This window comes from Anomaloglossus baeobatrachus, chromosome 5, assembly GCF_048569485.1.
Source record: "Anomaloglossus baeobatrachus isolate aAnoBae1 chromosome 5, aAnoBae1.hap1, whole genome shotgun sequence".
Classification (NCBI taxonomy): Eukaryota; Metazoa; Chordata; class Amphibia; order Anura; family Aromobatidae; genus Anomaloglossus; species Anomaloglossus baeobatrachus.
Window position 1 is genome coordinate 367,628,241 of NC_134357.1, and position 131,375 is coordinate 367,759,615.

Consider the following 131,375-nt stretch of genomic DNA (forward strand, 5'->3'; position numbering starts at 1 on the left):
GTATATTCCTCCCAGCACTCCCCTGTGATGTATTTGCTCTCAGCATTTCTTTTGATGTCATGTCATGCTCCCTAGCCTCCCTACTGATGTACATACCTATCCTGTGATGTAAATGCCCCAGCCTCCCCAGTGATGTATATTCCTCCCAGCACTCCCCTGTGATGTATATGCCCCCAGCCCTTCCTCTGCTGTATATACAGAAGTCCCAGTGTCTCCTTCGTGACGTATATACAGCCATCTCAGCCGACTCAAACCTGGAAAAACAGTTGTGAGAAGTAACAAGATCAATATTTCCTAGTATCACAGCCACACCAAAGAGAAGCTGCTCCAGCCGCTACAGTGAGTTGTTTGACAAAACATAGGGTAATTTTCAAGTTGATAATTTGCGTGGCCCCCGAATGATGGTAGAAATTCCAAATGTCCCTGAAGAAAATAAGTTCCCACCCCTGATGTAAAGCAAGCTGAAGGAAACAGGAAGAATGGTCTGGAGGAGAAATGAAAGTAAAAGCAAGCGAGCTGCACATGACAGACACACAGCAGGAGGAAGGAGCAGAGGCGGCAGAGGAGAGGTATGGACATGTGCTATAGAATCCTAAACTATTCCGATATTACACAACACACACAGTATATAACTATATATGATGCCTGGAGCCAGTCCCTTTATCTCCTGATAGGTCAGCCCTAAACACATGCATGGTCTTATCTTCTATAGAAACTATGGACTGTTCATTACTGTCTATGCAAACCCATACTATTGTACTCAAAGACCCTCTGAACTTGCAGTCTGTTTCCTTCTGGCCCCCAGCTCCTCACATCTTGGTTTCCTTGATACAGAATAGATTATGATATGTTGCCCCTTCACTCCCAGACACATCTGCCAGGAGGAGACCCAAACTTCTCATTCCCAGCCTTGTTTTAAGATAAAATGACTGCAGAATCCTTAGCTCATTAGTACCTGGCAGTAGGGTTTTAACCCCTTCATGACCGGCCAACTTTGCGCTTTCCGTTTTTTTCTCTTCTCGCCTTTCTCCTTCCGAGAGCGGTAACTTTTTTATTTTTCAGTCACTCCGGTCATATGAGGGCTTGTTTTTTGTGGAACCAGGTGTACTTTTAAATGAAACCATGAGTTTTACCATATAGTGTACTGGAAAACAGCTAAAAAATTCCCAATGCGGAAAAATTAAAAAAAAAGTGCGACTGCACTATGGTTTTTGAGATATTTTATTCACTGTGTTCACTATATGGTAAAACTGATGTCTTGGTGTGATGCCTGAGCTTGGTGCGAGTTCATAGACACCAAACATGAATAGGTTTACTTTTATCTAAGGCTACTTTCACACATCCGGTTTTTGCTCTGCGGCACAATACGGCGCTCTGCAGAAAAACCGCAACCGTTTTTTTTTTGCCACCGGTTGCGTTTTTTTTTTGCATAGACTTACATTAGTGCCGTATTGTGCCGCATGGGCTTGCGTTCGGTCCGGTTTTTGCCGCATGCGGCAGATTTAGCCAATGCTGCGGCCGGATGGAACGTTCCCTGGCAGGTTTTTTGCTCCGGCAAAAAAACCGCATCGCGCCGCATCCGGCCGCTGCGGCGCATTTTTCAATGCATGCCTATGGACGCCGGATGCGGCGCGATGCGGAAAAAAAGCATCCGGCCGCCGCATGCGGTTTCTTCCACTGCGCATGCTCAGTAGCATGCCGCAACCGGAAAAAACCGGACGGGCCGCATGTAAAAACTTATGCAAAGGTGTTTTCGCCGCATCCGTTGCATAGGTTTCACAGCCGGATTGAGCCGCAGTGCTCAAACCAGATGTGTGAAAGTAGCCTAAGGGGTTAAAAATAATCAGAGGTTTCTCCAAAAAAAGTGGCGTATGTTTTACGCCATTTTCCGCGAGCCCTGGCGTTTTCATTTTTCGGGATCTATAGCTCAGTGACGGCTTATTTTTTGCGTCTCGAGCTGACATTTTTAATGGTACCATATTTACTCCAATGCTATGTTTTGATCGCCTGTCATTGCATTTTGTGCAAAATCTACGGTGGCCAAAAAACGTAATTTTGGTGTTTGGAATTTTTTTGTTGCTACACCGTTTACCGATCAGATTAATTGATTTTATATTTTGATAGATCGGGCATTTCTGAACACGGTGATATAAAATATGTGTATATTTTTTAACCTTTTAATTTTCAATGGGGCGAATGGGGGGGTGATTTGAACTTTTAAATTTTGTTTTTTTTTTAATTTTTCAAAACTTTTTTTGAACTTTTTTTTTAAATTTTACCAGTCCCCCTAGGGGGCTATAAGAATCAGCAGTCAGATCGCTCATTCATTTCTCCTGAGCAGCACCGCTCAGACACCGAGAAATGATCATCTCTAGTAACAGGCAGAACTCGGCTGCTTTTTACAGGACCTGAGTCATGTGAGCTACAGGTCATCACATGACCCTGTGCTATCATGATAACCATTGGATCACGTGATCACGTCACGTGACTTACGGTAGAGGCCTGTGAGTATTCAATTACCACGATCGTCGTTAAAATGGCGCTGTCATATCTTGGGGTTAACAGGTATGGGTGGATAGCGATTCCACTTGTACCTGTGAGGCACTCATGTCAGCTGTACAAATCAGCCGACATGTGCGCGGATGCCCGCCTGCAGCCTGCAACAGCAGGTGGGGATTAACACTATGACTGCAGGGACGTAATATTACTGCCTGCATTCGTTAAGGGGTTAAGCTGCATTCACACAGAAAAATTATTGTGAACCAGCATTTGTCTGTGCACAGTGTGTTTTTGATGCGGATTTGGTGCAGATTTGTCACAAATCTGCATGTCTATCCGTATGCCAGCAAAGTCAATGAGAATTCTGAAGTGCTGTGCACACATTGCTATTTTTTCCTTGCAGATTCAGAAAATAATCTGCAGCATGTCAATTGTTGGTGCTTTTTATTCCTGCATTTGTTAGCCCTTCAACCCATTGACTTCATTAAGAAAAACGCATGGCACAAACATGTATGCGTTTTTTGGTGTGTTTCTCTGCCAGAAGGTGCATAAAATTTCTGCACTAAGGCTATGTGCGCACGTGTGTGTATTGCATGCAGTTACGCTGCGATCTGCACCGCAGCGTAACTGCATGTGTCCTGCGTCCCCTGCACAATCTATGGAGATTGTGCAGGAGCCGTGTGCACGTGGTGTATTAGAGCGCAGCGCTTTGGCTGCTGCCCGAAGCGCGCGTTCTAAGAAGTGACATGTCACTTATTTCGTGCGCTCTGCATGCAGTCCCTGCTCTGTCTGTGGCAGGGGCTGGGAGGGGCTACATGCAGAGCGCATGAAACCGGCTTTTGTTTCTGCAGCGATTTGAAGCACACGTGTGCTGTTCAAATCACTGCCGAAATTTCTGCAGGGCCAGTACGCAACGTGCGCACATAGCCTTAATCTGCAAAGTGTGCGCATGGCTTTAAAGGGAACCTGTCACCAGATTTGTCCCCTATAAGCTGCAGACATCACCAGTAAGTCCTTATATACAGCATTCCATAATACTGTATATAAGTGCCCAGGCCAATCTGTATAATGTAGAAAACACCTTTTACCTGTGTAGAGGTCCGATGGCTGTCGCCAGTCTCGGTAAGGCGCCTCCTCTCTTCTTGCGCTCGCCGCTTTCCTTCCCAGTTCTGTGTTGTGGCGCATTCTACGTCATCGATACAAAGTCCTTCATTGCGCTCCTGAGCACGAGCACTTCTCTCTGCCATACAGCGGCCAGAGCAAAGTACTGTAATGCGCAGGCTCGGGGAAAGGTCAAGGAACGCCGGTGCATGCGCACTACAATACTATGATCTGCCCTCAGTCGGGCAGAGAGAAGTGAGCGTGCACAGGAGCACAATGGTGAACTCTGTGTGGATTATGTAGGACGCGTCATCTGCACAGAGCTGGGAAGGAGGACGGTGATCACAAGAAAATAGGAGGCCCCAGATCAAGACCAGTGACGCCCATTGGACCTGACCGCCCCACAGGTGAGTATAATAGATAGTGTTTTTTACAGTATACAGAGTGGCCTGGGCTCTTATATACAGTATTCTAGAATACTGTATATAAGAGCTTACTGGTGCTGGACGCAGGTTATCAGGGAAAAGCCTGGTGACAGGATCCCTTTAATAATGCTCATTTCACGATAGTCTTTCGGTGTGTACAAACTGCTCATTCATCAGGTGAAATTATCTTTTGTGCTATGTAACTGACAAAAAGGTATACAAAGGGTTTATAGTACATAACATAACAAGTATAACACAGTACAAAACACAAGGTAAACTCCAAGTACAAAAGACATGATTAAAGGGGTGGGTCAACCATATTTTTTATTGTCTAGTTCGATATTATGTTGAGAAACAATGTTTCTCTCAAATACCTTGTGTTGGCAATAGTGCCTGTGAGAGGCGCTATTGCAGACCGCTGTTCCCCGCTCCAGTGACGTACCCGTCAAGTGCTGCACACGTCACATCCGTGCAGCCGGCTATATTCTGAGCCCATCTGCTCCTCCTCCCTCCTCGCAGAACGCTACAAGCAAGAGACGCGCTGTGCTGGGAGGGAGGAGGGAACATCACCTGGGGACTGATAAACTGCTGCGACCCTCACACTCCGACACGTGTTTCGCAATAGCTTTTTCGAGGAATGCTCCTCGAAAAAGCTATTGCGAAACACGTGTCGGAGTGTGAGGGTCGCAGCAGTTTATCAGTCCCCAGGTGATGTAATTGAATCTTTATCTTATTGTCCCGTTTGCCTTTCTTACACTATGAATGGTTAATGATCTGTGCGCCTCTGTGTTCTTTGCGTCTTTTATATATCTATTAGGCGTTTGTGCCTGGGTTCCTGTGGTGAGAACCTTATATCAATACATTTTTTTCTATCCCTACCTATGGGTATGTAATTTTGGATGGGGTATTAATTAGTAAAAATGAACTAAGGCTGGTTTCACACTACGTTTATTTAACATCCGTCCATAACGTTTTTTTAGCGGAAAAACGGATCCAGTGCAAATGCGTTTTCATTTCAATGCATTTGCAATGGACTCGCGTTAACATGCGTTCACCTGCGTTTGCGTGCCTTATAGTGAGGATCCAGCGACTTGCAGTTTTTTAACATCTTTCAAAAACGCTACTTGTAGCGTTTTTGAGCTGCGTCCAAATACTGCAAATTGCTGGATCCTGACTAAACAGCACGCAAACGCAGGTGAACGCTGGCATGCTGATAGACAGGATCCTGCTTGCTCTACTGAGCATGCACAGAACCAGTCTCGTGTGATCTGTCTCTCTCTCCTCCTCCCTCCCTCACCCTCTCTCTCTCTCTCTCTATCTCTGTCTTTCCCCCTTCCTCCCCTCCCTCTCTCTCCCACCTGAGAGCTGCGGACGCTCGTAACCAAGGTAAATATCGGGTAACCACTTCTCTTAGTTACCCGATGTTTACGTTGGTTACGTGTGCAGACAGCCCTGCTCCTAGCAGCTGCAGACACTCGTAACCAAGATAAATATCGGGTATCCAAGCCCGATGTTTACCTTGGTTACCAGCGTCTGCAGCTGTCAGAAGCCGGCTCCCAGTCTAGTTCCCCTCACTCCCGATCACATGACTCCAATGCCCGCTCCTAAACATCCAGTGACAGGATCCTGCAAAATAACAGATGCGTTTGCATGCGTTTTTTGCTGTAAAAGGAGGATCCGCTTTTGCAGCAAAAAAAGTTCCTGACGCATGTTAAATAAACGTAGTGTGAAAACAGCCTAATGTGGAATATATTATTATCAGCGCAGATAGAACTACAGAGTCGCACCTGTTCTTAATGAATGATTATTTTTCTGGCTCAGGTCTAATATACATTCACCTGGTGTGTTTGATGTGTTTATTCTAAATTCTAAAAAAGTCCTTGATTATTTATAGGGACTTAATGTATTAACTGTCTGCGTCTCTCTATTTACTGCCGGTACCTTTATGCTATATTTTAGTGTTTTATTGGAAAATAAATAAAGATTGATATTTTTATAGTATCTTTGTCACTCCTTTAATTGGCCATCTACTGATGTCCAAGTTGTGTTCAAATTATGCTGTTTGGAGTGCTATGTGTTGAAATATTTTGGATATGTGGTTACTAATAATCAAGATACTTAGATAGAACATACATTTTTTTTATTGGAATACAACTTTAGAACACAAAAAACTCATAAATTGTAAATATGTAGTACACTATGTAATAAATATATATATATATATATATATATATATACACACACACACACACAAGATATATATGTAATCTACTGTATATTACATAGTGTATTACATATTTACAATTTATTACAGTTTGTGTTCTAAAGTTGCATTCCAATAAATATATTTTATGTTCTATCCAAATATCTTGATTATTGTATCATAAACATTATTAAATGTCTGATGTTCACATACACATGTTCATGTATTACAATACATTTTTCACCTAACTATAAGCAATATATGTAGGAGTCGGAGTCGGTGCAAGAGAAATTGAGGAGTCGGAGTCGAAGGTTTGGTTTACCGACTCCACAGCCCTGCTACCAAGTGCCTGCATCTATTATTTGACAGATCAGTCCCAACATGTCAGAGCATCAAACATCTAGAAGGTCTCAAACACACGGGCCGCATGCGGCCCCTCAGGCTGCTTCGTGCGGCCCGCAGGCCCGTGCCCCTGTTCACTATCGCGGCCGGTCGCAGCCACTGTCTGCACTTTATGTCAGATGAATGTTTGACAGGGACTGCGGCCCCTGCACCGGCCGCGATAGTCACCGGGGGCACGGGCCTGCAGACAACAAGAAGCAGAGATGAGGAGCCGAGGGAACGCGGGACAGGTGAGAAGAATGGTGTGTTTTTTTTCTGTGGGTATGTGAAGGACGGCACATTAACCCCTTAGCGACCTATGACGTACTGAGTACATCATGGCTCCCTGGTACTTAAGGACCCATGACGTACCCAGTACGTCATGGCGAAATCGGAGCCCCGGTGGCTGCGATCGCTGCAAATACCTTAGATTCGGGGAGGAGGGGGACCTCTGCCTGACCTCAGGAGGGGTGGTGTCTCCTCCCCGGACCTACGGAGGCTGTGATTGGCTGATGAACGCCGCTCAGCCAATCACAGCCACTGTAATGTTTAAGCCATTGAATATGGCTGAAACATTGAAATCCAGCCATGATCAGTGCAGCTGTAGCACTGGTCATTGGCTGGAGCTGGGTGACCTCAGTTTCACCCACCCCCAGCTCTGATTGGAGAGACCGGCCTTGTGACCGATCTCTCTAATCACTGTGGATCTGAGGCCGGAGACCGCTGCCCCCAGCTTCACTCCGGCGTCTGTGGAAGCTGAGGAGAGCGATCGGTAAGTTATAGCCACTGCCCCCTTTCAGCCGCTGCCGTCACTGCATCCGATCCGTCGCCACCGCCGCCACTGCCCGCTTTGAGCCGCTGCCGTCACTGCATCCGATCCGCCGCCACTGCCCCCTTTCAGCCGCCGCTGCTGCCACTGTCCCCCCCCCATTACTACAGGATGGGGACATTACTCTAGAATAGGGACAAGGCTGGGGACATTACTAAAGGATGGAGACATTACAAGGATGGGCACAATACTATTGGATGGGGACATTACTATAGAATGGGGACAAGGCTGTGGACATTACTATAGGATGGGGACTAGGATGCGGACATTACTATAGAATGGGGACAAGGCTGGGGACACTACTATAGGATGAGGACTAGGATGGAGCACAGTACAACAGCATAGTGACATTACTACAAGGGGACAAGGATGGGAAACATTACTATAGGATAGGGATAAGACTGGGGACATTACTAAAGGATGGGGACAAGGATAAGCACATTACTATTGGATGGGGACATTACAAGAATGGGCACAATACTATTTGATGGGGACATTACTATAGAATGGGGACAAGGATGGGGACATTACTATATGATGGGGACTGTACTACAGGATAGGTGACATAGCTACAAGGGGATAAGGGTAGGAAATATTACTATAGGATAGGGATAAGGCTGGGGACATTACTATTGGATGGGGACAAGGTTGGGACATTACTATAGGATGCGGACATTACTATAGGATGGCGCCATTACAATAGGATGGGGACAAGGTTGGCACATTACTATAGGATGGGCACATTACTATAGGATGGGCACATTACTACAGAATGGGACAACTATATGATGGGGACAGTACTACAGGATAGGAAGATTGCTACAAGGGGAAAAAGGATGGGAAAACATTACTATAAGGCTATGTGCGCACGTGTGCGTAATTCATGCAGTTACGCTGCGCTTGGTAGCGCAGCGTAACTGCATGCGTCCTGCGTCCCCTGCATAATCTATGGAGATTGTGCAGGGGCCGTGCTCATGTGGCGTCTTAGAGCGCAGCGCTTCGGCTGCTGCCCGAAGTGCTGCGTTCAAGAAGTGACATGTCACTTCTTCCGTGCGCTTTGCCGGCAGCCCCTGCTCTGTCTATGGGAGGAGCTGCAGGCAGAGCGCATGGAATCGGCTTTTTTTTTTTTTTTTTTTCTACGGACTTTTTCTGCAGCGATTTGAAGCGCACGTGTGCTCTTCAGATCGCTGCAGAAATTTCTGCAGGGCTAGTACGCAACGTGCGCACATAGCCTTAGATGGGGCAAGGATGGACACATTACTACAGGATGGGCACATTACTATAGGTTGGGGACATTACTATAGGATGGGGACAAGGATGAACACATTACTACAGGATGGCACATTACGATAAGATGGGGACAAGGATGAGACACATTACTACAAGATGGGGACAAGGAAGGGGAACATTACTATAGGATGGGGACAAGGATCAGTACATTACTGGAGGATGTGGACTACGATGCGGCACAATACTACAAGGGGACAATGATGGGCACATTACAACAACATGGGGAACATTACTAAAAGATGTTGGCCAAAATTTCTATATAGTGCCAATTGTAACACTATTAGTTACAAGAAAGGGATAAAATGTAAAAAAAAAAAAACAACTCAAAATAAGGAATGACTTTTTTTTTACCATCAAAATTATTTTTTTTTTATATTTAAACAAAGAATGTGCACATTTGTTATAATAAACAAGTGAAAAATGTTCAAAATCAGTGATCCAAAGGTGTGTAAAAAATATATATGGAACTAATAAAAATGTCACTTTGTCCTGCAAAGAATGCGGCCCCCCCAAATTATTTTTTTCCTCTGCGCGGCCCATACACCCAGCTGAGTTTGAGACCCCTGATCTAGGACATCAGTGGATTTTTTTTTATTATTCACTGAAGGCTTAGAATATAAAAAGATTTATTTTACTCACTTATATAGCGCTATTATTTCAACAGCACTTTACAGACATGATCATCACTGTCCCCATTGGGGTAAACAATCACACTCCCTTATCTGTATGTCTTTGGCGTTTGGGAAGCCCATGCAAACACGGAGAGAACATACAAACTCCTTCCAGATGTTGTGCTGGTGGGATTTGACCCCAGGACCCCCAGAGCTGCAAGACTGCACATACTGTACATACGGAAATGCGCTGCAAATTTTCTGTTGCAATTTTGAGGCAGAGAATCTGTAGTGTATTACATTAGCAGCAAAGGTACACACTCTCGCATTCTCTCCTAGCGAGGCTTTTTGTGTGATAACCCTAATAACTAAAAATTATCTGATTTACAAGGACATATTTGATTGATTAAGATGGATCATGTGGGTGCCATTTTCACACCTATGCTTTCGCTGTGGAGTTTTGCTGAAGATTTTTAATTAATAATTCACCTCTACTTTGTGTATATAATACATGAATATGAATACTGTCAGATTCGGGGGCATGCTGTCGATGTTCATTTCATAGCAATTCAGGAGCCTTCAAAAGTGGCACATTGAGTATAAAAAGCTTAGAACTAGAGATGGGCAAACCTGCAGATGTTGGGGTTCGTCAGATCCGGACAGACTTAGAAAAATAATCTGGTTCATGACTGGACCCAAACCCCATATAGGTCTATGGGGACCCAAACTTATGTTCTGTAAAATGGTGGTGGTAAGGGCTAGTGGGGTTAAAAGGAAGCAAAATGGGGACTAAAGCAGGATAGTTATATTTACCGAGCTTAAGTGTGGCTGTTGCACTGCTTTTGGGTCCACTGATTAAATCTTATGAATATTCACTGCTTCCCCCACCCACCCTCTCTGAAAGAATCTGTGATTAGTTGCAGTCAGGCTACCGGCTTGGCAGCGTCTTTGATTGGCTGCCCTCACACAAGCTGTCTGGGTCCCTGAAGGGGAGTGTAAAAATAAATAAATACTTGGTAAATATTGTGCGGGGGTCACCTGCATTTTGATACCCAGCACAGATAAAGCAGACAGCTGGAGGCTGCAGCCCCTAGCTGTGTGCGTTATCTTATCTGTGTATCAAAATACGAGGGACCCCATGCGGCTTATTTGAAATTGTTTAAATAAATAATTTTAAAAATGGCCTTGGGTCTCCCCCAATTTTTTATACACAAACAAGATAAAGCAGACAGCTTGGGGCTCATATTATCAGATTGGGGAGGCCCATGGTTATTGGACCCCCTCAGCCTAAAAATAGTAACCTGCAGCCGCCCAGAATTGATGCATCCATTAGATTCGAAAATCTTAGCACTTTGCCTGGCTCATTCCAATTGCCCTGGAGCGGTGGCAATCAGTGTTATATAGGGACGTTAATGCCAGCTATGATTTGTAAACAAAAAACCCCAGCTCTCATCAAGCCCGAGGTTAGTAATGGGGAGGGGTCTATGAAACCCCCATATCTAATCGTGTAAGTAAACAGAAATAAATGCAAAGCAACCAATCACAGACGCTGGTATGCCAGCCATCTGACTGCAACCAATCAGACGTTTTCACAGAGGGTGGGCGGAGGAAGCAGTGCATATTCATAAGCTTTAATGAGCGGACCCAGAAGCAGTGTGAGAGCCGTGTGAAAACTTGATAAATATAAGTGTCCTGCTTTAATCCCCATTTTGCATCCTTTTTTTCATTCTCATCTAGGTGCTGAACCTGAACAGTAATATGGACTTTCCTGAGAAGTTTGAGTTCAGGGTCCATACACGGACCCCGATCGTTACAGTACGGGAGATTGCCAATCACTACTTGCACTTGTTTTTGGCAGCGAGGTGCATGTCAATTTATGCTGCAGATATTTATGCAAACTGTATTGGTATAGAACAGTCATCCCAATACACTTTCATTGGCCCAATTGAAAGGGTTAGTTTTTATTTATTTATTGTCATTAATTCCGTAGCGCTGTACAGAGATGATCATCACTGTCCCCATTGGGGCTCACAAGCTAAATACCCTATTAATATGTCTTTGGACTGTGGGCGGGTAACGCACTGGGCATTTTAGTCCGGCATGGTAGCGACACATACCCCAAACAGTCCATATACAGGGAACATAAAGCTTTTATTTCCAGCCCACCAGATTCCACACAGTACAACATATTGCATCATATGATACACATTACAGATTTGCCCACCTGCATACTAACTAATACAGCATTACCTCTGTCTATTCAGTCTATTCATTTGCACCACTGTGCGCACGCACCTCAGGACTCCCTATTGCCCCAAGGCAGTCTTCCCTCCTCTGAAGGTTCCTTCAGGAGGCATCGGCACCTCCACACACTGACTCCAGTCAGTGCACTCACAGCCCCCTCCAGCGGTATCTTATTAATACCTGACTGATATACATGACTGCTCAGATAAACTAAAGCCGAGCTAAGAAAGTGGTAAGAGGTTTTAAGACATTTAAGTACACATTTTAATTAATTTCTTACCAATTCGCTTTTTTTATTTTTGTGATCACAGATATTGCAGTCACATCGGAGAAATTAATATGGCATCCGAGACAGCCAAAAGTGAGGTAAAATAAAAAAAATATTTGCAAACTTGTGAACATTTTTGAGATTTTAAACTCCTACCTCATAATTAGAGGGTTTGTCCCACGAACAAAGTTCATATTAATCAATAGAGCTTGGAATATTAATAATTTATACAATTGGGTGTGTTTAATTTTTTTTTTCCCCGTGCTGAGATAATCTTATATATGTGCCCCTGCTATGTACTGTGTAATGGCCGTGTCTGACCGTACAGGGACATGGTCTGATCATGCCACATCTCCTGTGCTGAGATAATCTTATATATGTGCCCCTGCTATGTACTGTGTAATGGCCGTGTCTGACCGTACAGGGACATGGTCTGATCAAACCACATATCCTGGGCTGAGATAATCTTATATATGTGTCCCTGCTATGTACTGTGTAATGGCTGTGTCTGACCGTACAGGGACATGGTCTGATCATACCACAGCTCCTGGGCTGAGATAATCTTATATATGTGTCCCTGCTATGTACTGTGTAATGGCCATGTCTGACCGTACAGGGATATGGTCTGATCATACCACAGCTCCCGGGCAAGTGAAAATGTATTCAGACATTACAGCATGGGATCATAACTGACTCGATCTTTGAAGTAAAACATTTTTTAAAAAATCTATTGATTAAAATGTACTTTGTTGGTGAAACAACCTTTTTAACAGGAAATCTCAATGGCTTGAGTATTTTAGAGTAGCATTTTCCATGGATGGCAGGAGTGGGCTGCCACTCAAAAATTCTCAAATCATTGATATTTCCTGTTAAGAGGTTGTTTCACCAACAAAGTTCATTTTAATTAATAGATCTTTGAGTAATAATAATTTCCACATTTGGATGTGTTTTAATTTTTTTTTCCTGTGGTGAGATAATCTTATATATGTGTCCCTGCTATGAACTGTGTAATGGCTGTGTCTGACCGTACAAGGACGTGGTCCGCTCATACCACATCTCCTGGGCTGAGATAATCTTATATATGTGTCCCTGCTATGAACTGTGTAATGGCTGTGTCTGACCGTACAAGGACGTGGTCTGATCATACCACATCTCCTGGGCTGAGATAATCTTATATATGTGTCCCTGCTATTTACTGTGTAATGGCTGTGTCTGACTGTACAGGGACGTGGTCCGCTCATACCACATCTTCTGGGATGAGATAATCCTATATATGTGTCCCTGCTATGTACTGTGTCATAGCCGTGTCTGACTGTACAAGAACATGGTCTGATCATACCACATCTTCTGGGCTGGGATAATCTTATGCACTGTATGTGTCCCTGCTATGTACTGTGTAATGGCTGTGTCTGACCGTACAAGAACATGGTCTGATCATACCACATCTCCTGTAAAGGAGAGGATGGAAAAGAGTATGACATCTGAGTGCAATCCGATTTTCTTTGACTCACGCAATCTTCTCCTGACCGTGTGAGATCACACTAAGCTGTCACTCAGATCAAACTCCGATCAGTTTTATCAGAGTGTCATTAGGATAATCCGCCCGATGTTCTCGGATGAGAGAATACACGGTCGTGTTATCCCGCCCTAATTATGAGACCATGGTCCTACATAGCGTAAATGCTGTTTTTCCACTGCAGTTATATTTCAATCAAAGTGGATGTGTTTTCATGAAAACTCGTGGCCACTACGGTATGTGTTTGTGCAGAATTGTATATTTTTAGGTGTATTTTGCTTAATAGATGTTTGTGGAGATCCTGAAAAAGTACATGACAAATTCACAATTACATTTTTAAGTACAGAATCCCAGCATATCTATACACACTAAGAAAAAACAATTGAAAGCTATGGAATATCCACAGGATCAAAAACAGAAAAAACACCGTAAACAGAACAGACTGCTACTGTGTATTTTGGTGCAGACACCTGCAGGAAAAAAGGGAAACTGTCACGTCCCCAAACGCTATTAACTTACAAATACAGTAGTACAAAGCTGTTTGGGCGCCTCACTGGAGAAAAATGAACTTGATTCCTTCTAGGAGCCGCCAGCTTTCTGTTACAGAGGCTTACTCAAAGCAGCTAGTTATCACTCAGTACACAGTAAGTGGAGGCTGTAAGCACGCCCCGGGATGCAGACTGAAGAGGGAGTTGTCAAAAGGCCACATCTCACTAAGCAACATCGCTAGCAACATCGCTGCTGAGGGACAACTTTTGTGACATAGCAGCGATGTTGCTAGCGATGTTGCTGTGTGTAACATCCAGCAACAACCTGGCCCCTGCTGTGAGGTCGCCGGTCGTTGCTGAATGTCCTGGACCATTTTTTAGTTGTTGCTCTCCCGCTGTGAAGCACAGATCGCTGTGTGTGACAGCGACAGAGCAACAACTAAATGTGCAGGCAGCAGGAGCCGGCTTCTACGGACGCTGGTAATCAATGTAAATATTGGGTAAGCAAGAAGCCCTTACCTTGGTTACCCGATATTTACCTTTGTTACCAGTGTCCGCCGCTCTCACGCTGTCAGTGCCGGCTCCCTGCACACATAGCCAGACTACACATCGGGTAATTAACCCGATGTGTACTCTGGCTGGGAGTGCAGGGAGCCAGCGCTAAGCGGTGTGCGCTGGTAACCAAGGTAAATATCGGGTTGGTTACCAGATATTTACCTTAGTTACCAAGCGCAGCATCTCATCCACGCGTCGCTGCTGGCTGGGAGCTGGTCACTGGTTGCTGGTGAGATCTGTCTGTGTGACAGCTCACCAGCAACCCGTGTAGCGACGCTCCAGCAATCCCTGCCAGGTCAGGTTGTTGGTGGGATTGCTGGAGCGTCGCTTAGTGTGACGGTACCTAAAGTGGTGAGATGACTATATTTGTGCCATGCACGCCTCTATAAAGCACCACTCCAGTGTTGTTGTTTGTTCAGTGCTGCTTTAAATGTAAGTCCCCTGCTCCAAGTTTTATACTCACCCTCCGGAGTTTTCATACTTTTTCATCTACACTATGGTCCGGCAGTGTCCTTGTGACTGTAACTTCTGACTGGCCGGAGGTCAGAAATTACGCCATAAGCTGCCAATACATTTCTCATTAGAGCCAGAATGAGGCTCTCATAGACTTAAATTGCGTTGTGACTAGAGATGAGCGGTGTTCGAAGTGAACCGTTCGCCAATTTCAAATTCGAGTTGTTTTGGGCGATGTTCGAGTCGCTCGACGAACTCGAACGATTTGCTTCACGTTCAACAGTTCGAGTTAGCGTTCGATAACGGCTCAATCACCAAAAGCGTGGCTTTTCACAGTAAGGCTGTGTGCGCACGTTGCGTATTTGCATGCGTCCTGCATCCCCAGCACAATCTCTCTTTCTTTCCTACTCACCGATTAGCTGCACAGCTGTCACAAAGCTCTGGTGGCTTTTCCTCTTTTGAAAATGGCTGCCGCTCATTATTCAATCTGGTATTCCCTGTTTCCCTGCCACCGGCGCCTATGATTGGTTGCAGTAAGACACGCCCCCACACTGAGAGACAGCTGTCTCACTGCAACCAATCACAGCCACCGGCGGGCGAGTCTATATCGTGCAGTGAAATAAATAATTAAAAAACAAACAAAACCTGCAGTCCCCCCCAATTTTGATACCAGCCAAGATAAAGCCACACGGCTGGAGGCTGGTATTGGCAGAATGGGGAGCGCCACGTTATGGGGAGCCCACGACCCTAACAATATCAGCCAGTAGCCGCCCGGAATTGCCGCATCCATTAGATGCAACAGGCCCGGGACTCTACCCGGCTCATCCCGAATTGCCCTGGTGCGGTGGCAATCGGGGTAATAAGAAGTTAAATGGCAGCTTATAGCTGCCACTAAGTCCTATGTTAATCATAGCAGGCGTCTCCCCGAGATACCTACAATGATTAACCTGTAAGTGAAAGTAAATAAACACACACAACGAAAAATCCTTTATTTGGAATAAAAGACAAAAACCCCCCTCATTTACCACTTTATTAATCCCCAAACACCCATCCAGGTCTGACGTAATCCACACAACGCTTTCATCTCTGCTACATGAAGCTGACAGGAAGCGCCGTAGAACACGACCAGTCTGTGTCAGCTTCACGCAGCAACTGAAGTGAGCCACGCTGTCACCGGAGACTTCACTCAGGTAGTGCCGGGGTGTGTGCGGGGATGATGATGGGTGCGGTAGTGCCTGCGTGTGCGTGGGGATGATGATGAGTGCGGTAGTGCTTGCGTGTGTGCGGGGATGATGAAGAGTGCGGTAGTGCCTGCGTGTGTGCGGTGATGATAACGGGGGGCCATAGTGCTTGCGTGTGTGCGGTGATGATGATGAGTGCGGTATTGCCTGCGTATGTGCGGTGATGATGATGAGTGCGGTAGTGCTGTGGTGTGTGTGGGGATGATGATGAGTGTGGTAGTGCTTGCGTGTGTGCGGGGATGATGATGAGTGCGGTAGTGTCGGGGTGTGTGCGGTGATGATAACGGGGGGCGGTAGTGCCTACCTGTCTCTCTTTCTCTCTCTCTTTCTCTCTCTCTCTCTTTCTCTCTCTCTCTTTCGCTCTTTCGCTTTCTTTGTCTCTCTCTCTCTTTCTCTCTCTCTCTTTTTCTCTCTCTTTCTCCCTCTTTCTCTTTCTCTCTCTTTTTCTCTCTCTTTCTGTCTCTCTTTCTCTCTCTCTTTTTTTTTTTTGTAACTATTTTTTTTAAATAAAAAAAATTAATGGGCTTCCCTGTATTTTGATTGCCAGCCAAGGTAACGCCAGGCAGATGGGGGTGGCAACCCGTAGCTGTCTCCTTTATCTGCGCTGAGAATCAAAAATACCGCGGAGCGCTACGCCATATTTTTTAATGATTTATTTTTACAGCACTGTGATGTCAGGCAATGAAAATACAGGGAAGCCCATTTTTTTAAGTTATTTAAATAAATAATAAAAAAAAAAAAAGTGGGCTCCCGCTGCATTTTTTGTATTGGTAGCTAAGGGTAATCCAAGCAGCTACTGGCTTCTATCCCCCACTGCTTGGTGTTACCTTCACCGGCAATGGAAAATCCAGGGAAGCATTTTTTTTAAAAGTTTTTTGCCAAAAAAAATTACGTGGGCTTCGCCATATTTTTGTATGCTAGCCAGGTACAGCAGGCAGGTACGACTGCCCCCAACCCCCAGCTGCCCATTTGTACCCGGCTGGCAACTAAAAATATAGGGAAGCCATTTTTTTAGTTAATTATTTAATGAATTTCATGAAATAATTAAAAAAAAAAAAACAACATGGGCTTGGTCCCATTTTTCTTTCCAGCCAGGTCCAACTAGGTAGCTGGGGATTGGAATCCGCAGCACAGGGTGGCCCAAGCTTTCTGGGCCCCTCCACTTGCAGTCCGCAGCTGCCCCAGAAAATGGCGCTTTCATAGAAGCACCATCATCTGGTGCTGTATCCAACTCTTCCAGCAGCCCTGATGCCAGGTGGCTCGCTGGGTAATAAAGGGTTAATACTAGCTTTGTTTTACTAGCTAGTATTAAGCCAGAAATTCTTAATGTCAGGCAAGTTTGACCCGGCCATTAAGAATCTCCAATAAAGGGTTAAAAAAAAGACACCACACAGAGAAGAAATACTTTAATAGAAATAAATACACAGACACTCATAGAGACTCCATGTTTATTACTCTCTCTCACCCCTCCATGATCCATGGTCTTCTGTCTTCTTTCTCCTTCAACCCATGCAGCTCTGCTACATCAGACAGCACTGCATGGGAGGAAGACGCTGCTGCTCCCGTGCAGTCTAATCACTCACTGAGTGAGCAGAGGCTGCGGGTTATAAGCGGTGACTTCACCGCTGCCACCGTTGCAATAGTAACCTGACAGGCGGGTTACTATAGCAACGGTGATCTCCGATCACCTGATTCCCGGCACCGCTATTCACCGGCTGTGGCATCCAGTCCCTGCATGTGGGCTGACTCTGTAAAGCGCGCTGACATGCAGGAACGGGGAGCCAAGCATGTGACCAAGCATCTCGCTGGTACACGGAGATGCTCGAACGAGCAACGCGTACCGGAGAGATGCACTGACAAGACCTAACATGTCATAGCCATGTGACCAGTCTGTAGCCAATAAGATAATAATACACACGTGACTGGTCACATGCTATGACGTCACGGAAGGTCCTATCATCAGTGCTGGTTACCGGAAGGGCACAGCGATGATCGTAAGGAGAAGCGGCGGGAGACAGAGTCTGCAGGACGCGTCGCGGGACCTGTAAGTGTAATGGCAATTTTTATTAACTGTATGTGTATATGTATAATGTGTTTTTTTTTTGTTTGCCTGCCATTGTTTTCTATGGGGTTCGAAGGTGTTCGTCGAACATTCGTTGAACGTTCGACGAACCGAACCAAACTCGAACACTAGGGGGGTGGCTGATCTCTAGTTGTGACCTCTGGCACGCTGGAGTTGCCAGCAGGTCATAAATCACAGGAGAATACCCAGAGCGGCAGCAAAAGAAGATGAAGCTGCTGTATGGTGAGTATCAGACACCCTTTACATGTCCCTGTTTCCAGTGTGAGTGATATCCATTTTCACACGTACTTGAGACACATTCACATGCATACTCTTTCAAATCTGTGTTGATTTTCACACCTCTGTCTTTTCACATGGACTGTGTGTAGAGATGTACAAACCCGCAGATGTTCAGGTTCAGAGCGTCTGGCTGGACTTTAAAAAAAAAAGAAATAAAAAAAGTCCAGTTCGGGACAGGATTTAAACCTGAACTGCATATAGGTCTATGGGGACCCGAACTTGTGTGTTGTAAAATGGTGGTTGTAAGCGCTAGTTAGCTGCAAATGGGAGCAAAATGGGGATTACAGCAGGACAATTATACTTACCAAGTTTCTGCTTGGCTGTCACACTGCTTTTGGGTCTGTTCATTAAACTTCATCAATATTCACTGCATCCTGCACCCCCCCCAACCCACCCTTTGTGACAGCGTCTGTGATTGGTTGCAGTCAGACTGCCGGCGTCTGTAATTAGTTACCCTCACACTAGCTGCCTAGGTCTCCAGTGGAGTGTAAAAATAAATCATTAGGAAAATTAGCATAGGGTCCCCCTTATTTTGTTGCCTAGCACAGAAAAGGCAGACAGTTGGAAGCTTCATCTCCCATCTGTGTGCGTTATCTTGGCTGTGTATCAAAATACCAAAGAGTCCTTGCATTTTTTAAAAAATTCTTTAAATCATTAAAAACAAAAACTGTATGGAATTCGCCCCCAATTTTGATACTCAGCCAAGATAACTCAGACAGCTGAGGGCAGATATTCTCAGGCTGGGAAGGCCTATGGTTATTGGGCCCTCCCCAGCCTACAGCCACCTCAGAATTGGTGCATCGAATAACCATGGGCCTCCCCAGCCTGAGAATAGAAGCCCCTAGCTGTCGGCTTAATCTTGGCTGGTTATCAAAATTGGGGGGAGGGGGGTTAAAATTATTTATTTAAATAATTAAAAAAAAAGAAGCCGCATGGGCTCCCTCGTATTTTGATACATAGCCAAGATAACGTACACAGCCTCCATCTGTCTGCGTTATCTGCGCTGGGTATCAAAATATGGGTGACTCTACACCATTTATTCCAAATATTTATTTTTACACTCCACTCCGGGGACCCAGATAGCAAGTGTAAGGGCAACCAATTAAAGAGGCCGGCATGCTGACAGTCTGACTGCAAGCAATCACAGACGCTGTCACAGAGGGTGGGGAGGAAGAAGCAGGGAATATTCATAAGGGTTAAAACTCCAAAGACCTACAGATAGGGAGTCTAGAATGTGAGCCCCAATGGGGACAGTATTGCCAATGTATGTAAAGCGCTGTGGAATTAATAACGCTATATAAATGAATAAAATTATTATTATTATTATTATTAATGAGCGGACCCGGAGGCAGCTACACGTAAACTCGGTAAGTATAATTGTCCTGCTTTAATCCCTGTTTTGATTTCTTTTCTTTTTTTATTTTTATCCAGGAGGCCAAACTCAGACAGTAACATGAACTTGCCTGAGAAGTCCATGTTCGGGGTCCGTACACTGACACTAGGTGTCCGGTACGGACCCAGAGCTTTATAGTTTGAGATCGCACATCACTAACTGTGTGTCCATGGGAACCACATGTGTGTCCATGTGATTCACACAGAGACGTCCGTTTTTTACCATCAGCACAGATGACAAAGGATAATAAACGTTTATGAGTCTCTGACAAATGTGTACACAACACGGACAGCATCCATGTGCTGGCCGCGTGACACAATAGAAATAATTGTATTCAAGAAATTAAAGATTTTTATGTGTCAAAGATGTGCAAAGATGATCGATAGAGATATAGATTTTACAGCTAATAGGCAAATAAATAAATAATGTAAAAAAACAACTTGTGTCCCCCCATTTTTGATAACAAGAAAAGGTAAAGCAGACAGCTGTGAGCTGATATTATCAGGCTGGGAAGGTCCATGGTTATTTGACCCTTCCCAGCCTAAAATACCAGCCCGCACCCATCCCAGAAGTGATGCATCCATTTAATGTGCCAATTTGGCGCTTCACCTTGGCTTTTTTCGATTACCCTGGTGCGGTGGTAATTTTGGTAATGGTTTTGGGTTGATGTCTGCTGTGTAATGTCAGCTCGCATCAAGCCCTGGGGTTAGTAATGTAGAGGTGTCTATCAGACACCCCTATTACTAACTCCGTAATCCCCCCCAAAAAAAGAAGACCCACACACATAAAAAATAATTGATGTCAATACACACTTCCTGGAAGTCGCCGCAGTCCAGGGAATCCGCTGTAGTCCACTGAATCTGTTGTAGTCCATAAAAAAACACAAACAGAACAACATAAAATAAGACACTTACCTTCATTCACCACTTTATTTCAAAAGAAAATTCCCAGCTGGTCTGACATAGTCCAGAGAACCCGACTACTGGGGGCAGGGAACAGAGATTTAAAGCACCACTCCAGTGGTGCAATAAAAAAACGCCGGAGTGGCGCTTTAAGGCTATGTGCGCACTCTGCGGATTTACCGTGGATTTGCTGCAGAAAATGTGTCTAACATTTCTTCAGTCATTCCCCAGCAAAACCTATGGGTGTAAAAAAATGCTGTACGCACACTGCGTTTTTTTATACCTGTGGATTTACCCGTGGAATTTCCGCTGCGGAATTAATGTGCACGTCACTTCTTTTCTGCAGGTACCTGTGTTTTTTGCCATAGATAATGATAAAAAACCGCAGGCACCAACCCGCGGAAAAACCGCGGCAAAACTGCGGTAAAAACGCGTCAAATCGCGGCAAAAAACGCGGGTGCGGTATTCTGCCAGAGGGTGTGGATTTTTATTAAGAAAAGTCAATTTTCAGTGCGTACATAACCTAAAGTTGGCGACTCCTAAGAGGAATAAAGTTCATATTCAGCAAAAAAAGCAACATTTTTAGATAGCACTCACCATCTATTAAAATCAATACATATAATGATATGCTTAAAACATTGAGGGAGGAAGCGTTTGTACTAATGGATGGTGGATTTTTTTTTATTACATATCTTTTTTTATTGAAAATTTTAAACAATAAACAATAGTATTATCTTTCCCATCAAATTATAATAATAATAATAATAATAAGAATAATAATCTTTCATCCAGTATGCAGACTGGGAAAACATAGGATAACATTATTAACCAGAAGATTAATGTACAAGTTAATGCGCAGTGGGTATGATTTTCCTGAGATCACATCCACTTTACTCGAACTATTAAGGCCCAGTCACACACAACGACTTACCAGCGATCCCGAAAACAATGTGTCCTGATAGGGATTGCAGGTAAGTCGCTGGGAGGTCGCTAGTGAGATGTCACACAGTCAGATCTTACCAGCGATGCAGGAACAATACAGGTCGCAGTAGTGACCTGTATAACGATCTCAGCAGTCCCTGTGACCCTGTCACACAGTGTCAAACACAGCGATGCGTCCTGCCCAGCAAGACATCGCCTTTGAAGAAAATGGCCTGGACCATTCTGCAACGATTAGCGATCTCACAGCAGGGGCCTGATCGCTGGTAGATGTCACACATAATGAGATCGCTAACGGGATCGCTACTGCGTCACAGAAACCGTGACTCAGCTGCGATCTCGCTAGCGATCTCGTTATGTGTGACGGTACCTTAAGGCTATGTTAGTATGTTGGGTATTTCCATGCGTTTACGTAGAGCTTTGCACTGCAGCGTAAACGAATGTGTCCTCAGCAAAGTCTATGTAAATTGTGAAAATTCCATGCGCACGTTGCGTTTTAGAACGCAGCGATTAGCATGCTGAAATTTGTGGCCGAATTGCTGCGTTCTAAAAAGCAACATGTCACTTCTTTTGTGCGCTTTGGATGCTTCTCCCACTCTGTCTATGGGAGAGAAAGCATCCAGAGTGCATGAATTCTGCATCAATTCGGCAGTCACACTGCATGCATATCGGCTGCGTTTTGAAACGCACATACGCTGCCAAATTGCTGCAGAATTTTCAGCATGACAATACACAACGTGCGCACATAGCCTTATCCACAGTGCATTTTTTGCACACACACACAAAAAAATACACTACATGAAAACATGGTCTAAAACTCCACAAATAATTCTGTTTTCTCCTGGCGGGCCCCTAGGGTCAGCTGGTGAAGCCCTGCTCTGTTAATCACTGTGCGTAGAGGGTGGAGTACAATTGCTGCCAGACCTGCACAGGGCGAGGGCCCTTATGTGGCTGCAGGCACTGCTGTATATAGTATTTGTGCCTGGTTGTTTGTTCTGCTACTGTGTATGATGTGACACATTATTCATGAAGGGGGAAGGGTGGTGAAACCAATTGTTTTCTATACAGTACAAGAGAGTATGTCCATAGGATGTTTACATTCTGGCCTTAATATCCCTATACCAGGGCATAAAAAGCACACGAGTGACTGAGGGATGAGCTCTATAGCATCGCTTTTAGATTAAGGATTATCGTTTTACAATAAGCCTGATGCAAATTAGAATTGTCGTAATCTCATTTGCTTTAGGTAATTCAAGAAGATTAAGATAAATTAAACTACATTCCTTTATCAAATCCCTCCAACTTAATGGCCCCAATACACAATAGGCAGACATTTTCTTGGTTGATCATTCAGCCGTCTGTTATCTCACTGTACGCCCCCATTCACATCTGTACTGTGTATGGCCCCCTTCACATGTTTGGTGAAAAAAAAAACACACGTGTTGCAAGGTCCGTTTGGTCCATCCATGTGTACGTGTGTGTGATAGCCGTGTGCAGTCTGTGTGACATCCGTGTTAAAACAAATGATACTGAAAATTTGTGCAAAGTTAGATAAATCATAGATAAATGAGAGATAGTTTGTACACCTATTTAGCCAAATTAATAAATACTTAAGGGAAAAAAAATGACATGGGGTCCCCCCTATTTCTGGTAGCCAGAACAGGTAGAGCTGCAGCCGTGGACTGCAACCCTCAGCTGTATCTTGGCTGATTGTAAAAAATATAGAAGATAAATAAATAATTTAAAAAATTGTCATGAGGTTTCCTCCATTTTTCATAACCAGCCAAGGTACAATAGACAGCTGAGGCCTGGTATTATTAGAGTGGGAAGGCCCATGATTATTGGGCCCCTTCCAGCCTAAAAATGGCAGCCTGCAGCCGCCCCAGAAGTGGCGCATCCATTAGATGCACCAATTCTGTCTCTGTATACTGCTCTTCCCAATTGCCCTGGTGCAGTGGCAATCGGGATATTGGTTTATGAGGTAGATGTCAGCTGTGAATTGACAGCTGCTATCAAGCCTAGGGGTTAGTAATCGGGAGGTGTCTATCAGACACTCAAATTACTAACCCAGTAGATGTAAATGGAAAAAGACATAAAAAATGTATTTAAAAAAAAAAACAGAACACCCCCAGACTCTAGCCCTCATTCACCAATTTATTTAAAAAAAGAGCCATAAAGTTCCAACACCCCAACGAAGTAGTCCACAAACGTGAACCTGAAAGCTATAAAAAGAGAGAATTAATGAAATAAAGACAGAACACAGTCTTTCGATCTAATATTGTGCCCAGTAGTATTGTGCTCATCCTAGCAAGATTGTGCCCATCCTTGTGGTATTGTGCTCAGTAGTATTGTACCCATCCTTGTAGTATTGTGCCTGTGAGGCAAATCCCGGGATATGAAGATGAATTATGACTCCAGTCATAATCCCTCATCACTCCCTGGCAGTGCCCCCTCCCTTCTTGTTCTCAGTGTTCCACTTACACCTCCATGGCCATGTCCTGTGATATGGAGATGAGGTGGTGTGGGAACAATGGACACAGGATGACTCCCTGCCGTCACCCTGTAGTAGGAGCTGCTAGCTAGTTAGCAAGGCTATGGAAATAGCCAGACAGAACGACTCCAGTAAAAAATGGTTCATATCTCGCAAGCCATATTTCCGATAAATATGGCAACCATAAAAATGGTGTCTCCGCATGCGGACGATGCCGGCACACCCTTTTTATGGGAGCAGGACATTGGGAAATGCCCCAGGCGTGATATCAGCCAATGGGGAACTGGCAGACAGGTCATGAGTCCCCTCGTTCTGTAGCTAAATTCATAACTGTCACAATGAGAGCATTGGCGTCCGCCTACGACGCTCCCAGGCAAAGTTATGGCCCATATTCCATGTTGTGGATTGTCCATAACTCAAGCCAGGGGTGGAGCAGTGCTTCCCTGTGAGGTCACTAAGGTAGGAGGGGACCTGGATGTGCCCAGGTTGATAACCCTACTTCGGCCATTTTCCAGTGTTCTTTCGCTGGGGGTCACGTGTAGGAAACATCTGTGGGAAGGATCCTAGAAACCTGGCCTACAGCGCCCCCCTGTGGCCAGACGCACAAGGTAACTACTGGAACTGTGTATACCTGTTTGTAAACCATGCTTTGTCTGTAACTGTACTCTGACATATGTATATTCTGTAGATTCCCTATTGTATATATTGTAGTTTCTAGTGTGCTTTAGGCTGATTAAATTATATAATTAATCTTGGGCTGTTCTGTTATCTCGATCTTGAATCCCACGTCTGTGTGTTCGGCTAATAGTTACCGTGAAGCGGTTGGTGGCAGCGAGTTTGTGCCAAGGATTATTGTGGGGAGGCCAGTGAGATTCGGGGAGATTTTATATATTCCGCCCGCGGAGGTCGGGGGAATATATACCCTACTCTCACCGGGGACCCTTCAGTAATCGGCATAAGTAGTATAGCGGCCTCCTTGCTTATTGTCGGGCAATTCCATAATTGGCCTGACTATAAGAGGGGCGCTAGAGAGCGCGTCACGTGCTCTGTCTGTCGGTCGGGAGGTATAAAGGAGGGGTGACCCCCACTTGTTACCCCCCGATTGTGACGTACTGGTAGCCAGCGCGGGGGATTTCTGAGTGACCCCCCCGGTGGTTTGTGACATATTGGTGGCATAGCGGTGGGATCGAGATAATAGTGTGTGTGAGTGTGAGACCCATACTCCCAGACACTAAAGACTGCCTGCAGCAGCTGTGGCTGCTGGGGTCTTCAGACTAGCTCAACACTAGAGTGTCAGAGTGCAGATACTGTAAGGTGTGTGGAGGCATCAGGTGTCAGTTCTGTGTCAGTGACCAAAAGTCTGCAAGAATGGCTGATGGCACCAGGAGCAGAGCTATGCAACTGGCCAATGCTAAGGCAGGAGCCGAAGAGAGGGAGGACGGTGCTGTGGACAGTAATGAGGAGGTTGCCCACGAGTCCTCCAGGAGCTCGACGCCAGAAAACCGTTCTGCCGAGGACATTGCACAACCTGGCACTGCTGGACAAGATGAGGAGGAGCTCACCCAAGGTTCCTCAACGAGCCAGATGCCAGCCCTCCGCTCTGAAAGGGACAGTGAATCGCCTAGCTCTGCAGCGTGCCGCAGATCACCACGTGCCATTCCACCGAGCCTGGGAGGCTCGGATAGCCTTCTTCAAATGGCTATGGCCCTTCTCCAGGCTGGAGACCAGAAGGGCTACAAGGAACTCCTGGCAGAGCGCAGGGCAGAGCGGCAGGCAGCGCGTGACGCTGAGGCTGCGGAGCGGCACGCAGAGCGTGAGGCTGCGGAGCGAGAGCGGCAGGCAGCGCGTGAAGAGCGAGAGCGAGAGCGACAGGCAGACCGTGACTACCAGCTGCAGCTAGCTCAGCTCCGGCCCTCATCAGCCACACGTGACCTTCGAGACACCAAACTTCCAAAGGTCCGTGTTGAGGACTTCCCAGTGCTGGAGAAGGATGGAGACTTGGACTCTTTCTTGACTGCTTTTGAACGGACTTGCTTGCAGCACCATCTGGACAAGGACCAGTGGGCCAAATACCTGACCCCCCGTTTAAGGGGTAAGGCCCTGGATATCCTTGGGGACTTGCCTGCTGAGGCAGATCAGGGCTACGACACCATCAAGCGGGCCCTGATCCAACAGTACAACCTCACTCCGGAGTCCTACCGCAAGAAGTTCCGGACCCTGCAGAAGGGACCAAAGGACTCCTGGGCTGACCACCGGCGGGCACTTGCCCGAGCTGCCGACCACTGGACCCAAGGCCTGCAGCTTTCCACCGGACCGGAGATCCTGGACTTGTTCATCACGGAGCAACTCTTGTGGAACTGCCCTGAGGATCTCCGCCAGTTCATCCGAGACCAGAAGCCAAAGGGGTCCACGGCTACAGCTGCCCTTGCCGATGACTACACCAACAACCGGGCCCCTGAGGCCAGGAGAGCGGCCACCAGCAGCACCTGGAGAGGGGGTAAGATGAATTCTGCGACTGCCCCACCTGCCCCTAGACTGCAGGGGGTGTCCCCCTCAACTCCCCTCTCCAGGCCCGTGGCAGAGCCAAGACGGTGCCACCAGTGCAACCTACCTGGACACTTCAAGGCCATGTGCCCTCAGCGTCCCAAGGCCCCGGCTCCGTCCCCGTCCCAAGGGCCGCCCAAGGTGTATTGTGTGGGTGGGGGTGGTGGTAGGTCCCTGGACAGCTTCCAACCTGTCACCGTCGGCCGGTCTGTGACCATAGGACTGCGAGACAGCGCCTCGGAGGTGACTCTGGTGCGGCCTGAGATGGTGTCCCCCCAAGACTTGATCCCTGGAAAAACCCTCGCTGTCTCCGGGATTGGAGGCACTGACCCGGCGCTGCCTGTTGCTGACATTTATGTGGACTGGGGCGCAGGGCGAGGGGTGAGGGAGGTGGGGGTAACTGATCGGATCCCCGCAAACGTGCTACTTGGGACAGATTTGGGGCAGATAACCTCCCAGTTTGGGCCCCAACCAAGGGCTGAACCTTCAGCCAGTACTGACATGCCTCCGGACAATGTTAATGTGTTATCTATGAATGATGTAAGGGAGGGGGGAGTGAACTCTGATATTTCTGCTTGCATAGACACCATAGACACACACACAGCTGCAGCTGTGACAGGGGAGGGGGTCAGAGAAAGGTGTGACAATGCCTCTACAAGTAATCAGCCTGTGAGCTGGGATCTGTTGCCCTCTGCAGGGATAAGCAGAGAGCAGGGTGCTGCAGTGGGAGGACCAGTGTGTGGGGTGGGGGCTACCACAGCAAATGTGGGGTCCCCAGAGATTTCACAGCGGGGTTCTGTTGCTGCAGGAGGGGAACAGGCAGGTGAGATTGGGGCCGGTCCAGGAGCGGAAGTGCTCCCAGGTAAGATCTCGGTGCATGGTTCCCCCACAACCGGGGTGTCAGGAAGCCAGGTAGGTCTGCCTGAACCGGCGACTTGGTCAGGAACGGAGGAGGAGCAGGCACGACCCACGGTCGCAGCGGCTGTGGCCGCTGTCACCCGCAGTGGGAGTGCTGGAAGCCAAGGGGCCTCCCGGAGGTCCGATAGCTCTTCCCCTTCTGACCAAGTGGCAGCCGAGTCAGGTGGAGGCCAGGACACAGGTCCCGGGGTACTGACCGAAGATGTGACAGTCTCGTCGATTCTGGCCACATCTAGTCAGGGGTTTCAGGCAGCGTTAGAAGCTGACGACAGCCTGAAAGCTCTTAAGGAGCAGGCGGCACAGCCTCCCTCGGACTCGGACCCGGAGCGAGTGGTCTGGGACCAAGGACGGCTGTACCGGGCCACGGTCCAGCAGGGTTCACCGGAGGCGTGGCCCAGGGACCGACAGTTGGTGGTACCCTATCCGTTCCGGACGGAGTTGTTGCGGATCGCACATGAGATTCCGATGGCCGGACACCTAGGGATCGCTAAGACCAAGGCCAGGTTAAACCAGCATTTCTACTGGCCAAAAATGGGGGCCGATGTGGCTGCCTACTGCCGTTCGTGTGAAACCTGTCAGAGAGTGGGGAAGGCGGGGCCACGCCCCAAAGCCCCACTAGTATCTCTGCCAATCATCGATGAGCCTTTCAGGAGGGTGGCTGTGGATTTGGTCGGCCCGCTGGCCATCCCCAGCAGCTCCGGGAAACGCTTCATACTGACGGTAGTGGACTATGCCACCCGGTACCCAGAAGCAGTGGCCTTGTCGTCCATTCGGGCTGACAAGGTGGCCACCGCATTGCTGGAGATTTTCTCCCGAGTGGGTTTTCCCCAGGAAATGCTCACTGACCGGGGGACCCAATTCATGTCCCAGCTGATGGAGGCCCTCTGTAAGCAAGTCCAGGTGCGACATCTGGTGGCCAGCCCGTACCATCCACAGACTAATGGCCTGTGCGAGCGGTTCAATGGCACCTTAAAGCAGATGCTTAAGATGTTGGTCGACTCCCATGGGCGTGACTGGGAGCGGTATCTCCCACACCTGTTATTTGCTTACCGGGAGGTTCCACAGGCCTCAACAGGATTCTCACCGTTTGAGCTCCTGTACGGGCGACGTGTGCGGGGCCCCCTGGCTCTGGTGAAAGAGGCTTGGGAAGGGGATTTGGCCACCCCTGGAGTGTCGGTTATCGAGTATGTCATGCGCTTCCGGGACAAAATGCAGGCCTTGACGCAACTGGTACACGACAATATGGCTCAAGCCCAGGCCGATCAGAAGCGTTGGTACGACCAGAACGCTTGTGAGAGGACCTACCAAGTGGGTCAAGAGGTGTGGGTACTGGTCCCCGTACCACAGGACAAGCTTCAGGCAGCCTGGGAAGGCCCATACCTCGTGTACAAGCAGCTCAACCCTGTGACGTACCTGGTCACCCTGGACCCTGCCCGTGGAAGGCGGAAGCCCTTCCATGTGAACATGATGAAGGCACATCATGAGCGGGAGGCATGTGCGCTCCCCGTGTGCAACCTGCCCGAGGAGGGAAAAGCGGAAACCCTCTTGGATATGCTAGCCCAGGTTAGGGCAGGCGGATCCATTGAGGATGTGGAGGTTGGCCACCAGCTCTTGGAGGACCAACGGTCCCAGCTGTGGGCCACCCTACACCCCTTCCGGGGGTTGTTTACCAACCAGCCCGGAAGGACTGACTTGGCTGTCCATCACGTGGACACTGGGGATCATCCCCCGATCCGGCGTTCAGCATATCGGGTCTCCCTGGAGGTGCAGCAACACATGCGCCAGGAGATTGACGAGATGCTGAAGCTGGGGGTGATCCAGGCATCCAACAGCGCTTGGGCCTCGCCTGTAGTCCTCGTCCCTAAGAAGGACCGAACCACTCGGTTCTGCGTGGACTACAGGGGGCTCAATGCTGTCACGGTCGCCGATGCGTACCCAATGCCACGCATCGATGACCTGCTCGATCAGTTGGCCGGGGCTCAGTACCTGACCATCATGGACCTGAGCCGGGGATATTGGCAGATCCCCCTGACTCGCAAGGCCAGGGAACGCTCTGCCTTTATTACCCCATTTGGACTGTACGAGTCCACGGTGATGCCATTCGGGATGAGGAATGCCCCTGCCACTTTCCAGCGGATGGTCAACACCCTGCTCAAGGGACTTGAAGGGTACGCGGCCGCGTACCTGGATGACATTGCCGTCTTCAGTCCCACCTGGGAAGATCACCTAGAGCATCTAGCACAGGTGCTCAGGCGGGTCCACCGGGCAGGTTTGACCATCAAGCCGGGCAAGTGTCAGCTGGCCATGAGCGAGGTCCAGTACCTCGGTCACCGGGTAGGTGGGAGAACACTGAAGCCCGAGCCTGAGAAAGTGGAAGCCATCGCATCCTGGCCCACCCCCAGGACCAAGAAGCAGGTGATGTCCTTCTTGGGGACCGCTGGGTACTATAGGAGGTTTGTTCCATGCTATAGTAGCCTGGCAAAGCCCTTGACGGACCTCACCAAGAAGAAGCTGCCCTCTGCAGTCGATTGGACAATGGACTGCGAGACAGCCTTCCGGGCCCTAAAGGACGCCCTGTCCAGCCCGCCCGTGCTACAGGCAGCCGACTTCACGCGGCCGTTTGTAGTACAGACCGACGCCAGTGACTTCGGCCTCGGTGCGGTGCTCAGCCAGGTGGACTCTGCGAGCCAAGAGCACCCGGTCTTGTACCTGAGCAGGAAGCTGTTACCAAGGGAAGTTGCCTATTCCACGATGGAGAAGGAGTGCCTGGCCATAGTGTGGGCCCTGCAGCGTCTGCAACCCTATCTATACGGGCGCCACTTCATCGTGGAGACGGACCACAATCCCCTCAGCTGGTTGCACACCGTCTCTGGGACGAATGGGCGATTGTTGCGATGGAGCCTTGCGCTCCAGCAATACAACTTCACCATTCGCCACAAAAGGGGCCGTGACCACGGTAACGCAGACGGGCTGTCCCGACAAGGAGAGGTCGCGGACGGGCGCACGGGGGAACACCGGAGTGTGCTGCCCCCTAGCGCCCTCAAAAGGGGGGAGGTGTGAGGCAAATCCCGGGATATGAAGATGAATTATGACTCCAGTCATAATCCCTCATCACTCCCTGGCAGTGCCCCCTCCCTTCTTGTTCTCAGTGTTCCACTTACACCTCCATGGCCATGTCCTGTGATATGGAGATGAGGTGGTGTGGGAACAATGGACACAGGATGACTCCCTGCCGTCACCCTGTAGTAGGAGCTGCTAGCTAGTTAGCAAGGCTATGGAAATAGCCAGACAGAACGACTCCAGTAAAAAATGGTTCATATCTCGCAAGCCATATTTCCGATAAATATGGCAACCATAAAAATGGTGTCTCCGCATGCGGACGATGCCGGCACACCCTTTTTATGGGAGCAGGACATTGGGAAATGCCCCAGGCGTGATATCAGCCAATGGGGAACTGGCAGACAGGTCATGAGTCCCCTCGTTCTGTAGCTAAATTCATAACTGTCACAATGAGAGCATTGGCGTCCGCCTACGACGCTCCCAGGCAAAGTTATGGCCCATATTCCATGTTGTGGATTGTCCATAACTCAAGCCAGGGGTGGAGCAGTGCTTCCCTGTGAGGTCACTAAGGTAGGAGGGGACCTGGATGTGCCCAGGTTGATAACCCTACTTCGGCCATTTTCCAGTGTTCTTTCGCTGGGGGTCACGTGTAGGAAACATCTGTGGGAAGGATCCTAGAAACCTGGCCTACAGCGCCCCCCTGTGGCCAGACGCACAAGGTAACTGCTGGAACTGTGTATACCTGTTTGTAAACCATGCTTTGTCTGTAACTGTACTCTGACATATGTATATTCTGTAGATTCCCTATTGTATATATTGTAGTTTCTAGTGTGCTTTAGGCTGATTAAATTATATAATTAATCTTGGGCTGTTCTGTTATCTCGATCTTGAATCCCACGTCTGTGTGTTCGGCTAATAGTTACCGTGAAGCGGTTGGTGGCAGCGAGTTTGTGCCAAGGATTATTGTGGGGAGGCCAGTGAGATTCGGGGAGATTTTATATATTCCGCCCGCGGAGGTCGGGGGAATATATACCCTACTCTCACCGGGGACCCTTCAGTAATCGGCATAAGTAGTATAGCGGCCTCCTTGCTTATTGTCGGGCAATTCCATAATTGGCCTGACTATAAGAGGGGCGCTAGAGAGCGCGTCACGTGCTCTGTCTGTCGGTCGGGAGGTATAAAGGAGGGGTGACCCCCACTTGTTACCCCCCGATTGTGACGTACTGGTAGCCAGCGCGGGGGATTTCTGAGTGACCCCCCCGGTGGTTTGTGACAGTGCCCAATAGGATTTTGCCCATCCTTGTAGTATTGTGCCCAGTAGTATTTACCCATCCTTGTAGTATTGTGCCCAGTAGTATTGTGCCCATCCTTGTAGTATTGTGCCCAGTAGTATTGTGCCAATCCTTGTAGTATTGTGCCCAGTAGTATTGTACCCATCCTTGTAGTATTGTGCCCAGTAGTATTGTGCTCATCCTTGTGGTATTGTGCCCAGTAGTATTGTACCCATCCTTGTAGTATTGTGCCCAGTAGTATCGTGCTTATGCTTGTAGTATTGTACCCTGCAGTATTGTGCCCATCCTTGTAGTATTGTGCTCATCTTTGTGTCCTGCAGTATTGTATCCTTCAGTATTGTGTCCTGCAGTACTGTGCTCATCCTTCTGGTATTGTGGCCATCCTTTAGTAATACGCAAAAAAAAAAATTCTCCTCACCTTTCCTCAGTTCCCTGTGTGCCCACAATCAGTGTTTGCAGCATTTTGGTTGCAGCATGTTTCAGCTGTGTCCAAAACGCTGCAATGTACAGTACAAGCATAGTGGATGGAATTTCTAAAAATCCCATGCCCACTGTGCCTGTGCGGCCTGCAGTGAAAATTGACCTGCGGTGCGGCTTGCAGGGGCCGCAGCATGTGAATTTATTCATGCTGTGGAGTCGCATGCCCTCCCTAGGTAGAACACAGAGAGGAGACCGCAGTGCTTCGAACCCTGATCACGGGCAGCTGCGGTCTTCTGTGGAGGAGACTTGCGGCCCTGCAGGTCAGGACCCGCCACGTCCAGGTTGCAGTGGGTCCTGATTTTGAGCACGTACCTGCTTGTTGCGGCCTGTTATGATCACAGCTCTATGCCCGAGGGCCGGCGCTGGCAGGACTTTACTATAATTGAATAATTTGTGGTGCCCTGCAGAGGAGCTGTCTGCGTAATACCAATGGCTACCGCCGGACATTCAGATGAAAGGTGGTGACGTCATACAGCGACGTCACTTCCTTGTATCTGATAGGCGAGCAGCAGCCATTGATATAGTGCAGATAGCTCCTCTGTGCAGCACCGCAAATGATTCAATTGTAGTAAAGTCCTGCCGGTGCCGACCCCCGGCATAGGGCCGCGATGTTCACGGGGTCTGCGGTCCACAACAAGCAGCCTCGGGGGCCTCATGTTTGAGACCTCTGGCTTAGCTAATGAAGAACATTCAGAGAACGAGCCCCATAGACTGGAACAGCAGCTACTGCCGACTCTCACTCTGCACTCCGTGAAAACCGCTGTTGGCAGTGATGAGCAGAGGCCTCATGAGGTCACCACAGTTGACAGCAGCCGGGTTACACAGAAGGTAGCATGGTAACTGGTGGCAGTAGTGACGAGCGGTGACATCATGAGGTCACGTCAATTCACCGCAGCCGGGTTACACAGAAAGTAGCGTGAGAGTCGGCTGCAGTGAACTGTGTGAAGATCCCCATTGATTAGTATGCATGTGAACATGTCTCCAGTACATATGAAAAATGGACACCACACATACCGAGACAGGGATCTACGAAGGAGACCTATGAGAGAGCCACTGCCAAACATCACTGGTGGTGAATTATCTCACTGAGAACAAAAAGATTGGTAGTCCAAAATCAGATATGCCTGATTCTTCTCTCCCCTGATATCTGTCGGGGAATAGTAAGGAGGACCCCATAAATACAGTGGCAAGTAAAAGTTTGGGCACCCCTTGGAAAAATGACTGTTATTGTGAACAGTTTAGCGAGTTGAAGATGAAATCATCTCTAAAATGCAAAAAGTTAAAGATGACACATTTCCTTTTTATTTAAGGCAAAAAAATATACATTATTTTCATCTTTTACATTATAAAATTACCAAAAAAAGAAAAATGGACAGATGCAAAAATCTGGGCACCCTACATTGTTAGTACCTAGTACACCCTTTAGCAAGTATCTCAGGTAATAAACACTTTTTGTAACTAGCCAAGAGTCTTTCAATTCCTGTTTGAGGCAGTTTCATTCATTCTTCCTTGGAAAGTCTTCCACTTCTGTGAGATTCCTGGCTCGTCTTGCATGCACTGCTCTTTTGAGGTCTAGCCACAGATTTTCAATGATGTTCAGATCAGGGGACTGTGAGGACCATTGTAAAATCTTTAGCTTGCACATTTGGAGGTAGTCTGTTGTGGATTTTGACGTGTGTTTAGGATCATTAGCCATTTGAGTGACAGTTTTATATACATGGGAAACTCCCTTGATTACTCATTCAATATACTGAATTGTAAGAAGGTCATAGTAAAGTAGATTAAGGTTTCCTATAAATTCTTGATTTTATTTCACGCCTGTCTTTGAAACAAGTAACAAATTCTCAAATTTTGTGGACCACCAGGTGCAAGATGAAATTATTTTACTGTATCTTCCATGTAATTATTCTAGGAGTTTTGGTCCATGCTTTCATCATATGAACACGTGGGTCACTTATGACTCTCAGCTATATAGGGCTAAACCATCCCCATGTAGCGTGCAGCACAGCTTTACTAGACTGGCCTGAGTTGTCTAAGCCCATGGGTGAGGACCCGCTGAAGAGTGGGGTTAAAGGTCACATAGGTGCAGCAGCTGACACAGATCAGCCACACTGTGAGGAGGCAGCTGTTGTGTGGTCTGTCAGTGTAGTCAGAGACAAATCTCATTTCAGGCCGGGTTCCCACAAGCGTATAAATCGGCTCAGCCTGAAGACGGGCATGATGCTTTTCTTACTTGTCATCCCTATGCATTCCATTTTTTTTACAGCAACTATTAATAACTCACAAGACCATTGAGTTTCCTTTGCTAAAAAGTTGCAATGTATCTGTAAAAAAACCCACAAACTCCAGATATTATACACACATTCGTATTAAATCAGTTTTTTTCCCTGCACACCCATAAACTTTAATCGGCAAGTCTGACGGAAGAATCTAGTGCACGCTGCGATTTTGTCCCACGCAGATTCAGTCCGTGAAAAGATAAGACTTATTTGAACAGCAGAATTAAATATTAGCATTGTACTGTCTGGTATGTCAGGGACGTCACTTGTACCAAAATTACACCTGTGTGACTTATCCTCAGGCTGTTACTAGAGGCGTAGTGCATATCTACTACCCCAGGACAAAGATTCAGCTTGTTGCCCTAGCTCCTCCTCTAACTCATCATCCACATGTCCATGTTTACACACGTACAAGTAAAATGGTACAGGTGTCATCAGTGTTTGGGCTATGTGTCCGTGTTTACCATCAGTGTTTGGGCTATGTGTCAGTGCTTACCATCAGTGTTTGGGCTATGTGTCCGTGTTTACCATCAGTGTTTGGGCTATGTGTCCGTGTTTACCATCAGTGTTTGGGCTATGTGTCCGTGTTTACCATCAGTGTTTGGGCTATGTGTCCGTGTTTACCATCAGTGTTTGGGCTATGTGTCCGTGTTTACCATCAGTGTTTGGGCTATGTGTCCGTGTTTACCATCAGTGTTTGGGTTATGTGTCCGTGTTTACCATCAGTGTTTGGGCTATGTGTCCGTGTTTACCATCAGTGTTTGAGCTATGTGTCCGTGTTTACCATCAGTGTTTGGGCTATGTGTCCGTGTTTACCATCAGTGTTTGGGCTATGTGTCCGTGTTTACCATCAGTGTTTGGGTTATGTGTCCGTGTTTACCATCAGTGTTTGGGCTATGTGTCCGTGTTTACCATCAGTGTTTGGGCTATGTGTCCGTGTTTACCATCAGTGTTTGGGCTATGTGTCCGTGTTTACCATCAGTGTTTGGGCTATGTGTCATTGTTTACCATCAGTGTTTGGGCTATGTGGCCGTATTTACCATCAGTGTTTGGGCTATGTGGCCGTGTTTACCATCAGTGTTTGGGCTATGTGTCCGTGTTTACCATCAGTGTTTGGGCTATGTGTCCGTGTTTACCATCAGTGTTTGGGCTACGTGTCCGTGTTTACCATCAGTGTTTGAGCTACGTGTCCGTGTTTACCATCAGTGTTTGGGCTACGTGTCCGTGTTTACCATCAGTGTTTGGGCTACGTGTCCGTATTTACCATCAGTGTTTGGGCTACGTGTCCGTGTTTACCATCAGTGTTTGGGCTACGTGTCCGTGTTTACCATCAGTGTTTGGGCTACGTGTCCGTGTTTACCATCAGTGTTTGGGCTACGTGTCCGTGTTTACCATCAGTGTTTGGGCTATGGGGCCGTATTTACCATCAATTTTTCGACAGTGTTTGGGCTATGTGTCCGATTTTACCATCAGTGTTTGGGCTATGTGTCCGATTTTACCATCAGTGTTTGGGCTATGTGTCCGATTTTACCATCAGTGTTTGGGCTATGTGTCCGTGTTTACCATCAGTGTTTGGGCTATGGGGCCGTATTTACCATCAGTGTTTGGGCTATACCATCAGTGTTTGGGCTATGGGGCCGTGTTTACCATCAGTGTTTGGGCTATGGGGCCGTGTTTACCATCAGTGTTTGGGCTATGTGTCCGTGTTTACCATCAGTGTTTGGGCTATGTGTCCGTGTTTACCATCAGTGTTTGGGCTATGTGTCCGTGTTTACCATCAGTGTTTGAGCTATGTGTCCGTGTTTACCATCAGTGTTTGAGCTATGTGTCCGTGTTTACCATCAGTGCTTGAGCTATGTGTCCGTGTTTACCATCAGTGTTTGGTCTATGTGTCCGTGTTTACCATCAGTGTTTGAGCTATGTGTCCGTGTTTACCATCAGTGTTTGGGCTATGTGTCCGTGTTTACCATCAGTGTTTGGGCTATGTGTCCGTGTTTACCATCAGTGTTTGGGCTATGTGTCCGTGTTTACCATCAGTGTTTGAGCTATGTGTCCGTGTTTACCATCAGTGTTTGGGCTATGTGTCCGTGTTTACCATCAGTGTTTGGGCTATGGGGCCGTATTTACCATCAGTTTTTCGACAGTGTTTGGGCTATATGTCCGATTTTACCATCAGTGTTTGGGCTATGTGTCATTGTTTACCATCAGTGTTTGGGCTATGTGTCCGTGTTTACCATCAGTGTTTGGGCTATGTGGCCGTGTTTACCATCAGTGTTTGGGCTATGTGGCCATATTTACCATCAGTGTTTGGGCTATGTGGCCGTGTTTACCATCAGTGTTTGGGCTATGGGGCCGTATTTACCATCAGTTTTTCGACAGTGTTTGGGCTATGTGTCCGTGTTTACCATCAGTGTTTGAGCTACGTGTCCGTGTTTACCATCAGTGTTTGGGCTACGTGTCCGTGTTTACCATCAGTGTTTGGGCTACGTGTCCGTGTTTACCATCAGTGTTTGGGCTACGTGTCCGTGTTTACCATCAGTGTTTGGGCTACGTGTCCGTGTTTACCATCAGTGTTTGGGCTATGGGGCCGTATTTACCATCAATTTTTCGACAGTGTTTGGGCTATGTGTCCGATTTTACCATCAGTGTTTGGGCTATGTGTCCGATTTTACCATCAGTGTTTGGGCTATGTGTCCGATTTTACCATCAGTGTTTGGGCTATGTGTCCGATTTTACCATCAGTGTTTGGGCTATGTGTCCGATTTTACCATCAGTGTTTGGGCTATGGGGCCGTATTTACCATCAGTGTTTGGGCTATGGGGCCGTATTTACCATCAGTGTTTGGGCTATGGGGCCGTGTTTACCATCAGTGTTTGGGCTATGTGGCCGTGTTTACCATCAGTGTTTGGGCTATGTGTCCGTGTTTACCATCAGTGTTTGGGCTATGTGTCCGTGTTTACCATCAGTGTTTGGGCTATGGGGCCGTATTTACCATCAGTTTTTCGACAGTGTTTGGGCTATGTGTCCGTGTTTACCATCAGTGTTTGGGCTATGTGTCCGTGTTTACCATCAGTGTTTGGGCTATATGTCCGATTTTACCATCAGTGTTTGGGCTATGTGTCATTGTTTACCATCAGTGTTTGGGCTATGTGGCCGTATTTACCATCAGTGTTTGGGCTATGTGGCCGTGTTTACCATCAGTGTTTGGGCTATGTGTCCGTGTTTACCATCAGTGTTTGGGCTACGTGTCCGTGTTTACCATCAGTGTTTGAGCTACGTGTCCGTGTTTACCATCAGTGTTTGGGCTACGTGTCCGTGTTTACCATCAGTGTTTGGGCTACGTGTCCGTATTTACCATCAGTGTTTGGGCTACGTGTCCGTGTTTACCATCAGTGTTTGGGCTACGTGTCCGTGTTTACCATCAGTGTTTGGGCTACGTGTCCGTGTTTACCATCAGTGTTTGGGCTACGTGTCCGTGTTTACCATCAGTGTTTGGGCTATGGGGCCGTATTTACCATCAATTTTTCGACAGTGTTTGGGCTATGTGTCCGATTTTACCATCAGTGTTTGGGCTATGTGTCCGATTTTACCATCAGTGTTTGGGCTATGTGTCCGATTTTACCATCAGTGTTTGGGCTATGTGTCCGTGTTTACCATCAGTGTTTGGGCTATGGGGCCGTATTTACCATCAGTGTTTGGGCTATACCATCAGTGTTTGGGCTATGGGGCCGTGTTTACCATCAGTGTTTGGGCTATGGGGCCGTGTTTACCATCAGTGTTTGGGCTATGTGTCCGTGTTTACCATCAGTGTTTGGGCTATGTGTCCGTGTTTACCATCAGTGTTTGGGCTATGTGTCCGTGTTTACCATCAGTGTTTGGGCTATGTGTCCGTGTTTACCATCAGTGTTTGGGCTATGTGTCCGTGTTTACCATCAGTGTTTGGGCTATGTGTCCGTGTTTACCATCAGTGTTTGGGCTATGTGTCCGTGTTTACCATCAGTGTTTGGGCTATGTGTCCGTGTTTACCATCAGTGTTTGGGCTATGTGTCCGTGTTTACCATCAGTGTTTGGGCTCTGTGTCCGTGTTTACCATCAGTGTTTGGGCTATGGGGCCGTATTTACCATCAGTTTTTCGACAGTGTTTGGGCTATATGTCCGATTTTACCATCAGTGTTTGGGCTATGTGTCCGTGTTTACCATCAGTGTTTGGTCTATGTATCCGTGTTTACCATCAGTGTTTGGGCTATGTGTCCGTGTTTACCATCAGTGTTTGGGCTATGTGTCCGTGTTTACCATCAGTGTTTGGGCTATGTGTCCGTGTTTACCATCAGTGTTTGGGCTATGTGTCCGTGTTTACCATCAGTGTTTGGGCTATGTGGCCGTATTTACCATCAGTGTTTGGGCTATGTGGCCGTGTTTACCATCAGTGTTTGGGCTATGTGGCCGTATTTACCATCAGTGTTTGGGCTATGTGGCCGTGTTTACCATCAGTGTTTGGGCTATGGGGCCGTATTTACCATCAGTTTTTCGACAGTGTTTGGGCTATGTGTCCGTGTTTACCATCAGTGTTTGGGCTACGTGTCCGTGTTTACCATCAGTGTTTGGGCTACGTGTCCGTGTTTACCATCAGTGTTTGGGCTACGTGTCCGTGTTTACCATCAGTGTTTGGGCTATGGGGCCGTATTTACCATCAGTTTTTCGACAGTGTTTGGGCTATATGTCCGATTTTACCATCAGTGTTTGGGCTATGTGTCCGTGTTTACCATCAGTGTTTGGTCTATGTATCCGTGTTTACCATCAGTGTTTGGGCTATGTGTCCGTGTTTACCATCAGTGTTTGGGCTATGTGTCCGTGTTTACCATCAGTGTTTGGGCTATGTGTCCGTGTTTACCATCAGTGTTTGGGCTATGTGTCCGTGTTTACCATCAGTGTTTGGGCTATGTGGCCGTATTTACCATCAGTGTTTGGGCTATGTGGCCGTGTTTACCATCAGTGTTTGGGCTATGTGGCCGTATTTACCATCAGTGTTTGGGCTATGTGGCCGTGTTTACCATCAGTGTTTGGGCTATGGGGCCGTATTTACCATCAGTTTTTCGACAGTGTTTGGGCTATGTGTCCGTGTTTACCATCAGTGTTTGGGCTACGTGTCCGTGTTTACCATCAGTGTTTGGGCTACGTGTCCGTGTTTACCATCAGTGTTTGGGCTACGTGTCCGTGTTTACCATCAGTGTTTGGGCTATGGGGCCGTATTTACCATCAATTTTTCGACAGTGTTTGGGCTATGTGTCCGATTTTACCATCAGTGTTTGGGCTATGTGTCCGATTTTACCATCAGTGTTTGGGCTATGTGTCCGATTTTACCATCAGTGTTTGGGCTATGTGTCCGTGTTTACCATCAGTGTTTGGGCTATGGGGCCGTATTTACCATCAGTGTTTGGGCTATGGGGCCGTGTTTACCATCAGTGTTTGGGCTATGTGGCCGTGTTTACCATCAGTGTTTGGGCTATGTGGCCGTGTTTACCATCAGTGTTTGGGCTATGTGGCCGTGTTTACCATCAGTGTTTGGGCTATGTGGCCGTGTTTACCATCAGTGTTTGGGCTATGTGGCCGTGTTTACCATCAGTGTTTGGGCTATGTGTCCGTGTTTACCATCAGTGTTTGGGCTATGTGTCCGATTTTACCATCAGTGTTTGGGCTATGGGGCCGTGTTTACCATCAGTGTTTGGGCTATGTGTCCGTGTTTACCATCAGTGTTTGGGCTATGTGTCCGTGTTTACCATCAGTGTTTGGGCTATGTGTCCGTGTTTACCATCAGTGTTTGGGCTACGTGTCCGTGTTTACCATCAGTGTTTGGGCTACGTGTCCGTGTTTACCATCAGTGTTTGGGCTACGTGTCCGTGTTTACCATCAGTGTTTGGGCTATGGGGCCGTATTTACCATCAGTTTTTCGACAGTGTTTGGGCTATGTGTCCGATTTTACCATCAGTGTTTGGGCTATGTGTCATTGTTTACTATCAGTGTTTGGGCTATGTGTCCGTGTTTACCATCAGTGTTTGGGCTATGTGTCCGTGTTTACCATCAGTGTTTGGGCTATGTGGCCGTGTTTACCATCAGTGTTTGGGCTATGTGGCCGTGTTTACCATCAGTGTTTGGGCTTCGTGTCCGTGTTTACCATCAGTGTTTGGGCTATGTGTCCGTGTTTACCATCAGTGTTTGGGCTACGTGTCCGTGTTTACCATCAGTGTTTGGGCTTCGTGTCCGTGTTTACCATCAGTGTTTGGGCTATGTGTCCGATTTTACCATCAGTGTTTGGGCTATGTGTCCGATTTTACCATCAGTGTTTGGGCTATGTGTCCGTGTTTACCATCAGTGTTTGGGCTATGTGGCCGTGTTTACCATCAGTGTTTGGGCTATGTGTCCGTGTTTACCATCAGTGTTTGGGCTATGTGTCCGTGTTTACCATCAGTGTTTGGGCTATGTGTCCGTGTTTACCATCAGTGTTTGGGCTATGGGGCCGTATTTACCATCAGTTTTTCGACAGTGTTTGGGCTATGTGTCCGATTTTACCATCAGTGTTTGGGCTATGTGTCATTGTTTACCATCAGTGTTTGGGCTATGTGTCCGTGTTTACCATCAGTGTTTGGGCTATGTGGCCGTGTTTACCATCACTGTTTGGACTATGTGGCCGTATTTACCATCAGTGTTTGGGCTATGGGGCCGTATTTACCATCAGTTTTTCGACAGTGTTTGGGCTATGTGTCCGTGTTTACCATCAGTGTTTGGGCTATGGGGCCGTATTTACCATCAGTTTTTCGACAGTGTTTGGGCTATGTGGCCGTGTTTACCATCAGTGTTTGGGCTATGGGGCCGTATTTACCATCAGTTTTTCGACAGTGTTTGGGCTATGTGTCCGTGTTTACCATCAGTGTTTGAGCTATGTGTCCGTGTTTACCATCAGTGTTTGGGCTACGTGTCCGTGTTTACCATCAGTGTTTGGGCTACGTGTCCGTGTTTACCATCAGTGTTTGGGCTACGTGTCCGTGTTTACCATCAGTGTTTGGGCTACGTGTCCGTGTTTACCATCAGTGTTTGGGCTACGTGTCCGTGTTTACCATCAGTGTTTGGGCTACGTGTCCGTGTTTACCATCAGTGTTTGGGCTACGTGTCCGTGTTTACCATCAGTGTTTGGGCTACGTGTCCGTGTTTACCATCAGTGTTTGGGCTACTTGTCCGTGTTTACCATCAGTGTTTGGGCTATGGGGCCGTATTTACCATCAATTTTTCGACAGTGTTTGGGCTATGGGGCCGTATTTACCATCAATTTTTCGACAGTGTTTGGGCTATGTGTCCGATTTTACCATCAGTGTTTGGGCTATGTGTCCGATTTTACCATCAGTGTTTGGGCTATGTGTCCGTGTTTACCATCAGTGTTTGGGCTATGGGGCCGTATTTACCATCAGTGTTTGGGCTATGGGGCCGTATTTACCATCAGTGTTTGGGCTATGGGGCCGTGTTTACCATCAGTGTTTGGGCTATGTGTCCGTGTTTACCATCAGTGTTTGGGCTATGTGTCCATGTTTACCATCAGTGTTTGGGCTATGTGTCCGTGTTTACCATCAGTGTTTGGGCTATGTGTCCGTGTTTACCATCAGTGTTTGGGCTATGTGTCCGTGTTTACCATCAGTGTTTGGGCTATGTGGCCGTGTTTACCATCAGTGTTTGGGCTATGTGTCCGTGTTTACCATCAGTGTTTGGGCTATGTGTCCGTGTTTACCATCAGTGTTTGGGCTATGTGTCCGTGTTTACCATCAGTGTTTGGGCTATGTGGCCGTGTTTACCATCAGTTTTTCGACAGTGTTTGGGCTATGTGGCCGTGTTTACCATCAGTGTTTGGGATATGTGTCCGTGTTTACCATCAGTGTTTGAGCTATGTGTCCGTGTTTACCATCAGTGTTTGGGCTATGTGTCCGTGTTTACCATCAGTGTTTGGGCTATGGGGCCGTATTTACCATCAGTGTTTGGGCTATGTGTCCGTGTTTACCATCAGTGTTTGGGCTATGTGTCCATGTTTACCATCAGTGTTTGGGCTATGTGTCCATGTTTACCATCAGTGTTTGGGCTATGTGGCCGTGTTTACCATCAGTGTTTGGGCTATGTGTCCGTGTTTACCATCAGTGTTTGGGCTATGTGTCCGTGTTTACAATCAGTGTTTGGGCTATGTGTCCGTGTTTACCATCAGTGTTTGGGCTATGTGGCCGTGTTTACCATCAGTGTTTGGGCTATGTGTCCGTGTTTACCATCAGTGTTTGGGCTATGTGTCCGTGTTTACCATCAGTGTTTGGGCTATGTGTCCGTGTTTACCATCAGTGTTTGGGCTATGTGTCCGTGTTTACCATCAGTGTTTGGGCTATGTGGCCGTGTTTACCATCAGTGTTTGGGCTATGTGTCAGTGTTTACCATCAGTGTTTGGGCTATGTGGCCGTGTTTACCATCAGTGTTTGGGCTATGTGTCCGTGTTTACCATCAGTGTTTGGGCTATGTGTCCGTGTTTACCATCAGTGTTTGGGCTATGTGTCCGTGTTTACCATCAGTGTTTGGTCTATGTGTCCGTGTTTACCATCAGTGTTTGGGCTATGTGTCCGTGTTTACCATCAGTGTTTGGGCTATGTGTCCGTGTTTACCATCAGTGTTTGGGCTATGTGTCCGTGTTTACCATCAGTGTTTGGGCTATGTGTCCGTGTTTACCATCAGTGTTTGGGCTATGTGTCATTGTTTACCATCAGTGTTTGGGCTATGTGTCCGTGTTTACCATCAGTGTTTGGGCTATGTGGCCGTATTTACCATCAGTGTTTGGGCTATGTGGCCGTGTTTACCATCAGTGTTTGGGCTATGGGGCCGTATTTACCATCAGTTTTTCGACAGTGTTTGGGCTATGTGTCCGTGTTTACCATCAGTGTTTGGGCTACGTGTCCGTGTTTACCATCAGTGTTTGGGCTACGTGTCCGTGTTTACCATCAGTGTTTGGGCTACGTGTCCGTGTTTACCATCAGTGTTTGGGCTATGGGGCCGTATTTACCATCAATTTTTCGACAGTGTTTGGGCTATGTGTCCGATTTTACCATCAGTGTTTGGGCTATGTGTCCGATTTTACCATCAGTGTTTGGGCTATGTGTCCGATTTTACCATCAGTGTTTGGGCTATGTGTCCGTGTTTACCATCAGTGTTTGGGCTATGTGTCCGTGTTTACCATCAGTGTTTGGGCTATGGGGCCGTATTTACCATCAGTGTTTGGGCTATGGGGCCGTGTTTACCATCAGTGTTTGGGCTATGTGGCCGTGTTTACCATCAGTGTTTGGGCTATGTGGCCGTGTTTACCATCAGTGTTTGGGCTATGTGGCCGTGTTTACCATCAGTGTTTGGGCTATGTGGCCGTGTTTACCATCAGTGTTTGGGCTATGTGTCCGTGTTTACCATCAGTGTTTGGGCTATGTGTCCGATTTTACCATCAGTGTTTGGGCTATGGGGCCGTGTTTACCATCAGTGTTTGGGCTATGGGTCCGTGTTTACCATCAGTGTTTGGGCTATGTGTCCGTGTTTACCATCAGTGTTTGGGCTATGTGTCCGTGTTTACCATCAGTGTTTGGGCTATGTGTCCGTGTTTACCATCAGTGTTTGGGCTACGTGTCCGTGTTTACCATCAGTGTTTGGGCTACGTGTCTGTGTTTACCATCAGTGTTTGGGCTACGTGTCCGTGTTTACCATCAGTGTTTGGGCTACGTGTCCGTGTTTACCATCAGTGTTTGGGCTACGTGTCCGTGTTTACCATCAGTGTTTGGGCTATGGGGCCGTATTTACCATCAGTTTTTCGACAGTGTTTGGGCTATGTGTCCGTGTTTACCATCAGTGTTTGGGCTATGTGTCATTGTTTACCATCAGTGTTTGGGCTTCGTGTCCGTGTTTACCATCAGTGTTTGGGCTATGTGTCCGTGTTTACCATCAGTGTTTGGGCTATGTGTCCGATTTTACCATCAGTGTTTGGGCTATGTGTCCGTGTTTACCATCAGTGTTTGGGCTATGTGTCCGATTTTACCATCAGTGTTTGGGCTATGGGGCCGTGTTTACCATCAGTGTTTGGGCTATGGGGCCGTGTTTACCATCAGTGTTTGGGCTATGGGGCCGTGTTTACCATCAGTGTTTGGGCTATGGGGCCGTGTTTACCATCAGTGTTTGGGCTATGGGGCCGTGTTTACCATCAGTGTTTGGGCTATGTGGCCGTGTTTACCATCAGTGTTTGGGCTATGTGTCCGTGTTTACCATCAGTGTTTGGGCTATGTGGCCGTGTTTACCATCAGTGTTTGGGCTATGTGGCCGTGTTTACCATCAGTGTTTGGGCTATGGGGCCGTATTTACCATCAGTTTTTCGTCAGTGTTTGGGCTATGTGTCCGATTTTACCATCAGTGTTTGGGCTATGTGTCTGTGTTTACCATCAGTGTTTGGGCTATGTGTCCGTGTTTACCATCAGTGTTTGGGCTATGTGGCCGTGTTTACCATCAGTGTTTGGGCTATGTGTCTGTGTTTACAATCAGTGTTTGGGCTATGTGGCCGTGTTTACCATCAGTGTTTGGGCTATGTGTCTGTGTTTACAATCAGTGTTTGGGCTATGTGTCAGTGTTTACCATCAGTGTTTGGGCTATGTGTCCGTGTTTACAATCAGTGTTTGGGCTATGTGGCCGTGTTTACCATCAGTGTTTGGGCTATGTGGCCGTGTTTACCATCAGTGTTTGGGCTATGTGTCCGTGTTTACAATCAGTGTTTGGGCTATGTGTCCGTGTTTACCATCAGTGTTTGGGCTATGTGTCCGTGTTTACCATCAGTGTTTGGGCTATGTGTCCGTGTTTACCATCAGTGTTTGGGCTATGTGGCCGTGTTTACCATCAGTGTTTGGGCTATGTGTCCGTGTTTACCATCAGTGTTTGGGCTATGTGTCCGTGTTTACCATCAGTGTTTGGGCTATGTGGCCGTGTTTACCATCAGTGTTTGGGCTATGTGGCCGTGTTTACCATCAGTGTTTGGGCTATGTGTCCGTGTTTACCATCAGTGTTTGGGCTATGTGTCCGTGTTTACCATCAGTGTTTGGGCTATGTGTCCGGGTTTACCATCAGTGTTTGGGCTATTTGGCCGTGTTTACCATCAGTGTTTGGGCTATGTGTCCGTGTTTACCATCAGTGTTTGGGCTATGTGGCCGTGTTTACCATCAGTGTTTGGGCTATGTGGCCGTGTTTACCATCAGTGTTTGGGCTATGTGTCCGTGTTTACCATCAGTGTTTGGGCTATGTGTCAGTGTTTACCATCAGTGTTTGGGCTATGTGGCCGTGTTTACCATCAGTGTTTGGGCTATGTGTCCGTGTTTACCATCAGTGTTTGGGCTATGTGTCCGTGTTTACCATCAGTGTTTGGGCTATGTGGCCGTATTTACCATCAGTTTTTGGGCTATGTGACCGTATTTACCATCAGTGTTTGGGCTATGTGTCCGTGTTTACCATCAGTGTTTGGGCTATTTGGCCGTGTTTACCATCAGTGTTTGGGCTATGTGTCCGTGTTTACCATCAGTGTTTGGGCTATGTGGCCGTGTTTACCATCAGTGTTTGGGCTATGTGTCCGTGTTTACCATCAGTGTTTGGGCTATGTGGCCGTATTTACCATCAGTGTTTGGGCTATGTGGCCGTGTTTACCATCAGTGTTTGGGCTATGTGTCCGTGTTTACAATCAGTGTTTGGGCTATGTGGCCGTGTTTACCATCAGTGTTTGGGCTATGTGTCCGTGTTTACCATCAGTGTTTGGGCTATGTGTCCGTGTTTACCATCAGTGTTTGGGCTATGTGTCCGTGTTTACCATCAGTGTTTGGGCTATGTGTCCGTGTTTACCATCAGTGTTTGGGCTATGTGTCCGTGTTTACCATCAGTGTTTGGGCTATGTGTCCGTGTTTACCATCAGTGTTTGGGCTATGTGTCCGTGTTTACCATCAGTGTTTGGGCTATGTGTCCGTGTTTACCATCAGTGTTTGGGCTATGTGTCCGTGTTTACCATCAGTGTTTGGGCTATGTGTCCGTGTTTACCATCAGTGTTTGGGCTATTTGGCCGTGTTTACCATCAGTGTTTGGGCTATGTGGCCGTGTTTACCATCAGTGTTTGGGCTATGTGTCCGTGTTTACCATCAGTGTTTGGGCTATGTGTCCGTGTTTACCATCAGTGTTTGGGCTATGTGTCCGTGTTTACCATCAGTGTTTGGGCTATTTGGCCGTGTTTACCATCAGTGTTTGGGCTATGTGTCCGTGTTTACCATCAGTGTTTGGGCTATGTGGCCGTGTTTACCATCAGTGTTTGGGCTATGTGGCCGTGTTTACCATCAGTGTTTGGGCTATGTGTCCGTGTTTACCATCAGTGTTTGGGCTATGTGTCAGTGTTTACCATCAGTGTTTGGGCTATGTGGCCGTGTTTACCATCAGTGTTTGGGCTATGTGTCCGTGTTTACCATCAGTGTTTGGGCTATGTGTCCGTGTTTACAATCAGTGTTTGGGCTATGTGGCCGTATTTACCATCAGTTTTTGGGCTATGTGACCGTATTTACCATCAGTTTTTCGTCAGTGTTTGGGCTATGTGTCCGTGTTTACCATCAGTGTTTGGGCTATGTGTCCTTGTTTACCATCAGTGTTTGGGCTATGTGGCCGTGTTTACCATCAGTGTTTGGGCTATGGGGCCGTATTTACCATCAGTTTTTCGTCAGTGTTTGGGCTATGTGTCCGATTTTACCATCAGTGTTTGGGCTATGTGTCCGTGTTTACCATCAGTGTTTGGTCTATGTGTCCGTGTTTACCATCAGTGTTTGGTCTATGTGTCCGTGTTTACCATCAGTGTTTGGGCTATGTGGCCGTGTTTACCATCAGTGTTTGGGCTATGTGGCCGTGTTTACCATCAGTGTTTGGGCTATGTGGCCGTGTTTACCATCAGTGTTTGGGCTATGTGTCCGTGTTTACCATCAGTGTTTGGGCTATGTGTCCGTGTTTACCATCAGTGTTTGGGCTATGTGTCCGTGTTTACCATCAGTGTTTGGGCTATGTGTCCGTGTTTACCATCAGTGTTTGGGCTATGTGGCCGTATTTACCATCAGTTTTTGGGCTATGGGGCCGTATTTACCATCAGTTTTTGGGCTATGGGGCCGTATTTACCATCAGTTTTTCGTCAGTGTTTGGGCTATGTGTCCGATTTTACCATCAGTGTTTGGGCTATGTGTCCGTGTTTACCATCATTGCAGTGTTTTGAATCAGTGTGCGAACCGTGTGTCCCTTTTTACCATCAGTGGTGTGTCATCAGCAGTGCTTTTTTGTACAAAAATATTTGCTGGGGGGGGTGCTGTCGTCAGCTCGCTGCCGGCCGACATTGAGGATCGGGGGGGTGGGCGGTCGGGTGCCGGTGCCAGTGGAGAGAGTGGACGATCATGTGAGCACAAGTATGAGATTTGTACACTTCTGGCCACATTCTGGTTTGATGTGTCCAGCCTCAGACAATTCATTTTCATTGAGCATGTCTGTTCAGCACATGACCACATCTATGTAAATATGTAAATCGCATACTTGCAGCTTCATAACCTCCCACTGTCACCGCCAGCACCAGAGAGTCCTGACAGAATGCAGTGTGCACACTGTGTGAATTCATACGTCTGCAGTCACAGAGTGACACAAGGAGTGACTGCAGGCTCTTCACAAACTTAGACAACCCCTTTAATGCTCCTAACAACATAAATAAAAACATAGTAACCCTTAGGCTAGGTTCGCACACTGCATCTTTTTGACGCTGCGTTTTTGGCCGCTAAAAACGCACAAAAACGCACCTGCGTCGAAAAAACGCATCAAAAAACGCACGCGTTTTTACCGCGATTTGCTGCGTTTTTGATCTCTGCGTTTTGCTGCGTTTTTCCAATGCATTGCATGGGGGGAAAACGCGGAAAAACGCAGGAAAGAACTGACATGTCCATTTTTTTTTTTTTAACTCAAAAACGCAGGTAAAAAAACCAGATGTGTGCGGACAGCAAAAATGAAAACTCATAGACTTTGCTGGGGAAGCAAAGTCCTGCAGTTTTAAGGCCAAAAACGCACCCGAAAAACGCGCAAAAACGCCACGAAAAACGCACTGTGCGCACATAGCCTTAACTTGTCAGACGGCACAAGACTTTATTAAAGAGATTGTCCACTACTTTAACATTAATGACCTTTCCTTAGGATAGGTCACCAATGTCTGACTGGTCGGGGTCCGGCACCTGGCAACCCCGCTAATTCCCTACTCTAGGTGCCGGTGGCGGCAGGTGGCCGGAAGTGCTCAGTTCTGGATCTGCTTTGTCTTCTGATAGTGGCAGCAGTCTCCTATTAAAATCACTAAGGTGGATGTGGAGTACCCGGCCGCGGACACCATCAGAGGACGGAGCAGATCCAGAAATAAGCATTTCCGGCCACCTGCACCATAATCAGCTGATCAGTGGGGGTCCCATTGTGCTCACATCAGAAGCAATGCGCAAGTGGGACCAAGGCCTAATGATGGGACCTAGTATCACAAATAAACATTTACATTCAGGCAGGGCCGGATTAAGGTTGGTGGGGGCCCCTGGGCAGAAAATCTGGTGGGGGCCCCATAAACGTTAACATTTTTAGCCATAACAGTAGAGCACGAACTGTAGCATTTAGATATAAATCCAATAAACATGTATCTTAAGGCCCCGTCACACTAAGCAACATCGCTAGCAACATCGCTGCTAACGAACAACTTTTGTGACGTAGCAGCGATGTTGCTAGCGATGTTGCTGTGTGTGACATCCAGCAACAACCCGGCCCCTGCTGTGAGGTCGTTGGTTGTTGCTGAATGTCCTGGGCCATTTTTTAGTTGTTGCTGTTCCGCTGTGAAGCACAGATCGCTGTGTGTGACAGCGAGACAGCAACAACTAAATGTGCAGGCAGCAGGAGCCGGCTTCTGCGGAGGCTGGTAACCAATGTAAACATCGGGTAACCAAGAAGCCCTGTCCTTGGTTACCCGATATTTACCTTTGATACCAGCCTCCGCCGCTCTCACTATCAGTGCCGGCTCCTGCTCTGTGCACATGTAGCTGCAGCACACATCGGGTTAATTAACCCGATGTGTGCTGTAACTAGGAGAGCAAGGAGCCAGCGCTAAGCATTGTGCGCTGCTCCCTGCTCTGTGCACATTTAGCTGCAGCACACATCAGGTAATTAACCCGATGTGTGCTGTAGCTAGGAGAGCAGGGAGCCAGCGCTCAGTGTGCGCTGCTCCCTGCTCTCTGCACGTGTAGCTGCGTGCGCTGGTAACCAAGGTAAATATCGGGTTGGTTACCCGATATTTACCTTAGTTACCAAGCGCAGTATCTTCCACGCGGCGCTGGGGGCTGGTCACTGGTTGCTGGTGAGCTCACCAGCAACTTGTGTAGCGACGCTCCAGCGATCCCTGCCAGGTCAGGTTGCTGGTGGGATCGCTGGAGCGTCGCAGTGTGGCATCTCACCAGCAACCTCCTAGCAACTTACCAGCGATCCCTATCGTTGTTGGGATCGCTGGTAAGTTGCTTAGTGTGACTGGACCTTTACCCTGTTCTGCCACATTCAGATTTACAGTACTACAATACAGATACAGTCCAGGATCACTCACAGCCGTCACTTATACAAAGAAAGTAGAGTAAAGGGGGCTTTACACGCTGCGACATCGCTAATGCGGAGTCGTTGGGGTCATGGAATTCGTGACGCACATTCGGCCGCATTAGCGATGCCGTTTCGTGTGACACCGATAAGCGATTTTGCATCGTTGCAAAAACGTGCAAAATCGCTAATCGGCGACATGGGGGTCCATTCTCTAATATCGTTGCTGCAGTAGTAACGAAGTTGTTCCTCGTTCCTGTGGCAGCACACATCGCTCCGTGTGACACCGCAGGAACGAGGAAGCTCCCCTTACCTGCCTCCCGGCCGCTATGCAGAAGGAAGGAGGTGGGCGGGATGTTACGTCCCACTCATCTCCGCCTCTCCGCTGCTATTGGGCGGCGGTTAAGTGACGCTTCAGTGACGTCGCTGTGACGCCGCATGGACCGCCCCCTTAGAAAGGAGGCGGTTCGCCGGTCACAGCGACGTCGCCGGACAGGTAAGTATGTGTGACGGCTCTGGGCGATGTTGTGCGGCACGGGCAGCGATTTGCCCGTGTCGCGCAACAGATGGGGGCGGGTACCCACACTAGCGATATCGGGACCGATATCGCAGCGTGTAAAGCGGCCTTTACTCACATATTTTTAATTGATCCCAATGTTAAGGCAGCCAGGGACGGCTCCAGGTTTTTGTGGTCCCCGGTTGAGTCTCAGTGGGCCCCATCCACACACAGACACACACATACACATACAGGCATACGTACATATACATATTTGAAGACAAATTCACAAAAATACATTTAAACAGACAAATATATGCACAGTCATATACACTGACATACATGCAGACACAGACGCATTACAGGTGTTAATATGGAGAAGTCACAAGCAGCCTCACTCACCTCTCCTGCTTGTTTTCAGCTCCTCCAGGACATATGGCTGTGTTGCATGATGGCCATCAATAACAGACATGACTGCACACCATGCACACTGACACAGCACTGATGTATATACATCACAGGAGGGGCTGGGGCCTACAATAAATACATTACAGGAGGGGCAGGGGGCATAGACATTACTGGGGGGGCATAGACATTACTGGGGGGGGCATAGACGTTACTGGAGTGGCAAACCGCTCTGGTGGCGTACACATTCCTGGGATGGGTGGCTTAGCGCTCTGGGGGACCCATATAGTTCTGGGGTGCCGCATAGACTGCTCTGATTCATATATACACACACAGCTCTGCTTCACATACAGCTCTGCTTCACACCACACATCTTTCTTCAGCTCTGCTTCACACACACACACAGCTCTGATTTACACACACACAGCTCTGCTTCACACCACAAATCTTTCTTCAGCTCTGCTTCACACACAGCTCTGCTTCACACCACACATCTTTCTTCAGCTCTGCTTCACACACAGCTCTGCTTCACACTACACATCTTTCTTCAGCTCTGCTTCACACACACACACAGCTCTGCTTCACACCACACATCTTTCTTCAGCTCTGCTTCTCTCACACACACACAGCTCTGCTTCACACCCCACATCTTTCTTCAGCTCTGCTTCTCTCACACACACACACACACACAGCTCTGCTTCACACACAGACACACACACAGCTCTGCTTCACACACAGACACACACACAGCTCTGCTTCACACACAGACACACACACAGCTCTGCTTCACACCACACATTTCTTCAGCTCTGCTTCACACACACACACAGCTCTGCTTCACACACACAGCTCTCTTTCACACACACTCACACACAGCTCTGCTTCACACACAGACACACACACACAGCTCTGCTTCACACCACACATATTTCTTCAGCTCTGCTTCACACACAGCTCTGCTTCACACACACAGCTCTCTTTCACACACACACAGCTCTGCTTCACACACAGACACACACACAGCTCTGCTTCACACCACACATATTTCTTCAGCTCTGCTTCACACACACACATAGCTCTGCTTCACACACACACAGCTCTCTTTCACACACACTCTCACACAGCTCTGCTTCACACACAGACACACACACAGCTCTGCTTCACACACAGACACACACACACACAGCTCTGCTTCACACACAGACACACACACACACACAGCTCTGCTTCACACCACACATATTTCTTCAGCTCTGCTTCACACACAGCTCTGCTTCACACACACACAGCTCTCTTTCACACACACACACACACACACACAGCTCTGCTTCACACACACAGCTCTGCATCACACACACAGCTCTGCATCACACCACACAGCTCTGCATCACACCACACATCTTTCTTCAGCTCTGTCCCTACCTGCTCTGATGCCATCCTCCTGCTGCTCCGGTATAGGCCGCCATCCTCCTGCTGCTGTTCCGGTGCCGCGGCCATTCTCCTGCTCCGGTTAGTCTCCTCTCCTGGCCGCGGCGTGGGTCTTCTCCGCGGCCGGCCGCGCGCGTGGGTCCTCTGCTCCGCGGCCGGCCGGCCGCGCGCGTGGGTCCTCTCCTCCGCGGCCGGCCGGCCGCGCGCGTGGGTCCTCTCCTCCGCGGCCGGCCGCGCGCGTGGGTCTTCTCCGCGGCGGCGTCCTGCTGTGACGTCCTGCTGTGACGTCCGCAGCATTGGACGCCGCAGCAGAGCAGGGAGCAGGCACACCTCTGACCCCGGAAGTACAGGCGATGGTACTTCCGAGGTCAATCAGCGTCCTGTGCCCGCAGCTTGTTTTTGCGTCTTAGAGACGCAGATACAAATAAATGTAGGTTCCCCCCCCCCCGAAAACACAGCTGATTTAGACTGTCTTAACGGAGGGGGAGCGGGTGTGAAGAAAAGAAAAAAATTGCTGAAGGGTGGCAAGTATGGCCCTGGTGGTGGGGGCCCCCTTGGAAGCTCTTTTGGTGGGGGCCCCGGGGCTGAAGCCCCGCCTGCCCCGCCTATAATCCGGCCCTGCATTCAGGTACCTTATAGATTATGTTGTCTCTGAGTCGTTTCTTTCTGTTCTTCATCTTGTCCTGACGCAATGATGACTTTTCACATTCACATCTCATCTCTGCAGATTTCCATCTTCTCCGGTCTTCTGCAACACATCCCGACACAATGCCCCTAAAAATAGCAGAATGATTATAATATTTCTACTTAACACTAGAACTACTGAGGTAGTCATTTTGACTACTTTGCACCATGTATTTCTATATAGGTGTCACGAGTCCAGTAGTTCTAGTGTTAAAAATATCTGCCCTACGCAGTACCCCAGAATAAATAATGGCCCCTCACTGTGTTCTCTGCACAAAATTTGACCCACACTGTCCCTCTTATGGTACATGCCCTCCATATTCCCTCTTTCCAAACTGAGCCTACTGTTTACAGTGTGTCCCCTTATACTGCCCAGTCTTTATACTGTGCCTTCATCACACTCCCCCTCCTTGCTATAACCTCACACTGTCCTCCCATTCTGCCCCCTCTCCATACCACCCCCTCCACTACCCAAGTCTTTATTCTGTGCGCCTCACATTCTTCTCATCCCTTACTGTCTCCTCACTACCTCCTGTGTGTCCTTATACTTTTCCACCTCACTCCCCATCCTGCCCACTTGCTCCTCATACCATGTCACTCTTTATTCTGTGTCCTCAAAATTTCTTTCCAGTTCGCTCCACATCCTCTGTCCCCATGCATCACCCCTCATCCTCTCTGTCCCCATGCACGAAACCTCATCCTCTCTCCCCATCCCATGCATGAAACCTCCTCTCTATCCCCATGCAGCACCCCTCATCCTCTCTGTCCCCATGCATCACCCCTCATCCTCTCTGTCCCCATGCATGAAACCTCATCCTCTCTGTCCCCATGCATTACCCCTCATCCTCTGTCCCCATGCATCACCCCTCATCCTCTCTGTCCCCATGCATGAAACCTCATCCTCTGTCCCCATGCATCACCCCTCATCATTTCTCTACCCATGCATGAAACCTCATCCTCTCTCTCCCCATACTGTGTCTAAAGATACTTCCCCCTCCCCATCCTCTCTTCCCACCATACTCTGTCCACAGATAGTTCCCTCCCCCACCCATACTGTGTATATACATATTGCCCCTCCACACCCTTTGTCCCCCCAAAGTGTGTCCACAGATGGTTCCCATTCCCCACCCCATAGTGTGTCCACAGATAGTTCCCTCCCCCATACTGTTTCATAAATACTCCCCTCCTACCCCACAATGTTCCTCCTCCGTGTCTCTTCAGCTCCACAGTGGAGCACTTATCAGCGTTTCTCTACCGCCTCTACGCTGTGGCCCTGACTTCTGGGTCAGCAGTGTGATCAGCTGACCTGATCACATGAAAGCAGTCGCGCTGACCCGGAAGTCAGCGCCGGCGTCACCGCTTCAATTGTCCTCGCGTCTGACAGATACAAGGACAATTGAGCAGTGGGAGCCGCGCACTGCAGATTCTATGAATGCGGCTGTCAGCGTGACAGCCATGCCCAGAGAATAGCGGCTCCCACCTTCCACACCGCAGCATCAGGCAGCCCGACAGCGCCCCCTAGAGACGCCTCTGACTTGTGCCTCCGCTCCACATGGCTAATTTGTATAGTTTACAAATCAGTCATGTGGACAGGGCCAGAGGAGCTCTTCAGATTTTCCGGTACGCCGTACCGGCGCGTACTGCCGCAAAAAAAGCACTGGTCATCAGTGTTTTTCATGGCTGGAAAAATAAAATACAAAGCTTCAAAACACAGACAAGCACACATATTATACATGTTTAGGGTTTTGAACTGGAGTACCAAGCATATATGTGCCTGCTAAAATCAGTCTGGCATCCCTCAAGTTAATGTGACAGCTTTACTGGGGAACCCCGATGTCTGTGGTGAGAGTGACAGAGCATGTGTGACCAGCAGAACTCCATTCATTAGATGAACCTGTACATTGCTAAAGAAATTGACCAAAAGGTGGCTCCATACTAAGAAAATATCAGAAAAGAAAATATCAATTTTGAATGGATTAATCAGAATGTAAATTGCAAATATCATATACAGTGGATGTGAAAGGTAATAGCCCCTAAACACCTTTAATAATCAGATGTGGTAACAGTCTCTGTTTAGGATAGCCAGGCCATCCTTTCCCAAAATTACTTAGATTAATCCCATCCAACCTTGACTTCCAATATTAGTATATAATGTAGCTTAGTCTATGCAGGCTAGCAACGTCACTTACTATTGGTTACACACATCTCATTTATCAGATAACCTCTGATGATGGCGCCCCCTTGAAGATCAAGATAACACTTCGCACTCAATTCCCTAGCCAGACACAGGTATTGTGCTTAAAGGAGTTGTCCGACAATTTTAAAATTATTTTTAAGCTAATCTGTGCTGTATTGTCACATAAAAAGCCCTACATTATTTTTTTTTTGTTTTCTAACTTTTGTTCCTCTTGAATTATCCCTTTATTCTCTGTGCACACTTTGTTTACCTGCAGCACAACCTAACATGAAATCTTCCTATGCCGAACCTCACAGTTCACAGCTGGCACCGCCTGGCCTCAGTGTCTAGACCCGCCCTCTGCACACTCATTGGCTGTCAGTATTCTGCCCAGCACTACAGCATTGGAAATAACAGCCCCACTACATAGGGCTGTGCAGGCCCACACGGCGATCTGCACCCCCACACACTGTGCTCTGCAACCCCCCCACACATGGCACTCTGCACCCTCCCACAAACACTTCGTTCTGTAGCCCATTATAGCCCCCACCGTGTAGGGAATAAATACATACCTCTCCTTGGTCCCCGCTACTGCTCCTCATTTGCCCGCAGTCTGTGCTCTGGCCATATCAGCTCAGTAGTGACGTCACCGCTGTACTGAACCGTCAGACACAGACAGCGGGACAGTGATGAGAAGCAGCGCAGCGCTCCCTCTCATCAGTGCTTTCAAATGTATTGGCTTCTGGGATGTTAATATATTTGACCTTGCGATCCTGAGCAGGGGGCCCAGTGCTGGCGGTGACACCGCGGGCAGCCGCTGCCATGCCCCACAAGCTCACGAGCCCCATAGCAGTGGCGTGGGAGGTTGCAAGGAGAGTACGGAATGTGGGGAGGTTGCAGGGACGCCACGCACTGTGCCTGCCCAGCAGGGCAGCTACATAACGTCTCCTCTCATGCCCGTCTACAAGGTGAACCTAAGATCCTGGTCTGTCGACGTGACATCACAGGAAGCAGCAAAATCCCGGCAGGAGCACGCACATGATGGCTCTGAGCCGGGGGAGAGGTGCTGACAGCAGGGTAGGTAGGTATACTTACCTGCTCCAATGTAGCCCAATAGTGAAATAATAATTATAATAAAAAATAACCCAGATAACCCCTTTAAATGCTGCTCAATGGGGGGTGGACTGAACATTTGCCCAATAACATGTTACTTTTGGTTTTATAATTTTTTTTTTTTTAAAGTTCATATTGTTACAAGCAATTTGCTGTTCATAGTTTGGCAATACCAATGATCTAGTGACCAGTCAGATTTTATGACCTCAGGGACCTGACAGCACACGGTGGCAAAGTAGCAGTCACATCCAGACCTCGAATATTCAGTGCCCAAAAACCCTTCTACCATATAAGCTAACACTAGTAATATAAATAGCACATGGTGGGGGGTAAGCCCGGTACAGAATTGTTATTGCTGCACAGGAGGGTCTTGTTACACCCATTTATTGCCTGTGGACTGGTTAACACCCCAATACATGTAGACCAAAACAGCTTGGGGTATACTGTAAGCTACCCGGAAGCGGCTATGCTAAAACTACAAGACTCTCTGGCAAAAATCTGCTTTATCCAAATTAGTTTTTTTTACTCATTTGTATCCCAGCACCACTATAGGGGTCCCATTATGACTCAATGTTTCCTTCACCCCCTGATGAGTCTGCAAACCATTTGTCACATCCATGTAAGCCTGGCTCTTTTACAAGACTTTCCACATGACTATTTAGGGCCCATTTCTTCAGAAGTTGGATAAGAAAAATATGTCGCTGTCCAGTTGTGCGCGTTTCTTCAGAAGAGAAAAATATGTCGCTGTCCAGTTGTGCGCGTTTCTTCAGAAGAGAAAAATATGTCGCTGTCCAGTTGTGCGCGTTTCTTCAGAAGGGCCCAATCACTTTTCTTTTTTTTTTTTTTTATTTTCTTGTAGTCAATGCCTTTTTTTTTATTTCCACCAAATTCTTCAAAAATGACACAGGCAGTTCAAGAATTTAGCAGAAAATAAAAAACACTTTTTTTTTGTCTTGAGTCTGTTTTGTGACTTTTTAGTGTAAATAGTTCCACTAGGATATCAAAACATTTGAGCTAAAATATCTGACATACATAAGATCACTCTGGGCCAGAGGGAATTGGAGTACCTTTGCCACAAAATGTAGCAACTTAAAAAAAAAATAAAAAAAAAAAAGCTGGAAACCCAAACATCGCCCATAATGGCGAACATTTGAAGAAAAAAAAATAATAAATAAATAAAATGAGACCATGTGCGCACGTTGAGTATTTGGTGGGTTGTTTACCTTCGTATTCGACGCCATAACCAGGAGGGGGTGATAAATACAGAAGTGGTGACGTGTTTCTATTATACTTTTACTCTGATTGTCCTACTCCTGGTTTTGGCTTACAAATACTGAGGTAAAAAAACTCACCAAATACTCAACGTGTGCACGTGGCCTGAAATAGTCTTCAAAAAAGGTGCAAAATAAGCAAATATAGACACAAAGGTAAAAGGAAAAATTAGATAAAAGTATGAATTCAATTAGGCCCACCACTTGCAATCAGCTGTCTTGGCGTCTTGTCCCTTGTGTTACTTGGCCAACTAGTATCCTACTCCACACTAAGGCCGGACTCACACTTGCAACTCGCATGAGTCTCGCATCGGCATCACCTGGCACGGCCCCACACTCTCCGGACAGGAGCACCTCAGCTGCATAGAAATACATGCAGCCGACCCACTCTTGTCAGGAGAGTGTGCAGCCCTACCGGGTGATACCGGTGTGAGACTTGCGCGAGTCTCTCGCAAGTGTGACTCCGGCCGCACACGTTGCTTTTTTTTCCGCGCGGAAAAAAACGCACCCTCTGGCAGAGGGGAGAATTGTAAACAATGCTTTTTGAGAAGCAACGCATCGAAAACGCATGCGTTTTTCATGCGTTTTTTTAGGTGCGTTTTTTAAGACTTGTCAGTGTTAATAAAGTTGGTTGAACACAGACCTTTGGAAAAAAAAAAACCTGTGATGTCATTTCCTTGTCCACATTCTGTTTGGATAAATGGGAGGGCTTGGAATGGAAGGAGCACCATTTGAATTTTGGAAAAGTTGAAATAAACTTCGCGCACCAAGCCCCTTAGGTACCTATACGTCAGAAAACCCCCACAAGTGACCCCATTTTGGAATCTGCACCCATCAAGGATTTTATTCAGGAGTATATTAAGCATTTTGAATCCACAGATACTTCACCCAAAATGTTGCTGTAGCAACAATATTCTCACTTTTAGGCCCGTTTCACACGTCAGTGAAAAACACTGACGTTTTTCACTGGCGTGTAAAACACGCACATGTCCCTCCGTGTGCCGTGAATCACGGCACACATGGGTTGTCTAAGTGCAATCCGGGCTCCGTTCTCCGTGGCCCGTGATTGCACTTAGAGATTAACTCACCTGCACCCGCTCCCGCTCTCCATGGTGCTGATCGCTCCCGCGGTGCAGCATCCGGCCGGCGCTGACCCCCGCAGCAGCTGCTTCCGGGTCGGCTGTGTCGTGCATCATGAATATGCGCGACAATAATGAGCCGGCTCAGAAGCAGCAAGCTGCACGGGCTGCAGAGGACATCGCTGGACGCCGGGTGAGTTAAAATGATTTTTTATTTTAAAAGCACGTTTTTTTCTGGCACGTGTTTCACGGACCACACCACTGCGTGGTCCGTGGAACATCAGTGATGCCAGAAAAAAATGGACATGTCTCCGTGCGGCAATCACGCACACGCGGGTACGCCGCATGGAGACACGTGCAGTGAAAAGTCACTGATGTGTGAGCAGACCCATTCATTATAATGGGTCTGCGTATGTCAGTGATCCTGGTACGTTTAAAAAAAAAGCACAAACGTACCAGAATCACTGACGTGTGAAAGGGGCCTAAGGCTATGTGGCCATGATCCAGCGACACGGCGTCTAGTACAGTGTCAGCCTTCCTGCAGCTGCCCATGCCCACGATTTGGGTTCAGGCTGCTGTGGAGCTCTATGCTACCTGCAGAGAACACTCTCGTCTCCGCAGCATAAATTGACATGCTGAGGCTCGGGAAGCCACGCTACCGGTCAGTTTATGCTGCGGAGAAAAGAAGCACAGTGGGCATGGGATCTCCAAAAATCCTTCCACTGTGCTTCTACTGCACAACGCAGCGTTATGGACGCAGGGAAAACACTCAGCGCCCATAACGCTGCAAACCCTGATTGTGGACACACAGCCTAAAAATGGATGTCAAATATATAGAACGTCCCACCCCCGCCTGCATATTCTAAGCTGGCACCTTTAGTACCTTTCATGTGGCACTAAAGGGTGCCTAGCTTAGTATTTATCCAATAAAAAAAAAAAAAATGAAAAAAATGGCGTGGGGTCCCCCCTATTTTTGATAGCCAGTCAGTCAAGGTAAAGCAGACAGCTGTAGCCTGCAAACCACAGCTAGCAGCTTCATCTTGGCTGGTGATCAATTTGGAGGGCTCCCCAGGCTTTTTTTTTTTATTTATAAATAAAGAATAAAAAAAAAAAAAAACGTGGGGTCCCCCCAAATTAGATCACCAGCCAAGGTGAAGCTGACAGCTGGGGTCTGGTATTCTCAGGGTGGGAAGAGCCATGGTTATTGGACTCTTCCCAGCCTAAAAATAGCAGGCCGCAGCCGCCCCAGAAGTGGCGCATCCATTAGATGCGCCAATCCTGGCGCTTCGCCCCAACTCATCCCGCGCCCTGGTGCGTTGGCTAACGGGGTAATAAATGGGGTTGATACCAGATGTGTAATGTCACCTGGCATCAAGCCCAGCAATTAGTGATGTCACGGCGTCTATCAGACACCCGACATAACTAATTGACAGTAAACAAAAGCAAAAAAAGACAACAAAAAATTTTTTATTAGAAAAAACACTCCCCAAATCATTCCCTTGTTCTCCAATTTAATAAAAAAAATGGGTCCGCAGAAATCCATTTGGATGTCCCACGTCGGCTCTGGACCTTCTAGAATATGGGGGCACGTTCAGGGAACGTATCCCCCATTTTCTAGGAGGGCAGACCCTCCATTTGAGGAGAGTGGGTGCAAAAATCTGCACCCACTCTCCCCGGGTCACAGCTGCAGAGTGCCGAGCAGCCAGCACAGCTCACACTGAACACAGTGCTGGCTGTCAGCTGCTCTGCACGTGACCGGCCAGCGTGCACTGTGAAGGAGGAGGGGGCCGCGGGGGATCAGCGCTGCAACCGGACAGGAATGTATGACACCGGGGGGAATAGGGGGTGAACGGGCAGGGCCTGGGTGCATTTTTCTGTCGCATGTCTCAAGGCACATGCGACAGATAACATAGGAGCAGGGCGGCCGGTGCGCTACTGTGCGCGCGGCCATGTTGGATTTTCGGGAGGGGTCGGGGGTCGGGGCGGGCACTTTGGCGACACCGGGGGCTTTGCCAGGAAGTGAGGTCAACAGGAAGCCTCTTGACCTCACTTCCAGGTAAATGCCTGCGCTCTGGCGTGCCGACAAAGCCCGCGGACCGCAACAAAAAAAGCAGGTCCATGCGGTGTAGCTGCGTTCTGACCCCACATCATTGATTTCAATGGGGGAGAGAACGCAGCCACAACGCACAAAAGTGACATGCTGCTTTTCTTTCCGCACCGATTTTTGGCATCCAAAACGCTGCGGAAAGAAACGCAGCATGTGCACTGATTTTTCAGCTTTCCCATACACTTTGCTGGGAAAGCTGAACGCATGCAATTTGCCACTGAAACGCTGCGGTTCAAAACGCAGCGTTTCCGCGGTAAAAAAACGCAACGTGTGCACACAGCCTAAAACTCCTCTCTGAAGAAGGGTGTCCTTTACTTTTGGCTAGACTGTTTTCCCTGAAACAATTGCACGGTTTCTCACAAGACAAAGCTGCAGGCAGCCATGATTTCCTATGTTGTAGACATGCAGAGGAGCTGTAGCATAAGGCCATGTGCGCACCAGAAATTGACTTTTTCTCAAGGGAAATCCGGACCCTCTTAAAGAATCCCGCACCTGCGGTTAAACACCACAACGGAATCTGCATGTGGTTTTGGTGCGGATTTGCCGCAGTTTTTCCATTATTTATGGCAAAAACTGCAGGTGCCTGTGGAAAAGAAGAGACATGTACATTAATTCTGCAGCGGAAATTCCACGGGTAAATCCGCAGGTATAAAAAAAAAAAAAAAAAAACGCAGTATATGTACAGCATTTTTTTTTTATACCCATAGGTTTTGCTGGTGAATGACTGCAGCAATGTTAGACACATTTTCTGCAGCAAATCTGCAGCGTGCGCACATAGCCTTACATGGTGCTCTTCTCAATGAGTGGGCAGCCATGTAACACAAGATCCCCATCTGCTTGTAACCATTTATAATAACTTTGTTAGTATTACATTTAAGAATTCAAAAACAAATGCTATCACGCAATGCATAGGGTAAAAAAAAAAAAAAAGACCACCAATTGCAGTATCATGTAAGGATATAGGTTACAATTGCTTTTGGATTTATTTGTACACTGAAATAAATTTGGCCATAACTGTCTCCTTCATTCCAGGATGAATTTGTACAAGTAGATATATTGAGTGAAGAAGAATCATTAAGACAGGAGATAGAGAAGTACAAGGTATGTGGCCTCTTCATATTGAGTTACCATTGGGGGTGGGGTTGTACAGTGTTGGCGTTCTATGCTGGTTTAGAGGTTGTGTATCTTGGGTAAGTTACTTGCTTTTCTAATGTATAATGGCCAGACTAGATGTAGTGTTGATGATTTAGCTATAGTCCATTGTTTACAGCTGTCTATAAGCTGGCTCAGTGGGCACATATCCACAGCTTTGTATATCTCACCAGTGTGGGGGAGGGTGGCTACACCTAGGAGATACATTACCTAATCAGGTAGCATTCAGTGACGTCACTCACACTTCCATTTATGGGCGCATCCTGTGAACGCTGAAGACACCATCTCCTGCCCGGGGGGCGATGACGACATCCCCAGAAGCCTCTTACAGCTGGCGGCGACCTTCAGTATCATGTTCTCCTAATCACACAGGCAGAGAGCAGGTGTCATATCTTGTATGTTACAGCATTCCCCGATATGACGCATTGCTTGCATTATTCCCTCAAGTGCTGCTGATAGGAAACGACAAAAACAGAAACTGCCATATATCACAGTCATAGTGCCGTCATCTCTGAGGATTGTCTCCGTGGTCAGGGAAAAGGGCCAAGAAACTCAATTGTTACATACGGATGTTCGCCTACAGTGAGTGATGGTCTAGATATGGAGTCGCCGATTATATGGACACGGGGAAGGAGATAATTGACCTTTAAAGGGAACCTGTCATGTGAAGAACAAAATGCTATGAACCTGCAGATATGGGGTTATTTGACAAGTTAATAGCGATTTGAACCTGCCCAGCACATCAAACCTCCCTGCTGGAAGGAAATTAACTTCAAGCTACTAAAACTGCGGATTAACCCACGATATGCAGGTTAAGGCTATGTGCATACACTGAGTATTTGGTTGCAGAAATTTCTGCATCTTCTGGCAGAAAAAAACGCATTTCGGTGTATTTTCCATGCATTTGGGGTGGAAAAACACTGGCAAAAACGGTGAAAGAATTGACATGCTGCAAATTAAGTAGTCCTCTAATGATAATCTACTGCCGATTAATCAGTGATTTTATAAAAGCTAAACCTCGCAGTCCAGAAAGTGATACTGCTGGAATCAGGGTCTCTTTTCCAGCATCATGCTGCTCTCAGATTAGGTGGAAAAAAACCTGGTGACAGAGCCCCTTAAATGGCCCGTATAGACCAGCCAACCACGTTTCTGTGCACAGAACAATTACTAATACAGTCGTTCTGTGCACATAAGATGTTATTGGAGCACATTATCTGCTTACACCGGACAACGTACTGCCAAATGTTAGAATTTTTAAGGCCGAAGAACGGACTTTTTGCTAGTTCATTGTTTGATATAGAGTCAGAAGTCCAGAAACGCTTGCTACAAATCATTCGCCCATTGAAGGCGTCATAGCTATGTTCACACAGGACATATTTTTTTTTTTTTGCATTGGTTATATGCAAAATACCTGCTAATAAAACAGCTTTTTAACAGTATCAGCAAAACCCGAGATTACAAACATCTTATGCACACACTCGATATTTTTCTGACAAATGGAAAACTGCTGCAGTTTTGAAAGAAGCGGCACGTCAGTCCTTTCAGCAACTTTGCTTTTCTTCACCATTGAAAGCTATGAGTTTGTTAAATGAAACAACTATTTAAACAGAAGTGACTTACAATGTAAGACTATTCAACGTCAGAACGAGACACCACAGACATAAACGTACATTGTAAATGAGACTTCCGGCTTATGTATAGTGTAGCAGGACCGGCACGGTGGCTCAGTGGTTAGTACTGTTTCTTTGCGGTGCTGGGTTTGAATCCCACCAAGGAAAACATCTGCAAGGAGTTTGTATGTTCTCCCTGTGTTTGTGGGTTTCCTCCCACACTCCAAAGACATACAGATAGGGAATTTAGATTGTGAGCCCCAATGGGGACAGTGTTTTGCTGATGTATGTAAAGCGCTGTGGAATCAATAGCACTATATAAGTGAATAAATATTTGTGGTGATGCCACTGAAAAGACGACCGGCTCTGGACACCAGAAAGAGCGGTGGTAGCCGAGTATATTAAAGGGGTGGTTCACCCATATTTTCTATTTTCTAGATCGATATGTTGAGAAACCTTGTGTTGGCTATAGTGCCTGTGAGCAGCACTATTGCAGACCGCTGTTCCCTACACTCTTTTACCCCTGGGCTCCGTGACCTCGGGGATTCGGTGATGTCACGTAAAGTTCCTGTTAACCTGACATCACTGTGGCCGGCCGCAGTGTTTGTGAGTGATGGGCTTTGGACGGTGTTTCACCGCTTGTCACAGCCCATCTGCTCCCTCACAGCCGAGCACTGCACGCAGGAGACACACTGGGCTGTGACGAGCGGTGAAACACAGTCCATAGCCCATCACTCACAAAGACTGCGGCCGGCCCCGGTCTTCCTGACGCACTGTGCTGTGGGCGGTGTTTCACCGCTCGTCACAGCCCGGAGTGTCTCCTGCTTGCAGCGCTTGGCTGTGAGGGAGCAGATGGGCTGTGACGAGTGGTCAAACACAGTTGACAACCCATCACGCACAAACACTGCGGCCGGCCGCAGTGATGTCAGGGTAACAGGAACTTTACGTGACATCACCGGATCCAGGAGGTCACGGAGCCCGGGGTTCAGGCATGGGAACAGCGGTCCACAATAGCCCCTCTCACAGGCACTATTGCCAACACAAGGTATTTGAGAGAAACAGTTTCTCAACATATCGATCTAGAAAATAAAAAAAATATGGGTGAACCACCCTTTTAATACACTTACATTACAGTACACAATTAAAAAGGGACTGTTACCAGGTTTTTGCCACCTAATCTGAGAGCAGCATAACGTAGGGGCAGAGATCCTGATTCCAGCGATGTGTCACTTACTGGGCTGCTTAGTGTAGTTTTGATAAAATCACTCTTTAATCAGCAGATCATCATTACAGGACTACTTGTCTTGCTGTCAGGTAGTCCAGCATATTCATGAGCTCTGTATAACTGCTAGATCTGCAGCAGAGAAAAGTCATTGTATCAAAATGACAGCAAACAGATCAGTAACTGACATCACTGGAATCCGGGTCTCTGTCTACATTATGCTGCGCTCAGATGGGGGCAAAAACCTGGTGAAAATCCCTGTAATAAAAAAAAAAAAAAAAAAATGTTAGTGGGAGTGCTTCTTTAATTTCAGAGAACCACACCCATCGCCCCATGATTAGCTGGACCTACTACAATTTTCAACAAATCTCATCTCTGTGCTTCCCAGAAAAAAAAAAGATAAGAAAAACAAAACACTTTTTTCCTAGTAAAATCAATATTTATTAACATACAAATAAAATCTGAGTATTACAGTAAAACAAGCAACTTTAAAAACCCTACAAAGCATTTACGTTATAAAAGTAACACAAAAGGCAACTTTAAAGCAAACACACAATGTAAAACTCCACGTGGTGAAATGTAAAAACAGAACAAAGACGTGTAAGAAGTGACCGAGGAGCAAGACATGGCTGCGGACTCCGTACGGCCACTGCTACACGTGTGATATATGTGGGGGGTTGCACTCGTTCTGCAAAAAACTATAGGCCTTGTGCATAGAAACTAATGTTGCCCATAGCAACCTATTAGATGAAAAGTACTGTGATTAGTATCTCATCCTAGTTTATATACTCAAGGCTCCATGTACCTCAATGTAAAGGTCATCACTATCCACTATTTTTCTTCAGATAAAGCATTGACACCCTGTGACTTAGTGTAAACAACAAAACATTAGTGTAACATACTTCAAAAAAACAAACGCTTAAGGGGGTTGACTAATAATGGCTGGTTCTGCCCTAATAACCATTGGTGGTCTCCTTCAGATACCTTCTGTACAGTAACATCTGTAGTGTACAGCGCTGATGAAGCACCATTCCCTGTATAGGAGGTGTCTGAAGAAGGCCGCGGCCGGTTACCTCAGGTGTCACAGCAGACGAGAGCCATAACTATAGCACCCCTTTATTACACAAGTATTTGCAACACGTGAAACCCCAAATAACTGAATACATGAGACAGGTAAAGGGTGACCCTAGCCACCTACAAAAGCTAAGGACAACCCCACAATATATAGTGGTATGGTGAGGAAACAGGAAAGGAGCCAGCCATTTTGTTACCCATGCTGCGAGGTTGGCCACTACGTCTACACTAATGGCCTATCCTTAGGATAATGTCTGATTTGTAGGGTATCGGACCCCGGCCAATCAGCTGTTGCTAGCCAGAAAGGTCAGCTCCAGAGCTGGCCCGCCAACTGTTAGCAGCCGTGGCCGGGTACTGCACATTCGCCTCTCGTTCAAATCAATCGTAGGCGTATGTGCAGTACCCCGCCGTGGCCACCATCAGAGGACGGGACATCTCCAGAACAGAGCATTCCTGCTGCCACCGGGACCGAGAACAGCTAATCGGCAGAGGTTGGGTGTCAGACCCTGGCCCATGAGACATTATCCTAAGGGTACATCAATGTAAAAGTAGTGGCCAACCTCTTAGACCAAGGCTGGAATCGCCTACTGAAGACACTGCCATAGAAAGTGAACCCAACCCCCAGCATGTGCATGCAAAATGGCTGCCTCTGTAGTGAAAAGTATGATCTAGGACTAAGATGCAAGATAAACCACTGCAAAAACTCCTTTGGTGAAGAAAGAATATTACAAAATACATGTATTTTCTTGTGCAATAGCCCTTAGTAACAGCCAAGACTCATGCATTATGAGCTTCCCGCAGAACATTGTCATATAAGGCTATTCGAGATCCGCGCAGGAAGCCATTGCTGCACTGTACCGCTAACCTGAATAATGTTATAGTATACATGGTCACATGTGAAAACCGTCACAGTATGGGGGTCTATAGTTCACATGACATTTATATAGGTAATGCATAGATTATATGGATTGCTATAGAGAAAGCTAAGTTGTGCGGTAAACACCAGAGAAGCCTGGCCAGACCTAACGTTTATATACAGCTTTCGTAAACTATGTGAACCCTTATTGCAGTCACTAGGTGTAGTATGGATTGGAAATGGGAGTCTACACCTAGTTGTAAACTACAAGTCCCACAATGACTACTGTAGCTTCCTCCCCAAATGAACTAACTAAATACCAACACAGAACGATGCTCCGCTGTTAATGATCTTTTATGCTGCATAAAAGATAATTTCACCCGACGATCAAAGTTTTGCTGATTCATCAGGTGATCGGCAGCCTGTTTAAGGGGCATTTAGATGTCAGTGCCAATCGGTCCGTGCATGCACCGCAATCGATGGGCTGCCCATGCCTCTGACTCGAGGATCACAGCCTTAGCGGGCTTCACATCAGCGGTATTCTGCCGCAATGTCGGATCTGGCACAAATGTGTTTCACTTAAATGCATTTCCTATGGACTCCCGGCAAGTTCCGGTCACATGCGGTTATGTACGACACATGCAACCGCATGTGACCGGAACTTGCCGCGAGTCCATAGGAAACGCAGCATTGAAGTGAAACGCATGTGTGTCGGATCCGGCATTGCAGCGGAATACCGCTGATATGAAGCCCGCCAGATATACGAGGCTGTGACACCCAGTAAGGAGACCTGCAGCCAGTCCATGCTCAGACCGATTTGCAGAGATGTCCGAATTAACCCTTACACAGGAATAATTGTGAAAATTTTTTTTTTTTTTTTTTTAGAATGCTCATTCACAATTTCAGTGTAAATACAGCCTTAAGGGTGCTTTACACGCTGCGACATCGCTAGCGATCTCATTAGCGATGTGACACACCAGATCGCAGATAAGATTGCAGAGATTGCACATAGGTCATTTTTGTAGCGCCGGTCACATGTGCAATCTGGCGTGTTACATCGCTAACGAGATCGCTAGCAATGTCGCAGCGTGTAAAGCACCCTTTAGTCTATCTTCAGCACAGTATGACCAATAATTAGCAGCAGCTGCTGTAGAACTACAACCCCCAGCATGCCCAGAAAGCCACAAGCTGGGAGAGGTAGTTACATCACAATCAGATAGGTGGATTGCAGACCGATGCTTTAAAACATTAGTTTTAGAAAAAGCTACACAGGGTTAATAAATTAAAACCGTTCCAAAAATTATACATACATCAATAGGCGGTATATACTTGTAAGGGCATTAAAGGGGCTCCCAGCCTCTTCAGAAGCCAGTGCGCCTAGCCCAATAATCTGCCGAATACTACTGGTCCAGTAAACAATATGGCCACCTGTATTGTGCAGAAGCAACCAGTAACAGTTTGTTATAATAAAACAGTAATTATATGCTTTAGATTGTAGCTCCATTTTGGAAAAAGTCAATATAGGGTTAAAAGTCAATAGCAAGTAAGAACCTTGAACCTGAAAATGCTTACCATCACTTGCATTTACTTGAGGGGGGAGGCTATTACCCCATGGGCGTTTTCAAAAGTGGTACTCCGAGTCCTAAAACCCCATTATTGAAGACAATGGGATCGGTAAAAGTTGGAAGTGGTCAGGGGGCAATGGGGCTTTCTAGATGGACTCTCCCCTTTAAATATTTTCATTAGTAAGAACTGCAAATATGGAAAGTGAGACGGGACTAGAAGTGGGGCCAAGGATAGAATTACAGCATAATGATACAGGCAGTGGGAATGAACAGCGAGTGTCCATAAAGGTCTATTAGATGCTCTCCATGGCTTTAAACTCACTAAGAGCCTGCACGGGGTTGACATGCTTTTTCTGAGATGCCCGCTTGATCTTGGTTTGGGTCTCGTCAGGTTTCTCTCTCTTGACAAGGGGCTTCTTTTCAGGAGCTTTCATTTTCCAAGACACTGCAGGAAGGTTCAGAGAAGCCATGCCTTGGGACCTCTGATATTTGGTGGAGGCCACATAAGATGCCTTCACAGTTTGCACCACAGCATTCATCAGATTCTTGGCAGCTTGTATGAGGGACATGGCACTGTCCGCTCCGGAGACCACCAACTCACCACCAAGATTCTGGACTTCTGCCTTGACCTTGCTGCAAATATTTAACTGGTGGCAATATAAGGCAATGCGTTGGAGATAGGCCAAGAGGTCCTGTTTGCAGGTAGAGTCAGGGCAGTGGTCAGCAATGGTGCGCCCCAGTTTATCCATCCGTGATCCAGCCTCTGCAATTTTCTTGGCTGCGCCAATAACGTCAGAAGCATTTTTGAGGGGTCCTTTGCCCCTTGTAAAGTCGGTCATTTCCATCATGATCATGCACATCTGCTTGGCCAGGACAATAATGTCATTTCCGCTGTCATCCCATTTGGATACTTCAGCATCCAACTTGCTCTTTTCTTCTTGGAAGCTTGCCACCTGTTCAGCAATTTTAGCTTTTTGCTCCTGCGGAAGCTGAGCCATGATGGCCCTGGCACTCTGCCCATTAATGAGCTGATCATCTTCAGTCTGGACGCTGGTACGACTTCTCACATCAAAGTCCTCAGTCTCAAAATCAGAATCATCCAGTTCTTCGGGGGTCCTGATCATGAGCACGGCTTTACGGATGTCACGGATGCCATCGTACACCAGTCTGGAAGCGTCAATGAATTCATTCTCATCCACTGGTTGGTTGGAGTCTCCGGTAAGCGCACTAGCAGCAGCTTCTACTTGCTCAGCAAACCGAGGCATGACAGTGTCTGACAAGAGTTTGGTGGCCTCAACTACCTTCTCTGTGTAGATGCCAGCCTCGTAGTTTTCCATTTCAGCTGTGACAACATGGATGACTCTTGCCGCACGACCACGGATTGCACCAGCTGTACGATCAAGTCCATCAACATCTCGCTCCTGGAGAGCGATAACACACTTGTTTACATCTTCCAATATGTGGTTCTCTGAGACTGCCAAGAAGTCATCGATGGAGGTGATGTCATCCACAGCATCCGTCAAGATACACACTTGTTTCTCCCACTGCTCCTTGAAAATGTCCATATTGTCCATGGCTACTTTACTATGTGGTTTGGCTGCCAATGCCAAGGCTGCGTTGATGACCTGAGGGCAGAGCGCTTCAAGCTGGTTAGCAGACATACGGACAATTTTAACTCCATCTTCGTTGTTGGATATGGAGCACGCCAAGTTTGCCACTTCAATCAATTTTGTTGCATGCTCACGGAAAACTTGGGCGTACTCTTTGACTTCTTTCTCATTCCCATTTTTGGCAGCCTCGATCAAGACCAGAAGGGGCACGTTGGTTTCAAGAAATGAGTCAGAAACATGATCCATGACCGCTTTACGTAGCTGCCTGCGCAAGTCTCTGGTCTTCCGGGTCATTCGGTCTATGGCGACATTGAGGGCATCGCTCCTTTCTTTACGGCCAGTATTTCCCATGTATTCGGTGAGGAGATCCTGCAGGGCTTGTCTCACAGAGTTACATTCGGCCACGATTCGCTCGCGGCGGTCATCACGGGTGCAGGCAGAATCAGCCATTAGGGCGGCACCACTGATGATGCTCTCCAGGCGTTCCTCCAGAGATGGCCTGAAGCGCTCTTCGCTGAAACCTTGGGGGTCCATGATGATCTGTTTATCAAAGTTATTTAAGGCAATGGCCAGCTCGCCGCCATGCTGGGCCGGGGTCTCCTCAGAGCTGGTGGCCTGGGCAGCGTTGGAGATACCAGTCACGGCTTGCTGGAGCTGTTTATAGACGAGATCACGGTTAGCTCTGTAGGCGGCTACATCAGGGTGCTGGAGACAGGCCTGGGTGGCACTGTACAGGATGGGCAGGTTCTTCTGCAGGATGCCCCTGGCGGCTGCCATCTGATCCCGGTGCCCACCATCCTTCAGCTCCTGCTGGCGCTTGGCAGTCATGGCTTGCAGCTTGTCCACCTCTGCCTTCAGGGCCTTGTACTGGATGCCCAGGTCCTGCTCTGTGCCCGCATTCCTCAGCTTCACAATGCCCTCCTCCACCACCTTCAGCTGCACCAGCAGTTTGTACACATCGGCCATGTCTGCCAGGATGAGCAGCCGGGTGACGGCGGACAGCAAGGTGCGGGCGGCTCGGACTACATTGCCCCTCTTCACCGAGGAGCAGGGGTCGTCAGCAAAGTCCCCGGAGGCAGACCTCATCAGCTCACCCTGGCTGCGGACATCCTCCACGGCGGCCGCCAGCTCCTCCCGCAGGAACTGGCTTTCTCGGGCGATCTTGTCTCCGCTCTCCAGGAAGTTCTGCGTGGCTTGCTCCACGGAGGCGGCCAGCACCTTGGCTTTCTTGGAGCGGCCCTTCTTCTTGGCGGACGGGCCTTTGCTGCTGGTGTTGACCAGGGTGGTGACCTGCGTTACCAGCGGCTCCAGCAGCCGCTCCACGGCCAGAGTGCGGATCTCCAGGGACTTCGGGTCCCACTTGAAGTTGATGTCGGCGGTGTGGACGCTCATGGCTGCGCCGTCTGTGCTCTGGCGGCTGAGAGTGACTGAGTGCGAGCAGGTGAAACTAATGTGAGAGAGCGGGGGAGACTCCTCCCTGACCGAGCAGTATTGTTCCCAGGGAACAGGGGCCGGGAACTTCCGGCTCACCTCACCCCCCTCCTCCTACATTCCCTCACCCACCCGGGAAAAGGCCGTGACGTCACGCGGTACACCCGCGGGCGGCTCCCAGCACGTGACTGGGCGCAGTGCAGGATGCGGGACGTGTATTGTATGCAGGGAGGTGCTGGACGTGCTGGGGCTTGTTGTCCTACAGCTCCAGAAAATGGCTCTCGTAAGGTCTCAGGCAATTTACTTAAAGGGACAGGATCGTATGCACCAAAGTGTCCATGAGATGGCGCCGTATAGAGCAGCTGTGTGGGGCACTGAAATGTGAGCCAAACCGAGACGTGTCCCATAGTCAGTCCCCAGAGGCGTGTGGGGCTCCACGACATGGAGCACAGGTAGCAAAATGCCATGCTACAGCAGAGCCGCTACTACAGCAAATGCGCCTGTGCGACTAGAGCTGAGCGGACCCGTGCACATTCGGGGGGGGGATGAGCGGACCTGTGAACGCTCTGGGGGGATGAGCGGACCTGTGAACGCTGTGGGGGGATGAGCGGACCCGTGCACATTCGGGGGGGCGGGCATGAGCGGACCTGTGAACGCTGTGGGGGGATGAGCGGACCTGTGAACGCTGTGGGGGGATGAGCGGACCTGTGAACGCTGTGGGGGGATGAGCGGACCCGTGGACGTTCGGGGGGGAATGAGCAAACCTGTGGATGTTCGGGGGGATAAGGGGACTCCTGGATGTTCGGGGGGGGATGAGCGGACCCGTGGACGTTTGGGGGGGATGAGCGAACCTGTGGATGTTTGGGGGATGAGCAGACCCATGGACGTTTGGGTTTAGCCGAATTTTAGTTGAAAGTTCGGTTCAGGGCCCAGACTTGACCCTGAACCCCCACATAAGTAAATGAGGACGTGAACTTTAGTGCTGTAAGGCCGGGACCACACGATCAGGATTAGCAGCATATTTGATGCAGAGTGTTTTCGCTGCGTCCAAAAATCTGCCTTCTACAGTAGAAGCACAGTGGAAGGGATTTATAGAAATCTGCCCACTGTGCTTCTTTTCTCCGCAGTGTGTAGTGACAGGCAGAGACTAGAGGGTTCTCAGCGGGGAGAATACAGCCAAAGTCCACAGCGCCCAGAACTCTGTTCGTGGGCAAGGATGTTGCGTTTTTCCGCGGAAAGCACTTGCATCTCCGCAGGATGGATGACACTTGTGTCTAGGACTCAGTGTCTATGGATTGTGTGATCCTTCATTCATCAATTTATTGATTAAAAAAAAAATCTGGAAGTTCTGACATAATCCATTGGGCTAATGTCCCAGGATTGCCATCAATTCTTATGGAGTTTCGTTCTGAAATTGATTGGTCACTCCCGGTCACGCTCGTGAGAAATTCCATACCTTCCGCTGACCGGGAGCCTCATTCTCACAACATTCTCAGAACAAAGCTCCACAGGAATTGATGACTATCGTGGGACTTTACACCATTGGATTCCGTCAGAACTTCAAGATTTTTTTTTTAATTACCGTAATAAAATGGTGAACTAAGTATTGTATGTGTTTTTTTTCTCTGTGTGTGTTTTTAACTCAACGCTTGCCAGGTTAGTAATGGGGGTGTCTGACGCCTATCGAATATAACCCCTGGGCTTGATGCCAGCTGGCAGTACACAGCTGACATCAACCCCAAAAGTATTACCGTAATTGCCACCGCACCAGGGCAATCGGGAAGAGTACCGTCCGTGCCTTATACAGACAGACGAGCACCATCTGTGTATTATACAGGCAAGTGACGTCCATTTATTATATAGACAAGTGCTGTCCGTGCATTATACAGACTAACGCTGTCTGACCATTATACAGACAACTGCAATCCATGCATTATAAAGATGAGCGCCGTCCGGGCATTCTACAGACGAGCGCCGTCCGGGCATTCTACAGACGAGCGCCGTCCGGGCATTCTACAGACGAGCGCCGTCCGGACATTCTACAGACGAGTACCGTCCGCGCATCCTACAGTCGAGTGCCGTCCGCGCATCCTACAGACGAGTGCCGTCCGCGCATCCTACAGACGAGTGCCGTCCGCGCATCCTACAGACGAGTGCCGTCCGCGCATCCTACAGACGAGTGCCGTCCGCGCATCCAACAGACGAGTGCCGTCCGTGTAAAAATCAGGAGCACACAAAAAATCACATTCTGTATGGATGTGGTTTTTAACATAGGAAACAATTTGGTCGCGTACATTTTTTAAGTGTTGATGTATAAAGACGGATGTGACAAGGATGGAATATAGATGACAATACAGAAGAAAAGCATTTATTTTATTCCATAGGAGAGGTCATCAATATCAGATTAGTGGGGGTCCATCTCGTTGGACCCCCACAGCTCCGCTGTTAGCAGCTCTGGCAGCAGTTAGGTGTACATCAAGCTGCACTGTGAGGCCCCCTTCACACGCACATGTCTCCGGTACGTGTTCGGTCCGTTCCTGCATGTGCCGGAGACACGGACACACGTACTCCAATGTTAATCAATGTATGGAGTTACACGTGCGTTATTCCATACGGTGCGTGTGTCCGTGTGCGTGATACGTTTGTCCGTAAAACATGCATGTCCTCACGGAACGCACACACGCACCCATTAAACTCAATGGGTCTGTGAGCACACGTACGTGACACGGATGCATCTCCGTATGGTCCGTGTCCATTTTGTGCTTTTTTGAAGCGAAGTCGGTCATTCTTTTTTTTCTGTGTATGTCAGTCAATCTCCCTCAGTCCGTCAGTCGGTCTCTCCCCCTCTCTCATACTCACCGATCACCGGCGTGGTGCTGCACAGCTGTTAAAAAAGCTCCGGCGGCTGTTCCTATTTTGAAAAAGCCGGCCGCTCATTATTCAATCTCGTATTCACTGCTTTCCCCGCCCACCGGTGCCTATGATTGGTTGCAGTTAGACACGCCCCCACGCTGAGTGACAGCTGTCTCACTGCAACCAATCAAAGCTGCCGGTGGGCGGGTCTATAGCAGTAAAAAAAAAAAATATTTTAAAAAAAATGACGTGTTGTCCCCCCCAATTTGGATACCAGCCATTGTAAAGCCACACGACTGAAGGCTGGTATTCTCAGGATGGGGAGCTCCACGTTATGGGGAGCCCCCCAGCCTAAAAATATCAGCCAGCAACCGCCCAGAATTGCTGCATCCATTATAGGTAACAGTCCCGGGACTCTACCCGACTCATCCCGAATTGCCCTGGTGCGGTGGCAATCGGGGTAATAAGGAGTTAATGGCAGCAACCCATAGCTGCCACCAAGTCCTAGATTAATCATGGCAGGCGTCTCCCCAAGATACCTTCAATGATTAACCTGTAAGTTAAAGTAAATAAACACACACAGTCAAAAAATCCTTTATTTGAAATAATAAACAATAACAAACACTCTCATTCACCACTTTATTAAGCCCCAAAAACTCATCCATGTCCGCTGTAATCCACAGAGCTCCCGCGACGCTCTCAGCTCAGCTACATGAAGCTGACAAGACCTGCAGTAGAACACCGCCGCTCCTGTCAGCTCCACACAGCAACTGAAGTGAGTCGCGCGATCAGCGATGACGTCACTCAGGTTACTCGTGGCCAACGCTGGATCCTCCAACTGTGACAGCAAGTCACCCGAGTGACTGAAGTAAGCTGCACGATCAGCGTTGAAGTCACAGGTGAGTTGCAGACTCGGGTGGAGGACTCCAGCTGGCCTCGGGTAGCCTGAGTGACAGCAGCGCTAATCGCGCTGCTCACTTCAGTCACTCAGGGGGTTAGTGGTCACCAGTGAGTCTTTCACCGGTGACCGCTAATCAGTACGCGACACACAGACAGAGCCGCGGTATGACAATGAAGTCGTGTGAAGTTCACCCGAGTTCATTCTCATCGTGCGACTCTGTCTGCTGTCAGCGGGCATGTAACAACATCATTTTGCATCACACACGGATCATTTCACACGGACAACACACGGACATTACACGTACGTATCTCACGCACCCACGGACATTCCACACGCACACACGGCTAGCATACGCCATCACACGGATGTCACACGTACCGGAAAAATGGACATAAAATACGGAACACGGATCCGAAAAACGGAACGTAAGACACACATGTGTTTTTCACGTGCGTGTGAAGGGGGCCTGAAGCTCACTTTAGTGTGTAGCAGCCATTGCTGAGTACCGCAGATCAGCTCTCATTCAAGAGAATCTGTAGTACCCCACTGCTACACATTGAATAGAGCATTGTAGTGCAAATCTGATCAGTGTTTACATCCAGTTTCTGCCAGAGCTAATATCCGCTGATTGGTACACATACTGGGTATCGTACCCACACAAACCTGTTAATGACAACCTAAGGATAGGTCCTACAAAAAATACTAGACCTACACACCTTTTTTATTGAATACAAAAGGTTCACAAATGCGCTATGTGGCCCATATACAGACATATACAGTATATACACAATGCGGCAGTACACTGAGCTTACTGACCACATGCATATTGCTTGTATAAACATTAAAAATGTAAAGTACTTACTTAGTGATTTTTGATCAAAGAGTACAAAGCCTCCAACCAGGTCAAGGAGGACCTTTTAATATGGATGGTCCCTAAATGCTATTGTCCTACCTTTCCATATGCTGCCACACCATGTTGATATCAATAGCTAAACCAGTCCCATTCTCTGTCAATGCTGATGCGTGGACATAAACAGTGACTGGCTCACCTTTATAAATGACCAGGCAGCCGGAACCTGCACACACAGCACTAATTCCTGCCAACAAACGAAGCCAGAAGTGGAGCTGCCAAAACTGGCAATACTAATAGCAGAAGGTCGGGAAAGCTGTGTAAATACAAAATAATAATATAATAATAATATAATATAACATTTTTTATATTATATATAGTGTAGGGACCTACAAGCATGAGGTTCCCGTGACGAGGGTTGAAGGCTTACGTCTTTTGGCCATAACGCTAACAAAAAACCTCATATTTTTTTTGTACAGGATACAGCCAGGCCCCTTTTTGTTCGGCCTTGCTATTAGAGTTTCTGTCCCTACGTAGCGCGCAGTGGGGGTACGGCTTGGCAGCCCGCCTGATCTAATAGTATGGGCGTCACCTAATAGGCTGCGGGTTTGTGACTGTGCGTCTGCTAGTGTGAACAGTGCTCTATGCAAGCCACTAGTGTGCAGTTTTACCATCCAGCCAATGGCTCCACCTGCACCTGTGTTGCCTCCACCTAGTGGGGGTTTAGCTGTATCCTGCTGGAGTAGTAGTAGTCTTTTGGCCTGAGCAATATACAGCTGCAATTCCATCTTACTGTAAGTAATAAATACAAAATATAATAGTAAGTCTTTATATTAGGAAAACGGCTAACTGCTAACTACAGTGGGACCTTGGATTACGAGCAGAATTGGTTCCGAGGGATGCTCTTAAACCAAGTTACTCTTCTATCAAAGCGAATTTTCCCATAGGAAATAACTGAAATGTAGACAATTTGTTCCACAACCCAAAAATATTTACTGTATTTATGTAAACTTATTACAGTAATACAAAATAATGTGCTGTATTCATATAAAATTACAGTACACTAATAGAAAATACTGTACAGTAAAAAACATATAAAGCAAATTAAACTGCACGTTAGCTTATAATAGAATTATTGGTGTGCGAGAGGTACAGTATAAGCAATGTGCTGCACTGGCTAGCAGAAAAAAAGTACAATACCATATCCACAAATGGAAATTGATAGACATGCTATATAGTATATACTGTACAATGGTATGCTGTATACAATATACAGTACATATGTACAGAAATGTACCTCCAGAGCAGGTCAGAGCTTGGTGGAAGGAAAGAACCGGAAGTGTGCATGGTGAGTATTTGCTCTTATTGCAAATCACTGCTCTTAAACCAAGTTACAAATTTTTAAAAACCTTTGCTTGTCTTGCAAAACGCTCTCAAACCAAGTTACTCTTAATCCAAGGTTCCACTGTATTTCTAGACGAGAACAGTCCCTTTTAAGACCCATGTATAGATATCGGACTGTGATATGTAAACTGTTTTACGGGACTATTGCCCCGAACGCAGCAGCCTCATAGGGATATATGAAAACCTCAGCCAGTCTGAACATGACCGTCTATACTGAGATCATGATACAATCTATACAATCTAGCCTTCTAGTTCAAACAATCATAGTTCCATAGCATCATTTATTGCTATTCAGGATTGATGGATGATATATACAGTGCCTTGCGAAAGTAATCGGCTCCCTTGAATTTTTCAACCTTTTCCCACATTTCAGGCTTCAAACATAAAGATAAAAATGTTAATGTTATGGTGAAGAATCAACAACAAGTGGGACACAATTATGAAGTTGAACCAAATTTATTGCTTATTTTAAACTTTTTTAAAAAATAAATAACTGAAAAGTAGGGCGTGCAATATTATTCGTCCCCTTTACTTTCAGTGGAGCAAACTAACTCCAGAAGTTCAGTGAGGATCTCTGAATGATCCAATGTTGTCCTAAATGACTGATGATGATAAATATAAGCCACCTGTGTGTAATCAAGTCTCCGTATAAATGCACATGCTCTGTGATAGTCTCAGTGTTCTGTTTAAAGCGCAGATAGCATCATGAAGACAAAGGAACACAACAGGCAGGTCCGTGATACTGTTGTGGAGAATTTTAAAGCCGGATTTGGTTACAAAAAGATTTCCACAACTTTAAATATCCCAAGAAGCACTGTGCAAGCGATCATATTGAAATGGAAGGAGTATCATACCACTGCAAATCTACCAAGACCCAGCCGTCCATCCAAACTTTCATCTCAAACAAGGAGAAGACTGATCAGAGATGCAGCCAAGAGGCCCATGATCACTCTGGATGAACTGCAGAGATCTACAGCTGAGGTGAAAGAGTCTGTCCATAGGTCAACTATCAGTCGTACACTGCACAAATCTGGCCTTTATGGAAGAGGGGCAAGAAGAAAGCCCTTTCTCAAAGATATCCATAAAACGTGTTGTTTAAAGTTTGCCACAAACCACTTGGGAGACACACCAAACATGTGGAAGAAAGTGCTCTGGTCAGATGAAACCAAAATCGAACTTTTTGGGCACAATGCCAAACGATATGTTTGGCGTAAAAGCAACACAGCTCATCACCCTGAACACACCATCCCCACTGTCAAACATGGTGGTGGCAGCATCATGGTTTGGGCCTGCTTTTCTTCAGCAGGGACAGGAAAGATGGTTAAAAATGATGGGAAGATGGATGGAGCCAAATACAGGACCATTCTTGAAGAAAACCTGTTGTAGTCTGCAAAAAACCTGAGACTGGAACGGAGATTTATCTTCCAACAAGACAATGATCCCAAACGTAAAGCAAAATCTACAATGGAATGGTTCACAAATAAACATATCCAGGTGTTAGAATGGCAAAGTCAAGGTCCAGACCTGAATCCAATCGAGAATCTGTGGAAAGAGCCGAAAACTGCTGTTCACAAACGCTCTCCATCCAACCTCACTCAGCTCAAGCTGTTTGCAAAGGAAGAATGTGCAAGAATTTCAGTCTCTCGATGTGCAAAACTGATAGAGACATACCCCAAGCGACTTGTGCTGTAATCGCAGCAAAAGGTGGCGCTACAAAAAATTAACTTAAAGGGGACGAATAATATTGTACGCCCCAATTTTCAGTTATTTATTTTTTTAAAAAGTTTAAAATAAGCAATACATTTCGTTTAACTTCACAATTGTGTCCTACTTATTTTTGATTCTTCACCATAACATTAACCCCTTAGCGATCCATAAACTACTGGGTATGTCATGACTCGTGTGAGGTTAATCCCCGCCCCTGCCGTGGACAGCTGACGTGTGCCTGCTAGTCGCAAGTGGAATCGCTTCCACCCGCGACTATTAACCCCTTACATCTTGCTGCCAAAATCTGGCAGCGAGCTGTATATGCGCGCCGCCATTATGATGACTTAGCCCGCCCCCATCAGAAATCACGTGACTTACGGTGGCAGCCATGGTAGCACGGGGTCATGTGATGACGCCTGTAGCTAACACGAGTCACTTGCTCTCAATGCCGGAATAGTGCCGGCATTGAAAGTAAAGCAGCATATCTGCAGATCTCAGCTCTGTAGCTGTGATTTGGAGATATAGCACAGTGATCAGACAGCTGATCCTTATAGCCCCTTAAGGGACCTAGTAAAATAAAAAAAAAAAAGTTTTAAAAAAATAAAAAAAACCTAAAAGTTCAAATACACATATTTGGTATCGCCGCGTTCAGAAGTGCCTGATTTATCAAAATATAAAATCAATTAATCTGATCAGTAAACGACGTAGCGGCAAAAAAATTCCAAACGCCAAAATAACGTTTTTTTGTCTCTGCAAATTTTTTGCAAAATGCAATAACAGGCAATCAAAACGTAGCATCTCGCAAAGATGGTACAGTTAAAAATGTCATCCCGAGACACAAAAAATAAGCCGTCACTGAGCCATAGATACCGAAAAATGAGAACGCTACGGGTTTCGGAAAATGGAGCAAAACGTGCGTCACTGTTTTTGGACAATCTTGTGAATTTTTTTAACCCCTTAGATACAAGTAAACCTATTCATGTTTGGTGTCTACAAACTCGCACCGACCTGAGGCATCACACCCACACATCATTTTTACAATATAGTGAACATGGTGAATAAAATATCCCAAAAACTATTGTGCATTCACACTTTTTTTGCAGTTTTTCCACACTTGAAATTTTTTTCCTGTTTTCCAGCACACTATATGGTAAAACTTATGGTTTTATTTAAAATTACAACTCGTCCCACAGAAAACAAGCCCTCATATGGCAAGATTGACGGAAAAATAAAAAAGGTACGGCTTTCGGAAGAAAGGAAAAAAAAACCCCGGACAAACGCAAAACGCCCGGGGGCTTAAGGGGTTAAAATTTTTATTTTTAAGGCACTGTACGTGTTGTTAATTCCGGGGTTATGATATATGAATACCTTGTCTCTACATAGCGTATTGTGGTAAGATTGGATATACAAGTAAAAAATGTTTTTAATATTTGCAATGGTTATAACGGTAATAAAGTCTGTTTAAAGATAAGTGCTTCTGAAATTGTTAACTGTTACCTGTACTGTCCTAGGGGAAACATTCAGCCCTATTAGAAGATATCGCTAAATTGGAGCAGAAGAAGACGGAGTCAGAAAATCTGGCCCAGAAATTTCAAGACAGAGTAGGAAAAGAGGAGAAAAAACTGATAGAAAATGAAGAAACGCTGCATCATCAGGATCAGAAGCTTCAGGTTAGTAGGCATACATATGGGAGAGGTCACATATAGCGAACAAATATTGCATCTGTGTGCAAATTCACTGCAAAATATGCTGGACTTACGCATCTGTGTGTTGCAGCCCGAGTACGGACAGGTCAACGGTCTCTTGACTCGAACTTTACAGCATTATAAATGCCTATGAGGCATAAAACACTTCCAAAAAGTAAGAAGGAAGCGACACACGTGGTTTGAAGCAAAAACAGTCTCTTTATTCCAAATCCATAAAAACGTCAAATTGGGGATAGGCAGGGTACAGAAGGTACAAGAGCTACACAGTAAAAACAGACAACGGCCACTTCATGCTGGCCTGCGCTTCAACTGGAACAGACAGCGGCCACTTCATGCTGGCCTGTGCTTTAACTGGAACAGACAACGGCCACTTCATGCTGGCCTGCGCTTCAACGGGAACAGACAACATGCATTTTTCACTGGCCTGTGCTTCAACAGGTCTAGATCCGTTGAAGCGCGGGCCAGCATGAAATTGCCATCATCTGTTCTTACTGTAGCTGTTGTACCTTCTCTACCCTGGCTATCCCTAGAATTTGACGTTTTTATGGATTTGAAATAAAGAGACTATTTTTACTTCAAACGGTGAGCGCTGCCTTCATATTCCTTTTTACATGCTTTCACTTACTCCTTCATTAGGATCTAGAAGCAGAGCACCACATACTATATGTTACCACAAACGTTCGCCTCAGCGTACTTATATGATTCCAAGATAATAGTGAATCCTTTCTCTTTTTTTCTCTGTACTTGGGCAATGGACCTTAATACACTGATGTGTGTGTGCAGCATAAGAGCAAATTTACACAGATTGGTAATGGCTGCTTATTGCAAATAGATAGCAATTTTACACACAAAACCATATGGCCAATTACACACGTGGTCAAAATTGTTGGTACCCCTCCTTTAATCAAAGAAAACCCCACAATGGTCACAGAAATAACTTTAATCTGACAAAAGTAATAATAAATTAAAAATCTATGAAAATGAACAAATGAAAGTCAGACATTGCTTTTCTGCTTCCACGGAATTAAAAAAAAAAAATAAAACTCATGAAATCGGCCTGGACAGAAATGATGGTCCCTTAACTTAATATTTTGTTGCACAACCTTTTGAGGCAATCACTGCAATCGAATGATTTCTGTAACTGTCAATGAGATTTCTGCACCTCTCCACAGGTATTTTGACCACTCCTCAAGAGAAAACTGCTCCAGTTGTCTCATGATTGAAGGTTGCCTTTTCCAGACGGGATGTTTCAGCTGTTTCCAAAGATGCTCAGTAGGATTTAGGTCAGGGATCATAGAAGGCCACTTCAGATTCAGAATAGTCCAATGTTTTCCTCTTAGCCATTCTTGGGTGTTTTTAGCTGTGTGTTTGGGTAATTATCCTGTTGCAAGACCCATGACCTGCGACTGAGACCAAGCTTTCTGACACTGCGCAGCACATTTCTCTCTAGAATCCCTTGATAGTCTTGAGATTTCATTGTACCTGAACAGATTTAAGACACCCTGTGCCAGATGCAGCAAAGCAGCCCCAGAACATTTCTGAGCCTCCTTCATGTTTTACTTTAGGGACAGTGTTCTTTTCTTGATATGCTTCATTTTTCCGTCTGTGAACATAGAGCTTATGTGTCTTGCCAAAATCTTCCATTTTTGTCTCATCTGTCCATAGGACATTCTCCCAGAAGCTTTGTGGCTTGTCAACATGTAGTTTAGCAAATTCCAGTCTGGCTTTTTTATGTTTTTTATTTTCAACAATGGTGTCCTCCTTGATCGTCTCCCATAAAGTCCACTTTGGCTCAAACAACGACGGATGGTGCGATCTGACACTGAAGTTCCTTGAGCTTGAAGTTCACCTTTAATCTCTTTAGAAGTTTTTCTGGACTCTTTTGTTACCATTCATATTATCCGTCTCTTTGATTTGTCATCAATTTTCCTCCTGCGGCCACGTCCAGGGAGGTTGGCTACAGTCCCATGGATCTTAAATTTCTGAATAATATGTGCAACTGTAATCACAGAAACATCAAGCTGCTTGGAGATGGTCTTATAACCTTTAACATGCGTTTCTATAATTTTCTTTCTAATCTCCTGAGACAACTCTTTCGTTTGCTTCCTCTGGTCCATGTTGAGTGTGGTGCACAACATGTCACCAAACAGCATAGTGAGTACAGTGGGTATGGAAAGTATTCAGACCCCTTTAAAATTTTCGCTCTTTGTTTCATTGCAGCCATTTGGTAAATTCAAAAAAGTTCATTTTTTTCCTCATTTAATGTACACTCTGCACCCCATCTTGACAGAAAAAAACAGAAATGTAGAAATTTTTGTAAATTTAGTAAACAAGAAAAACGGAAATATCACATGGTCATAAGTATTCAGACCCTTTGCTCAGTATTGAGTAGAACCACCCTTTTGAGCTAGTACAGCCATGAGTCATCTTGGGAATAACGCAACAAGTTTTTCACACCTGGATTTGGGGATCCTCTGCCATTCTTCCTAGCAGATCCTCTCCAGTTCCGTCAGGTTGAATGGTGAACGTTGGTGGACAGCCATTTTCAGGTCTCTTTAGAGATCCTCAATTGGGTTTAGGTCAGGGCTCTGGCTGGGCTTGTCAAGAATGGTCACAGAGTTGTTCTGAACCCAATCCTTTGTTATTTTACCTGTGTGCTTATGGTCATTGTCTTGTCTATACTATCCAAGAATCGCGATTCTTGGATAGTATAATCTTGTATTTACATTCTATTCAGTTATTACCTGCTACTAAGCACACAGACTGTTTGATATACGCGACCAACCTTAGGCCCCCTATCCCTGTCAGCCCCGGTGATACAGACAAATTAGTTACTCTGAACTGTGCACTCTTTTCTCTCTGTGGTTTTACTGCTTTGATTAATACACTCCTTTGAGTCAGTGCACTTATCCTAGAACTAGGGAGGATTTGCCTAGGGTCCAGTCACCTCGGAACGGGGGCGTCACTACAAATCAGGACGCTGACCCCCGTACTCTAGGAAGGGAAAGGTCAGGGCTGTGGCCCCTCTATGCCTTTCTTCTCCTACTATTGTTTTTAGTGTTGGCTATATGTATGTATGTAAATTTTGATATTCAATAAAAATTATTTTTATTAAAAGTAGAAAAGTCTGAGGTTTTGAAGCAATATATCTACTTTAGATATCCCTTATTGGTATTCTACCAGATCTGTGCCTTGCCACAATTCTGTCTCTGAGCTCCTTGGGCCGTTCCTTTGACCTCATGATTCTTATTTGGTGTGACATGCACTGTGAGCTGTGATGTCTTATCTAGACAGGTGTGTGCCTTTCCAAATCAAGTCCTATCAGTTTAATTAAACACAGCTGGACTCCAATGAAGGAGTAGAACCATCTCAAGGAGGATCACAAGGAAATGGACAGCATGTGACTTAAATATGAGTGTCTGAGCAAAGTCGGAATACTTATGACCATGTGGTATTCAGTTTTTCTTGTTTAAAAAATTTGCAAAAATTTTTACATTTCTGGTCTTTTTCTGAGTGTACATTAATGAGAAAAAAATGAACTTTTTTGAATTTGACAAATCGCTGCAATAAAACAAAGAGTGAAAAATTTAAAGGGGTCTGAAAACTTCGTACCCACTGTATCTGTAGACCTATATACAGGCCACTGACTGATTACAAGAGTGTAGACCCCTGTGATGTTAATTAGTGGACACACCTTGATTTAACATGTCCCTTTTGTCATATTATTTTCAGGGGGACCATAATTTCTGTCCATGCCTGTTTCATGAGTTTTATTTTTTTAAACATTCTGTGGAATTATGGTTGAGAAGCAACGTCTGACTTTCATTTAGTCATTTTCATAGATTTTTTATTTATTATTACTTTTGTCAAATTCAAGTTATTTCTGTGACCATTGTGGGTTTTTCTTTCATTAAACGAGGGGTACCAACAATTTTGACCACGTGTGTATGACCCCATTTCCAAAAAAAAGTTGGACCCTATTTAAAATCTAAAGAAAGTAAGAATGAGTTTGAAATCTCCTATATTTTATTTACAACAAAATATAGAATACAGATCAGAAGTAGAAAGTTAGATATTTTTCCATGTCATTTGAAAAAAAATCCTCATTTTGAAATGAATGGCAGCAACACACCTCCAACACGTTAGGCCTTGGCCTTTTCTATCTTTGTATGGCATCCCGCCTTCTTTTTACAACATTCTGTAAATGTCTGGGAAGTGAGGAGATCACGTGCTGGAGTTTTGGAAGAGGAATGTTGTCCCATTCCTGGCTATTGTAGGATTCTAGCTGCTCAGCATTCCTGGGTCTTTTTTGCCAGATTTTTAATTTCATAGTGCACCAAATGTTTTTTATTAGTGAAAGGTTTGGACTGCTGGTGGGACAGGTCATCACTCCAACTCTTCTCTGAAGCCATGCTGATAAATACAGTATGTGGTTTAGCATCGTTTTGCTAAAATATGCAAGGCCTTCCCTGCCATAGATGTTGTCTAGATAGGAGCATTTGTTGTTCTATAAACTCTATATAATCATCGATAGTGACTTTCAAGATGTGTAAGTTGCCCATACCATAGGCGCTAATCAGGGCCGGACTTTGACAGAAAAGTAGCGCTTGCACACAGACCTCACCAGTCCACTTACTATACACCCCTCAGCCCAAATCAGTGAATTTAGCTTTTATGTTGTCATGTCCCCAATCACTCTCTTAAAGGAGTTATTTGAAGAGCCACATGTGAATGGCACAGCAGTGCCGTATGATTCACCACTGATCTATTTACATGATGCTCTTAAGGACGCTTTACATTCTGCAATGTACCTTACAATGTGTCGGCGGGGTCACATCGTAAGTGACGCACATCCGGCATCGTAAGTAATATTGTAGCGTATGACAGCTACGTGCGATTGCGATTGAACGGTAAAACGTTCATCGTATGCACGTCGTTCAATTCCTAAACATTGAACGTCAGGTTGTTCTTCGTATCCGGGGTAGCACACATCGCAGTGTGTGACACCCCGGGAACGATGAACAGATTTTACCTGCGTCCTGCGGCACCCGGCCGGCAATGTGGAAGGAGGAAGGTGGGCGGGATGTTTACGTCCCGCTCATCTCCGCCCCTCCGCTTCTATTGGCCGGCTGCCGCGTGACGTCGATGTGACGCCGAACGTCCCTCCCACTCCAGGAAGTGGATGTTCGCCGCCCACATCGAGGTCGTATGGACGGGTAAGTACGTGTGACGGGGGGTCACTCGTTTGTGCGGCACGTTCAACAAATTGAATGTGCAGCACATACGATGGGGGCGGTTACGATCGCATACGATATCGTATGCGAAATCATAACATGTAAAGCAGGCTTTAGAGCTGCAGATCTCAGGATCATGGATGGTCCCAGCGGTCAGATCCCAAGCAATTGGAAAGTTATCCCCTATCCAGAGGATTTGGGAAAGGGAAAGAGACAGACAGAGACAAACGGTGAAAGAGACAGACAGAGACAGACGGTGAAAGAGACAGACAGAGACAGACCTGGAAAGAGACAATATATAAGAATAAGGCTGCACATCAAACTTAGATAATGGTATGATGCCTCAAGCATATGGAAAAATATTGGAATATACAATGAAAAATGCTACTTGCTAATTTGAACATGTGAATAATGAATTGCATACCTGCCATGAATATTAGGAAAAAGGAGATATTTAGCAATCGCATTGATCAATGTAACTGAGCCCCAAGGCCTCGTCAAGGCATATCTCTATATTGGGGTCCCTAGCTCTGTGACCCTAACTGTGTGTCATCTCATTGCAATTAAAAACTGCTATGGGTGGAGAGGGGTAACTAAGGACTTTCTTATATAGGAGATGGAAAAAACATGGCCGAAAGGGGCGGAGCTGTGTTCACATTCAGAAAAAAACTACATATAACTGAATAGGATAACTGAAGTGAGCACTAATATATATATATATGAGTGCAAGCCAAAAATACATACTATATATAAGAATAAGGCTGCACATCAAACTTAGATAATGGTATGATGCCTCAAGCATATGGAAAAATATTGGAATATACAATGAAAAATGCTACTTGCTAATTTGAACATGTGAATAATGAATTGCATACCTGCCATGAATATTAGGAAAAAGGAGATATTTAGCAATCGCATTGATCAATGTAACTGAGCCCCAAGGCCTCGTCAAGGCATATCTCTATATTGGGGTCCCTAGCTCTGTGACCCTAACTGTGTGTCATCTCATTGCAATTAAAAACTGCTATGGGTGGAGAGGGGTAACTAAGGACTTTCTTATATAGGAGATGGAAAAAACATGGCCGAAAGGGGCGGAGCTGTGTTCACATTCAGAAAAAAACTACATATAACTGAATAGGATAACTGAAGTGAGCACTAATATATATATATATATGAGTGCAAGCCAAAAATACATACTATATATAAGAATAAGGCTGCACATCAAACTTAGATAATGGTATGATGCCTCAAGCATATGGAAAAATATTGGAATATACAATGAAAAATGCTACTTGCTAATTTGAACATGTGAATAATGAATTGCATACCTGCCATGAATATTAGGAAAAAGGAGATATTTAGCAATCGCATTGATCAATGTAACTGAGCCCCAAGGCCTCGTCAAGGCATATCTCTATATTGGGGTCCCTAGCTCTGTGACCCTAACTGTGTGTCATCTCATTGCAATTAAAAACTGCTATGGGTGGAGAGGGGTAACTAAGGACTTTCTTATATAGGAGATGGAAAAAACAGGGCCGAAAGGGGCGGAGCTGTGTTCACATTCAGAAAAAAACTACATATAACTGAATAGGATAACTGAAGTGAGCACTAATATATATATATATGAGTGCAAGCCAAAAATACATACTATATATAAGAATAAGGCTGCACATCAAACTTAGATAATGGTATGATGCCTCAAGCATATGGAAAAATATTGGAATATACAATGAAAAATGCTACTTGCTAATTTGAACATGTGAATAATGAATTGCATACCTGCCATGAATATTAGGAAAAAGGAGATATTTAGCAATCGCATTGATCAATGTAACTGAGCCCCAAGGCCTCGTCAAGGCATATCTCTATATTGGGGTCCCTAGCTCTGTGACCCTAACTGTGTGTCATCTCATTGCAATTAAAAACTGCTATGGGTGGAGAGGGGTAACTAAGGACTTTCTTATATAGGAGATGGAAAAAACATGGCCGAAAGGGGCGGAGCTGTGTTCACATTCAGAAAAAAACTACATATAACTGAATAGGATAACTGAAGTGAGCACTAATATATATATATGAGTGCAAGCCAAAAATACATACTATATATAAGAATAAGGCTGCACATCAAACTTAGATAATGGTATGATGCCTCAAGCATATGGAAAAATATTGGAATATACAATGAAAAATGCTACTTGCTAATTTGAACATGTGAATAATGAATTGCATACCTGCCATGAATATTAGGAAAAAGGAGATATTTAGCAATCGCATTGATCAATGTAACTGAGCCCCAAGGCCTCGTCAAGGCATATCTCTATATTGGGGTCCCTAGCTCTGTGACCCTAACTGTGTGTCATCTCATTGCAATTAAAAACTGCTATGGGTGGAGAGGGGTAACTAAGGACTTTCTTATATAGGAGATGGAAAAAACATGGCCGAAAGGGGCGGAGCTGTGTTCACATTCAGAAAAAAACTACATATAACTGAATAGGATAACTGAAGTGAGCACTAATATATATATATATATGAGTGCAAGCCAAAAATACATACTATATATAAGAATAAGGCTGCACATCAAACTTAGATAATGGTATGATGCCTCAAGCATATGGAAAAATATTGGAATATACAATGAAAAATGCTACTTGCTAATTTGAACATGTGAATAATGAATTGCATACCTGCCATGAATATTAGGAAAAAGGAGATATTTAGCAATCGCATTGATCAATGTAACTGAGCCCCAAGGCCTCGTCAAGGCATATCTCTATATTGGGGTCCCTAGCTCTGTGACCCTAACTGTGTGTCATCTCATTGCAATTAAAAACTGCTATGGGTGGAGAGGGGTAACTAAGGACTTTCTTATATAGGAGATGGAAAAAACATGGCCGAAAGGGGCGGAGCTGTGTTCACATTCAGAAAAAAACTACATATAACTGAATAGGATAACTGAAGTGAGCACTAATATATATATATATATGAGTGCAAGCCAAAAATACATACTATATATAAGAATAAGGCTGCACATCAAACTTAGATAATGGTATGATGCCTCAAGCATATGGAAAAATATTGGAATATACAATGAAAAATGCTACTTGCTAATTTGAACATGTGAATAATGAATTGCATACCTGCCATGAATATTAGGAAAAAGGAGATATATAGCAATCGCGATCATCATCATATGATCAATGCGATTGCTAAATATCTCCTTTTTCCTAATATTCATGGCAGGTATGCAATTCATTATTCACATGTTCAAATTAGCAAGTAGCATTTTTCATTGTATATTCCAATATTTTTCCATATGCTTGAGGCATCATACCATTATCTAAGTTTGATGTGCAGCCTTATTCTTATATATAGTATGTATTTTTGGCTTGCACTCATATATATATATATATTAGTGCTCACTTCAGTTATCCTATTCAGTTATATGTAGTTTTTTTCTGAATGTGAACACAGCTCCGCCCCTTTCGGCCATGTTTTTTCCATCTCCTATATAAGAAAGTCCTTAGTTACCCCTCTCCACCCATAGCAGTTTTTAATTGCAATGAGATGACACACAGTTAGGGTCACAGAGCTAGGGACCCCAATATAGAGATATGCCTTGACGAGGCCTTGGGGCTCAGTTACATTGATCAATGCGATTGCTAAATATCTCCTTTTTCCTAATATTCATGGCAGGTATGCAATTCATTATTCACATGTTCAAATTAGCAAGTAGCATTTTTCATTGTATATTCCAATATTTTTCCATATGCTTGAGGCATCATACCATTATCTAAGTTTGATGTGCAGCCTTATTCTTATATATAGTATGTATTTTTGGCTTGCACTCATATATATATATATATTAGTGCTCACTTCAGTTATCCTATTCAGTTATATGTAGTTTTTTTCTGAATGTGAACACAGCTCCGCCCCTTTCGGCCATGTTTTTTCCATCTCCTATATAAGAAAGTCCTTAGTTACCCCTCTCCACCCATAGCAGTTTTTAATTGCAATGAGATGACACACAGTTAGGGTCACAGAGCTAGGGACCCCAATATAGAGATATGCCTTGACGAGGCCTTGGGGCTCAGTTACATTGATCAATGCGATTGCTAAATATCTCCTTTTTCCTAATATTCATGGCAGGTATGCAATTCATTATTCACATGTTCAAATTAGCAAGTAGCATTTTTCATTGTATATTCCAATATTTTTCCATATGCTTGAGGCATCATACCATTATCTAAGTTTGATGTGCAGCCTTATTCTTATATATAGTATGTATTTTTGGCTTGCACTCATATATATATATATATATATATTAGTGCTCACTTCAGTTATCCTATTCAGTTACTGGAAAGAGACAGACCTGGAAAGAGACAGACAGACAGACAGACAGACAGACATGCATACAGGGACAGAGAAAGGCAGACAGGGAAGGAGGAGACAGCAAGAGAGACAGACAAATATAGATGGGGAAAGACACAGACCTTGATAGAGACAGAGAAATAGAGACAGACAAGGAAAGAGACAGGCAGACAGGGAAAGAGACAGACAGGAAAAGACATAGACAAAGAGACGGGGAGACAGACGGGGAAAGAGACAGACCTACAAAGAGACAGATGGGAAAAGAAACAGAGAGATAGAGACAGACAAAAAAAGAGACAGACAGAGACAGGCAGACGGGGGAAGAGACAGACGGGGAAAGAGACAGACGGGGAAAGAGACAGACGGGGAAAGAGACAGACGGGGAAAGAGACAGACGGGGAAAGAGACAGACGGGGAAAGAGACAGACGGGGAAAGAGACAGACGGGGAAAGAGACAGACGGGGAAAGAGACAGACGGGGAAAGAGACAGACGGGGAAAGAGACAGACGGGGAAAGAGACAGACGGGGAAAGAGACAGACGGCGAAAGAGACAGACGGCGAAAGAGACAGACGGCGAAAGAGACAGGCCTGGAAAGAGACAGGCCTGGAAAGAGACAGGCCTGGAAAGAGACAGGCCTGGAAAGAGACAGGCCTGGAAAGAGACAGGCCTGGAAAGAGACAGACGGAGCACATTACTTGGCTAATTTAGTTAAATCTGTGTGGAATATCTGTGGTGTTGAAATATACCGTATTTTTCGGACTATAAGACGCACCGGACCATAAGACGCACCCTGGTTTTAGAGGAGGAAAATAGGAAAATAAAATTTTAAGCAAAAAATGTGGTCATGACACACTGTTATGGGGCGAGGATCTGCTGATGACACTGTTATGGGGTAATGTCCTGCTCATATACTCCCCAGCCTGCTCATATACTCCCCAGCCTGCTCATATACTCCCCATCCTGCTATATACCCTCATCCTGCTCATATACTCCCCATGCTGCTCATAATATACCCCTATCCTGCTATATACCCTCATCCTGCTCATATACTCCCCATGCTGCTCATAATATACCCTAATCCTGCTATATACTCCCCATGCTGCTCATATACTCCCCATGCTGCTCATACTATACCCTAATCATGCTATATACTCCCCATGCTGCTCATATATTCCCCATGCTGCTCATATACTCCCCATGCTGCTCATATACTCCCCATGCTGCTATATACCCTCATCCTGCTCATATACTCCCCATGCTGCTCATATACTCCCCATGCTGCTCATATACTCCCCATGCTGCTCATATACTCCCCATGCTGCTATATACCCTCATCCTGCTCATATACTCCCCATGCTGCTCATAATAAACCCCTATCCTGCTATATGCCCTCATCCTGGTGTATGGCCGCATCCTGTGGCACATAAAAAAAAAAACGTTCATACTCACCTTACCTCACCTCACTCCCTGCAGCACCGCTCCTCTTACCGTCACCGTCTATGTCATAAAAATAGCAACAAAAAGAGGACAATGTCCTCCAAAAATCAAGTATTACTCACAGCAAGTTGGGCTGCAGTGTGTACATCGCCCAGGCCAAAAGCTAATGCTCTACCAGGATACAGCTAAACCCCCACTAATGTGGAAGCATCACAGGTGCAGATGAAGCAGATCACACACACACACCTCCATGGAATGGAGGGGAGGCGAATGCTAGATGATAAAACTGCACACTGGTGACTTGCATAGAGCGCTGTTCACATGCAGATGGCACAGTCACAAACCCGCAGCCTATTAGGTGACGCCCTTCTATTAGATCAGGCGGGCTGCCAAGCCGTACCCCACTGTGTATCATGCACGGACAGACACTCTACAATGCAAGGCCCAACAGAAAGGGGCCTGGCTGTATCCTGTACAAACAAAAAAATATGAGGTTTTTGTTGGTATTTATGGCCATAAAACGTAAGCCTACACCCTCGTCACGGGACCTCATGTCTGTAGGTCCCTACACTAAATATAAAAATAGCAACAAAAAGAGGACAATGTCCTCCAAAAATCAAGTATTACTCACAGCAAGTTGGGCTGCAGTGTGTACATCGCCCAGGCCAAAAGCTAATGCTCTACCAGGATACAGCTAAACCCCCACTAATGTGGAAGCATCACAGGTGCAGATGAAGCAGATCACACACACACACACCTCCATGGAATGGAGGGGAGGCGAATGCTAGATGATAAAACTGCACACTGGTGACTTGCATAGAGCGCTGTTCACATGCAGATGGCACAGTCACAAACCCGCAGCCTATTAGGTGACGCCCTTCTATTAGATCAGGCGGGCTGCCAAGCCGTACCCCACTGTGTATCATGCACGGACAGACACTCTACAATGCAAGGCCCAACAGAAAGGGGCCTGGCTGTATCCTGTACAAACAAAAAAATATGAGGTTTTTGTTGGTATTTATGGCCATAAAACGTAAGCCTACACCCTCGTCACGGGACCTCATGTCTGTAGGTCCCTACACTAAATATAAAAATAGCAACAAAAAGAGGACAATGTCCTCCAAAAATCAAGTATTACTCACAGCAAGTTGGGCTGCAGTGTGTACATCGCCCAGGCCAAAAGCTAATGCTCTACCAGGATACAGCTAAACCCCCACTAATGTGGAAGCATCACAGGTGCAGATGAAGCAGATCACACACACACACCTCCATGGAATGGAGGGGAGGCGAATGCTAGATGATAAAACTGCACACTGGTGACTTGCATAGAGCGCTGTTCACATGCAGATGGCACAGTCACAAACCCGCAGCCTATTAGGTGACGCCCTTCTATTAGATCAGGCGGGCTGCCAAGCCGTACCCCACTGTGTATCATGCACGGACAGACACTCTACAATGCAAGGCCCAACAGAAAGGGGCCTGGCTGTATCCTGTACAAACAAAAAAATATGAGGTTTTTGTTGGTATTTATGGCCATAAAACGTAAGCCTACACCCTCGTCACGGGACCTCATGTCTGTAGGTCCCTACACTAAATATAAAAATAGCAACAAAAAGAGGACAATGTCCTCCAAAAATCAAGTATTACTCACAGCAAGTTGGGCTGCAGTGTGTACATCGCCCAGGCCAAAAGCTAATGCTCTACCAGGATACAGCTAAACCCCCACTAATGTGGAAGCATCACAGGTGCAGATGAAGCAGATCACACACACACACACCTCCATGGAATGGAGGGGAGGCGAATGCTAGATGATAAAACTGCACACTGGTGACTTGCATAGAGCGCTGTTCACATGCAGATGGCACAGTCACAAACCCGCAGCCTATTAGGTGACGCCCTTCTATTAGATCAGGCGGGCTGCCAAGCCGTACCCCACTGTGTATCATGCACGGACAGACACTCTACAATGCAAGGCCCAACAGAAAGGGGCCTGGCTGTATCCTGTACAAACAAAAAAATATGAGGTTTTTGTTGGTATTTATGGCCATAAAACGTAAGCCTACACCCTCGTCACGGGACCTCATGTCTGTAGGTCCCTACACTAAATATAAAAATAGCAACAAAAAGAGGACAATGTCCTCCAAAAATCAAGTATTACTCACAGCAAGTTGGGCTGCAGTGTGTACATCGCCCAGGCCAAAAGCTAATGCTCTACCAGGATACAGCTAAACCCCCACTAATGTGGAAGCATCACAGGTGCAGATGAAGCAGATCACACACACACACCTCCATGGAATGGAGGGGAGGCGAATGCTAGATGATAAAACTGCACACTGGTGACTTGCATAGAGCGCTGTTCACATGCAGATGGCACAGTCACAAACCCGCAGCCTATTAGGTGACGCCCTTCTATTAGATCAGGCGGGCTGCCAAGCCGTACCCCACTGTGTATCATGCACGGACAGACACTCTACAATGCAAGGCCCAACAGAAAGGGGCCTGGCTGTATCCTGTACAAACAAAAAAATATGAGGTTTTTGTTGGTATTTATGGCCATAAAACGTAAGCCTACACCCTCGTCACGGGACCTCTTGTCTGTAGGTCCCTACACTAAATATAAAAATAGCAACAAAAAGAGGACAATGTCCTCCAAAAATCAAGTATTACTCACAGCAAGTTGGGCTGCAGTGTGTACATTGCCCAGGCCAAAAGCTAATGCTCTACCAGGATACAGCTAAATCCCCACTAATGTGGAAGCATCACAGGTGCAGATGAAGCAGATCACACACACCTCCATGGAATAGAGGGGAGGCGAATGCTAGATGATAAAACTGCACACTGGTGACTTGGGCCTTGCATTGTAGAGTGTCTGTCCGTGCATGATACACAGTGGGGTACGGCTTGGCAGCCCGCCTGATCTAATAGAAGGGCGTCACCTAATAGGCTGCGGGTTTGTGACTGTGCCATCTGCATGTGAACAGCGCTCTATGCAAGTCACCAGTGTGCAGTTTTATCATCTAGCATTCGCCTCCCCTCCATTCCATGGAGGTGTGTGTGTGATCTGCTTCATCTGCACCTGTGATGCTTCCACATTAGTGGGGGTTTAGCTGTATCCTGGTAGAGCATTAGCTTTTGGCCTGGGCGATGTACACACTGCAGCCCAACTTGCTGTGAGTAATACTTGATTTTTGGAGGACATTGTCCTCTTTTTGTTGCTATTTTTATATTTAGTGTAGGGACCTACAGACATGAGGTCCCATGACGAGGGTGTAGGCTTACGTTTTATGGCCATAAATACCAACAAAAACCTCATATTTTTTTGTTTGTACAGGATACAGCCAGGCCCCTTTCTGTTGGGCCTTGCATTGTAGAGTGTCTGTCCGTGCATGATACACAGTGGGGTACGGCTTGGCAGCCCGCCTGATCTAATAGAAGGGCGTCACCTAATAGGCTGCGGGTTTGTGACTGTGCCATCTGCATGTGAACAGCGCTCTATGCAAGTCACCAGTGTGCAGTTTTATCATCTAGCATTCGCCTCCCCTCCATTCCATGGAGGTGTGTGTGTGATCTGCTTCATCTGCACCTGTGATGCTTCCACATTAGTGGGGGTTTAGCTGTATCCTGGTAGAGCATTAGCTTTTGGCCTGGGCGATGTACACACTGCAGCCCAACTTGCTGTGAGTAATACTTGATTTTTGGAGGACATTGTCCTCTTTTTGTTGCTATTTTTATATTTAGTGTAGGGACCTACAGACATGAGGTCCCGTGACGAGGGTGTAGGCTTACGTTTTATGGCCATAAATACCAACAAAAACCTCATATTTTTTTGTTTGTACAGGATACAGCCAGGCCCCTTTCTGTTGGGCCTTGCATTGTAGAGTGTCTGTCCGTGCATGATACACAGTGGGGTACGGCTTGGCAGCCCGCCTGATCTAATAGAAGGGCGTCACCTAATAGGCTGCGGGTTTGTGACTGTGCCATCTGCATGTGAACAGCGCTCTATGCAAGTCACCAGTGTGCAGTTTTATCATCTAGCATTCGCCTCCCCTCCATTCCATGGAGGTGTGTGTGTGATCTGCTTCATCTGCACCTGTGATGCTTCCACATTAGTGGGGGTTTAGCTGTATCCTGGTAGAGCATTAGCTTTTGGCCTGGGCGATGTACACACTGCAGCCCAACTTGCTGTGAGTAACACCGTCTATGTCAGCGGCAGCGCCGCTGAGTGGAGCCATCCCCGTTCCCCTGCAGCATCGCGACGTCCTCCGGTGTCTGTGCCGGCAGCTGCGTGTGGACACGTGCGCACAGCTAGTCTCCACGCAAGTCAGCTGACCGGCACAGACAGGAGATCATGATGCTGCAGGGGAACGGTGAGTAATGTGTACTGATTCACTGCCCCCTGCGCTGATGATGATGTGCGGGGGGCAGTGAATACAGCCGCACATGATCCCTCCAGGCTGCAGTTGCCATGGGTGATCATGCGGGCCGACTGTTTATCCCTGCCTATGACCCCGCCCACCTGTTAGCGCCGGGTTCAGCGCTGAGAGATGATGGGCGGGAGGAGGGGCGTGCATATTAAATGAGCGGGCCCACGTGATCACGGCAGGCTGCTACAGCCTGTTCATGCCCCCCGATGACCCGCTCCACCGCAGCACCCTCATTCCCCGCAGCCACAGTCAGACCATAAGACGCACCCCCCACTTTCCCCCAGCATTTGGGGGAAAAAAAGTGCGTCTTATGGTCCGAAAAATACGGTATGTTGTGAAATGCTTCTATTAGCTTAGTTTTTGCCTTTTAATAATTACATTTCTATCTATTTGTTTTGTGGTTTTTGTGTGAAGAATAAATTTTTGTTAATACATTCTATTTTGTTAACAACAGAACAACAGTTATTAACCCGGGCGAAGCCGGGTAGTACAGCTAGTACATGAATAATACAGATACTGAGAATTACACCCAGTACACAGGATAGGAGAAGTGCTACTGTGCAGCATATATACAGAGTAATAAAGATCCTAAGAATTACATCCTGTATACAGGAGAAGTGGTACTGTGCAGTGTATATATACAGAATAATACAGATACTGAGAATTACCCCAGTACACAGGATAGGAGAAGTGATACTGTGCAGCATATATACAGAGTAATAAAGATCCTAAGAATTACATCCTGTATACAGGAGAAGTGGTACTGTGCAGTGTATATATACAGAATAATACAGATACTGAGAATTACACCAGTACACAGGATAGGAGAAGTGATACTGTGCAGCATATATACAGAGTAATAAAGATCCTAAGAATTACATCCTGTATACAGGAGAAGTGGTACTGTGCAGTGTATATATACAGAATAATACAGACACTGAGAATTACACCCAGTACACAGGATAGGATAAGTGATACTGTGCAGCATATATACAGAGTAAAGGTACCGTCACACTAAGCGACGCTCCAGTGATCCCACCAGCAACCTGACCTAGCAGGGATCGCTGGAGCGTCGCTACACGGGTTGCTGGTGAGCTGTCACACAGGCAGATCTCACCAGCGACCAGTGGAAGCGATGCTGCGCTTGGTAACTAAGGTAAATATCGGGTAACCAACCCGATAGTTACCTTGGTTACCAGCGCACACCGCTTAGCGCTGGCTCCCTGCACTCCTAGCCAGAGTACACATTGGGTTAATTACCCGATGTGTACTGTGGCTACGTGTGCAGGGAGCCGGCACTGACAGCATGAGAGCGGCGGACGCTGGTAACAAAGGTAAATATCGGGTAACCAAGGAAAGGGCTTCTTGGTTACCCGATGTTTACCGTGGTTACCAGCGTCCGCAGAAGCCGGCTCCCTGCTCCCTGCACATTCAGTTGTTGCTCTGTCGCTGTCACACACAGCGATGTGTGCTTCACAGCGGGAGAGCAACAACTAAAAAATGGTACAGGACATTCAGCAACAACCAACGACCTCACAGCAGGGGCCAGGTTGTTGCTGGATGTCACACACAGCAACATCGCTGCTACGTCACAAAAGTCGTGCTTAAGCAGCGATGTTGCTAGCGATGTTGCTTGGTGAGACGTGGCCTTTATACATATACTAAGAATTACACTCAGTATACAGCAGAAGTGGGTACTGTGCAGCTACGATGACTTTGGCTCATGGAAACCATGTCATCACACCCATGGGGCGTGATAACATGGAAATAGGGCCCACTAGTCTGGGGAAACAACGCCCCTGCAACTAGTCAAGGTCTTAATTTCCATACGAAAATGTAGGTTATAAAAACTTTATTTACACATTGATTTTATAGAATGATATTATACAGGGTTGGTTAGGAAGGGAATTTTCCTGAAAATGTGAATGCTGCTGGGTTGGATGGCATAAGGGACCTGACAGATTCCCTTCAATCATGGATCTAGCAATATTGCTGTTTGCTGTAAACAACTAGGCCTTAAGGGTGTGGACCTGTGAATGATCTACAAGCTATTTACCAATGGTGAATGCCACACAGGGAGGCAGCAAGTGAGTCAACTGAAACCTGCACAAGCCGGGACATCACTCAGTACACACATCCTGACTGACTAGATGGCTGGAATAAACACAGCACTTGCATTATCAAAGATTGTCATTGAGAATGTTAAGGCATTTATGATTTACTTTAGACAGTCTGAAAATGTGCTAGTGACTGGATGACCTTCTTATGAGTAGCTGAGACATTGATAAATTAAGTAAAAAAATGTCTTCACATCTATGGTCATGTCACTCTGAATTATTGTTTGACAGGACCAAGTTAAAAACATGAGGGAGCAAAACCAAAAACTGAAGGCAGAAGAGCAAGCATTGAAGGAAAAGATTTCATATCTAGAAAGGGAAACTGAGAAACTGGAAGAAGTAAGTATCCTTAACATCAGTCTGGTAATACAGCTCTGCTCATTCATTCATATGATCTGACCTGCTGTACCAGACATGGCCACACTTGATAACTCGTTAGCGGTAAGATGGTAGTGGCACTTTAGCGCGTGTTGGTGTGCCTTTATTCTGTTGATCAGAGGAGTCCCTGTTGTCCGATCCCCATTAAGTGATTGTAAACTCATACGCATAGTGAGTGAAATTATTAGGGAAACCAACCACCATTCCCACTTTCATTACAGATTTGTTCTACGGGAGTCGAGAGGAAACTGGTTTTCAAGGGAAAAGTGAGCGAAAACCTTTCCAGATGTGGGATTAATATCAAACATCAGATTAGATATCCGGTCAAAGGAGGAACGGCACTTGTCGTGTTTGAAGAGCCGTCTGGTAAGGATGAATGAACTCTCCAGTTCTAGTGTATTATTAGGATAAAGACCCAACTACACTTGCCGAACATGACCATTATACAACCGCCTATGAGCAGTTGTTTAATAGCATGACTAGTCAGGCTGGCCAGAATTCAGTGCACACAGAAGTTCATTAATGCGATCATAGAAAAACATTGTGATCGGCAACACATCTACTGTTTACATAGGGCAGTGTGCTAATGACTAGAGATGAGCGGACCCGTGGAAATTCAGCTCGGAGGGTGCAGCTGGACTACATAAAGTTTGGCTTGGGACCCGGACTTGAGCTGAACCCCAATGGAAGTCACTAATTGGCAGTTTGGGTCTCGCCCCACATGCAGCCAGCCATAAGCAGATCACTTCCAGGGGCAGGCGCGTGAGGTTTTTCCATTTCTTGTTTGGTGCACACTACATCTGATCACGCTGTTGTTACCCCCAGTGTGAGCCGATCAAACACTGCAAGTGGCCCGCACAGGGCTGAGCACCGAGCGTACCTGAGCACAGCGATGTTCCCGTGAGTGGTTAGTATACGTAAAGCACCCGAACTCTGTTTTTTTTAAGTCTGTGTTTGGTGCAAACACTGAACTTCAGATTTTCTCATCTCTACAGATGACAATCATTATTTTAATGCCAGCATGAACAAGCCACTCACCCGACAAACGAGCATTTAGCTTACACAAGTAAACACTAACAAAGGCTCATTTCTGATTATTGGCATGGCTAAATGGGCTTTTGTGGACAGAAAGAGCAAGAGGAATTAAAAAAAAGAATTGAAAACTAAGTAGCATAAAGAGTAACATAGGAAATATGTTTGTATTTGGCACAGTCAGGGTATTTTCCTTCAAGTAACTAAAGCCATTCACTTTATAGTTGCTGCTAGAATAATTCAGAAGAAGCATCACAAGATAAAAATTGAAGACTGCCACATCAATGTGAAGGCCGAGCCTATTGAACTTCTGGCCCTGGATACTCTCAGTGTAAGTAATCAGCTCCTGACATTCCTGTATCCTACAGCACTGAATATAAACCACGTTATGGGATCTGGTGGAGTAATAGGTGGGTCATGTATGGGTATATCTATGACCAAATGGGAATATTTTGGTAGCCTCTCTATGATATTGTCAGCCAGGAACATTAAAAGGAACGTATTATCAGACAATGACTAGAGCTGGTCGAACTCGCAAAAAACTAGTACCGGCGGGTCCCTGCTAAATTTCAAAGAAAAAAACAAAACAACCCTGGTCCCAAAATCTGTTACCCATATAAGTCTATGGGGACCAGAATCCGGAGATTAAAAATGTTGGTGGAAGGGATGGGGGGTAGGAGCGTGCGCGGTGTAGTCACTGAACCTCCGTCATGGTGGCAAGCTACTTCCAGGCCACACTTTCCCTTCCGGAGCCGACAATTAACCCTCATTGAATGTTCACTGCTTTCCCCACCCACCGGCGCGTGTAATTGGTTGCAGTTATACGTGCCCCTACCTGGAGTGGCAGCGTGTCAGCTGACTGCAACCAATCAGAGGCGCCAGGACGGCCGGTGGGCGGGGAAAGCAGTGCAAGTGCACCTAGGACGGAGTAATCCTATAACTGCATATACATTAAATGAAAGTAAACTCGGGACTACAGGAGAGGAGAAGGACTTGGGTATTCTCATTACAAATAAGCTGAGAAGCAGCACTCAATGTCAAGCAGCAGCTGCAAAAGCAAACAAGATTCTAGGGTGTATAAAAAGAGAGATTAGATCCCGTGATCCCAACATATTGTGACCCCTCTAAATCACTTGTAAGGCAACATCTGGAATATGGGATTCCGTTTTGGGCTCCACATTTTAAAAAGGACATTCAGAAGTTAGAGTCAGTTCAAAGGCGGGCAACTAGACTATTACAAGGAATGGAGGCCTCCCATATGATTAGAGGTTGAAAAAGTTAGATATGTTTAGCTTAGAAATAAGACGTCTCAGAGGAGATCTCATTTATATGTATAAATACATGTGTGGTCAATATAAAGGACTGGCACATGACTTATTTCTTCCAAAGACAATACTAAGGACCAGGGGTCATTCACTGCGAGTGGAAGAAAAGCGATTCCGACAGCTAAATAGGAAAGGGTTCTTTACAGTTAGAGCAGTCAGACTGTGGAATACCCTACCACAAGAGGTAGTAATGGCAGATACTATAACAGCTTTCAAAAAAGGGCTGGATGATTTCCTCAGTACACACAACATTGACGGTTATAAACGATTTTGTGACCAAATATAGAACTGGTGGAGGAAGGTTGATCTAGATGGACCTAAAGGGCCCGTCACACACAGAGATAAATCTTTGGCAGATCTGTGGTTGCAGTGAAATCATGGACATATTGTTCCATTTGTACACAGCCACAAACCTGACACTGATTGTCCACAATTTCACTGCAACCACAGATCTGCCGCAGATTTATCTCTGTGTGTGACAGGGCCTTAAGTCTTTTTTCAACCTTAGTAACTATGTAACTATGTAAGTGTCTGCGGATCAGTATGGTGGTATAAAAATAAATGAATAAAACAATCGGCAATTCTTGTATCTTAGTCTGACAAGTGGATGTTTTTACTGATAACCTGCCGGAAAACATACAATCTTTAGATTATTTTTATATTAATTATATTTAGGGTTTTCCCCTTAAATACTTTTCACAAAGATTGACAGTGGCATTTAAGGGTTTAACAGCACAGATCAAAGCCTACCTCCAATCCCCGCTGTTACAGCCAGATATCAGCAGTATAACACATCTAACATCTGCCATGTATGGCGAGGACTCTGCTCCTGAGTTTACTGAATACACCTGTGTGACCTTCACCTGACATGCACTGTATATGTATGGGAAGGGTTAAAAAAACCCTGACATCTTGTAATTTCCACTTATCTTAATCATCACAGACAGGATGTTAATGGAGGTAACTGTAACACCAGCATCCCACGTACTCTCACTAGGGGAGGTGCCTGAGCAACATAGTTAGATACTGTCTTGCTGGCTAGTTGTCAGGTCCTGAGTATCTTGTGCCCGTGTTTGCTGTGTCTGCTATCCCATCCCTGTCTGTACCTACCATACCCTCCAAACCTGCATGTACCAGCAATCCTGGCCGCATCTGTCTACACTAGAGACTGTACTTGTCCATACCTGAGCTCGTTCCTGCCCTGGCGGTCAGCTGCCTTAGTCCCACACACTTCCCTGGGACTGGCACCTGGCGTCTACCGGCAGCCAAGCCCATCCTCATCATCATATTCTCTGGCGAATACCCGGTAGGCGCTTAGTTATGCCCCTCCCATGTCAGGGTAAGCATGGGTTTCTCCTTTGGTCCAGTGGATCCACTCTTGCTCTCCTCCCTGGCAAGCGTTGCAATAACAAAGTATCCACTATGTAAAAATTGCTGAAAAGACAAGAGGTACAATATGGGGCCTTATCCTTGTGGGATAAAAGGGTGACAAACAAAAGGGTTGTTGGATTATTGAAGGTGATTTTATCCTTGTTATAGCTCACCTCATCTCCCTCCCTGCACATTGACCTCTGCATAGGTTACAGAGCAGACCTAGAAAACTAACCTATAGGAGGAAATAAACATTTCCATTGTTTCCTACATTCATGTAGATGCTGCATAGAATATCTCAAAATCATAATCATGTACAGAAAATAGAAGAAAACTACAATCAGAAAATAAAAATATTAGATAAAAAGAAACTGTTTCTACGTTGTTTTTTTCAAACTGGAGCAGATTGATTTATTCTCTGAGAAAACCAAGTTGGAGATTTAATGGATAGAATTAGGGGCACTTTGCACACTACGACATCGCAGCTGCGATGTCGGTGGGGTCAAATTGAAAGTGACGCACATCTGGCATCGCATGCGACATCGTAGTGTGTAAAGCCTAGATGATACGATTCCCGAGCGCAAAAGCGTCGTAATCATATAATCGGTGTAGTGTCGGCGTAATCCATAATTACGCTGATGCGACGGTCCGATGTTCCTCGCTCCTGCGGCAGGACACATCGCTGTGTGTGAAGTCGCAGGAGCGAGGAACATCTCCTACCGGCGTCACCGCGGCTCCCATAGGATATGCGGAAGGAAGGAGGTGGGCCCGCCCCTCCACTCCTATTGACCGCCTGCCGTGTGACGTCGCAGTGACGCTGCACGACCCGCCCCCTTAATAAGGAGGCGGGTCGCTGGCCAGAGCGACGACGCAGGGCGGGTGAGTCCATGTGAAGCTGCCGTAGCGATAATGTTCGCTACGGCAGCTATCGCAAGGATATCGCAGCTGCGATGGGGGCGGGGACTATCGCGCTCGGCATCGCAGCATCGGCTTGCGATGTCGCAGCGTGCAAAGTACCCCTTAGTGTATAATAATAGAAGAATCAGGGTGAATAGTTTTGGTTTCTAGTTATTTCATGAGTATGTATATCCAGGTATTCAGCACTGATACACAAGGTAACACCACATTAGGAATGACTGGTGAAAATGACTGCAGTAATCATTCCAAATCTCATTTGCTGTCCTACAGATGGATATGCGCCTGAGCCCACGGAAGATCCTAGTGTCTAATCTTCCAGCTTCTGTATCTGAAGAAGTTCTCCTTGACAAGCTGGAGCTATTTTTTGGCAAAACCAAACATGGTGGCGGAGAAGTTGAGAGCAGAGAGTTTCTTGCAGACTCCAGGAGTGCCATTTTGACATTTGCAAACCAAGGAGGTATAAAAAACATGTCATGTAGTGAATGCTTGTGTTCTGAGTGCTGATATCTCTATGATTGTGTATAAAGACTAAATGACCGATGACGTTACTACCATGTTTTTCCTAAAATAAGTCCTCCCCCAAAAATAAGTCCTAGCAGGAATTTTCAGCATTTTCGGTGTAAAGGGTGCTTTACACGCTGCTGCATCGCTAGCGATCTCTAGCGATGTCGAGCGCTATAGCACCCGCCCCCATCGTACGTGCGACATTTGGTGCTCGCTGCCGTAGCGAACATTATTGCTACGGCAGCATCACACGCACATACCTTGTCAGCGACGTCGCTGTGACCGCCGAACAATCCCTCCCTCAAGGGGGAGGTGCGTTCGGCATCACTGCGGCGTCACTAAGCGGCCGACCAATAGAAGCGGAGGGGCAGAGATGAGCGGGACGTAACATCCAGCCCACCTCCTTCCTTCCGCATTGCCGGTGGACGCAGGTAAGGAGATGTTTGTCGTTCCTGCGGTGCGATGTGTGCTGCTGCAGGAACGACAATCAACCTCGTACATGTGGCAGTAACGATATTAAAGGGAAGGTATCGCGTTTTTTTATTTTTGTATTAAAAATAGTGATTAAAATGAAAATCGCAGCTTCTTTAGTTTTTATTTAATTCTTATTTTACTGGAGGGACTGGGGGCTACCATGCTGGATTTGCTGTGTGTGTAATGACAGTAACTCATTCCTTTATGGCAGCCCCTGTGCATAGAGAACAGTAGTCGGGATCCGACCCCATGCAGTACGTTACAGTGGGCGTCTGCTGTAACCTGGACGCACCCCCTGGGCTGTCCAGACCACAGCAGAGGGAGGAGATCAGCGCCATTATTGTGGAGCTCACAGCGTGTGCTGTTTGCTCCACTATACCCCTGTCAATCGCCGGGATGTGTGAGTACGGGCCGCCTCCCCTCCCCCCGTTACCGTCTCCGATGACATCCCATCCCTCCGTTCTCCCCAACCCCTGCTCTGCCCCAGCTACTGCCGTCACCCCTTCCCGCCGGCGTTATCGTCTCCAATGACACCCCACTCCCTCCATTCTCCCAAGCCCCCGCTCTGCCCACCGCCGCAGCTCCCCCAGCTCTGCCCGCCGCCGCAGCTCCCCCTGCTCTGCCCGCCGCTGCTGTGTGTGTGTGTGTGTGTGTCACAAGGTCCCCATCAGGGGTGATTGTGTGTGTGTGTGTGTGTGTGTGTGTGGCACAAGGACCCCATCAGGCGTGATGTGTGTGTGTGTGTGTGGCACAAGGTCCCCATCAGGGGTGATGTGTGTGTGTGTGTGTGTGTGTGTGTGTGGCAGAAGGTCCCCATCAGGGGTGATGTGTGTGTGTGTGTGTGTGGCACAAGGTCCCCATCAGGGGTGATGTGTGTATGTGTGTGTGTGTGTGGCACAAGGTCCCCATCAGGGGTGATGTGTGTGTGTGTGTGTGTGTGTGTGGCACAAGGTCCCCATCAGGGGTGATGTGTGTGTGTGTGGCACAAGGTCCCCATCAGGGGTGAGTGTGTGTGTGTGTGTGTGTGGCACAAGGTCCCCATCAGGGGTGATTGTGTGTGTGTGTGTGTGTGGCACAAGGTCCCCATCAGGGGTGATTGTGTGTGTGTGTGTGGCACAAGGTCCCCATCAGGGGTGATGTGTGTGTGTGTGTGTGTGTGTGTGTGTGTGTGTGGCACAAGGTCCCCATCAGGGGTGATGTGTGTGTGTGTGGCACAAGGTCCCCATCAGGGGTGAGTGTGTGTGTGTGTGTGTGTGTGTGGCACAAGGTCCCCATCAGGGGTGAGTGTGTGTGTGTGTGTGTGTGTGTGTGGCACAAGGTCCCCATCAGGGGTGATTGTGTGTGTGTGTGTGTGTGTGTGTGGCACAAGGTCCCCATCAGGGGTGATTGTGTGTGTGTGTGTGTGTGTGTGTGTGGCACAAGGTCCCCATCAGGGGTGATGTGTGTGTGTGTGTGTGTGTGTGTGTGGCACAAGGTCCCCATCAGGGGTGATGTGTGTGTGTGTGGCACAAGGTCCCCATCAGGGGTGATGTGTGTGTGTGTGTGTATGTGTGTGTGGCACAAGGTCCCATCAGGGGTGATGTGTGTATTTGTGTGTGTGGCACAAGGTCCCCATCAGGGGTGATGTGTGTGTGTGTGTGTGTGTGCGCGTGCCACTGCATGTGAGTACCTGTGTGTGTACCGGTGATACTGTCTGCAGGGTTGTGTATCTAATCCTATCCTGTGTGATACTGTCTGCATAGCTGTGTATCTAAGCTCCTGTGTGATACTGTCTGCTGAGCCGTGTATCTAATCCTATCCTGTGTGATACTGTCTGCTGAGCTGTGTATCTAATCCTATCCTGTGTGATACTGTCTGCACGGCTGTGTATCTAATCCTATCCTGTGTGATACTGTCTGCTGACCTGTGTATCTAATCCTGTCGTGTGATAATGTCTGCTGAGCCGTGTATCTAATTCTATGTTGTGTGATACTGTCTGCTGAGCTGTGTATCTAATCCTATCCTGTGTGATACTGTCTGCTGAGCTGTGTATCTAATCCTATCCTGTGTGATACTGTCTGCACGGCTGTGTATCTAATTCTATCCTGTGTGATACTGTCTGCTGAGCTGTGTATCTAATACTCTCGTGTGATGCTGTCTGCTGAGCTGTGTATCTAATCCTCTCCAGTGTGATACTGTCTGCAGCGCTTTGTATCTAATCCTATCATGTTATACTCTCTGCAGAGCTGTGTATCTAATCCTCTGCTGTGTGATATGGTCTGCACGGCTGTGTATCTAATCCTCTCCTGTGTGATACTGTCTGCACGGCTGTGTATCTAATCTTCTCCTGTGTGCTACTGTCTGCTGAGCTGTGTATCTAATCCTATCCTGTGTGATACTTTCTGCACGGCTGTGTATCTAATCCTATCCAGTGTGATATTGTCTGCTGAGCTGTGTATCTAATCCTCTCCTGTGTGATACTGTCTGCTGAGCTGTGTATCTAATCTTCTCCTGTGTGATAAGCTGGTGTCACACATAACGACGACGACAACGACGTCGCTGCTACGTCACCATTTTCTGTGACGTTGCAGCGACGTCCCGTCGCTGTCGCTGTGTGTGACATCCAGCAACGACCTGGCCCCTGCTGTGAGGTCGCCGGTCGTTGCTGAATGTCCAGCTTCATTTTTTGGTCGTCACTCTCCCGCTGTGACACACACATCGCTGTGTGTGACAGCGAGAGAGCGACGAAATGAAGCGATCAGGAGCCGGCACTGGCAGCTGCGGTAAGCTGTAACCAGCGTAAACATCGGGTAACCAAGGGAAGACCTTTCCCTGGTTACCCGATGTTTACGCTGGTTACCAGCCTCCGCTCTTGCTGCCAGTGCCGGCTCCTGCACTGTGACATGTGGCTGCAGTATGCATCGGGTAATTAACCCGATGTATACTGTAGCAAGGAGAGCAAGGAGCCAGCGCTAAGCAGTGCGCGCGGCTCCCTGCTCTCTGCACTGTGACATGTAGCTGCAGCACACATCGGGTTAATTAACCCGATGTGTGCTGCAGGAGAGCAAGGAGCCAGCGCTAAGCGCGGCTCCCTGCTCTCTGAACTGTGACATGTAGCTGCAGCACACATCGGGTTAATTAACCCGATGTGTGCTGCAGGAGAGCAAGGAGCCAGCGCTAAGCGCGGCTCCCTGCTCTCTGAACATGTAGCACAGCGACCTTATGATCGCTGCTTCTGCTGTGTTTGACAGCTAAGCAGCGATCATAACAGCGACTTACAAGGTCGCTGTTACGTCACCGAAAATGGTGACGTAACAGCGACGTCGTTGTCGCTGTCGTTTAGTGTGACACCAGCTTTACTGTCTGCAGGGCTTTGTATCTAATCCTATCGTGTGATACTGTCTGCTGAGCTGTGTATCTAATCCTATCCTGTGTGATGTCTGCAAAGCTGTGTATCTAATCCTCTGCTGTATGATATGGTCTGCTGAGCTGTGTATCTAATCCTCTCCTGTGTGATACTGTCTGCTGAGCTGTGTATCTAATCCTATCCTGTGTGATACTGTCTGCAGAGCCGTGTATCTAATCCTATCCTGTGTGATACTCCTGCTGTCCTTGGTGACATTTTAGACATTTGTGGTCATCAACAAAATGGCTCTGCATTGTGTCCCTACATGTCATTCTCTGTTATCTGTTGTAAACACTCAGATTGGGAGGGGGGAGGCGTGCCATCACACACAGGAGAGCAGACTCCGCCCACTTTACTGCATATGTAATGTGAGCTTTTTTTTACAGTGGGATTTCTGTAGGATTTAAGCAGCTGCTCCCCCTAGTGTTTAACAGTGGAAAATATCAAACTTTTTAATTTTTTTTATATATTTTGTTAAATTAAAAACAAATAATAATATTTAAACAAAACATTAAAACATTATTACTTTACATTTTTTCAGTTATTGAAATTTTTTTTTTTTGACGATACCTTCCCTTTAAGGAAAGGAGCGACGTGTCAACGATCACCGTTTTTGAAGGATTTTGCGATCGTTGATCGTCGCTCCTAGGTGTCACACGCTGCAATGTCGCTACTGGCGTCGGATGTGCGTCACTAACGACATGACCCCGACGATATATTGGTAGCGATGTCGCAGCATGTAAAGCACCCTTTAGGCTTAAATATAAGCCCTAGTCTCAGTTCAATAGTGAAGTGTCCATGCAGCTAAAAAAGTTAAAGAATACTGCAGGACCCTTCATTATAAGAGCAGACACCCCCAGAAGAAAGACCGAAGACCTCGCAATCATACTCAGCAGATGTCAAATGGGAGGACCTGTGCTGGATTGCACACCCATAGACATCAGATCACACACCCACACATCAGATCATGCACACAATCAGATTGCATACCCACACACATCAGATTGCACACACACACACACACATGAGATCTCACACACATCAGATCGCACACCAGATCACACACACACACACACACATCGGATCGCGCACACAAACAAACATTGGGCAATACCGATTGCTTCTGGCTGGCAGAGAATCCTGGGTAACAGTGCGGTGGAACACATAGGATTTGCGATGGAACGCATCAATGCATTTCACCACCGAGTAATCCATGCGTGGTCTGGCACTGTGAGGGTGAGTTCTGACATTTTCCTGGTGTGTGTGGCGTTCGCTACACATGCTGGGACCTGGGCTACCTTTATTTGCAGTTGCCTCTCCTTGTGAACATGGAAGCGGTTTCTGATATGTTACAGGTAAATGTGTTGCTTTATATACTTCTACATTTTTGAATTTGAGGCTGCATGGCACAATCACAATATTAAATATAGTGTAGGACCCCCCTATTGAGATTTGCCGTGACGCGGCAGGGGTGGCTCAAAAGGTTGATCAATTTTTTGCTAAAAATCTCATTTTTGTATTGTAGCACAGTTGGAATTTTTTGTGAATTTACCCTTTCAATTTTTCGCACGCCATTTTTCAAGCAGTGCTGGCTCCCCCCTTTTGACTTAAATATGAGTGTCTGAGCAAAAGGTCTGAATACTTATGACCATGTGATATTTCAATTTTTCTTGTTTAAAAAAATTTGCAAAAACTTCTACATTTCTGGGGTTTTTTTTCTGACAAGATGGTGGATGGGGTGCAGAGTGTACATTAATGAGAAATAAAATGAACTTTTTTGAATTTACCAAATGGCTGCAATGAAACAAAGAGTGAAAATTTTAAAGGGGGTCTGAATACTTTCCATACCCACTGTAGTATAATTAAAGCATCAATTCTTGTAGGTACACTTGCACATAGCTTTGGAAGGAAAATCTTCTATGGATATAAGCTTGTACAAATCCTCCTGTCTCTCCATTCAGTCACAGACAGATTTGACGATGATATTCGGCTGTGTAAGGGCCATATCATTACTTTAAAGGGAACCTGTCACTGGATTTGTCCCCTGTAAGCTGAAGCTACCACCAGTGAGCCCTTATATACAGTATTCTAGAATGCTGTATATAAGAGCCCAGACCTCTTTGTACAACATAAAAAACACTTTTATAATATTATTATTATTATTTATTTATAGAGCACCATTAATTCCATGGTGCTGTACATGAGAAGGGGTTACATACAGAATACATACACAAGTTACAATAGACAGGCTAGTACAGAGGGAAGAGGGCCCTACCCTTGCGGGCTTACATTCTATAGGATCATAGATAGATATAGATAATACTGCTGCGATCTCCGTCCTCCTTCTACTCAGCCCAGTATGGATGATGTGTCCTATATCATCCACTCAGGCCAGCATTTCTGTCCTGCACAGGCACACTTTGATCTACCCTGCTGAGGGCAGATCAATGTACTGTTATGTGCAGGCACAAAGATAGGTTAATGATTGAGTGCGCATGTACATTACAATACTATGTTCTGCCATGGCCATGCCAGGGCAGATCAAAGTGCGCCTGTGCAGGACCCCTCAATGCCGGCCAGTGTGGATAACGCAGGCCGCGTGATACACACGGGCCTCAGAAGAAAGAGGATGCAGAGGGGAGGCGCCAGACCCGAGAGCCGCGACACCCATTGGACCGGACCGCCTCCCCAGGTGAGTATTATAAAGTGATTTTTACATTCTACACAGCAGCCTGAGCTCTTGTATACTGTATTCTAGAAGGCTCAGTGGTAGTGGCCGCGGCTTATAGTTGCCAAATCTGGTGACAGGTTCCCTTTAAGGATTCCTTGTTCTCACATAGCCTTGTTCTCATCATCATCCAGTCTGTCTGGGATCACATAGAGACACAGAAGGATTTGCACAAGTCTAGATCCACGGAAGAAATATGTAGTTAGTTTTGCAAGATGTTGGGAACTACTTCCCAACCGAGTTCCTTCAAAACCTGTGTGCAAGTGTGCCTGGAAGAATTGGAGGCAGATGCTCTTCAGATCAAATATTAATTTGATTTACATTTCTCTTTTGTTCATGCACTTTGTTAATTGATAAAAATAACCTATTAATATTTTTTATTTTTTAAGCATTCTTACTGTGCACCATTTTCCCCCACATCTGCCTAAATCTTTTGCACAGTACAGTATATGGAATCACAATCATAAAAATGTATGTCTTGTATGTGTTCCGGTCATTTGGATTAAGCCTCTTATCTCTCTTGCAGTTGCACCACTGTTGGTGGAGAAAAAGAAGTATGACGTGCCTTTTGGAGGACAAAAAACTCACCAAGTCTGCATATCTCTATCTTTAGAGAGCAACATTACAAGACATGATGTAAGATGATGGATGCTGAACTCAGATATCCTGCACAAGTCAGGAGTGATAGATACTTACTGCTGCCTTTAAGACATCCTGTGCACGAGGAATTACAGTGCCTACAAATAGTATTCAACCCCCTGCAGATTTAGCAGGTTTACACATTCGGAATTAACTTGGCATTGTGACATGGACTGTAGATCAGCCTGGAAGTGTGAAATGCACTGCAGCAAAAAAGAATGTTATTTCTTTTTTTATTTTTTTTTTAAATTGTGAAAAGTTTATTCAGAGGGTCATTTATTATTCAACCCCTCAATCCACCAGAATTCTGTTTGGTTCCCCTAAAGTATTAAGAAGTATTTCAGGCACAAAGAACAATGAGCTTCACATGTTTGGATTAATTATCTCTTTTTCCAGCCTTTTCTGACTAATTTAGACCCTCCCCAAACTTGTGAACAGCACTCATACTTGGTCAACATGGGAAAGATGGCATTCCAAGGCCATCAGAGACAAGATCGTGGAGGGTCACAAGGCTGGCAAGGGGTACAAAACCCTTTCCAAGGAGTTGGGCCTACCTGTCTCCACTGTTGGGAGCATCATCCGGAAGTGGAAGGCTTATGGAACTACTGTTAGCCTTCCATGGCCTGGACAGCCTTTGAAAGTTTCCACCCGTGCCGAGGCCAGGCTTGTCCGAAGAGTCAAGGCTAACCCAAGGACAACAAGGAAGGAGCTCCGGGAAGATCTCATGGCAGTGGGGACATTGGTTTCAGTCAATACCATAAGTAACGTACTCCACCACAATGGTCTCCGTTCCAGACGAGCCCGTAAGGTACCTTTACTTTCAAAGCGTCATGTCAAGGCTCGTCTACAGTTTGCTCATGATCACTTGGAGGACTCTGAGACAGACTGGTTCAAGGTTCTCTGGTCTGATGAGACCAAGATCGAGATCTTTGGTGCCAACCACACACGTGACGTTTGGAGACTGGATGGCACTGCATACGACCCCAAGAATACCATCCCTACAGTCAAGCATGGTGGTGGCAGCATCATGCTGTGGGGCTGTTTCTCAGCCAAGGGGCCTGGCCATCTGGTCCGCATCCATGGGAAGATGGATAGCACGGCCTACCTGGAGATTTTGGCCAAGAACCTCCGCTCCTCCATCAAGGATCTTAAGATGGGTCGTCATTTCATCTTCCAACAAGACAACGACCTAAAGCACACAGCCAAGAAAACCAAGGCCTGGTTCAAGAGGGAAAAAATCAAGGTGTTGCAGTGGCCTAGTGAGTCTCCTGACCTTAACCCAATTGAAAACTTGTGGAAGGAGCTCAATATTAAAGTCCACATGAGACACCCAAAGAACCTAGATAACTTGGAGAAGATCTGCATAGAGGAGTGGGCCAAGATAACTCCAGAGACCTGTGCCGGCCTGATCAGGTCTTATAAAAGACGATTATTAGCTGTAATTGCAAACAAGGGTTATTCCACAAAATATTAAACCTAGGGGTTGAATAATAATTGACCCACACGTTTATGTTGAAAATTTATTAAAATTTAACTGAGCAACATAACTTGTTGGTTTGTAAGATTTATGCATCTGTTAATAAATCCTGCTCTTGTTTGAAGTTTGCAGGCTCTAACTTATTTGCATCTTATCAAACCTGCTAAATCTGCAGGGGGTTGAATACTACTTGTAGGCACTGTATATACCAAGAAAATACATATTATGCAGATCCTGTCTCATGCATGTTGGCAGAAAATTGATACATTTATTAAGAATCAGATTTTTTTGTTGAATGTATTTTTTTTTTCCAACTTCAAAATCAGAGATCTTGCATTTTCCTCACTGTTGACTATGCGTAATATTAGACTCTGAGTCTAATAGACTGGTTATCATGACAGAGAAAATTACAATGAAACGTAAGAGCTCTGTACCCATCTGATAACACCGGATCCACCAGAATAGAGCATGCTCAGAGCAAAAGCTCATAAGCCTATATAAGCCATACAAGAGAGCGGGTCTGAGTCAGTCTGTGGCTGCTAATGGCCATGGGAAGAACAGGACAAAGGAGTCTAATATTACTCCCAGTGGCAAATGTGAAAATTGCAAAATGTTTATTTATTTAGTTTTAAATAAAGATTGTGATATGAAAGATATAAAAAAAACTGAATATTTCTAAACAAACATCATAATTGTCCCTATCCCTGCCGATTGGAGGGGTGCTGCTCATGAGCTATATGGCTGCATACTAATACCGGTATGTGCATTCACTCTGATGGTGCCATAGACTTTGTATTGAGCCTGCACACCTCTCGGTGCGCGCAGGTCATGCAGGAGCTGTGCGCTGTAGATCGGTGTTTTCACCAATCGGTGGAGATGTCAGGAGCTGGGTTCTCATGAATCTGCAGAACTGTACAGTCCTTATCATATTTAACATGTTTTTCTTTTAAAAAGTAGGTAATTTTCTAGTGATACACTCCCTGCAAGGCCTAAGACACATGGTATGAAAATTGGAGTGAGTGGAATGCGATAAAACATCACATTCCACTCGGACCAATATTACTCTATGGGGCAACTCCTATGAGCGATTATTTTCTCATCCCTAATCAGACCGAGAAAACAATCGCAGCATGCTGCGGGTGCAATGTGATCCTTCTTTCTCTGGCACCCATTCAAGTCTATGGGGCGAGAGAAAAATCACACTGCACTCGCAGTACACCGGTGTAACACGAGTGCAGGGCGAGAATGGCAATAGCCGGCAACGGAGGAGAGAGGGAGATAAATTCCTCCTTCCCATCCGCAGCGCCGGCCGCCCCTCCTCAGTGATAGCCCGCCCCCCGCAGCTGAGGTCCGAACGCATGATCGGACCTCAGTCGCAATGACACTCGGCTCCCGCTGTGCTGCCAGCGTGAGCTGAGTGTCATGCGAGGATTGCAGTAGTCCCCCGTGTGGCCCCGGCCTAAGGCATCGGAGTCCCCTGTTCATGACTGCATTTCATTAGATACGACAAAAAGCTTCTACAATGAGGTGCTCTCACTCTGGACGACCCAACATGCCCAGATCACCTATTTTAGGAGCCAGTGGGGAATATACACAAATTCTGTCTAAATTTTAGCCAGTATAAAGTCTAGGCAGTCATAAGATGCACCAAATGTATGACAGTGGTGCACTTGTGATAGATTTGGGGCATCTTCCTAGAAAAGACACTTGTATTCCTTATTCCAGTGTAAGGCTTGCTTATGTTAGACTTTTAATATGCACCAAAAAAATAGCACCTGCCATTTATAAATCTGGCATGTTTTACAACATGACAGCCATGCCCGCTTTTCAGATACTTTTACAAAGTGTCTAATAAGTTGAAAAAAGTATCTAAGCTTATGTTCACATGTCCAGTTAGAAGGAATCCATTAGAATGGATCCAGCAGCAATCCATTGGCCAAAAACCCGCGCAAACATAACTTTTTGTCCATTTTGAAAAAATTTCATTTTGCACGATCCGTTTTTTTAACATGGGATAACTGATTGATATTTATCTTCCATTTGAAACTGATCCACTAAGAAAAAAACAGATTCCTAAGCTATCAGTTAACGGATCAGTTTTCCGTAGACTCCAATGTTAAAAAAAAATAGATCCTGTAAAAATTACATTTTTTCAAAATGGACAAAAAAAGTTGTGTTTGCCAACAAATTGCTATTGGGTCCATTCTAACGGGTGATTACTGGACATGCGAAAGCCTAAAATAGATAATAAAAGTGATGTACACTATTTAGGCCGGTTCTTAGGAACCTTACAAAGCCTTGCCCCTTCCACTAAATCATGCCCACTTCAGTGTGGCAAGGGAAGTTCAAAACCAGTAAAAATGGGAAATCATTGCCCACAAAATTAGGAATTTTTATTCTTATAAAATTAGAATACATCCTCCGATACAACAGGTTATGAACCCTGGGTATGTTTTATCCCTCCTCAATGTACTTTTGTTCTTTCACATGTAGATCAAGAGATTGCAGTGTAACCGGACCGTCTTGATCACCGGGATTCCTGATATTAAAGATGAAGAAACCCTGAAGGATCTTTTGGAGATCCACTTTCAGATGGGAGTGAATGGTGGAGGAGAGGTGCAGGCACTTCTGTATTGTCCAGAAGGAAAGAACGCTGTCGCCTTGTTTGAAGATGATGAAGATGCTTCCCCCTAAAAGAGTGATTCTTTGAAAAGCTAAATATATTGGAACCATATAATATTCCAATGTCTTGAAAGAGCGAAGTTTAACAATCTGTATTCACTTTGAATATTCTTAATTAAATACAGTGAATTTTGTATAAAGCCTAAAGCAAAATATGTCTCTAAGTAGGTTTAACTATGGTGAAGCATGGGATGGGGTTTAAGATAAGAACACGGTGTATTAATTAATGTATACAACTGATAACAATACAATCTATTTTGCTATACCGGGTGTACCCAGAGACTCCTTAATTCTGCACACTGGCAGTGCACCCTGAGGACGTCAGCACCTCATTTAATCGATGTACGCCCTGTGACATGGGCTGCAATCGTAGCCTGAGTCATTGTATAGCTCACTACAATTTCATACGAATAGTTAAAGTGTAAATTTAATGTGATGTTTATGGTTAAGTATTTTATAATTTCATTTAATGGATGTGGTTTTTGAACTTGTCAAGCATAATAAATTGAAAAATGGACAAAAAATATACACCTCTCCTTGGTTGTTTAACTTCACGTTAATGTATTTTATGTAAGTCGCCAAGAATTAACATGTATAAAAACAATCTAATTATATATATACAGTGGAACCTCGCTCGCATAACAAGTAACCCAGTTAACGAGAATTTCGCTTAACAAGCAAAGCTTTCTGTAAATTTGTAACTCGGTTTACGAGAAAGCTTTGCTGTACGAGCAAAATACTCACCGCACACACTTCCGGTTCCGTACATCCACCGCGCTCTGACCCGCTCTTGCAGTCCACACAAACACACACAAGCACGTACAAAACACACACAAACAAACACGCACGCACACACATACTGTATTATGCTCACCTTACCTTCCATTCCATCGCCGGCCTCATGGTTCTTGTAGTTCACCGCCTCATCGCGACGAGGGAGGAATCCTCGCAGCGAACTACAAGACCCAGGAGGCCAGCGAAGGAACCGAAGGTAAGGTGAGCATAATATGTGTACCTTCAATTCCATCGCCGGCCTCCTGGATTCTGTAGTTCGCCGCTCCAGGATGTGTATCGGCAAGCATGGCGACGAGGCAGGAACTTTCGGCTGTCAGATGCTACTCAAAGGCAGCGCGCTGACCAATCAGAGGCAAGCGGCTCCTGCCTTTGACGTCAGCGCTCTGGGTGCGGAAGTTCCGCCTTCGTCGCGATGGTTACCAGATACACAGCCTGTACTAGCGAACAGCAAGTCCCAGGAGACCGGCGATGGAACGGAAGGTAAGGTGATCATAATATGTGCGTGCATGCTTGTGTGTTTGTGTGTGTTTGTGTGAGTTTGTGAGTGTTTGTACATGTTTGTGCGTGTGTGGAATGGCACAATAGGGGACCAGGATGGGACATTTAACAAGTTGTGGAACGAATTGTCCGCATTGCAATGATTTCCTAAATCTTGCTTTGCTGAACGAGTAACTTGGTTAACAAGCACACTCCCAGAACGGATTGTTCTCGTTAACCAAGGTTCCACTGGTTGTACTCATCCATTAAACATGCACCATGATCGGATCACAATACCTGGCCAATAAATCCATACACTGTGTGCAGAATTATTAGGCAAATGAGTATTTTGATCACATGATACTTTTTATACATTTTTTCCTACTCCAAGCTGTATAGGCTTAAGAGCCAACTACTAATTAAGTAAATCAGGCGATGTGCATCTCTGTAATGAGGAGGGATGTGGTGTAATGACATCAACACCCTATATAAGGTGTGCTTAATTATTAGGCAACTTCCTTTCCTTTGGCAAAATAGGTCAGAAGAGAGATTTGACGGGCTCTGAAAAGTCCAAAATTGTGAGATGTCTTGCAGAGGGATGCAGCAATCTTGAAATTGCCAAACGTTTGGAGCGTGATCACCGAACAATCAAGCGTTTCATGGCAAATAGCCAACAGGGTAGCAAGAAGAGTGTTGGGCAAAAAAGGCGCAAAATAACTGCCCATGCATTGAGGAAAATCAAGTGTGAAGCTGCCAAGATGCCATTTGCCACCAGTTTGGCCATATTTCAGAGCTGCAACGTTACTGCAGTATCAAAAAGCACAAGGTGTGCCATACTCAGGGACATGGCCAAGGTAAGGAAGGCTGAAAAACGACCACCTTTTAACAAGAAACTTAAGATAAAATGTCAAGTCTGGGCTAAGAAATATCTGAATACTGATTTCTCAAAGGTTTTATGGACTGATGAAATGAGAGTGACTCTTGATGGGCCAGAGGCTGGATCAATAAAGGGCAGAGAGCTCCACTCCGACTCAGACGCCAGCAAGGTGGAGGTGGGGTACTGGTATGGGCTGGTCTCATCAAAGATGAACTTGTGGGACCTTTTTGGGTTGAGGATGGAGTGAAACTCAACTCCCAGACCTACTGCCAGTTTCTGGAAGACAACTTCTTCAAGCAGTGGTACAGGAAGAAGTCAGTATCGTTCAAGAAAAACATGATTTTCATGCAGGAAAATGCTCCATCACATTCATCCAACTCCTCCACAGTGTGGCTGGCCAGTAAAGGGCTAAAACAGGGGTCTCAAACACGTGGGCCGCATGCGGCCCCTCAGGCTAGTTTGTGCGGCCCCCAGGCCCGTGCCCCTGTTCACTATCGCGGCAGGGGCCGCAGCCACTGTCTGCACTTCATGTCACTCAGATGTATTGGCGGCGCTGCGCTCTTGCGCGGGCAACACAATCATCTGACATAAATCACTGACGGTGACACTGCAGCTGCCGCGATAGTGACCGGGGCACGGGTCTGGGGGCTGCACGAAGCAGAGATGAGGCAGCAGAGGAAGCGCGGGACAGGTGAGAAGAATGGTGTGTGTGTGTGTATGTGTGTTGAACATTAACCCCTTAGCGACCTATGAGGTACTGGGTAAGTTATGGCTCCCTGGTACTTAAGTACCCATGACGTACTCAGTACGTCATGGCGAAATCGCAGCCCCGGTGGCTGCGATCGCTGCAAATACCTTAGATTCGGGGAGGAGGGGACCTCAGGAGGGATGGTGTCTCCTCTCCGGACCCACGGAGGCTGTGATTGGCTGAGCGGCGTTCGTCAGCCAATCACAGCCACTAATATTTCAGCCATTGAAAATCGCTGAAACATTGAAATCCAGCCAAGATCAGGGCAGCTGTAGCCCTGATCATTGGCTGGAGCTGTGTGACCTGTGTTTCACCCGCCCCCAGCTCTGATTGGAGAGACCGGCCTTGTGACCGATGTCTCCAATCACTGTGGATCTGGGGCCGCAGACCACTCCCCTCAGCTTCACTCTGGAGTCTGTGGAAGGTGAGGGGAGCTGCTGACCCATTACTACAGGATGGGGACAAAGTGCGCATATTACTATGAGATGGGGATAAGGCTGGGGACATTACTATAGGATGGGGACATTACTATAGGATTGGGACATTACAAGGATGGGCACATTACTATAGGATAAGGACTAGGATGGGCACATTACTATAGGATAGGGACTAGGATGGGCACATGACTATAGAATGGGGACAAGGCTGGGGACATTACTATAGGATGGGGACAAGGTAGGCACAGTACTATAGGATGGGGATAAGGTGGGCACATTACTGTAGGATAGGGACATTACTAAAAGGGGACAAGGATGGGAAACATTACTATAGAATAGGGATAATGCTGGGGACATTACTATAGGGTGGGGACAAGGTTGGCACATTAGTATAGGATGGGCACATTACTATAGAATGGGGATAGTACTATAGGATGGGGACATTGCTACAAGGGGACAAGGATGGGGAACATTACTATAAGATGGGGGACAAGGATGGACACATTACTATAGATTGGGGACATTACTATAGGATGGGGGACAAGGATGGACACATTACTATAGATTGGGGACATTACTATAGCATGGGGGACAAGGATGGACACATTACTATAGATTGGGGACATTACTATAGGATGGGGATAAGGATGGGCACATTACTATAACATGGGGACAAGGATGAACACATTACTACAAAATGGGGACAAGGATGGGGAACATTACTTTAGGATGGGGACAAGGATCAGCACATTACTGTGGGATGGGGACTAGGATGGGCACATTACTGTGGGATGGGGACTAGAATGGGCACATTACTGTGGGATAGGGACTAGGATGGCCACATAACTGTGCGATGGGGCACAATACTACAAATGGACAAGGATGGGCACGTTATCAAAATATGGGGAACATTACTAAAAGATGTTGGTCAAAATTTCTATATAGTGCTAATTGTAAGACTATTAGTTACAAGAAAGGAATAAAATGTAAAAGAAAAAATGTTTATATTTAAACAAAGAATGTGCACGTTTGCTATAATGAACAAGTGAAAATGTTCAAAATCAGTGATCCCAAAGTGTGTAAAAAACAATAATATACATATATATATATATATATATATATATATGGTACCAATAAAAATGTCACTTTGTCCTGCAAAGAGTGCGGCCCCCCAAATTATTTTTTTTCCTCTGTGCGGCCCAAAGACCCAGCTGAATTTGAGACCCCTGGGCTAAAAGATGAAAAACTAATGATGACATGGCCACCTTGTTCACCTGATCTGAACCACATAGAGAACCTGTGGTCCCTCATAAAATGTGAGATCTACAGGGAGGGAAAACAGTACACCTCTCGGAACAGTGTCTGGGAGGCTGTGGTGGCTGCTGCATGCAATATCAATCGTAAACAGATCAAGCAACTGACAATCTATGGATGGTAGGCTGTTGAGTGTCATTATAAAGAAAGGTGGCTATATTGGTCACCAATTTTTTTGGGTTTTGTTTTTGCATGTCAGAAATGTTTATTTCTAAATTTTGTGCAGTTATATTGGTTTAACTGGTGAAAATAAACAAGTGAGATGGGAATATATTTGGTTTTTATTAAGTTGCCTAATAATTCTGCACAGTAATAGTTTCCTGCACAAACAGATATCCTCCTAAAGCCTGCTTTACACCATACGATCCAGCATACGATATCGTATGCGATCGTACCCGCCCCCATCGTATGTGCGGCACGTTCAATTTGTTGAACGTGTCACACAAACGAATAACCCCCCGTCACACGTACTTACCCGTCCATACGACCTCGATGTGGGCGGCGAATATCCACTTCCTGGAGTGGGAGGGACGTTCGGCGTCACATCGACGTCACGCGGCAGCCGGCCAATAGAAGCGGAGGGGCGGAGATGAGTGGGACGTAAACATCCCGCCCACCTCCTTCCTTCCGCATTGCCGGCGGGAGCCGCAGGACGTAGGTAAGATCTGTTCATCGTTGCCGGGGTTTCACACACTGTGATGTGTGCTACCCTGGGTACGATGAACAACCTGACGTTCAATTTTTGGGAATTGAACGACGTGCATGCGATGAACGTTTTACCGTTCAATCGCAATCGTACGTAGCTGTTACATGCTACAATGTACCTTACGATGCCGGATGTGCGTCACTTACGACGTGACCCCGCCGACACATCGTAAGGTATATTGTAGCGTGTAAAGCGCCCTTAACATATCCAAATCTAAAAAAAAAACACCCCAACTTCCAAAAATATTAAACTGATATTTATGAGTCGTTTGGGTTGATTGAGAACATAGTTGTTGATCAATAATAAAAAAAATCCTCTAAAATACAACTTGCCTAATAATTCTGAACGCGGTGTATGAGGCAGTTAGTTCAGGTTAGGAGACACGGGGGTCTGGCTGAATACTGCAAGCATGGTTCGTATTTCACAGATGTACTATATTAGCCTAATATATTAAAACATTATTAATACCCCTTTTAACCTCTTCCCAACATATTATATATCATAATTGTGTAGTTCCCACAATATATTATATAAAGGTATGTCATGGGGTTATGTGGGCACAGGACCAGTGCTTGGCTGATTGCCAATGGAAACTTGACTTAAGGCTTCTGCCACACTCACGTGAAATTCACGCACGTGCCGAGAGACACATATTTCCCCTGCGTGTTGCGTGCAGGTAAGTACGTGTCTCTGGTACGTGCGTGACACGTGTGTTCTACGTGTGCTATCCGCGATAGCACACGTAGAACCGGTAATTATTATACTCACCTGGTCCTTCCTGATGTCCGCGCTGCTGTCCGTGGTGCTGATCCTCGGTCTCCAGCCCTCCCGTCTCCCCGCTGCTGCTGCTGCCAGGCAGTGAAGTGAATATTCAATGAGAATAATGAGCGGCGGTCGGCAGCAAGAGGCAGCAGCGGCAGAGACAGGAGGGCTGGAGAAGGTGAGTTAATGTTTTGGGTTTTTTTCACTGACATGTGTGTTTTCTCCGGCGCGTGTCACACGGGACCGCATCCACACTACACCCGTGTGGTACGGGTGCGGGCCGTGTGACACCCGTGCTGCCGGTGAAAAAACGGACATGTCAGCGCTTTGAAAATCGCACACACGTACAAACGCACACGGACACACGTTCCGTGTGGTTTTACGTGTGTGTGCCTGCTACCATAGGGTAGCATTGCTGTACGTGTCTCCGTGTCTCCGGTACGTGTAAAAAATGCCAAACACGTACCGGAGGCACGGATGTGTGGCGCTAGCCTAAAGTGGTATTCCCTTCTCCAAGATTCTATACCAATACATAGTAGTTATAATAATAATTAATAATAATCTTATTAATAATATTAGCAAACACCTCCAATTAGAGATGTAATATAGTTTTCCTTATATAGCCTACCTTATGTGTAGGGCATTGCAGCTTAGGTATCCTTGGTTACGATCACTTATGTGATTATTAGTCAAGCTGGGTTTACACACTGCAACATCGCAAAGGACAACGCTGTAACGTCACCGGTTTTGTGACGTAACAGCGACCTCCCTAAGTCTCTGCTAAGTCTCTGGTGAGCTGTCAAACAGGCAAACCTGGCCAACAACTCAACAGCGATCCGGACCTGCAGAGCGACCTAGCTGGTTGTTGGGGACGTTGATAAGCAGCCTTTTGAAAGGGAAGTTGCTAACAAAGTCGCTGCAAAGTCTTTCACACACTGAAACTTTCCAGCGATGCTTGCTGCACAGCGGGAAACAAAGGACCTAGGAATGGTCCTGAACGATTTGTAACGATTACAACTTCACAGCAGGGGCCAGGTCGCTGATAGGTTTCACACACTGCAACATCGCAAACAACATCGCTATTGCGTCACAAAACCGGTGACGTTACAGCGATGTCGTTTGAGATGTTGCAGTGTGTAAACCCAGCTTTAGTTGCTGGTGGCCGTAAACACTGATACCTAAGCTGTAATGCCCTGCACACGAGGTAAGCGATATAGTTAATCAGGAGAACTATACTACATTTCTACTTCTTGGCAGTAAAAGAGCTGCTTCCAAAAGCAGGTTTTGCTGCTTTTTTTTTGCTGTGTTTTTTGTTACTTGTTTTGGCTGTGTTTTTATTGTGTCATTTGTCTACAGTACATGTTTAAAGTTAAGTTCATTCACCACAAATGTAACAAAAGGGAGCATTCACACATGACAGCATTTAGACCCATGGAGTGTCACTGATCCATTCACACATGTATGAAAACACTTGTAAGATAAAATTTGTCCATACACCTATGGTGTAAGGTATGTAGCTTTCAAAATGGGTATCTGCCATTCAGTGGTGTAACTAGAGTCTGATGGGCCCCGGTGCCCAACTTTTATCCGGCTCCCCCAATCTGGGCCATTGTAGCATTCAAAATCCTATAAAGACATACGAGTTGTCCCCCGCATCCTCTTCATCGTGTACTAATGTCCCCTCATCCTGGGCCAGTTCCTGGTAAATATGTCCCCTAACCTGGTGTATGAACCATCATGTCTCCATCCTGGTTTACTGCCCCATCCTAGTATATGTCCCCATCCTGGTCACATCCTGGTATATATGTCACCATTATGATATATAGCCCCATCCTGATATATGTTCCAATTATGTCTCCATCCTAATATATAGCCCCATCCTGGTATATGTTCCAATCATGTCCGCATCCTGGTATATTGCCCCATCCTAGTATATGTCCGTATCCTGGTAATTATGATCCCCCAGCCCGCTGCCATCAGTAAAAAACAAAAAATTATTACACTCACTTTCCCGACACTACCCCGGTGTTCTCCTCCGACGCTGGCAACTGACCAGCATGTAAGTAGTGGAGCGCATGATGTCACTGTCATGTGCGCCTACTTACAGTGCTTTCAGCTATGTCAGAATATTCGCTGCTCCCCATACCACAGCCTTAATTGGCGGCCGGCACATCGCAGTGCAGAAATATGACAGGTCTCTGGGCAGTGATATATTTCAGCCAGTGAGATGGTGAAACAGCCCCCATTATTCAGGGCCAGAAATATGTACCTGGTTAAAGATGCATATGGCAAGCCCCTGTACCAGCTCACAAGAATGGTTTAGATGTACTGTATATATTTGTGTTGCATAAATGTGAGCATTGTATTTATTGTATGTAAGTTTACCACCTGATGTTTCCCAGCACAGATGAAAGACTGCAATAGATAGCTCAAGATGGCGGTGGAGCTACAAGCTGATGTACATCACAGGAAGTAGAGCAGTGGCCATCTTGGGGAGAGAGAACGTGCAGGACAGGGAGTCCATAATATCTGCGCATAGAAGTTTATCATCTTGACCAGAGCCGTGACAGAGTGGAGCAAACCCTAACCTTATTCAAATCCTTACCAGATGGGAGAAGTTTGCAGATAGGATGCTGCCGAGGAGTGAAGCCACAGTTACCAGCAGTATTGCTCATCTGTTGGAGAGGACTCTCGACTGACTGCGAACTTCAGTTGTTTCATCTAGAATAGACTCTGGTCAGAAAGATAACTAAGGCCCACTGAAACATCGCAGTGGGTAACCGTGCACGCATCTCACAGCAGCTTGGCGCCAAAATATTGAGACTGAGGCAGGGCCTGTAGTTAGTTTAGATGGGCATATTTAATGTGGCAGGCCGCAATTACTGCCATCATCACCATTTGGGACCACCGTTTCCACTACTATGTCATACTAGAAGGTGGCCCGATTCTACGCATCGGGTATTCTAGAATTTATTGTGTAGTTAATGTATGATTTTTGGTATATATATATATAGATGTTGTTGTGTGTAGTTGTCAAGTGTTTGTGTAGGGTGCTGTACATGTTCTGGGTGTTGTCTGGGTGGGGGGGGTGAGAGCGGTGTTGTTTGTGTGTTGCGTTGTGTGTGTTGCGTTGTTTGTGGAGCGCTGTGTGTCTGCAGTGTTGTCTGTGTGTGGTGCTGTGTGTGTTGCGCAGTTTATGTGCGTGTGGGTGTGGGGTGCGTGTGTGTGTTTTGGGGGGAGGTATGTTTTGTGCAGTGTGTGTGTGTTGTGCGGTATGTGTGTATATTTGTGTGTGCCGCGGTGTTTGTGTGTTGTGTATGTGCGGCGTTGTCTGTGTGTGTGGGTGTCTGTGTAGGGGGGTGTTTGTGGTTGCCAGTGTGTGTGGTGTGTTGTGCGGTGCGTGTGTGGTGGTGTGTGTGTGTTTTGGGGGGAGGTGTGCACCCCCCATCGTGCTCCATCCCCCATGCTGCACACCCCCATCATGCTCCATCCCCCATGCTGCGAACCCCCCATCGTGTTTCATCCCCCCATTCGGGGCACCCCTCATCATGGTCCACCCCCCATGCTTCACCCCCCATCGTGCTCCATCCCCCATGCTGCAAACCCCTCAGAGAGGAGTATAATAGGAGTATAATGGGAGGAGTTGTCCTGGGGGGAGTTGTCTAGGTGACCAACGTGTGCGGGGGGCGTGGCCTAGCGGCATAGTGGGGGCGTGGCCTAGCGGCATAGTGGGGGCGTGGCCTAGCGGCATAGTGCGGGGGCGTGGCCTAGTGGCATAGTGTGGGGGTGTGGCCTAGCGGCATAGTGTGAGGGGGCGTGGCCTAGCACCATAGTGTGAGGGCGTGGCCTAGTGCCATAGTGTGAGGGGCGTGGCCTAGCACCATAGTGTGAGGGGCGTGGCCTAGCGGCATAGTGCGAGGGGCGTGGCCTAGCGCCAAAGTGCGAGGGGCGTGGGCTAGCGCCATAGTGTGAGGGGGCGTGGCCTAGCTGCATAGTGTGATGGGCATGGCCTAGCTGCATAGTGTGAGGGGGCGTGGCCTAGCGGCATAGTGTCAGAGGGCGTGGCCTAGCGGCATAGTGTCAGGGGACGTGGCCTAGCGGCAAAGTATGAGGGGACGTGGCCTAGCTGCATAGTGTGAAGGGGCGTGGCCTAGCGCCAGTGTGAGGGAGCGTGGCCTAGCGGCATAGTGTGAGGGGCGTGGCCTAGCACCATAGTGTGAGGGGCGTGGCCTAGCGGCATAGTGTCAGGTGGCGTGGCCTAGCGGAACAGTGTGTGGGGGTGTGGCCTAGCGGCACAGTATGAGGGGCGTGGCCTAGCGACACAGTGTGAGGGGGCGTGCCTAGCGGCACCGTGTGAGGGAGCGTGGCCTAGCAGCATAGTGCAGAGGTGTGGCCTAGCGGCAGTGTGAGGGGCGTGGCCTAGCGGCATAGCGTGAGGGGCGTGGCCTAGCGGTACCGCGAGGGGCGTAGCCTAGTGACACCGCGTGAGGGGCGTGGCCTAGCGGCACCACGTGAGGGCGTGGCCTAGCGGCACCACGTGAGGGGGCGTGGCCTAGCGGCACAGCGTGGGGGCGTAACCTGGCCAAACGGCCAATCCACACGGGTGGCGGGGCCAGGCCGAGCCCAGCGGCCAATCCGTGGGGGGGCGGGGCCAGGCCGAGCCCAGCGGCCAATCCGTCGGGGGGGCGGGGCCAGGCCGAGCCCAGCGGCCAATCCGACGGTTGTCACTGTAAGGACACAATTTTGGAGCAAGACAGACAGACAGACAGAATAAGGCAATTATATATATAGATAACTCTTCGCCTTTGAGAATTCTGTGTGGACCACAACTATCTCGCTTAGACCGAGGTGTTGCTAAGGCCTATCACGGACTTGGGCACATCCAGGAGGGAACTTGTGAAGAACAATAAAAGTGCATGCTGTTTGTTCAAGTTCTTATACTCTGTTTCTGGACAAGCAACTGTTGCATATTATAATTTGTTAGGTCATTCCAGGAGAATCTGAGGAAGGACCCTCCATCAATGTTCACTGTAGTTATATTGGAGTAGAGGAATAATTAGTTGAGGATTATAGTGAATTTATTGTGTTTGTAAACTGTTGTGCTGTACCGTGGGAGGCTCATATCACACACCCATTCAATAGTTTCAGGTTAAAGGTTATTAATAGGTAGATGGCGGTTGGATTATCCAGGCACGCCTGTAGGTAACACATAGTTAATATACAGTAATTGAGACATATTGTAGAGCACCACGCTGTACAGCAAAAGGGTCTCAGCATTTTCACTGAGTTTCTGTGGATTTTTTTCCCTGAGTGTTTTTCTTTATTCTACTTTTATTTATTTATTTTTTTACTGATTGAAGTAAAATACTTTAGTTGGTTGATCTAGTGTTGGAACCGTTTGCTTACACACCCACATCCAGCTGAAACAGGTCCTGGGGTCAACGGGACCTCTGCACCCTCGGGCCCGGGCACAGTCGCAATCCCTGCGACCGTGATCGTTATGCCCCTGCCTCTATTTTGATACAGGTAAAAATAAACCTTTGTACCGTTTTAACCAGTAGATAGAAAAAAAATGTTTAAAAGAACTGAGAGTCCTCAGTGGTTGATACCTTGTAGGTACGGTATGTAGAATTGGATTTGTGATCCAGAGTCCTTTTCGGACTCTGGTTGTTTGATACCATTGAAAGGTATCAACCACTGAGGATTCTAAAGAGGGCTTTACACGCTGCGACATCACTAGCATTAGCTAGCGATGTCGAGCGCGATAGCACCCGCCCCTGTCGTACGTGCGATATTGTATGATCGCTGCCGTAGCGAACATTATCGCTATTGGCAGTGTCACACGCACATACCTGTGCAGCGACGTAGCTATGACCGCCAAACAATACCTCCCTCAAGGGGGAGGTGCGTTTGGCGTCATAGAGACGTCACTGCGGCATCACTAAGCGGACGGCCAATAGAAGCGGAGGGGCGGAGATGAGCGTGATGTAATATCCCGCCCACCTCCTTCCTTCCGCATTGCCAGTCGACGGAGGTAAGGACATGTTCGTCACTCCTGCCGCAGGAACGACGAACAACATCGCTAATAAGCAATTAACGATTTTTTGATTCAGGACGACCTCTCCATGGCGAACGATTTTGGCCACTTTTGCAATCGACTAAGGTCGCTCGTACGTGTCACATGCTGCAATGTCGTTAACGTCGACTGTGAGGAAATAGGGATATATTCTGAGCTATTAAGCCATATTCCTATAGCCACCATCTTGTCAAGGTACGTAAGGTCTAAGGAGGCTTCAATCAGTATGCTAATTAACTTGAGGAAATTGTCTGTTACCAGTGGTGTGACCCAAGGCAAACTCCTATGATATGGAAATTAGATGAGCTGGTTAGTCCTTAAGAACAGTAAAGGGAAGGAAGACAACCCTCTGTAACGCTGCAGAAGAAGTGACAAACTAATTAGAGGCATCCTGTATACCTGAGACAGACAGGCACCAGGAATAAATGTTTAATATCTCATGAGCCATGCTTCCTATAAACATGTCAAGCAGAAATATCGCATCCAGACATCCTGACGATTCTAGCACATATTTTATATAGGTGTGGGACCTCTGTAGGTACCCCAAACTTGATATTGGCCAGTGGGGTACCAGCAGACTAATCATGTGTCCTATCATTGTGAAGATAAAATCATAACTATGTTATCATAACATAATCATATCATAATGAAAGCATTGTGGTCCGCCTACGACATTCCCAGGCAAAGTTATAGCCAATAATCACTTTGGGATATTGTTTCAGACCCAGGACAGGGGTGGGGCAGTACTCCCCTGGGAGGTCACTAGGTAGGAGGGGACATGGATTGTAGCAAGTTTGATAAAGACACTGTGGACACATTTAGTCTTGTCTTTTCTCGGGGGCCATGCGTACTATACACATGTGAGGAAGTCCATGAAACCCTGGTCGAACGGCGCCCCCTGTAGCCAGACGCATAAGGTAACTGCTTGATCTGACTCTGTCGTAACCCCGTCTTGTCTGTAAATGTACGCTGACCTATATATATATATTCTGTAAATTCCTTATTGTATATATTGTAGTATCTAGTGTGCTTTAGGGCGATTAAAATATATAATTTAATCCTGGGCTGTTCTGTTATCTCGATCCTGAATTCCACGTCTGTGGGCCCGGCGTAATAGTTATCGTAAACGATTGGTGGCAGCGAGTTTTTGCCAAGGATCATTGTGGGGCAACCAGTGAGATCTGGGGAGGTTTAGATATATTCTGTCCGCAGAGGTCGGGGAATATATACCTTACTCTCACCGGGAACCCTTCAATCATCGGCATAGTAGAATAACGGCCTCCTTGCTTATTGTCGGGCAATTCCATAATTGCCCTGACTATAAGAGGGGTGCTAGAGAGCGCGTCACGTGCTTGGTCCGTCGGGTGGTGGAAAGGGGGGCTGTAACTTCCACTTCCTACCCCCCGTTTCGTGACATCGACGGATGTGCGTCACATACACCGAGACCCCGACGATAATACGTTAACAATATCGTGGCGCGTAAAGCCCGCTTTAGTTCTTTTAAACAATTTTTTTCCAAAATGGGGTCACTTTTCAAGGTTTCCTTTTATTCTGGCAATTCAAGGGCTCTGCAAATGGCACTGATAAACTTCCAGCAGACTGTGCTCTCCAAAAGTCAGAAAGCCTGAGATTATGTCATCTACATCAAAGTGGTGGACAGCTGATCCGCCCTAATATGTGAATAGGTCCTACGTTTATTCTGGCACTTGCATTGAGAGAGGCAACGCACCTGTAGTCAGAATGTGGCTGAGAGCATGCAGATCATATACTTGTGGTTATGTGACTGCTCGGTTTCACTGTTGGCACCAGAGAATCCTCACAATGTGTACTGTGCGCGATATGAAGATTCACAAATACACAGTCACATAGAATGACTGCAGACGTTTCTGATAAACCTGGAGAATCCCATTGAGGCCTCCTTCACACATCCATGTCTTCGGTATGTGTTAAGTCCGTTTCCACACATACCAGAGACACAGACACACGTAGACCCATTAAAATCAATGGGTTTGTGCACACGTACGTGTTTTGACATGGACCGTGTGTCTGTGCGGAGCACAGGCGTGTCTGTATGCTCCACGTGGCGACATGTCTGTTTTTCTCCAGCAGCACGGGTGTCAAACGGACCACACACTAAAGTGATCCATGTGACATTAGTGTGACATGTACCGGAGAAAACACGTGTCACATAAAAATAAAGAATTTTCATACTTACCTGTCTCCTGTTCTGCTATCTCTGCCTCTGCTGTTACTTCCGGGCCCGCTCATTATGCTCATTGCATATTCACTGCACCGTGGACCTGGAAGTAACAGCAGCGTGGGAAACAGCAGTGCTGGAAACAGGTTCGTATATCAGCTCATGCTGTCCATGTGCTATCTGGATGTCAAATGGATAGCACAGGGACCACAAACAGCACACACTTGGACACACATGCCCACATACTGTATGTACCTTTACCACAGACTGTGCAAAACGTTAGTGTTTTGCGCGGACGTGTGAAGGAGGCCTAAGGCTGTATTCACACTCTCTGGCCGTGTTGCATTTTTTTGCCACGATTATACAAAAACATGGCAATAATGTTGTGGGTCTGACTTCTCTAATGGAGACTTTGCAAAACTGTAGGGGGGAAAAAAGCGCAATAGGGTCTTACCCGGTATGAGGGTGGACAGACAAGACAAAGAAGCACTCACTTGGTGAGTTTGTGCCAGTCCAACCCCTTATGATAGCCTGTGAGTGCCCGGTGGTTTAGCTGCAGCCCCGGGAGAGGAATTTTGTATCACACAGGTAGAAGAGAAGACCGGGTTTATGCCGCACTACAAACCACTGATGCGGGTAAATTAAAAGATTTCCTTTTTATTTGACAATTCCTACGCGTTTCAGAGACATCCGTCTCCTTCCTCAGGAAAAGAAATTTTCTTTTCCTGAGGAAGGAGACGGATGTCTCTGAAACGCGTAGGAACTGTCAAATAAAAAGGAAATCTTTTAATTTACCCGCATCAGTGGTTTGTAGCGTGGCATAAACCCGGTCTTCTCTAATGGAGAGGAGAAGACAACAGTATTAAAGAATTGGTCCTTAACCCTTTTGCAACCCGGCTGATTTCCAATTTTACATTTTCGTTTTTTCCTCCCCTTTTTCCCAGAACTAGATTTTTTTATTTTTCTGTCCATATAAACATACGAGCGCTTGTTTTTTACGGGACGAGTTGTACTTTTGAATGACATCATTCATTTTACTACATAGTGTAATGTATAAAGGAGAAAATTCCTAAATGGTGAAAAATTGTGAAAAAAAAGCACAATTCTGACATTGTTTTTTGGGAATTGCATTTGCAGTGTAAATTTTGTGGTTAAATTGACCTTGAAAAATGATTATGGTAATACCAAATGTCCAGGTTTATTTTATGATTTTAGTGGTGAAAAGCCCCCCAGAATTTTCCCCCCAAAAACTTGGAGATTGTGTTGCTATTTTCCAAGACTCATAATGTTTTCATTTTTTAATTAATGCAACTACTGTATGTGAGGACTTATTTTTTG

The 131,375-nt window shown here is 46.5% G+C and overlaps 1 protein-coding gene and 1 pseudogene across 3 annotated transcripts; one reads left to right on the forward strand and one right to left on the reverse strand.

The window, feature by feature from the left end:
• The first annotated feature begins 448 nt into the window (after nucleotides 1–448).
• IFI35 (interferon induced protein 35) lies at nucleotides 449–116,161 on the forward strand. Of its 3 annotated transcripts, XM_075349965.1 has the most exons (11): nucleotides 449–569; nucleotides 11,895–11,949; nucleotides 55,688–55,759; nucleotides 62,249–62,317; nucleotides 80,963–81,121; nucleotides 98,967–99,074; nucleotides 99,335–99,479; nucleotides 100,370–100,476; nucleotides 104,030–104,216; nucleotides 111,377–111,486; nucleotides 115,460–116,161. In XM_075349965.1, exons 1-11 carry the CDS (start codon nucleotides 496–498, stop codon nucleotides 115,658–115,660), a joined length of 1,287 nt encoding a protein of 428 aa, XP_075206080.1. In that variant the 5' UTR covers nucleotides 449–495; the 3' UTR covers nucleotides 115,661–116,161. The 3 variants fall into 3 exon arrangements, with proteins under 3 accessions (XP_075206080.1, XP_075206081.1, XP_075206082.1); XM_075349966.1 differs by lacking the exon at nucleotides 55,688–55,759 and having other exon boundaries at nucleotides 453–569; XM_075349967.1 differs by lacking the exons at nucleotides 449–569; nucleotides 11,895–11,949; nucleotides 55,688–55,759; nucleotides 62,249–62,317 and adding an exon at nucleotides 72,052–72,188.
• LOC142311488 (catenin alpha-1 pseudogene) lies at nucleotides 65,618–71,846 on the reverse strand (annotated as a pseudogene).
• Nucleotides 116,162–131,375: the final 15,214 nt, after the last annotated feature.

Bases quoted from the DNA above. Each gene is read 5' to 3' on its own strand.
- IFI35 (XM_075349965.1), top strand. From the start codon at position 496: ATGAAAGTAAAAGCAAGCGAGCTGCACATGACAGACACACAGCAGGAG. The intron at 55,760-62,248 runs GTATTGTGCTTA...CCTTCATTCCAG, and splicing joins AATTCCCTAGCCAGACACAG to GATGAATTTGTACAAGTAGA. The intron at 100,477-104,029 runs GTAAGTAATCAG...GCTGTCCTACAG, and splicing joins TGGCCCTGGATACTCTCAGT to ATGGATATGCGCCTGAGCCC.